Source organism: Catharus ustulatus, chromosome Z (genome assembly GCF_009819885.2).
Source record: "Catharus ustulatus isolate bCatUst1 chromosome Z, bCatUst1.pri.v2, whole genome shotgun sequence".
Taxonomy (NCBI): domain Eukaryota; kingdom Metazoa; phylum Chordata; class Aves; order Passeriformes; family Turdidae; genus Catharus; species Catharus ustulatus.
Genome location: NC_046262.2, coordinates 24,881,218 through 25,025,396, shown reverse-complemented (window position 1 = coordinate 25,025,396; position 144,179 = coordinate 24,881,218). Strand labels below are relative to the sequence as shown.

The 144,179-nt window shown below is 39.9% G+C and overlaps 3 protein-coding genes across 5 annotated transcripts; 1 reads left to right on the top strand and 2 right to left on the bottom strand.

Moving 5' to 3' along the window:
- Window positions 1-34,338: 34,338 nt before the first annotated feature.
- GCNT4 (glucosaminyl (N-acetyl) transferase 4) lies at window positions 34,339-52,291 on the bottom strand. 3 transcript variants are annotated; one of them, XM_033086404.1, is made up of 4 exons: window positions 52,206-52,291; window positions 48,536-48,680; window positions 38,736-38,798; window positions 34,339-37,300 (listed from the first exon to the last, which is right to left on the bottom strand). In XM_033086404.1, the coding sequence occupies exon 4, from the start codon at window positions 37,297-37,299 to the stop codon at window positions 35,932-35,934; it is 1,368 nt and encodes a 455-aa protein (XP_032942295.1). In that variant the 5' UTR covers window position 37,300; window positions 38,736-38,798; window positions 48,536-48,680; window positions 52,206-52,291; the 3' UTR covers window positions 34,339-35,931. The 3 variants fall into 3 exon arrangements, with proteins under 3 accessions (XP_032942295.1, XP_032942293.1, XP_032942294.1); XM_033086402.1 differs by having other exon boundaries at window positions 48,536-48,733; window positions 52,206-52,288; XM_033086403.1 differs by lacking the exon at window positions 52,206-52,291 and having other exon boundaries at window positions 48,536-49,890.
- A 2,148-nt stretch (window positions 52,292-54,439) lies between these two features.
- On the bottom strand, window positions 54,440-121,850 carry ANKRD31 (ankyrin repeat domain 31). Its single transcript, XM_033086207.1, has 24 exons — window positions 121,694-121,850; window positions 120,910-120,965; window positions 118,298-118,377; window positions 114,960-115,006; window positions 113,338-113,432; window positions 112,304-112,341; window positions 107,587-108,258; window positions 104,404-104,543; window positions 103,850-103,977; window positions 100,902-101,081; window positions 97,916-98,058; window positions 95,522-95,666; window positions 93,888-93,949; window positions 90,960-91,122; window positions 85,862-86,047; window positions 84,945-85,087; window positions 82,235-82,394; window positions 81,741-81,823; window positions 80,907-80,988; window positions 77,784-77,880; window positions 73,071-74,130; window positions 69,725-69,865; window positions 69,041-69,137; window positions 54,440-56,653 (listed from the first exon to the last, which is right to left on the bottom strand). The coding sequence occupies exons 1-24, from the start codon at window positions 121,807-121,809 to the stop codon at window positions 56,502-56,504; spliced, it is 4,266 nt and encodes a 1,421-aa protein (XP_032942098.1). The 5' UTR covers window positions 121,810-121,850; the 3' UTR covers window positions 54,440-56,501.
- A 2,673-nt stretch (window positions 121,851-124,523) lies between these two features.
- Window positions 124,524-143,929, top strand: HMGCR (3-hydroxy-3-methylglutaryl-CoA reductase). The gene is made up of 20 exons (XM_033085797.1): window positions 124,524-124,601; window positions 127,841-128,036; window positions 128,386-128,497; window positions 129,036-129,123; window positions 129,229-129,313; window positions 130,792-130,897; window positions 131,832-131,938; window positions 132,313-132,429; window positions 132,923-133,074; window positions 133,920-134,164; window positions 134,303-134,472; window positions 134,934-135,128; window positions 136,195-136,353; window positions 136,539-136,696; window positions 137,839-137,944; window positions 138,877-139,047; window positions 141,036-141,176; window positions 141,275-141,433; window positions 141,720-141,874; window positions 142,021-143,929. Exons 2-20 carry the CDS (start codon window positions 127,872-127,874, stop codon window positions 142,073-142,075), a joined length of 2,646 nt encoding a protein of 881 aa, XP_032941688.1. The 5' UTR covers window positions 124,524-124,601; window positions 127,841-127,871; the 3' UTR covers window positions 142,076-143,929.
- The last annotated feature ends 250 nt before the right edge of the window (window positions 143,930-144,179 follow it).

Genomic DNA, 144,179 nt, shown 5'->3' with positions numbered 1-144,179 from the left:
GGGATTTAATTGCTTCCCTCCTGTACCTGAAGGGGGCCTACAAGCAAGATGGAGCAGAACTTTTTACAAGAGCATGCAGTGACAGCATGGTGTGGTTTAACCCCAGGCAGCTGAAACCAGTGCTCTGTGCAAGGGAAAATGGCTTCAAACTGAAAAGAAGCAGGTTTAGATTAGATATTAGGAAAGAAATTCTTTAGTGTGAGGGTGATGACGCCCTGGCACAGGTTACCCATAGAAGCTGTGGATGGCCCAGTCTCTGGCAGTGTTCTAGCTGGATTCAGCTCTGAGCAACCAGCCAAGTGGAAGGTGTCCCCTTGCCCCATGGAAGAGGGGTTGGAATTAGATGAGCTTCAAGGTGTCTTCCAATCCAAACCATACTATGACTGTGATTTTCATGGCCATTTCCCTTGCTCCAGTCCCAGCAGCTTCCCAGTGATTTGTTATTTATAAATCTCCCACACCTGTGTGAGAGCTGCTGCTGCAAACTTGTCATTACATATAATACAAGGCTTATCTCAGTGAAATGTTTGATCTTGAAAATGAAACTTAGGTGCCACACCAACTGATCTTTGATGTTTTCACAGAGGCACAAAGTGACACCAAAAACAGGGACAGATATTTATCTAGAAGTACTGAAAGCGGGTAACGGTTGCTAGTTTGGAGATAGGTAGACTCTCTAACCAAATAAGAAGTATATGGCAAAATATTGCCAAAAAATTGCTTGGGTCAGTACTGTTTCTCTTTCAAAGAAATTGTACGGGAAAGAGCATCCATGCAACTTGCTTTCACTTCAATAAACATGCATAAGCATGAAGTAAAATAATCCCCCTACCCAGTATTTCCATCTCACAGAAGTGTGGACTTTTTGTATATAGTTTCTCCACGAAGAGACAATGTTCCTAAATTTCCTCTTGGAAACCTCAACATCATCCAGAAAATAGGCATAGGAAGATTTCCTAACTCTGAGGATATTAGGCAGCTCTAATTCACTATATTTGGAAGAGGCAATGGGAATTGAGATGTGAATACTGCGGCATGAACACCCACACAAGAACTTCTGTTGATCTACAAAATCTAACCCTACAGAGGCAGTCAGGAACTGGATACACCAAAACCATGGGAGGAAGATACAAGAAGGATGCATCTGAAGGAACTGAGGGGATTATATATGCACTGAGGTATTGGGTGGCAGAGAGCATGTATGTGGGAGGTGGAATGGAAGCAGTGGTGTGAAAACAAAACTGAGGACATTAGAAAACTCTGGCTATGCTCCTGCAGAACACAAGACCTCAGACTCTCCTGCAATGATGAACACGTTGGAACATTGGCAGCATTCTTCCTGTTTTTTCAAGATATTTGTGCTGAGAGGTTTTCCTCTTAAGACAAGCAAATTCCTGGAAGAGAGACTCTAGAGGAAACCTCTAATGCTTTAATAATTCTCCACATGTGAACACTACTGAATTTTCAACCACTCAGGATTAATTTACCTTCACTATGAGCATCATGATCTATAGTTATGATGCTCTAAGAAGTTCCTAGCAACCAGTCTCATATAATCAATGAAATATCATTCTTTTGTTATGGTACTGGCAATTTTATTCACATATGAGTCAACCATTAAGCCTTGCTCTTAAAAAATCAATGAAGAGAATGACCTTCACTGTGGTAGAAGACTCAATCCTAAATATAATGATTCTATAAGCAAAATTCATCCGAACTCAACTTTCTTACAAGTAAATTTGGGGTTTCCTATTTCATTTATCAACTATTTCTTTATAGTAAATATAGTATGAATGATACTAGAAAAATCTCAAAGTGTTAGAAAAACATTTAAATTTTTATGTAGAATATCTCAAAATATTTTAGTCTATAAAGAGACTGTAGAGCCCAGATATGCTTTCCTTCAGGCTTTGGTTTTCTTACACAGAAGAAAAATGACGGAAAATCTCTCCCATGAACATATGAGATACTTTCAGCCATATCACAATGGTTCATGCATTCCTTTTTCTGTGTTTTCCTCAGCATCTGCTGCCGAAATTCTATTTTAAATTTTCTGTCTTCTCATCTAAGAGCCATCTGAAAGCCATCAAAACTCTTAATAGAAAAGTTCTTTTAAAAAATTAATCTTTGTCTTCTACCTTCATGACAAAACTTATGTCAGGTGACTATACCAGAGAAACTTTTGTGCAGGACCCAAGAAAAAGGAGACTTAATTTATATTTTTAAAACTCTTATTCTAAACTTCAATCAAAAGCACAAAATTCAAAATTATTAAGTGGTCTCTTTTACTATACAAGACTCCACAAATTGCTAGAAACACAAAAATTTCTCACTAAATTATACCATATTTTTCAAAGCATTTCCCATCTCAGTTTGAAGCTCACAGATGGGCATAAAAAATTCCATGAGGAGAGAAAAGGATTACAGTAATTTCATGATTACAAGCCGCACCAATTATAAGCTGCACTTCAGGGGTGTCAGCAACGTTTTCGTTTTTCCTCCATAAATAAGCTGCACCGGATTGTAAGCCGCACTTTCGTTCGTAGCGAGGATCCGCCTGCAACTTTCACAAAGTTGCCAATTAGTAATAGAATCGCAGGATCATGGAGTTTACTGGCTCGGCCCCACTCGAGGTGGCCACCAGGGAGCGGCCCCAGCCCCGCTCGCCGCAGTCGCCAGGAAACAGGAGAGCAGCATGCCCAGCCACCACTGCCACCGCGCTTGCGGGGGGCGAGCAGTGCTGCAGCGTTGTCAGGGGCAAGCAGCGCTGCTGCGCTTGCAGTGTCTCACTTCTGGGTTTGGAAATTTCCTAAATTTGTTAATATATTAACCGCTCCGGAGTGTACGCCGCACTTCCGGGTTGGGAGCTAAATTTTAGTCAAAATGATGTGGCTTATAAGCGTGAAATTACTGTATATCAGGTTGTTCTAATGGCTAATTGTACTAACTTGTAAGCCATCAGTCCTCTGTCCTCTTTCCTCCCCTCCTTCCTAGAACTTCTTTGATGGTCACTTTCAGCCCCTTTTTTGAGTTGGCTCTTAAACATTTACCCTGCTCCAATTGTTAGACAAGTTTGATTATGCCGATCTCTTTTCTGTCTTATGACTTGCATTACAGGTCTTTATAGCATTTTTTTTATTAAACTACATATGAAACCTCTTTATAAAGAGAGTTCATTTCCCTAGAAAGCTGACATAGAATCTTTGAAGGCATGTGACTCATTTTCTGCCTCTCTGCAGTTTCAAAATTAATTTTTTAATGTACTCAAATTTTGAGTAATTGTTCAATAGAGGTCAGCCTGTCCCAGTGTCTAAATAATAGTTCTTGTGAGATAGTGAAAATTGTTCATTTCCAAGGACTGCAAAAGGAAGGCTTCTGTTAAACATTTTGCAATAATTGAGTATTATCTCTATTACAAATGGACTTAAGTTTTATTATTACTTACCTCTTTATGAAGCTTATTCAGTTAAATTGTGATTAAAAGGTCACTGCTATGACATCGGATGTAACCAGGCTCAGGAAGCACAGCTGTGCTGTCTGTGCTCAAGAACCACTTCTGCACATACTTTCAATGAAGAGAAATTGAATGAATGAAAATTATCTAAAAAACAAACAGAGGAGAAACATTCAGAAAATTGATGTAGCTTTTCCCTCTTAGTGGCACAGTTGCAGACCTTCTAATACAATTGCCAAGAAGCTAATTCCTTTTACCCTGACCATTTACAGCTTTCAGGATTGAATTTTAAAGCCAGATGAAAGATTTAGAGACAGAAGCCCTACTGACTTCCAGAAAACCTTATGTTCTGACCACAAATCCCCCAAATGCTTCTAATGTCTCCATGCATCCAGTTTTGATATGTCAGAAATAGTGGCCTCATGAATCAGAACATCAGCAAACGTCAGGTCAACAGCGAGTCCCCAGACATATTTAAGTATGTAGTGTATAGCTCCTGATAGCCAGATCCTTGTCTCAGACTCATTTTTGAAAGCTGACTACCAACCACTTCCTGACTACCAACCAATTCCTCCTATCTTATGGAATAATACTGAAATAGAGGATTCTCAAAGATATCTGTCCCCTAGGACATTCTGTCTGGCCATCACATCCAAGGATGTTTTTCCTAGAAGGGGATTGCCACCTTTTTCAGTGGAGGACATTGACCTGGTATATGAATGTATGAATGTATTGTGAGGGAAGAATACAAGGGTCCTCCTCCCTCTCGGGGAGATCACAGAAGAGTGTAAGATCAGAGAAGACTGTCAGAGCCAGCCACACATGAGCACATTAATAAGGCAGTTCACTCAGAAGAACTACACCTATCAGACATCCGCTGTGCCCATTCCAGTTCTAGACACTGCCTAACACTTGTCAAAGATGACCTGAAAGGAATAGAAGCACAGTAGTGTAAAAGTCAACAGGGCTTAATCTCATGCTGACATTTTGGTTTAATGCTAATAAAGCTCACAGAATAGATTATCAGCATCTTGGTACTCCTAATCTCACAATTTGCAAAGTGGGTAATGTGTTTATTTGAAAAATAAATATGTTAAGATGCTGACGTGCTGGCTTTTGCCTATGATGGGTCATACCATGATTTACAGAATGACAGCATGGTAGGGATTGGGAGGGGCCTTTTGAGGTCATCTTGCCCAGACCCTCTGCTCAAATAGGGCTACCTATAGCCAGAAGCTCAGGACAGCATTCAGATGGCTCTTCGGTATCTCCAGGAATGGAGATTCCACAAACTTTCTGGGCAGCCTCTAGCAGTGGTCAGTCACTTTCACAGCAAAAATGTTTTTCCTAACATCTAGAAGGAATAATGAATCCCATGTTCTAATTTTTAAATACTCCCTTGGTGAATCCATTCTGAGCACTCCTAACGATTTTCTTGTTCTTCATATGCTTGAAGATGGTTTCCAGGGCTTTCTGTTCTATTACTGTCCCAGGAATCGAGGGGAGATTAACTGATCTCTTTATATTTTAAATAGCTTTTATTTCTACTGATGTCATAGCACCTCAGTGACTTCAACAGGCTTTAGTTCAAATTATAAAGAAAATGAGAGTAAACCAGGAACCTTACCTTTTAGTGTTAGCCACCAAATACACCTCTTAACCTTAGTGATGATCCACACTGAACCAGTAGTTGCCCTCTGGATACAGGACAAGTAGAGCATTTGTTTGGACAGCTGAGTAGTAAAGCATCTTCCAGTATCATCTCTGAGGAAACCAGAAACAATTAGAATATGCTAAATAGTCTTATTACAAAAAGGTACAAGTTTCTCTTGCAACAAATAGCAAGCCTAGTACACTACAAAATTCAGAGGGATTTTCATAACTCTCTGGCTAGTATTAAACTGAGATGTTTCTCTCCAAGTACTAAATACTCTGTATCTGACTGGCTTCCTGTTTTCTGGGGGATTTTTTGTGAGATTGCATAAAATCTCTCACTTGCACTCCCTCCTCCATTTTCCTAGCCCTGCAGTGAACCGTCACTATCGTATTCTTTTCCAAGCCTCTTGGTATTCAGTCTCTTTTATTAAAATCTCATCTAAATTCATTATTTTTTAAATATGAAAGGGAAAAATTTACTCCCTTTTCATTGCTCTGATTTATTTCTTGACTGCACGCACCATTCCAAAACATAGTCCAATTGTAAAAGAGCAAGATGGAATTCAAGTTGCACATCACATCTACAATCCCTTCTGGGTTGTGTGACAGGGAAGAGATACTAAATAGAGAAATTAAATAGTTTCCACTGTTAATCTAGACAAAATTAAAAATTTAATATTGGAATTGAATATCTGATGTGGCATTTAATCAGTATACTAATGGAATCATGTTTCAAAATATGAAACAGAAAATAGAACATTTAGTATTTTCCACCTCAGAGTCTTTCTCTTAGGATCTGTATCAGTTTTTACTTAGGTGCTTATAATTCCCTTCATACACCTTAATCAACAGAACAGTTTTAATCTACAGGAAGGCTTGGCCACAGCCCAGATGAAGATGTGAAGCTGGGTCTCTTTTGGCATTTACAGCACCTGGCACAGGCCCCCAGTGGCTGAAAATTGGCTTGGGAGACACTGCAAAGCAAAACTGCTGCCAAGCCAGCAGCAGGTTGCTGCCTGGCATGAGCTGCTCTGTGCTGATTTAAATCCAAATCTCCTCAGAACAGCTGTGCTCTGTTGAGAAATCTTACTCCTGCTTGGGTGCTGCCAAGGACTCATTCTCATACACACATCCTGCTGCAAACCGCAGTTTAAATATCAGAAGACCTTGTACCACCTCGGAAGTGCTGGAAGCCCTGCAGCCCCCAGCCAGGAGTTGCCTTCTGTGTCCCTTTCCCTGGATGCTGCTGTGTCTCCTTCCTTATCTTGCATATCTCCACACTTTGGGAGCACCCTCTCATCTCATCAGGATCTGGAGGCTCCCCAGCCCTGGGGAGCAGCTGGGCAGAGCAGAAGGCTTGGGTGAACCTGTCACCTCCACGGGACAAGGTGCTGGAAGTAGAAACTCTCTCCTAAAGGTTTCAAGAGCTGCCTTCCATGTGCAGGTATTAGTTCACAAATCTGGAAACCTCACATCATTTCCATACCCACTCCTCTGTGTCCTTTAGGGCTTCATTGTGGTACAACTAACGGACATATTTGGGTTCCCCAAGCAAGCTGTGCTCCTCAAGGTACCAAATTCCCAGATTATTTTGTCATAATTTTGCTAATGGCAAAGGCTTGCAAAGCTGTCTCTGAAATACATTCCTGCACCCAGATGCCTTAATAATTTATAAAGTCAGCAAATCACAGTGTTGGCACAAAGATATTTTAATATTAAGCTGCTGTAAGTTTGGACCAGATACATTCTGCTGAGTCCAATGAAAGACAATTGCAATAACGTGACAAGACAGTTGAAATATTCAGTACATTTGGAAAGACAGTTGGAAACCCAAATATTTAAGAATTTATGCACTGCTTTTGCAGATGCTTAGGAAGGATTTAATAAGTCTGAACCCAAAACTAAGCTAATAATAAGGTCAAAACCAAATTATGTATTTAGAATACATAGCACAGCATTATGTAAGACAGCAAGCCCCTCAAGAGGACTATATGCATTTCCTTCACAACATGCTATATAATTGTAAAATAATTCCTCTAATCTACTTCTAGTCATGTCAGGCACAGGGCACTGGAGATAGAAATTAATGCGGGGAAAAAATATCGAACCGAATAAAACTAACATAATTTTGCCCTTATAGGAAAAATGGCAGTCTCAAGCAGTCAGCTCTGGGGTACAACACAGCAGGTTCCAATAGCACTGGCAAATGCCACATGTGTGCTTTGGGATGGAGGAGACCTGTGTGAGATAAGAGACATTGACCAGAAAGCACCACAACTATGTGTTTAGTCTGTAGGGGCATGTTGGGCTATCTGCAGCAGGAGTAGCTTTCAAGCATGTCAAGTTTTTCTTCATTTCAGAGGAACCCAAATATGTGAGCAAAGGAAACAGAGATTTTGTGAATAAGAAAAATGGCATTGCAGCAAATGGAAAAATAGTAGGTCCCAGACTGAAAGGATCATAGCTGGAGTTACAAAAATAAGGTCTGGTAATATGAAGCACAGCGCACTCGTACTGGTTTTGGCTGGAGTAGGGTTAATGTTTTTCACAGTAAAAGAATTTTGCTGGGGTTAAACCATGACAACACTGCAAGGTTAGAGTTTTCTTAAAACCTAACAGCCCTAGGGTAAAGCAATTACAGGTTCATAAGCACTATCTTTTTCTACTCTCATTTGCATTCCAAACCAAGCATTATGACATTTCCCATCCATGTTTCTAAGAGCAAAAGGCATTATATGTTTTGGACCACAAAGTTTTGTCCATATCTCCTGTTATGACTTGCACCATCCTTCTCCAGTTTCCTTTGCTGGCCATCTCCTATCATTAATACTGTCTTCCAAATACTGGTTTCACCTTTCTCTATACCCAATCCCTCCCAGAGGGCTATCCAGCAACTACTGTTTCACCAACAAAACTAAACGTTAAATTATCCAGCCAGCTAACTTTGACCTTCTAACTGTGAATTTGAGGTTCCACATTTGGAATTTGAAACCAAAAAATTTCCAGCCTGGAGCTGAGAAATGCCAGGTGAATGTCAGATGAATGGAAAAAAGTAGAAAGGTGTTTCATCTTGACTAGAGAGAATTTTCCAACCAACAGTGATGAGCTGCAGCACCTCATTACATATATGCCTTTCAAAGAGAAGCACAATTATGTTCTAATATTAAAATGACTTGTGCCTACAGACAGCAACTTAACAAAGTAGAAGTCTGCAATGGAGTTTAAAGCATGCTTTGGCAAAGTCCCAGTGGAGCATAAACACTCCTTGGAAAGGCAACATTGACAATATCCTATTGAAATCAGAGGATCATTTCTTCAATTCAGATGCAAGTCTTTACACACAAACAATAAAGGCCCATGGCTTTGAGCATCTGTCCTGTGCACTGCACCCTACAAGAAGCTTGGCCTTAGCCTATCGTTCTGCCTCAAGACCTGGCTTGCCTGCCATCACCACCCCCTTCCCAAGCTCCTGCAGCGATGAGCTGGGGGAAGAGTCTGTATCCACACTCGGAGGCAATTTCTCCACGGCTGCAGTTCTGTCTGTCTGCCCTTTACCAATGCAGGTACAGGTGTCTGGAGTGCCTTGCAAGCTGTGGTGCAGCCAATCGTGCAGTGCCAGCCCTGTGGTCCTGGCACCCACGGGTGCTGCCTGCAGGGAAGTAGGGCTGATGGAGCTGAAGCTGAGCACTCAGCTGCTCCTCTCTGCATTGGTGGGGCCGCCAAACCTCAGTCCTGTCATCAAGGAGCAAATATTTCAGAGGAAAATTTGATTTCATCAGTTTCACGCACATTTTAAAGCTGATTTTAACCACTTTTGTACTAGTGCTTACTTCTTGCCTTTGTTGTCTAGATCTTGTTTCCATCAAGCTCAGTGAAGGCCCCTTCAGTGAGCTCAACAGGTCTGCTTCACAACTCCCACAACCATCATCACATTTCTGATTGTAAAGTGCTGTATTCTGGCTTTGTGTTTGATCTTGTGTCTCTGTCTTGCCTGATCTCAGTAGCTATAGCACCCTGCTGTCTCACAGATAATGGCTCCCCTTTTTAGTGGAGGTGTCACAAAGTGACAGATGTCTGCCTTTTGAAGCTGATTATTTCCCAACTGCTGCACTTTACTGCAGGCAAAGAGTTAGTTAGAAAAGCAGATGAGGAGCTGTATTTTACGAGAAAAATTCTTTTTCATTTAACTTAGTCATAGTTGTAGTTAGACTAGATGCACACAGAGATCAATTAACATATATAAAATAACAGTAATTTAAGTTTAAGACCTGTTTCCCAGATCACTATCCAGAGAGAGGAGGAAAAAAGCAAGATTTACACAGATAGTCAGCACTGAGAAAACTCTGCACCGGTCTCCTGATGACACCAGAGAGAAAAAGAAAAGAACTGATGAAACACGGTTTTATCTTGTCCTGCTGTCTTTTTAGAAAAAGTGAACATCAACTAAGTGTGAATGTCTTCAAGTATTCCCCCCATTAGGAAAAAAACAGTGCTGGAAAAGCTTTCATCTTCCAAATGAGCTGCTTCTTTACAAACTACTTTGGCTTCCTGCCATATCCGGCTTGACTCCTGTTTTTTCTTTCAGCAGTAGTTAATGAGAATATTTGTCTGATCAGATTGTTAGAGTCAACGGAATACAACAGCAAGAGGCAAAAACTCCAAACAGGCTTGGTGTTGACTGCCCTGCTTGTCTGCCAAATACATCAGTCCAGGAGAGTCACCAGCTTTGTTCTTTCCTGCTGAGCTGCATGGGATTTATAGATTACAACAGGGTTAATGAGCTTTGTTTGTCAATGCCAAAGCACACCACATAAACCCCACACATTCATAAGGCAGCCTCTCCTCCAGGGCTGGGAAAGACCTGGGGGAGGAAGACCTGACCAACCAGTTTCTGAAGAGAAGAAACCTGATGAATGATGAAAATTCCTTTCTTGTAACTTTGCTGCCCTTAGGGATACACAGCTGGCTTTCTTCAGGAGGCAAAAACTGAGTGTGAAAATGGGTGGTGGTTTGATTCGGTATGGTTTTGTCTGTGTGCTGCAGAAATGTGAAGCTTGCCTCCCTAATCAAGTTACATGTTGTCTAATGTTTGCCCATAGACTCAGCAGTAAAGTAGGAAAACTGAAGAGCATTTTATGCTCTCCCCTGACATGTGGCCATATGATTGACCTAATGCCCAGGAAAAATCTGAGTTTCAGTTTTTCACATGGTGTGAAACCTTTTAGTGTGATCTAACATTGTGGCTCTTGTAGCCAGAGTCAAAGAATTTCAATGCCCTAATTATCCAAAAAACCTCAAAACCGACAAGAGCAATTTCTGCTCTGCACATGTTCCATCTACTTTCAGTTCCCACCTCTTCTGAACCACTTTGCCCACACCCTAGTTACATGTTACCATATCCTGCTCAGCAGTGAGCAGGAAATATTAAAAAACCAAAAAGCAATGAAGTATCACCATAACATACTTCTCACCAGAGGAGATGTTGCCCTCTTCATCACATACCTGTATATCTGGAGACTGAAGACCATCACATATCTATATATCTATACACCTATAGATATCTATCTATCTATCTATATCTCTCATATATACATATAACACTTATCACATATATAATATATATATATATTTATATATGTCATATAATGATATTGCTTCACTGGTATCAGTGAAGAAACTACTGAGAATTAGACCAAGACAAATATTTCTCTATCTTGAACTAACTACTGTAAAACAAGTAGAAAAGAAAGAGGAGGGTAAAGCATCAGAGGTGGAAAAAAATCTCCTGAGACTTAATGAGCATTAGGCTTGGACATAATCTGATGAAAAGGGACCACACATATTTGCAGATAACAAAGTAAGTTGTGGTGACACTAGTCCACAGTGTGCCACAAAGCATGCAATTCTCACCCAAGGGCAAGTAAATTAAGGTTACTGGCAAACGATTTGAACAGGAACCTAATTTGTATCTAGGACATTTCTGTCAATAAAAGCAAACAGCCCAAACTGCTGCCTCTTTCTCATTTCCTTTTCTTTTTGGTTGTTAGTGAGCATTGTCTGATCCACAGGCCAGTACAGAAGCTCCATCAAATACACTTTAATCTGGACACAAGAAACCAAATTTTTGTTGTATTCCAGGGAATGCTTTACTCTGTTTGACAGAAATAATGAAGTCATACCTTAAGTCCAGGTAAGTGGGAAAGCCATCTTCCTGAAATTAATGCCTATGTTCCCAAGAGAGAAGATACAGGGACAAATCTGCCTGCCTGAGACTAGCTGCCGAAATAGGATCCAGTAATCCCAAGTGTTTTGATTTGGCAAATTTGGCTGAGCCAAGTGCATTCCAATTTACTGGGTGGGTTGTATTTGTTGACAGTGGCAGAGCTCACCACCCTGTTTCACACTGCAGTGCAGTACAGGGTATCTCTGAAAAATTTGGAGACAAATAGAGCTCAGTTGTCCTGGATGCAGCACCTCTTCAGCTACAGACTTTGATTGAGCTTGCTGTCCTTGTGCCAGTGGGGTCGAATTGCAGAAGATAGGGGCGAGTGCTTTGGACACTCCAGCAAAACAAAATATTCATAATATTAGGCAGATTTAAGCCTTCTCTTTAACTAAATGGCCTAGGAACAGGTGATGGTATCTCCATCTCCTCTGACCAGCAGTTACATGGATAGAGAAAAAAGTCTTAAAATTACTCCATGTTGTGTCTGAGCACAAGAGATGTATTTCACTTTTTCTTCCCTTTCAGAGAACATAAATGTTCCCCATCCCACGCCAGGTGAACCAGTGCTGCAGGTTCAGCTGTGCATTTTTGCTACAGAGCTGCCTTGAGCTTTCTCTGGCGACATCAGAAACAAGGGCCAGGGGTAGATCAAGTTCATGTTGTTGAGAATCCTGGTAAGGAAGTAGTAAGAAGGGATTGTGGAGAGTTAGTGTTCATGTTCCTTTACCGTGTGAGAGATTTTGGGAAGAGATGTGTTGCCACTTGCATAGTGCAAGCTCTGCACAGCTCTTTTCTGGGCATAATTCCGCCTCCCTTCACCCAGCCCAGCTTCCCAGATATCTAGAGCAGACTAAAAGGAGGGCATGCCATTTTTCTGCCTGGATCCCTTTCATTCTCTGACATAGCTACAGCTTGCTGTGTTTTTTCCTAGGTCAGGTCTGGCAATGCAGGTGCTGCTATCCAATACCATGTTCCAGAGCTGCAGTGCTGCTTCACCTGACTGATTCTATCCTTGTTTATGCCACAAGCTGAAGTGTGGTAAATCTTGTCTCCTCTTTCTGTCTGATTTCTACCTCCTGTGTGCTTGCTACAAATCCATGATAGATATGAATCAAGGTGAGACTGGCTGGAGAGGTCAGCCAGCAAAGGGGCACATGCAGCTCACTTTAATGACCTCTCACTGAATAGTCATTGAATAAGGAAGATTTTGTTGTACTTGCTCTTTCACTAATTAATGTCAGTATGACAGCTTTCAGGAGAGGTCAGACAGCACCTCAGGGAGGGTGCTAAATGCAGAATTCATTTCAGCATGGAGGTTGCTGCAACTGCAGCCCTTAATAAAAAATTTGGTATATTCAAGTATTGCAAGTAATTAGTGTTTTCCCCATTGGGAATTGCCTGAGAACAAGATGAGAGTGAACTTTTTTCCTGTAAAGAGTCACAGTATAATTTAGAAGTCTATCATTCTGCACTCAGACAGATATGCAGGCTCTGGACGCTGAAAATTTATAAATCCTCATTTTTTACTTCCATGCTTTGTTCCAGTGCTTCTTGGGACTTGAAAATAGCTGGCATAAACTTTAATAGCAAAGACTGCTCCAAAATTAGGGCTCCAAAACCTTCATATTACTGATAATTCTATTCTGTAGAAAGACAAGGACGACTATGGAAAATTTTTTTCCATGCAGTATTCACCCATAGGTCTGTGAAACATTTGCCTGGAAAATCATTTATCCACTCTATTCACAGCAGATCAATTGCAACCTGTAGTTACATCTCCACAGGCAGAACTACTCACATTCATACCGAGGCTTAAGCTTCACGTTCTGTCAAATAGCCTGGGCTTTTAATAGGACATGATCTACAAATGCCTCAGTGATAATCTAATATATTGATTTCCCCTCCTACATTTTCTCATATGTAGTATCATTATGACCAGATAGTTCTTCTTGATTCTGCTTAGTTCCTGGTATTAATTCTTCCCTTAGGCACACACTCACAGATTCCTAACAACAAAGCTGTTCAAAGGACTGAAAAGGATGCTTTGTGATTTTTCACCTACTGTTACTCATAAAGAGATGTTGAATTTTCCAATGTATTTTGCAGGTATTTATGCATCAATGATCTTAAAATCTAATGGTCACATTTTGTGCTTCTCTGAACATTTTCAGAATAATTAACTCCTTTTGTCTGGGTTCTTACCTCCAGCACTATGAAACCAGCAGATCCAATAGTGTGGAAAAAAATTATTGTAGATTTTTGGCTGTAATTTACAATCTGAATCGCAACTTTCTCTTCAGCTAATTCACACATAAAGCTTGCTAGCATCTGCAAAACCCACAAGACTTTATATTAAGCTATCATTGCATGAGTGGCAGGAACAAACACTCTGTCAGGAAAGCACTTGCTAGGAATAGAGGATGTAGTCAGCAACAACAGCTTACAGATACCGTGCCAGGTAATGACAACCTTTTGAAGGTGGTGGGAGATTTACTTTTATCATCAGAAGAGAAGATCAGGACTTCATAAAAAAATATTTTATTTTCAAGACACAAGGAAGGAGGTCCTGTTATGTGGGACGCAGTGAAAGCTGCTGTGAAAAAAGAAGGGAAAGAAATAATTGAATATTCTGATACCCTAGAGCAGAGCAAAGCAAAACCAAACAGGAGCAAAGCGCTCTGGGTAAACATCATGCAGGACTAGCAAAAACATAAAGGAGCAGATCCCAAATGCTGATCTCCCAGCTGCCAGAAAACCTCCCCACATTTTATGCAGTCTATGTTACGTCCATGTGCTAGACCTGCATGGGGGTATTTTTGAACTCTGAAAGAATTGATGGAAAACAGCAAAAGTCCTGCACTCTCCCTGCTGGACCAGGCTGTGCTGGACCATAATAACCCAAAAGAACGTGCAACTGTATGCTCTGCTTAGTGACTGGGCCAAAAGCTGCTGAGGGTAATGTGACTAAATCAACAGTCCCCACTCCTCTTTCTAAAATATGCTTTCAAAAATTCCCAGGGAGAGGCATGGGAAGTGTGGAAGGGAGATCCCAAAAATTAAATCAAAGCAATGTCACAATAAAGCCAGTAGATGTAAGGAAAAAGTTGAAAACTTAATTCGTTCTTATCTGAGCAGAATACCATAAAATGCTCTAATAACCATGCCAATAGAATGGAAAGAAATTGAACAGAGGTTATTAATATGCATTTTGTACTCATGAAAGAACCTATCTAAGTACAGAGAGGAGCAGGAAAGTCCTTAAGCAAAGGTCGGAGAAAAAGACATGATCTGTATATGTTTTAATTTGGAGAGTTGCAACAACATGATTATCTGTGATTCAACGAAGCAAAGACAAAGTCTTTATTTCTGAATTTGTATCTTGCATCTCAATTTACTTCTCCATAAGTACACAGAGAAAAAAAAATTTAAAAAAAAAATATTTATGTACAAACACATGCTCGCACAGGAATGCTGTATTTTGTATTTGCTATTTGCTGCCTCTGGCACAGTGACTAAACAGAGACAGTCCCACTAAATTCTGCCTCCAGCGAGTGAATGGGTGCAAAAAGTCTTGCTTCAGAAAAATAAAAATTTGCTTTGAGCCTGGTGTTGGCTGGTGCAGAAACCCAAGTATCTCCTTACAGTAGCTGGCCCAGAGGAGCCTCTGCTGCCCTGCTCACCACACACTGGAGACAACTTGCCAAGTGACAGAGCCCGCCAAGCCACGGGAAGCAGCAGAACCTTCTGCCTGTGAAAGAGCTTGCTCACTAAGAGAGGCTTCCTTGTTTTCCCCTGAACTCTTAGAGCTGCCTTCCTAGTAGGCTTCCTCACAAAACTTTCTCAGTAGTACAGAAGCAATACTATTTTAAATTATCTCTATAAGGAAATAGGAGAGGCAGCTTGTCACAATTCCTGCAGCCTCCCTCCTATTCTCCACAAAGAGCTTATCAGATCTGCTCTTTCATTTAACACACACTGCAAAAAGCTACCTTTTTCAAACTTTGTTTTTTTCCTGGAGGATACTAATTCTCAAAATGCAAGGGAGTTTTCCATTTGGGAATTTCTTTGGAAACATGCCTTACTTTTATACTAATTATTCCTCCTCAGACTGCATCACAAAGTCCTGTCCCGGTCTCTCTCTTTAGATTTAAGCCTTTAAGCTTGCAACATTCTTGGGCTTTGTGCAGAGACTCATGCAGCTTTCCACTTCTCAGTATGCAGTCTATAACTCTGTCACTCACAGCTCAGGGGCAACCCCATCAACTTCACAGCCCAAAGGATGCAGTTGTCAGTTGTGCACCCTCCAAAAGTGTTTTTGCCTGCCACAACATTCTAAAGTCTCTGTGGTGCAGTGCACAGCACAGCTGAGAGGAGTGGGCACTCCTAGAAGCACAGGCTCAGGATCTTTGCTGATTTAACTGCTCAGGCTCTAAGTTTTTTATCACCTTCTCATGTACATAACACTTAAATGTCTGCAGTAAAATTAACACACCAAGGTCCAAATCAAAACCCTTTTATGGACACTTCTTTTTTTTTTTTTTTTTTTTTTTTACAGTTTTAAAAGCCACCCTTCACACTGTAAAACACAGTTCAACTGTGAGTTGCAAGCAAAGCCCACACTCATCTACCAGGACACACAACAGCCAAGCACAGGCAGCCACATCCTGCAATACTGCAGCTGCTCCTGCTGAGCTTCTGAGCACCTTCACCTACTTAGAGAATTGAGAGTGTGGTATTTAAAACTGTGAGAAATCAGCAACACAACGAAGAGTTGAACAACCTGAAGTCTCCTAGGAGTGTATGCAGAAGCAGCTCCATCACTCTGCAGGTTTGTGGTGCCTGAGCCACCTCCCACTGTCCTCAGAGGAGCAGCACCACACTGGCACTTGCTGCAGGACCCATTTTGAGAAGCAGACACACCCCTCCAGAGGACAGCAGCGTTACTGTCGACATCACCCTGCTGTGATTATCATCTCTAGAGCCAAGCTGGTCAGATGAAGGCATTTCAAAACAAATCAAAAAAGGGAAACATTTTGAGCACTGAGAAAGACACACTGAGTTCCTTTTTTCCTGGAGACAATCCCCTGGCCCAGACAATGGTACCTTTCTGTGAATATTAGGAAAAACTTGCCTAAAAGTTTGGACAGTGGAATGGTCTGCTGCTTGGTATACAGGATTTTTTCAGCTACCCATGAGAAAGATGGCTTTCTGCCAAACCCTCAAGGAGTTGTGTGTGGAAGTTCTGGTTTCACGATGTTCTCGGACACCTTGCAGAGACTGAGAGCCTTTCACCAGGGAACAATGAATTAGTGCCCACTAAAACATGATAAAACTTCTCTTCCACTTTCCAGAAGCAAGCACAATGGTTGTCAGTGCAAAGGAGGAAATCCTTACTAGCAAATCAGGTTTCTGGGTAGCGACAAATGTGACTAATTACTCAGGCTTACAAGGACAAAACCACAGGCTGCTGGGTACCAGTTCATTTTGAAGAATCTAAATTATCTCAACTGTATAGTGGAAAATTGAACTTCCTCAATTTCTACAGAGTCATCAATCATTCCCTGACAAGTTCCTCATATCCATGCAACCCAGACAATACCGCCCTTTCTTCAGCTTCATCCTACCTCTACCCATTTTTTGCCAATTTCCCTATTTTTTGCTACTTTTGATTGTCCTTCCAGCACAAGTCTTCTGTATTCTGAACTTCCATTCATTTTCTTGCAGATAGTGACTTGCTTGAATCTCACTTCTGTCTCCCAGCTACAAATTCTTCTTCATATTTCTCTGGTTATTAGTTAATCTCAGCCTTATTTCCCATCATTTGGATTGCTTTTAATCAGCTAGTGTTAGTGGGTTATGGTTAGCTTATCCAGGCAGCACTTACTTGGCCTTTTGTCTGTCACTAATCATCATACTTTCAGTTGATGGATCACACATCATGTGACTTACCATCACTACCAGACAATCACTGGAAACGGGACATCAGATTGCTTTTCAGAGCTATGTCTGTGAAAAACATGTAGTATCATTCCTCCTCGATTAGAGAATGGGTTTCTGTTTTGGGAAAGAGGAGGGGAATTGTTGCAAATGTACAGAATTAAATCCTCATGTCGTTTACCATAAATCCTCTTAGTGATTATAAATGTGTATGACTAGCTGACCCATTTTACAGCAACCTGTTCTAATTTTAATGTAATTTTTCATTATATTAATCATAATTCCTTGTTCATTTTTTTGAAGTCCTAATTACCAGGGCTTATATTACACAGAACAGGAAAATTTTCCTAGGTCACTAGTAATCTCTGCAAATAAGTGTCCTGAAAACACAATACAATATCTTAATAGCTTTTGCATAAAATAAATTGGTATTAAAACCTGGAGATTAATGTTCGTGCAATGGCTAGTGCAAATGGCATCACATCTTGCTCCCAGCTTGTCCTTGCCTACACAAAACATCTGCTATCACAATGATTTTTCCCAGTAATTAAAATGGACTGCACAAGCCTCTCCTGAACCATTGCACCCTTAAACCACATTTGATCTAAATTTGATCATTTATATGTATCAACTGATTACTATTTCATCCGAATTTGTCCTAGGAATAACCAAATAGCACAGTCATGCCTGGAACCTCTGTAGGTCACACCTCCTCCTGCAAGAAGATGCATCAAAGAAGATGCATCAAAGAAGATGCATCAAAGCTGTTCAGGTGAGAAAATCAAAGACATCAGCCCTTGTGCTCAATGAGGATCCCATTATTTTCTTGTGTGGGAGCACATGGTCAGCCCTAATGTAAGCACCAGAGAACAGAAAATTAAGAAAAGTTGAGATAAATGCTCTAACTGTAGCAGAAAATGAGTAAATTTCATATGAATTATATTCTTGCCCCGTGGCAATTTTTATGCCTTGCTTAGAGGACAGCACATTCTTCTTTTGGCTGAGGAAGTCTGCTGTGGGCTGAGTGGGTAACTCGGAGCTTCTGTACGAAGCAAAAGTGCAGATGCTCAAGTCCATGAAGGCAGAGGAAGGAAGAGACTTCCCACCTGGAGAGAGGAGAAGGAGACCTGCATGGCATTTGACTGAGCCCTCTGAAAGCCTGGGACAGCCAGAGCAAATCCACAGTGAGTCAGACCCACGGCAGTATGGCACAGGGCCTGGCACAATGATCTCTCCAAATCTGAGAAGTGTGGCCAAGCAGAGACACCCCTTTCCTCCGTCTGACGACACCCATTAAGTGTAGGTCTGAGTAGCTGGACGAGTAGAGGATTACATGATTACACATTGATACGCAAATATCTTATTGATATTTGTTCACATATTGATATTTATGCACACATTGATGCACAAATATCTCAGGTGAGCCATAAAATTTTTCTCAAGGCAGCCCTGATGACCAACCTGAGTCACATACAGCACAAGAAAGCCACAGCCCATATGGCAGAATGTTAATCTTATTTAAAAAAAAAACCAAAAAGAGAACTCAGTACAAAGCACCATGGTGACTGGCATGCACAACTTTGAATATACACAGACATGCCCCACATTGTGGGGAAGCTGTCCCAAGCTTTGCACTTCAAAATCACGTGGATTTTTTTTTTGCAAATCACATCTGCTGCTTGGAAGTGGTGCCTTGGGTGACCAGCATTGCTTTTCATCCCCTTGAAGCCCTGACACTCACAAAAGCAAAGGCAGCAATTTCGTTAAATGTGTTCCTGCGTTGCTTCCGTCATTGGCTGACTCACTGTTTTGAAGGTCACTGTTTTCAAGAGATGACTAGATGAGATTTATGTATCAAAGCTCCTTCCAGATGGTTCGTGAGGGCTCTCATGAACCATCAAAGAGTAAAATCATCCCTATGACACAGAGTGCATAAATGACCTTCCTTATTTGTCTTCTTTGAGATAAGGCCAAGCCTGAACCAATCTTTCAGTGACTCTTTCAGGTCATTATCATGTGCTTCAGGAAGGCACAGTAAGTACCTTTTCCTCAAATGGTTCAGTACAAAATGTGACACGTTGTTTTTCAGTGAGTTTTCCTTATAGCTTTTCCTATCAGGGCTGTCTAAGATGAAAAGTGAAGTGAAGCATTAGGCCTGGTAAGTCAGTACCCTGCTATGTAATGCATTTGTCCTACATAGATGGCAAACTAACTGAATTGGGTTTTTTGTCCCCCTTCCTGCAAACTCTACTCTTTGCAGCCTGTGGTTAGGCAAACTGCCTTGAATGCTCTGTGGCACAGCTAGCCCCTCATGTGAAATTCACAGGAGTATCATACACAAAACCCAGACCAGTGATTTTCAGGAATTAAAACTTTCTGGTATTTTTCACTTTTCCCTACTGTTTATAATTTTACCTATATTTGATGTAGTAATTTTTCCAAGATCTGTTTTCAACTCAGTTACGCTTCTCCCTGGCCCAGCAACCAGCATGTTGAACTTCATGGCTGTTTAAGGGCATATGTGGCACACCTGGCTTACAGGCAGAATGGTGACAGTCCGTTCTCATCACAGCACATGTCTGCAGGGGAGCTGAATGGACTGCTCAAACAATAACCATATCCTTTGGGACAAGAGGAGCAGTGGTGTTTTCTAGCCTTTAAAACCATGGATAACTTTAAGAAGGGCACATGAGGAAGGTAAAGGTAAGCTAATTTGGAGAGCTAATAAGAAAATTGCTGCTAGAAGACTACTTTGGCCATAACTTTGTTAGTTCTCCAAAGGTAGTCTCTAGGGTCTGCCTGGGCACTGCAGTTGCAGCAGGAGTTATTGCATTTGCTTCTTCTGCGCATTTCCTGATGGCCCTCATGTTCTCGAGTTCTGCTGACCCCAGACTCTGAAGCCTAAAATCATATTTATTTTAGACAATCTCAGCCTTATTGAAGTCTGGTGCTCAGCAGCTCTGTCCCCACAAGCAGCACAATAACTGCTCTGTGGGTTTCTAGGTGACTGCAGAACAATTACGTAAGCTAGAAAGGAAAGAAACACAAATTAAACAATTGACAGGTCAAATAAGGACATGAAGTCCCTAATCATCGTCTATGAGATCGCAGTGAAAACACACACGTGTACATCTATTTATACCCATCTATGTTAACTGGCAGAATATAACTGAGCAGAGACCTTTTTTCTTTAGTACTGTGGGAGGAAGCAAAAATGAAGCAAGAAATAAAAAAATCCTCAGAGTGACCTTCTGGGCTGATGTATGCTGCAAACATTCTCAAAGCTGATGGAGACAGCATGATTAATTTTCATAAATTATTGAACCAAACCCAACTTCCAACATCTAGAAATACGTATTACATTGGTAACTGTTGCATTATTCACCATACATGGTCCAATTGAAAATCTATTTGCTAAGTAGTGAGTCAAATGTTTACTCATGGCAGCAAGGCAACAAGGATGTGCACACCCCTCCACAGAGCCACAGGATTTTTGCAGAGGTTCACCTCCTAAGAGAGGTACCACATTTACTATTTACTGCTGGCTTGCTTTGCAATATTCATTTGCACTTTAAATGGTGACATCCCCATTCAGTATGTTTCCTAAACACTCCAGTTCTGTGAATGCTCTTTGTGGGGAGCCAAGCCAAACATTCTAGCTCCTGTTCATACTGCTTTCTTGCTTGTTTTAGGCCACACACATGAAAAACCTGAAAACTAGGTTTTCCTTCTCCCTGGTCAAATATACACCTTGGTAATTCATTTTTCTTGAGTTTACCTGGACAAATTGTATTCCAGACAGGCTGCAGAGCAGAATTTACTGAGCCACAAATGCAGAAAGAGGTACCATATAGTCAGGAGGGAAGGATGTGGAAAAGGGCCCTGCAGAAGTATAAACATATTGTGGCGAGGATTTTCAGAGTACATACATTCCATCAAGTTATTAATAGTTGGTCAAATTTTTCTTGATATTTGTTTGCATAACTTTCATTAACACTTCTGTTCTTCAACGAATTTTGCAGACAGATTCACTTCCAATGGCACAATACCTGTTACAATGTCACAGCACCTAGTGATGTTTTCACTGAGAAACAGGGAAGATGTTTCACACAGAAACCTGAGTTTTTCACATTCAAGGAACAATAAAGCCCAGGGTAAAATTTAAAATGTAACTTTTTTTCAAAAAGAAAGTCAAAATGGTTATAGAGGAAATAGTTTTGTGAAAAGTCCAGAATTCTGTAGAACAGCCATTTCAGCAGATATTTTCTGACAAGTTGGCTGGTAACCTGCTTGAAACCTCATTTAATTTAATATCAAGCTCAGAGTTTTGCTTCAAATCTAACTATAACTATCATCTAACTGAGGTTGTTTAAATGGCTTTGTCCTAGCAGAAGCCAAGCAAATTACCTTCTTCTACTTTTAAACGCTTTCTTTTCAGACATATTCTCCACCTGTGATGTCTTGACTCTTTTTCATGCTTTGCAGTCATATTTCGTTACTTGCAATATCAAAACTATGAAATTCAGGGACTGCCTGTATTTGTACCTTTGTACAGACATAGCAGGGGACAAAGACAAAGCAAATGCTACTCAAATAGTGGCTCACTTCAGCACCATAAACATAATATATAGACAGTAGCTCTATTTTGGCAATATTCAGGCCCTCAAAATTGGCTATTTCTTTACATATAGATCCAGAAAGAAGATCCCAGGCATGTGGTTAATATATTGCCACTGTCTTAAACTGGAGTTCATCTTAGATAATCTGCATTATTCAAAGCAGTAAAAGTAATAATGGAAAAATACTATCAATAGCTAAAACAACAAAATCTGTATTGGGGGGCAGGGAAAAGGAGCCTTCATACCATCTGCATCTTATACGACACGAGGAGAGTAAATATACTGTCTTTACACAGACACACCGTTCTGCCCTCTCCCCAGCTTTCATCTTTCCCTCACAGAATCCCTTGCAGCCCCCAGCCTCCTTGCCTGGCCTCACAGAGTTCCCTCCCAGCAGGGAAGGAGGGTTGCAGAGCTCTCTGTCCCCAGGCATGGCTCAGCTGTGCCTGTGGGATCATCCCTCCCTGCCTCCCTGCCTCCCCGCCTCCTGCCAGCCTCCTGCAGCAGCGAGTCCATCAGCTGTGCCACCAGCCCCAGGAGAAACGGATGTCTTCATAAAGAAGTCCTGCACTCAGAACAGTATCTACAAACAGAATCTATTTTTAACCAATTTGATTGTGAAATAAACATTCCATAAATGTAGGGTAATGCAGATTGCCCACGGGGAAAAGCCAGTTGATCAGGCCAGTGCAGCTGCAGGATCATTGTCCACTTTCAAACACTCCAATTGCCCTTACACATCAGCATCCATTTCAGAGTCAATAAATTTGAGATATTTTTCAACAGAAGTGTAAAACTGATTTGCTGTGGAATGTTACTGCAGTGGAAGCCATTTCTGACACTGGAAAATAAGTAAAAAACCAGGCTGAGTTGCTGCAGCCACAGCAGGGAAGGGATTAGTCCCTTGGAGCCTGCCCCTGAAACAACAGCCTGAATTACAGGCAGAAATTACATTTTACTTCTGTGGCTCATTTACACCGTTTCTCTTTCTTCCTAATATTTAGTTAAACTGTAATCTTTCTCTGAGGGGGCCCCCACAGAGTCTGGAAAATTGAAGTCTAAAACTCTGGTTTAGGAAATGGAAGAAAAATTTCTAGAACTGGAAAAATTGCTCGGTGACTCCTAAGGCTTCCTGAGAAGCCTTTGAGTAAGCCTCATTTATTTTTAAGGCAAGCTGGTGGCAGGAATGGGATCCCTGTGGAGGCAACAAACAGCCAAGAGCCAAGTCTGAAGTGGGTTTGTGCTGGGAGAGAAAATTATTACCTTACACCAAGGAGGAATCCAGGTGTGACTGTGCAGCAACAGTATCTCTACATTAACTTCACTCAGAGCTTTTCAGTAGCATATGACTTCAAAAACTTCAGCTTGGCTTTTAGACTGAGTTTGCATCACTAGCTGGTGACTTTCCCTTCTTAGCCTGTAGGCCAGCACTCTGAGTAGGTGTATTAGTACAGGAGGTTGTAGCATAAAATGTCACAAGCAGTGTTCTACTGCTGCAGGAGCAGCAATCAAATGTGCCAACTGCAGACTTTTGTCCTGTCATCAACCCAGGAACACCATTAGCTGTGACTGACAGCCCTTAAAGCTCCAGGGTCATGGTTATCAGTTGGATTACTGGATCTCGGGTCTTCTGACCTCTACATTGAAGTGTCTGTATTGGTCTAATATCTTTGATTAGGCTTATGACTTGCTACTGCTGTAGTTGCTTTCATATGTGCTGTACAGATGATCATTCTTTTCACTGTTTATTCTCTGTCCTAGCAAGATTAAACTACCTAAGTATAAACTACACTACCAAACAGGTGTAAATTGTCCAACTAGCATGGTTTCAGCTGATTGACCAAGAGTAGAAAAAACCAGAGCTAACCACTTTTAAGTGTAGGCAACCATCACTGACGCTAGTAAACACAAGGGCCCTTTATGTTCAAAACGCTTGATATGAGCACCCCCCACTCCCACCTGAGTTTAGCTATATTGTTTTTTTCTAAGCTGGTTCTGTGATTGTATCTGCAGCCTTGAGCAAATACAGCCTGTCTTTTGCATAGCACAGACCATGAAAAATCAGAGCAATTCCTATTTCAAGCCTTGCAATTACTGCTAAACTACTAATACCTTCACATGAATCAAACACACCTTGACAATTTATTCTAAAGGCAAATTCCTTTGCTGAAAAAAGAGTTATAATTTTAATTTTATTTTGAATATCTGGCACCACATTCCAACCACTAGACCTCCATTATTATTTCTGCCTGCTAGATCAGGCAATATGTAGTAGCTGATGTGTTCATTTTTTTCATTTATGGTCCAAGATCAAGTCGCTTGGGGTTTAAAAAGGCAGGTATTTCCATTTATCAGAAGCACAGACATAATTTCTTTTTGGCTGCTTTCTCTTCCCTCTGGGTGTTATTTTACTTTTATCTGGTCAAGTCACTCATCCATAACTCTGTTTCCATTAAACATTCAGCACATGGTTCATTCTCATCAGCAGGGTCAACTGCAGCACTGAACAATGGCCCAGTTGTGCCTTCCAGGACTTCTCAGCAAGGAGATGCTTATGGAATTGCTTTTTTATACACATTACACGAAAGGACAAATGGTTGATCACAATAGACTCAAAAGAAAACAGAAATAAAAGGATATTGCAGTAGCATTTACCCAGCAGCCAGAGGAAAGGGGAATTAATCCACTGTTGGAAAGGCTGCTGTTTGTTGTGAAGCAAAGTAACCAGGCATGGGAAGACTCAGTAGCTATGCAACTCACCCTGGTTTGGCACTCCACTCTTCAAACATACCCCCATCCCAGCCTTGGAGACAAGAGAAGCTCCTGGGTGCCCCACCCTTTGACTGACTATCTTGACACCACTGCAGGATGGCATCACCATTCAATTCTATGCAGAAACAGCCAAGTCCCAACTGAACGGTCTCAGCAGGTGCCTCTCACATCCCTGTGTGGACAAACATGGTCTTGTCACCAGTGTTGCCACCTAACCCAGTCTAGGACACTGAGTTCAGCTGACAGCACACAAAAGAGAATGCAGGACTTTTCCTCTTACAGCCCAGCAGTCACTGTGGTTTACTGGAGCACAAAGGTTCATCACACCTCTGCTGAAGGAGAAGGCACCAGCCACCAGGACAAGGGATATTCAGAGACATCTCTCTCAGACACTATGCAAAGTGCCACTTGTTTAACAGAAAACGTTTCAATTTAATTTTAAACTCTCTGTGAACAACACGCAAACTTCCTGCTACCATCAGCTAACCTTAAAAACCTGGAAGGTCTATGGAAAGGCAGCTGAAGATGTTGTAAAATTGTGTCACTCAGCTGGACCTGAATATCATGCAGAAATCTAGAGTTCAGCTGGTGAAAACTTTGGAAGAGATTTGAAAAATAAATCTGTCAAAAACTCCAAGCAAACATAAATAATAGAAATAGGAGGGCAGACAAAACTCCTTTGTTGAAGTGGTGGCCAAATATTCTTGGGTTAAGCAAATGAGTTCTTGCTGCAGGTTAAAATGGCTTCCAAAGTGCACTTATCAGTTTATCACAACCCAAACCTCAACTTCCTGTATCTGGTTATCGGAAGAGAACATATCTGCATGCTTGAGTGTTTTTGTTTATTGGGAGCCATGCAGCCCAGACCTTGTCTTCTCTCTTTCCCCAGGCTGCAACACTGGAGCTCATCTGCCACGTTTGTCCACTCCAATGACCTTGAAACATTGCTAGGCAGGATCACTGCCCAAAGGGTTATTTCTAGAACAGTAGGCCACCTCTTCTGCCCCCTTGCCTAGTGCCTGCAGGGAGCAGTGCCTCAGTGGGGGACAGCACAGGAAAACTGGGGATGGTGCCACAGTGACAGAAGCAACCCTGTGGTTTGCACATCTGTCCAATTAAAATGGAATCATATCACCTCACACAGACTGAAAAAAACCTTTCAGGTAAGTGCTCCAGGTAAAACTTTCTTTAATACTTACTCTTCTTGGTATTCTGCTTTATTAGATGACTCACATTTCTGAAACAGAATGTAAAACTATCCCCTCAATTACTGCAGAGAAGTAAAACGCTACAGCTACTCAATTTTAGGATGACTTAGTTTTTCATGTCTTCAGCTCTATAGTTTTATTACTGTACAACCTGATTTGGCTGCCTTGGTTTCAAATGAGGACAAGACATGCAGTAATTGAAGACATACTGTGTCTGCTCCAACGATCTATGTACAGAGATTTTAAATAAATCTTCATTTAAGAAAGCCATAGGAGAGAATGCCATTATTCTTCAGCCAATAAAAACAACACAGATAATACAATTAGCTGGCTGGTCTGGAAAATAATAATGCTGATGTGCTCTAATGAAATGAAACAGAGACAATGTTTGCTCTGCTAGCTGAGCAGCCTGATTCCTGCTCCAGCTTGGTTCATGGAGGCAGCTCCATCTTCAAGAGGCTGACTTCTCCAGTCACTTGCATGCCAAGTGACATATGCTTCTCTGATTCTAGTCTACACACAGAATTCTGGGATCTGAGACCTAGAAAAGAAATAAACCCTCAAAGCCTGCTCATGGTTTCACAGAGTACAACTTTGTTCTGCAAAGATAGATGAAGTTTTAGTAATTGTATGCATCCACATCTCAGTTGAGCAACGGCTTGGAAATAAGAGTGTATTTTTAAGAATATTTTTAGCAATGCGAAAGTCAGAGAAGTAATTTCACGATTATAAGCCGCGCTGAGTATAAGCCGCACCTCCGGGTGCCAGCAACTTTTCATTCTTTGTCCAAATATAAGCCGCACCTGATTATAAGCCGCACATTACAATACAGAGTGTGATAAAAGGTATCTGTTCTATCACCATCTGTTGAGGGTGGGAGCAGTGATCCTTATCTCAATGGCAGATATTCTGCTAATGGGCCATCCATTGAAACCAGGCGGGGCATTGTTCTTTATCTTTTCACAACCCATCCTTCCTCCAGAGAGTCATTTTCTGCTAATGGCCTTTGAGTCCCACTGTGTGACTGATAAAATTACTGCATCCCATTGGAAGTTGCTCCAGCTAGGGGGAAGAGCCCAACATTTCTTACCAAGATAAAAACAGAGGTTTTGGGACACTAAGGTAGCCTCTTTCTCCACTGGACTCCAGAGGAAAACCAGATTTCTCCACATCACCACTGGACCTTTAGAGGGAAACTGCACATTCTGCAGGAGCACTGCTCCAACTGAATCTCATCTGTCACTGCAAGGGGACTGCAACCACCATTTAATGGGACTGCTACCAACACCCTGCCTGATGGGGTGTCAGGTTGTACTCTGACTTTGTCAGGGTTTGGAGTTGGATTCTTTGTAGTACTGTATCTCTATTTTAATTTCCCTAGAAAAGAACTGTTATTCCTAATTCCCATATTTTTGCCTGAAAACTCCTTGATTTCAAAATTATAATAATTTGGAGGGAGAGGGTTTACATTCTGCATTTCAAAGAGAAGCTCCTGCCTTTCTCAGCAGACACCTGTCCTCAGCAACTTTTCATTCTTTGTCCATATATAAGCCTCACCTGATTATGAGCCGCACTTTGGGTTCGGACCAGAATTTTAGTCAAAATGGTGCGGCTTATAATTGTGAAATTACTGTAACTCCAACTTCTTACAATAACAGCTGTATATTATCCCTATTCAAGTCACAGCATCATTTATTTTTTTAATTACTTGAAATTACTTTTCCAAAGCAACTTGTTTTGTTTTTTACTCTTTTGGATGCATCTTCTTGACACAGCCTTATATATCATCTATGTCTATATCATCTACATCTATCTATATATCTACATCTACATCTGTGTATCTCCTATATCACACAGAATTCTACACAAGAGGAAGAAGTCAGGTTTGGCAAAGGAATAAAGGATATTTTTAATAATTTTCCCTTCAAATACAAGTGGAGTAAAATATAGTTAATCTCCCAGTAATTTGAGCACATAAAGGTACTAGTTCAGGCCCAGGATAGGTGAACATATGCATATTCCCACTAAAGTCTACCAAACAGAAATCCACCCATGGCACTCACTGATTTGCACTAAGAATCCTTAAAACTGCTTCAGGGATAGAAAAGAAGTTTTGGACTCCAAAGCAGCTTAGAGGAGTAAGCAATAAAATTTAATTGAGATGGGCGTCTTACAGCCACAAAGAAGCCAGGACTGCTGCATTAGAAGGTAAGAAACAACTGTGGGGGAAAAAAAAGCAAGCATAACATTGCTTGGGGCCTTCAATTCTGCCATATCAAACCCCTGTAGCAAGAGTACAGTAATTTCACGAATACAAGCCGCACCAATTTGACTAAGATTTTGCTCCTAAACTGGAAATGCGGCTAATAATCAGGAGCGGCTAATACAACCTCAGAAGTGCCTGCCAGAGTGCTGAGCTGAGCAGCTGCAAAGTCGGCATTTTGCGATTGTTACAAGTCGCTACTCTGTTGCACCGCGGGTGGAGCCTGGCTCCCTGCAGGCAGCACGGGGGGCGGGGAGAGAGGTGGGAGAGCTCTCTTTCCTCCTCTGCCACAGCCCAGGGGAGAGACGGGGGGGGCCCGGCGCTGCCATTGCCGCGGCCCGGGGAGGAGAGGGGGGACCCGGGCCGCCCCTACCGCGGCCCGGGGAGCGGTGGGGAAGCCCGCGCCGCCATTGCTGCGGCCCAGGGAGCGGGGGGGAAGCGCGTGCCGCCATTGCTGCGGCCCGGGGAGGGGGGGGAAGCGCGCGCCGCCATTGCTGCGGCTCGGGGAGCCGACAGGAGCCCCGCGCAAGCCATTGCTGTGGCCCGGGGAGCCGACGGGAGCCCCGCGCAGCCATTGCCGCGGCTCGGGGAGCCGATGGGGTGCTTTGTCCCCACCCGCCGCCGCCGCGGTAGGAGCGGGGAAACTCCGTCCCTGCCCGCCGCTGGCGCCACGGGCGCGGGAAAGCTCCGTCCCCGCCCGCCGCCGCTGCCGTAGGAGCAGGGGAAGCTCCGTCCCTGCCTGCCACCGCGGGGCAGCGCCGACCCGGGGTGACCGAGCCCAGTGGCAGCGGCGGCCGGCCCCGAGCGGCAGCACCGGGCTGCCGTCAGCAGCCCCTAGCGGGCCGAGCCTGCACAGCCTTAGCTCAGCCAGTAAACCCCGCCCTCCCGCGGTTCTAATTGCACGCGGGTCCTCGCTGCGAACGACAAAGCGGCTTATATTTGGGTGCGGCTTATCTATGGACAAAAACCGAAATGTTTGCCAACACTCAGAGATGCGGCTTATACTCAGTGCGGCTTGTATTCGTGAATTTACTGTACTTCTGTTTTCTACTATCTGAAAGGTCCTGCAATGGATCTACAGCTAATTATTCCATGCATCAGATAAAAATGCATACACCACCTATACTTTCATCCCACTTCCTATTGTCCCTAGCAATTTAGTGCTGAAATATTTGTGTATAGTTATTTCCAAGTGTGATTTCCAATTCCTATCACAATTATTAATAAATGGTGATTTTAACCTCTACAGTATAAGATGCAGCTATTACTATTTTTCAGCTGTTATTCCACAACAACATTAATAGCAAAACAGCTATAAATATAGTAGCATAACAGCTGGTATGGTGGCAATAATGCCACCTGCAGCATCTCTGTATCCTCTCTCATCTTCTCATTGCCCCAGGTCAAACTTAGACTTGCCATCTTTTCCATCTCAGAGCACAAATTCAGGCAGAAAAAAAGGGCTCAGCAATAAAAAAGCTGTTGTTGTTTAATTTAAATCACAATGAAGTCTCTAATTGTAGCCCAAGGAAAAGGCTTTTAAAGCCCACGTGTTAGAAGCAAATGCTTGAGATGCAAAGGGGAAGTTAGTAAATAGTTTTTCAAATTAGCTCATATTAAAAATTTGTTACTACATATAATGCAGAAAGCATCATTAAAAACCATTGATCTGCCATGAGCAAAAAAATCAGATGCTCCTTTTTCTGGCCTCTGATGCAATCATCACAGTCCCCTGAGTCTTTCTGTAACCCCCTAGTCAAAGTCTAGTAAAATTCTAAGCATCTCTTTTTTTTTTTTTACAAGTCAAGAAGCTGATAAAGGCTCCAGAAATTTCTTTGCTAAATTATCTTTGTTTTTAAAATGTACTAACTCAAGTCTCACTTACCTCTACCAGAGATTCAGCAGCTACTATGCTATATGTAAGCATTTCCACTTGAACAAATCTCTGCTCAAACATATAAATGGAGGCTCAGTAGCAATAAAACTTACTGTCCTTGACCCCTTTAAAAAAATACCATCTAACTTCTTCCCATCCATGTTGGGCTGACCCTGGCCCATGCCAGCAGCCCACCAAAGCCATTCTGTCACTCCCCTTCTCAGCTGGCCTGGGGAGAAAAAATATAATGAAAGGCTTCTGGGTTGAGATAAGGACAAGGAGAGATCACTCATCTATTAATTACTGTCATGGACAAAACAGACTCAATTTGGCGAAAATGAATTTCTTACCAATTGGGACTAGGAAAACGAAAAATTAAAAACAAATGTTTAAAAACACCACCTTCCCTCACGCCTCCCTTCTTGCTGGGCTCAACTTCATTCTGAATTTTCTCTACCTCCTCCCCTCCAGTTGCACAGGGCAGTGGGGAAGGGAGCTGCAGTCATTTCATCTCAGGTTGTCCCTGCTGCTCCTTCCCCCTCACAGGGAGGACTCTTTACACTCTTCCCTTACTCCAGCATGCAGTCTCTCCCACAGGAGGCACTCCTTCATGAACTTCTCCAGTGTGGCTCCTTCCCACCTGCTGCAGTTCTTTACAAACTGCTGCAGCGTGCCCACATTCCTCAGGTAGCAATCCCTCAGGCACAGCCTGGTCCAGTATGGGACACTCATGGGGTCACAAATCCTGCCAGGAAACATGCTCTAGTGTGAGCTCCCCTCTCCGAGGGGCCACAGGTCCTGCCAGGACCCTGCTCCAGGGTGGCTTCCCATGGGGTTGGAGCCACCTTTGGGCATCCACCTGCTCCAGCGTGGGCTCCTCAGCGGGTTGCAGGTGGAGCTCTGCTCCTCCGTGGAGCCTCCATGGGCTGCAGGGACCCAGCTGCTTTGCTGTGGTCTGCACCAGGAGCTGCAGGGAAATCCCAGCTCCAGTATGTGGAGCACCTCCTGCCCCTTCTTCTTAACTGGCCCAGTACCTACCAAATTGTCTCTCATAATCTCAATCCTCTCTTCTCTGGCTGTAGCTGCTCTTGCTCAGTATGGTTTATCCCCCTTATTACATCATCACTGTTGGGTTCAGCTTTATCCAGCAGCAAGACCATTTTGGAGCTGGCTGGCACAGGCTCTGTCAGACATGTTGAGAAGTTGCTAGCATCTTCTCACAGAATCCACCCCCACCCTCCTCCTGCTACAAAAAACTTGCCATAGACTTTCCTACTTGAGAAAATGCCTCCATACAAAGTTTTGTGGATTTTGCTTTCTCTGTTTTCTAAAACATGTTGGTATTATAAAGATGAGTACCCCTTAGCCATAGAAAATTAAACAATTTTGTAGCTCTGAAGAAACAGGACCAGGATAGAGTGTATAATTGTCAGCTTGAAACACTAAACAGCACTGGGGTACTTTCAGTACAGATTTAGTGCATCTCAGTAACAGATCACATTGTTCTGAAGTATCACTTCTATGAGTGGAAATTATCACCACCAAGGACAACCCAGGTTCCGTAAAAACATTGAGTTAAAACAGATACTATACCTGAAATAAAACTCAACTCAAGGTCACACTGTAAACATACATTAGTGTGCCACATATAGTCCACATTTGCTGCCCAACTACTGTTTTTTCCATGTTTATACATTCTGATTTTACTGCCACAGTAATGACATTGTAGTCACAGAAATACTCAACAGAGCAAGTCTGCTTTAATTACAATTACAGATTAGATGTCCAATTCCTAGTCTTTCCTTTCACATCCTTTTATTCCTATGACAACGAAAACACATAGTGAGGCATTTATGTTTGTATATATTATTCTCTGGATTACATGTCCTGTCTAATAAATTCATTAACAAGACAAATAGTACAAATGTTGGCTCTGCATGTCTTTCACTAAAGCTCGTTATTTCCTTTTCTTCCTTACTTAATTTGTCTGTGTTGGAATGCATTCAGCATTTTCACTGTATTCAGACACTAATAAAATGGTGGGCTGGACATGTACACCAGTGCTGACAGCAAGGAGCAGAACTATTGCCCTGCTTATGCATCTTTCCTGAATGGAAAAACTAGGTCAACTGATAGCCCAGATTCTACATGTGACCAGCACAGGGCAGGGCGGGTGGAGGAAGGCCAGCATAGGGCTTCCTCAGCAGAACAAACACAGAAGAAACCAATATGTGTAAATATATGTGTGCTTCAAAATTGTGAAATAACTTACAAGGAGAATCTCTCAGAAGTGAGGAAAAGAATGAAGAGTAAAAAGAAAATCTAAGGAAAACAGAACAAAACCAACAATCAAAGAAAACCACCAAAAAAAAAAAACCCTAACAAACTATCTGAGAGCAGGTTAGTGCCTGTATGTTAAGTTTCAGTTGAAATAAAACTTAATTGTTTTGCCATAAACTAGGTTCAGCCACATATCTTACAGAAAGTTTGTGTATCATGCCTTGGTCCAGCAATGGCACACCTACCTGTGTAAAGAGCAGTGATGATGATGATGTCACCCACCCCTTGTAGTCTAATCATTTAACTGTGATACAGGCATCATTATGCCAACACTAATGAATGCAAAGCCAAAAAACAGAGAGAAAACTATCCGAAAGTTAAGACACGTTTTGATTGTTCTTTTCTTTGGAAACAATGGGAAATATTCCTCCTTCCTTAGAGATCGTCAAGAGTCCCTGGAAAACCCAAGAAACCCAGCTCAAATTCAGTGTTCATTGTGTTGTGAGCAAGAGGCTAGAGAATCTTCCAGCCTCATCAATCCAATGACCAATTTTTGTGAACTGCCTTTCTACAACCTTGAATAGCCTTTAAAGCTACTTTCAGAACAGCAGAAATACCTAGAATTCATTAGAAAGTCAGCACTTCATAAAGCTGCAGCTCTGTCTGTACCCCTCCCACGTCCTCATCCAGCAAACACGAGGGTGATGGCTGATGCTGCCTCACACCGTGCCCCCTCGGAAGAACAAGGTGTCTTCTTTCAAACAAGTGGGATGGCAAGCACCATTCAACCCAATTCAATTAAAATAGCACTAAGTTGCATGTTGATTAAAATTAGATACTTCAATGAAGCTTAATGTGCTAGTGGATTATTTTTATAAACTTTATAAATTTATGGCAGATTAAACAAGTACAATTGAACCCAAATGGGTATATGTGTACATACATACATAAAGCCAGTTTAAATAAATACAAAAAATTTGAATATATCATTAAGCATCAATTTATATGGACAGAAGGCTGTAGTTTGGCCCTCTGGGATCCTAACATTCTCTTTTATTAACCTTTTTGCCACACAAGGACTCTATTTTATATGCAAGTACTGATGTTTGTAACTGTAAATACTATCAATTTTTAATTTTCTACAAAGTATTTATAGATTACATCAAGTCAGGACAGCCTTGGGCAGACATGGCATGTCACCAAAGTAAGCAACACAGACTTTAAAAATAATCCCCATTTATTTCAGAAACAGTACATTTAAGAAATACTTCACCTGTGCAGCCACAGACTCCAAAAATAGTTTTGTGGAAATCATCCACAAAATAAGTTAATTCTAAACAATTAGTATTGTGCAACCAAACCCACAACACCCACAGGTTTCAAAGTGCTTAACAAGACAGTAGAAGATTATGGTTCCCATTTTACAATGGGAACAGCTGAAACAGAAAACTCAGGTGGCTTGAGGTTTTACTGAAACTCAGTGTCACAAATGTGGAAAATGGTCTGAGAATCCTGACTCTCAAACCAGTCTTGAGCCACAGATGACTTCACTGTGACTAAATTTATAAACTTAAATTTACAGTAATTTCATGACTATAAGGTGCACCCTTTTGACTAAAATGTTGATGGAAACCTGGAAGTGCGCCTTATAATCCGGCGCACCTTATATATGGACAAAGTTCGGACATTTGCCAACCCGGAAGTGTGAGCCATGGCCACCCTGAGCCAACCCGGAAGCGCGAGCCGCAAGCTCCAGCTGTGCCGGGGCACAATCTGCACCTCACCAGCCACGCCAGCTGGCACTGGACAGGAGTGCTGGGTTCCACGCATGGGGAGGTCGCCTGGGACTGCATTTAAAGGCTACACCAATCTGTGAAAAATGTTTGTGTATTGAGCACCTACCAGTAAACCCCATGATCGCGTGATTCTGTTACTAATTGGTTACTTTGTTGCACGCGGATCCTCACTGGAAAAAAAAAACCTGCGCCTTATAGTCCGGTGCATCTTATATATGGACAAAGTTCGGAAATTAGCCGACACCCAGAAGTGCGCCTTATAATCCAGTGTGCCTTATAGTCATGAAATTACTGTATTTTAAATTTAGAAACAGAGACCAAAACACCACTTGGTTCTTTCAGCTCAAATAACAAGCAAAGATTTCTCATTGATATGAGATATAGTCATTACTGTAGCAATCTGTATATCAGTCAGACTGGATACAAATATACCAAAGTCACTTATGGGGAAAGAATCCCATCACACAAGACAGATGAAAAGAGATAGTGGCATGGAGAAAGCTAAACCCCAGGATCCACTGGAACCACCAAAACTGAACTTATGGCAGGGCAATGCTCCAGGGAAACCCCCAAAATGTCAAGCAGAATTTCTTAGTTTCAGGAGTTTCTGCAGAGACCCCTGCACTTGCAAACACTTCCCTCATGCTGGAGCGTGGGTAGCCCAGCTGCTGTGGCAGCCCAGTGGCTCCTGAGCCACTTCCCTACCAGGAGATTGGCATGGCCATGGCAAGCAGAGGCTGTTGGAGAACTCTTGTTATACAGCCAAACCATGGCCCGTTCAGGCACCTGTCAGCCTGGGATCATGCTAGTGCACAGCCACAGGACTTGCACAGAAAGATGCTTCATGCAGAGTCCTCATTTCTGCAGTATGGCTATTCTTATTATTACTGCTCAATTTTGTGTGTTCTGCACTTCAACTAAGTAATACATTGCTGAACAGCAAGTAGAAATAGCACTTGTTATCCACTGTGTGTAGACATACTGTCTCAAGAGTACTGGGATTTCACGGAAAGATATTCCTACAGGCACAGACAAGAAAGAAGATTGACCTCTTTTGGCATGGATACCTCCCCCAAGTGGCTGCAGAGACTGCCCTTAGGGCAGGATGTACTCTGCCTTTGGAGAACACACAGCTGTGTGCATTCAACAGTGCACAACTGCTTCAACTAACTTTCACTGTTTGTGAAACCAACAGTGTTGGCACAGTTCCTGATCACACGCTTCGCAGCAGGAAAAGCAACGCACAGGTTAGCAGGGAGAACAATGGTACACACAATGCAGTGTATGGGATCTTTCCCTTACATAATCCAGTCATATTCACATTGCAAAGATCTATGCAGCTCCCACATATGAGAAGTGGAACTTAGGTGAGGTCACACGGCTCATTTGGTGTCATGCTGATCTCTTGATTTTTTCTGTGAGATGGGCACTTGCAGTTTCCCTGAGGTAGCAGATACAGAGGCCTTCCCTTTATTCCTTTAAAAGCACAAGCAAAGGAAAAGAGAACAGGCAGACAGAACTGCTGGATCTTCTTATAAAAGATACAAATACACTTGAAGTAAAATACATTTCTGAAATACTCCACTGGACAGACATCATGAGAGCCTCCATAAGCAAACTTCACTATCTTCCAATCACCCTGAAGACAATTATAAGTTTATTGTGGCAAAACAGTTAATCAGAGAGAAGTGAACTTTCATAAATAAATAGCCAGGCACCTGGCTCTGCAGGTCCTGGACGTTATACAGAATGGACTTTTTTCTCACTGTCGTCCTGCAGTGGGTCAAGACAGCAGAACTGCAGGTGCTGAGCACACAACACTCACAGCAGAGAACACAGCACTGCTATGTCAAGGCATTCGTAGAACTTAAGTGCAGAAAATGTTCATCAGAGGACAAATATACCCACTCCTCCTGTTGCTCTGCCACCTTTTCTGCCAAGCATTTTACCAGGACAGGATCTACTTTGGAGTCAATCTTATTGGCGAACCAGTGTCCGTAATTCAGAAGCCATCTTAATTCCCCAGCCCCGTAGATGCAGACACTGCGCAGGTGGGTACCAGTGCATGGAGGGTACAAATAGTCTTCCAGATAATTCCATTTCACCAGACGAGTTTTGCTTTGTAAGTCTGTTACATCCTGGGATGACCTTGGAACTTCCCCAGGGACCCCAGGAACACGTACAAGAGTGGCCCAGAAATGTTCATCTGGAGAGTATGTGTCCCTTGACCATTCAAAAAAATCTTTTGCAAGTGAGCTTTCAAGGGTATATTGAATAAATTCTCGGCTTAAAACAAAATAGGCACTGCCTACAAATATCTCAATATCATGAGGTGGCGGATTCTTGGAAATGTTGGTTTTTACAGGCATCTGCATGTATTCATAAGGCACTTTCATAAGTTCATAGTGATAAGTAAATCGTTCTCTTTTGCTGCTGCTTGGCTTTGAAGTTTCCAGCATGTTTCCTCCACCAAGTTTCTTCAGTTCAGCAACCAACTGGAAATTTGATCTCAAAGGGAAATCTTGGCCACATAAATTGATAGCATACTTCCAAGGAACTGGAGACTCCATCAAATCAGACAAACAATTGAAATCTGCTTGCAGACGTGAAATATGTGCGTAGTCCACTGTCTCCAATTTTGATGCAATGAAAATATTTGGGAAACATTCAGCTAGATTGTTCAAAGCAGATTTGAAACTTTTGGCTGCTTTTTGGTCATAATGGATGCAGTAAATATTTTGATGACTGTACAATGAATGTATGAGCCTTTCTACCATTGCTGCATCTTTGTGAACAACCAAAGAATAGGCAATTGGAAAACTCTCCTCCTCTGGAGAAACACGTTTTAGCTGGTATTTCCTAAGTGAACGATACACGTGACAGTCACTTGTCATTGCTACAATATCTTCATCAGCTAAATCAACTATTTCTTTTCTTCTTATCTCTAAACTCTTGCCAATTTCACGAGGATCTTGTTCGTATATAGACGAACAATTAATTTCATACTGGAACTCATTTCTAGGGTATGAATATCTGTTTCTAACATAAGAAGAAGTGCTCAAGAAGTGCTCAACTAAGTAAATGCCTTTAGAGGGAAAAAAGTGTCTTTCGACATGGAGGAGCTTCAGCAGTGCAATCAGCCATCCCGTAATACAGAGAATCAAGATCTTCCTTTGTGAGGGACATTTGTAGGACCACTTGTGTCTCTTCATTCTGCAAGAAGAAAGAGACATGGTGTTATTTTAAATCAGAAAACATCAGAGACCATTCCAACCTCTAAGATGGATATGTGCACACCAGTCTGCCTATAGCATAAACATCGCCTCATTAGGAAGGGTGCTGGTAATCTCTAGTTTCTTCCTAATCGTAATTTTAAAATTTCATTTTACTGAATTAGTTAAATTAAGGCAATAAACCAGATGACTTCAAGTCAAATAAGAGTTTCAGAATAAGACTCCCACTGTTATTTTCCCAAACCTTTTTAAAATTTCTAATGAGTCACTGAAGTACAGCAACCCCAGGACTAGGAAAAGCATTAAAGTCATCCATGTGAGCAGGAAGGATTATTTATTTTCCTGAGTAACTTCAATGGGAGCAGCACAGCAATGTCTAGTAAGTCTGCAAAGAATGTGTTCCTAATGGTAGATATAACTATTGGTTTTTTTTTAAAAGCGTGAAACTGAAAGCTTTAGAATTCAAACACTGCGTTCTCATTCTCATTAACACTGGACCTGGCTCATAAAGATGTGCAGGGGGAAATTAATTCCTTCCTGTGCTGCGCCAACAGAATCTGATAAGCCCAAAGTCCTTTCCCTCTTCAGATTTCTTCTGGAAAATACTTCTAACTTGCCCTGAAGACAGAGGTGGATAAAGACATAGCACTTTCATCCACTGGGGTGAACATACAAGGAATGTACCCTTCTGAAGGCAGAAGGGGTGGTGGTAAGCAACAGTACATCCATCCTGCTCTCTGCCAAGTGACATAACCTTGGATGTGACCACAAAAACACACGCCCCTTCTTATACAGCATGTTATTTAATAACAGTCCTGTGTAACACATTAATAACTGAGGTATTACCACAATTAAAGCTAAATACAGAGATCCTCTTCCATATAGCTTGGCTTTACTGGCTGAGTGTAATCAGCGTTACTACTATCCCTGAATTAAAATTACACCAGAACCACCTGCAAGTGCAGTAGTAAACTTAGTTCTACTTAGCTTAAATGAAGATCTACTTTTTCTTTAAATTGAACAGCTCCTGGTACTTTCTTTTGAATAGAAACTGTTTCAGAGTGTTTCCAGAGCCAATAAAATAGGGGGGCCAGTAGATGTGGCTCAGATGCCTGCACATCTCACATACGCATGTAAAATCAAGTACTGAGATGTGCATTCAAATTTACTGCAAGACTAACTTGGGCATCTTTAGCATTCCCTTAAATGTCAAGTCTTGCAAGTTGTAGCTACATTTAAATTGCGGCTTGTCAAGGCAGAGCTTTATCATTTGTCTGTTCTCTCTTGACTTTGCCTTTTCCTGTGCCTCTTTGCCCTTAATATTTCTATTCTAGCGCAACAAGAAAGAAGGCAATGTTATCTTCTTGTTTCACCTGGGCATTGCCAGGTGCAGACCAGGGTAAGCAAGCACATACCTCTTTCGTAGAAACCAAAGCTGAGTTACTCTCTGCAGGTTTTAGAAACAGTTTCCAGGTATGCTAACAAAGAAAGAGAAAAAACAGATCTTATAGAATCATATGATAGTTTAAATTGGAAGGGACCTTCCAAACAGGAAACCTTCCACTAGGCCTCAAAAAATTTCAGGGATGGGGAATCCACAACTTCTCTGGACAACCTGTTGCAGTGCCTCATCACCCTCAAAATGAAGTGAGACATTCATAACCCTATGAAGCTAAAAATCCCACGTTCCCCCAATAGGAAGCAGGTGCTTTCCTTCATCTCCTCTTCAAATTAATCCCAGCCCAATGTCTAATCTGGGTTTCCCCTTTACCTACTTCCTTTATGCATCTGTGTTCCTGGAGAAAAATCACTTTTAAAAGCTGCTCCTAACCAAAGGCAGGTTTTCAGCCACGTGAAAAAAGCCCTGTAGAGGGGAAGACAGGTAACCTGCCCTGGTTTTTGATTTGGAGGGAAAAGACTTGTGTGGTGTGATCTTTCTTTGAAGCCTGCCCCATGCCTCTGCCCAGTGTCTCCCTGGCTACCAAGGACAACACCTACCAGCCCTGGCTGAACAGGAATTGCCTAAACCAGGGAGTGAATCTTCTCTTACCCTCTCCTGCAAAAAGACAAGTCTGGAGAAAGAAAAGGAGGGGAGAAAACCAACACATCCCAAACTTCTCCCAAACCTTTCTACCTGTGTCAGCTCTGGCCAGCTTCTGCCCAGTGCCAAACATTCTGTTGCTATGAAACCAAACAAAGCCATAGAATCTCACAATGTCCTGAGTTGGAGGGGGCCCACAGAATCATTGAACTACAACTCCTGGCCGGTACAGGATACCCCAAGAGTCACACCATGTGCCTGAGAGCATGGTCCACCTCAGAGTTCTGTACTCTGTCAGGCTGGTGCTGTGACCCTTCCCCGGGGGACTTCTTCCTGTGCCCAGCCACAGTCTGGGTGGAGACTCTTTTCCTTACACTTAACTTAAACTTCCCACACAACTGCAGATTGTTCCCTTGGGTCATGCCACTGTTCACCACAGAGAAGAAAGGAAGTTGTAAGTCACCATGAAGTCTCCCCTCAGCCTCCTCCAGGCTGAACAGACCAAGTGACTTCAGCCACTCCTCACACAACTTCCCCTCCAGATCTTCCACCATTCTCTTGGCCCTCCTTTGGACACTTTCCAACAGCTTTACATCTCTCTTACACTGTGGCACCCAGAACTGCCCCCAGCACTCACGGTGATGCTGTCCCAGTGCAGAGCAGAGCAGGACAATCCCCTCCCTTGCCTGGCTGGTGATGCTGTCCCTGATGTCCCCCAGGACACCGGGAGCCCTCCTGGCTGCCAGAGCACTGCTGACTCATGTTGAACTTGCCATCAACCAGGACCCACTGGTCTGCTTCCACAGGGCTGCTCTCCCAACCTTTTTCATCCCAGTCTGTCCATACATCCAGGCTTGCCCTGACCCAGGTACAGAATCCAGCACCTGTTTTTGTTAAACTTCATACGATTGGTGATTGTCCAGCCCACTAATTAGTTGAGATCGCTCTGCAGGGTCTCTGCTTTCAACAGGTCCTCCCAGTTTAGTGTCCCAGTTTACAGCTTTGAGTTTATCTTGAGTATCCAAGCGATTAGTGAATAGGTTGAAGAGGGCTGGCCCTAAGGTGGAGCCCTGTGGAACCCCACTGGTGACAGGGCACAGCCTGATGCCACCCCATTCACTGTAACCCTTCAAGTCTGACGCATCAGCCAGCTGATCACCTATTGCATGACATACCCAGAAGGATCCTGTGAGATACAGGATCAGAAGCTTTTCTGAAATCCAGAAAGATCACATCACACCTACAACAGGTGAGCTACTTTGTCTTTAGAAGGAATTAATTTGTCAAGTAGGACCCTTCCCTCGTGAAGCCATGCTGGCTATGAACAATGAATGCATTTTCTTTCAAAGGTTTTTCAATAACTCCCAGAGTAATCTTCTCCATAATTTAACCAGGCACTGGAGTGAAACTGGCAGTACTGTAGTTACCAGGGTCATCCCTCTTGCCATGAAGGAATTCTTCCTCATATCCAACCTGAACCTGCCACGGTGCAGCCTGAAGCCATTTCTTATGCTGTTGCAGGTTGCCTGGGAGAAGAGGTTGACCCCCACCTTGCTACAACCTTCTTTCAGGCAGTTGTAGAGAGCAGTAAGATCCCCCCTAAGTCTCCTCTTGTCCAGGCTAAAAAAACCCAGCTCCCTCAGTCACTTCTCATATGACCCTTCATCACCTTTGTTTCTCTTCTAAATCATTTATCAGTAAAAAATCTTTCAGCAACTGGGATTTCTTGATGAACAGTGTGAGACCGAAGAATTATATCTCTTGGAACAGAATGGCTATCACAAACCTCATCAGGCTTTGATTCAGCTACAAAACCTTATTTTTTACCACATGCGGACTCAAAGCCCAACTCAGACATAGAGGTGTGGTGTACATACTGTCCTCTTGAGGAGCACAGAATGCATGAACAAGGCAGATAAGAACAGCAACCTACTGCTGCCCAAAGCACCTATCTTGGGTAGCACTGCCCAGATGCTAACTCTGGTTATCCTGCTCACAAAAACTTTTTCCTCAGGTGATGCCATGCTGTACACAGGCAAGGTTCCATCTTCTGTATCAAGATTTTATATTGTGATTTTATATTATGAGCTTTGTTCTGTAAAATGTGTTACTTGTCTTTTCTACATGTGAGAAGATTCCTGAGGTACATTTGCTTGTACCAGGACCTCAGGAGGCCAGGAGCCCCAAGTCTTCACCCAGCATAACACTTCTATCCAGATCCTCCCCAGGCTATACAGCCCTTTAATGAACCTGGGGTCACAGGGAAATCCTCTTCTGCCTCTGCACTACCCTATTATTAAACCTTCCAGAGTTTGCCCTCTCCAGGTTGGCCAAAAACAAACACATGAGCTTTTATCAGATTAACATATCAATTTATTATGTCAAAAAATCTGCATTTCCCTTATCACTGGCACTGTAACGCAAAACACAAAAAAATAATTTCATTAAAGTCTGGGAATTATCTCTCCCTTTACAACTGCTGCTTGCTTACATTCAGTCAAAGAAGATGGATGAAGGTAAAGCATCCATCCCTCAAGACCAATTACAGTTCAGACTCACAAAGATAATGCACTCAACTGCAAGGACTGCTGTGTCAAATGTTTCTGAATTCATAAAGCCAGCATGCCAATTGCTCAGGATTCAATCTCAAAATGAACATAGGTGAAATTGTCAGGAAAGGGAGGAAATCCTCTTCCCAGGTCCTCAGGTTCATGTGGGATGACTCTGACTACAGGAGTGTGGTAGCTGGGAGGTGGCCCAGCTAAAAGCTTCCAGTCATGAACCTCAGGCATTAATTGCAGCTTTTCTGATTGACAGCAAGGCTCCAAGCATGTCTTCTGTGATACAGAAGTTTAAAAATGTTAGGCAAGGGTAAGGGGTGCTGCTAATATCAGATGCAATCTGGTTGGAAAACCCTGAACATGCTGTTCTCTGAACTACTGAATGATTTTGCATTTCACTAGCACCTCCAAAAAACATGTACATTGTCTCAGGTCAATATATGTCTTAGTACTTCCTGTTTCAGGAACTTCCTGTTTGAACTGAACTGAGTTATAAAAGAAATTCAGTTTTGAATGAGAACAAAGTATTCCAGAGTGCAACAATTCATCTCGTTTTATAGATTAGGGTACTTTCACCAAAATTGGGGTAGATTAGAAAAATGTTTGCTTCTTCATTTGTATCTTTTAATAACTAAAAAATCTTCTTTTTGGTAAAAATTTGTAAAAGCAGCAGTGGGACTGCTGGCCTCCAAGGCAGACCCAAAGAAGGGTCTACCTGAAAAACTAGTTTGCTGTTTCACCTGAGTGCTCTGTAATTTTTTCTGCATTTTGATTTTAAATGCTCTGAGGCCACTGTGCACTATCACATATAAGGTATCAAGGTTATTGCAAGATTGAAGTTTATGATTACTATATTATTTAATTTTTATTATTCATAATTCCATAACATTGAATATGTAAGATGCTGTGGAAACAATACCAACCAGTGTAAGCAAGGTTTTAACTAGTTTTGAGTATGCCCACCAGAATTTTCTCTGAATTTAGCAAATCAGTTAACTTTGCATCTTCTCGGTGCTGTGCAAAGAAATTTTTGTGGGTCAGCTGGGGAACTGCATATAGAGGTAGCATTGGATAACTCATACCAGTCCAGCATCTTTTCCCTGGAGGGAAGCAGACCATCACATAGAAAGGGGAGCAAAGTCTCACCCTGTAAACACACAGTCCTTGAGAGAAAAAATAGGAACTACTGTTGCTTTTAATTGGAGGAAAAACACAAAAGTCAGGTAAAACTCTACATTATGAGACGTGGTGGTTCAAATTGAAGAACCACCTGGGAGCACATACATTAGTTCATTGGGAATAACATTTTTTACAAAATATACCTCCACTCCTTCAGGGTAAAATCAAGTTTAAACTAACACTCCTACTGAGAAACTATATGTTATCATACATTGTTTCATAGAATTACAGAAACCTGGAAATACACGGCTTGGAAGGGAACCTTTACATGTCATCTAGTCCAACTCCTCCACCATAGGTAGGAACATTTCCATTAGACTGCTTGAGGTTATCACAACACCTAGTCATACTTAATGTTGGGAAGCACAACTTAATGTGGTGAAAATACCCCCACTACTTCTAGATTTGGCCTTGAACAAAACAGCAGAGAACCTGTTCTGCATCCTAGTTGCTCTGCTATGCATCTAGACACACACTTTGCCCAAACCAAGCATCTGAAGCACTCTGCAGCTGGTGGAAAGATACCAGGAACTGCAAAGGATCATCAACTCATCCGAAAGCATGAATGGTGAGACGGGCTGGGTGAAGCATCCATGGGAAAGTAATGGTCACAACAAATGAAAACCAGGAAAAAGCCCAGCTTTTGCACCACAACTGCCAGCTCTGCCAACTCTGCTTGCAATGGCACAGCCTTGTTGCACCTCTAATGTGAAGAATTCCAGGGTTAGCAGTATCGCACCCAGCCCTGATCCTCTGCCAGGAACACCCCAGCAGCTCCTCCATCCCAGAGTGGCACTCAGATACAACAGAAAAAGCCAGGAAGCTGCTCTGGCCAGCCCAAGTCTGAACCAGCTTAGAGAACCAAGATCCTGCTCTGGCTGACCTCCAATGGCTTATATACACCAATGCTGCAGCAGTTTCAGCCCTCTTTGAGGTCAACCCTCGGTAAACATTTAAGGAAGCATTTGAGAGCTCAGAGGAATGGACAGGTTCCCTTCATCGGCACAAAGAAACTGGAAAGCTTTGGGCTCACACTGTCTCTGAAGACAAGTTTCCACTTTAGTAAGACTCTAATAATATACATCTGTAGACCTGGTTCCTGTGAGAGACCAGGGCTTTGCTGCAGCTCCCCACACTATTATTTTTGCTTTTTCCACAAACCCAATGCACACAGACTCTCAGTCTGTGCAACTTTGTGATGCCAATGTCATTCTTGCACAGGAGGAGTACACAGCTCCCTTCACCCTGAGCAGCAACAAATTACCAACTCTCACATTCCTCTTGCTCAGCATGGCAAGTCTCCCCTCCCATCCACACAGTACAGAGGTGTTCCCAGTTTGTCCAGTTTGTATTCAGAGCATACTGAATTAGCAGCTTCTGAGCTACCTTGTTTGAGAAAATACAGAATTTTTCCGCTCCCCAGCACTCCATTCCCTTTCCTCACTGTCTTTTCTGATACAGCATCTGCTGCATTTAATTCAAGTGCTTCAGTCATTACAGGTAGAAGCTTCCAAGTGGATCTAGAATGCCCACAAGCTCCCTGGATGCTGCCTGCAAGTTGGATCCATTATGAATCATCCATCATCACTCCATCCTATGAGGTCCATCACAGGAAGCACAGAACCTGGTGGAGCTAAGATGTCAGATGTACCTCCAGGTAGAAGAATAAAACTCCTGCTTTGAAGGCTGGGTTTTTGCTCAGGAAAAAAAAAGAACAGCTCTCTGCTCAAAGAGAGCTGACATCACAGGGGAAGAAAGGCATGCCTTTGGTGTTGGAAGCAACTGGCTTAGCAGCAGGCATGCAGGCAGGACTACCTGAGGAAGTCTGTAACCCATCTGCGTGCAAGAACCAATGCATCACAACTTTCCTGAGGAACACAAGGTATGTATCAATGTCCACTGGTCCTCTGTCCTCTGCCAGTCCTTCCTGAATGACCTGCTCAGCTGGCAAGCAAAGTCCAATTTCAACCCCCAGCTACACTGAGGTACAGAAAACAAAAGCCAGGATCTCTCCTAATAGCATTATCAAATTTATAATACTTCTTTTCTACTTAAGCAATACCAATCAAAGAGGTCTGTGACTTTCTACAGATGCCACAAACTGTTTTTGGCGTCATGCAAGACAGCCAGCTGTTGTGAATCATATCTTGTTTCTTGTCACATGTGCTTGGGACTGACTTACCCAGAGCATAGACTGACAAGACATGTTGACTGTCAGTAGAATAGGGATTATTGGGAAGTTCAGGCTGTGAGCAGGCAGTGCTCTCTCCTCAGTGGATCTGAAATACACAGTGCTTGCTACAAAAACCATTGTGAGCTTGCTTGTGTGCTTGCCACAGAGCAAGAGTTAAGTGAAAAGGTCAAGTTTCAGTCCAAGTCTGTGGAAGGAGATAAAAGAGGGAGAGCAGATGTAGGGGAACAGGAGTGCTTTTACCCCAACAACTGATTCTTTCTTGCATGAAGAAAACACTTCTGCATATGTACAGCATGAATCAAGCTCCTTGCTGTCACTTAGATCAAAAAAATAAAATGGGAATGGGTGCTGAGAAGAGCAGGAGCAGCAGAACAGAGGTTGGGAAATTACAAAAGAGGAGAAGGGACAGAGGGAATTAATAAGGGTAAGTACTTTCATGTAGGTAGCATTAACAACAACAACAACAATCAGAGTAGCAGTAGTAGAAGTGTTTTCTCCAACCTGTTACACCCCCATCATTCAAAGGCGTCTGAGGTAAAAACAGTGTCTACACCTCTCCTTGGAAACCAGGTCACAGAGTATTTCAGCAGCCAACACCATTACTACATAAAGCAGCAACTATGGGAACAATTCCCTTTCCTCCAAGTAAAAACACTTCAGGAAAGTTGCCCCTGATAAAATATCTCTGTTTGTTTAAAACACACCTGCTTACACAGTAATGCAAATTTGGTGGTTTGCATGACCAACTCTGCAAAAATTTAGTTAGCTCCTCCTGGTTTTCCCTCTGGTCTGTACAAATCAAGTCTGGGTCTTGATAGGTCTATTGGTAAGGCAGAGGAAATCATGTTCCTGGGAAACTAGGGAAGAGGAAAAGTAATCATGTGCTTTCCTAAGCTATTTATTTAAATTTTTTGTAAACTATCTATCTGAATTAAACTTTTAACAGTACTTAACTATTCAGTGCTGCTCACTGGAAAAGTTAATTTATTAATGTGCTTTTTTTTACTGCTGCTAGCTGGTTGTTTCCATTACAAAATTATCTATTGATAGGGATCACGGGATTTCTGTTGGAGTATATTTTATTGTCATTAAATCTCAATCAGTTGGTTCTATAAAGTTTGCCTGGTTTTCTGCCCACTTGCCCAACAGGAGGCTCAGCCTAAGAGGCAGTCACACTTAGCACCAGTTTCATTCTGCACATCTCAGCCCCATGTTTTGGCTTGCCCACCTGATGAAAGATTACTTACTTTTCATTTACATTTTCCCTGAATGATGGACAACTAAAGAGCTAAGTAACTTTACCTACTTAAACACTTAATTGCAAGATGTGGAAAAATATGTCTTTACTTTTAGAGGTAATTAGATGATAAACCTGCAAATTTTAAGACCATGAAGACTTAAAACAACACAGTGTCCCAATGTAAAACAGTAAGAAACAACTACAGTTTATCACAGTGTGGTTTTTGCCTCTGGAAGCAGAAAGAAAGGTTCTTGCCACACATCAGGGAAACACAGGTTCAGCAGAGATCTGGCAGTTAGGATATTGTTATAAGTGCATGACATATTGTTGGCTTTTCGCAACTATGGGGATAAATGCTATATGTATAATGTTAAAATAGCTTTTCTGTATGAATGTAGGTTTTTTCTTTTCTTCTAACAGCAAAAGTTAGACATAAGCTTTTTAGCAATAGTATGCTTAAACTACCCGCCTAGTTGAGATAACAGCCTGTGAACATGTGACGGAAACCCTGCAGCTAACACAACAATTATCAACACTCACTGGCTGCAAACGGCCAGGACCACCACCCAAATTAAAAGATTATAAGAAAAAAAATAAAACCACAAGTCAAAAAACATGCATGCTCTAAAAAAGCAAACCCAAAAAGTAGCCATGCTAAATAGTTACCAGAAATTTTTACTATGCAAAAAAGACTAATAAATATGCAACAAGATAATGTATTGCAAAGTGTATTTAAAAGAGTGTTCCCAAAGCAACTGTGTGCTCTTAGCAGCTTGCCAAGCATCCGGCTGTTTTAACCCTTTACTTTATGTTTATCTCCTACTGTCTTTTTATTAAACCTTTTAAATTTTACCAGAACAGATATCACAGATATCATAGATATATTTCACAGATATCACACTTGACTTTGTCCCAGTCTTAATCATGAGAACTCTTTCTTGCACAGTATCTGTATTTCCTAGCAGAACTTCCTGCGCAGACAGTAAGTTGCTTTGCTTCTCTGTTTGCCACCCAGCTCCTGCTCTCTATGCTCTTTAGAAAAGCTGGATTCTCCTTTCCAGTTGTCTCCAGTGGTAATCCCCATAGTTTCAGGAAAATATCTTAGATCAATTTCAGCATATTCATGTCCCAGACATATGTCAAGGTATAGAAAGTCAATGTCTCAGCTCTTTGGCCAGGAAAAGAGGCAAGCAATTTCTGCAGGGTCATACAAGCAACACAAGAGAGAACATGGTTCCTCTGCAGCCTCAACTAATCTGAATTGCTCTACAGTAACTTTTCATGAAAGCCCTTTTGCCGGAGGCCTGAAAAATCTCTCAGCAAATCCCTTGGTACATCTCATACTACTGTGTGATGGTAGTCAGAGGATTTGCAGCTCTCTTAAAGCAAGAAAGTGCTACGAAGGCCCAGAGACAGTCAGTCATCGAAATTCCCAAGCCTGATGCTTATACATTGAGAATTTCAATTCTCTGACTTTGTGACATGGGGGTATTCATGCTTGCCAAGGATATAGTGTACTATAAAGGCAGGAGTCAAGAAAACAAGCAAACAAAATCCCACTAACAAATACATACTCCAACAAATAGAATTTGGTCCCTTCTAATTTGTGGCGGTCTACAGTTTAACAGTTTTTTTCCACCTCATATGAGAGTTTAAAGCAATAGTAGTACAGTGGAGAGAGGGTTAACCTTTAAACTACAGCATAATATAAAAAATTATACCCAAAGGGACAGAATTTGTATTCATTGGCAAGGAGAAGCACTGTAAAAGAAGGTGGAAATTTCCTGTTAGACAGGGAAGCCCGAGAAGCTGCACCACACCACAGAAAAGCTCCCATTAACAGCTCAAAATATTTCTCTATTTCCTTCACCCCACCACCAAGCTGCCTGCAGACTCTTGTCTGCAAACCCCCACTGTAAATCACACTTTAAGACATTTCTGCCCCCCACAAACACAGCTTGTCGCATCAGCAAGATCACATCAGAGAGCTGCAGACCTACCTCCTGTACTTTGCTGCGGTCTCTTCCCCTCTTTAGGATGCTCTGTCCCAGGACATCAATATGGGTACAGCCAGCTCGGTGGGCAAACAAAGTCCCAGTGTCTGCTCCATCCTGCCACTGCCAGCAGCCTCCATCAGTATCAGTGCTTCAAGTGCATATGAAGTTGGACATACAGAAGTAGTAGGGATGACATTATTTCTTGCACAAATTAAAAAAGAAGATTTTAAAATGTTAGCTGAAATACAGTGAACATGGAGGCTTGACATGGTAAGTCCCAGGGCTGGCTATGGCTGCAGTTCTGAACTAATAAGCCTCTGCTTTTTAGCAGTTTGGTTGGGAAAGTTTTATTGTTATTATTAAGCTGTGGAAGGCATTATCTGTATAAGAAGTATATATGTTTACTCATATAGCATTTCCAAGCACCAAGAAGGCAGAGAGAAAGGAACATCATAAAAAAGAACAGATCACATCAAAGCAATCTGATTTTCTTCTCTAGCAGAGTAAAGAGGACTTGGGGAGAAGCAGGAAAGCACTGGGACATAAGGAGTCTTGTCAAAAGCCTCACCAAGTTTAAGATGCACACAATACTTCAGGTACCAAGACTCCAGATCTCAGAGGCCTTGCTCCCTTCACGAAAAAAAAAAAATCTCTGGCACTAAGCCAAGGCCAGAAGTTTGGGCTACTATTATGAGACCCACAGTCCTCATGATACATCCCAATATTCTCTTTAGATATGATGACCCACATTGCAAATTCACCTATACATAAATACTTTATATGGTATACGAAGTCTCCACATCAAGAAATACATTTCTGGGCTATTATACCTAACTTTCCTGTGAGTGATGCTTACAAAGAAATTTGAGGAACTAAACACTGTACTACTTGCATATACCACAAACAACTACCATGGTATTTTCCCTCGAGGAAAGCTCTGCAGCAGTATTCCTAAGGCATATGTCGCATTCTCCAGCTCTCCATCCACATTTTGACCAAAATGCACATGCCAGCCTCCCTTTCATCACCGGTCTCCCAGCTGATACAGAATTATAAAGTGCACTTTTGTGACTGCAGTAGGCTGAGTGCCATAAGCCCCAAAGAGAGTCCTTGGTATCACAAATTCAAGGGATCTTACAATCCCGCCTTAGTTCATTGTCACCAGCATTACAAAACTATACAGAGATAACAGTATTCAGATTCCTTAATATGGAATATTAATATTTAATATTGGCACTCTGTTTTCATAAGATGCAATGTGGCAAGATAGTAGCTGGTCAACTGTACCTCTTTTCAGTATGATGGGAGGGTACAGTGGCCAATAATATCACATGTCATAAATTGATTAAAAAATTAAGAAAATGGGTCATTTTCTGTGAGACAAAAGCTCTCAACACATGCAAAACTGGAAAAGATCTGCAGACAGCTATCTTTTGAGTAAGATTTAGGATGCTGACTTGTCCCTGCCTGAAAATCAAGCATGCAGAAAGACCTCCCCCCGAAACAACAATGCACCACAAAACCACACACAGGCCAACTGCACTCCATAGTCAGGGAATCCTGAACAGGCCACAGGCTAGTTACTTGACCCAACAGACAAGCCATGCAGCAGTTATATAACACAGTAGAGCCTATTGCAGGAGGATGGGTGGGTCTCTGACAGGCTGGTATCTCCCCCTCACCTGCCTTTACCTGGCTGCGGTGCCAGCACAGCTGTCTCTCTTGTACTCTGCCTCGCACTTGGTTGCATCACATCACAAATCCTGGTGAAGCCTCCTTCATTTCTGAGTGTTTCAGGGATATGTCTGATGAGGCTTGACTTGTTGACAATTACACAAAATGTATTCCCTTGCTGGATTCAGCACCCTGCTGTTTATGTCATAAGAATGAGCTTTTTATGACTCATCTGGTACATTTCTTAGTTCCTTTATCAGTATTTCTTGGAAGACCTCAAAAGCTGGAGTCACCATATGACTCCTGATGACTCTTTCTGTAGCTGTAACTGCCACGTAAATGCTTTAAGCTTAATTCCTCTGAACTTACCTGGACTACGTATTTCAGATACAGTCTCTTGCCTCTCAGCAAGGTATTTATCAGATGGTCACAGCCAGCCTGTTGACTGACTAGAATGATTTGCACGTATTAGGCAATAAAATAGCATGCATAGTACAGGTTATGAACCATGAAACCTACAGAACCTGGTAATCAAGCAGTTTTCAGTGTCTGGACCTCTTTCTTGGGGGTCAGGATATCCAGTGTAATATCACACAGAGGTGATGCCAACCCAAGCCACTGAGACTTGAATGTATTCCTTATCACCATCACTGCTTTTCAGAAAGATATAATCCTAATGTATACTGTACATATGACAAAAAGTATTAGCCAGGTTTGTTGGTAATCTTTAAATGCTTTTACTGCTGGGCAGTATACACAAAAATGAGAACTGGGCCAAAACCCACACTATCAGATGTATAAAACCAGAAAACACAGTTGCACAAATGTAGTAGCATTTCACTTCCCCTTCTGTGACCATCTCAGAAAAGGTACATGCATGAAAGAACAATCACATCATATCTATGGAGCACATCCAGCCCAGGATGTTGTCTCATAGTAGTCAACAGCTGATGCTTGGAAACAGGAGAAAGAACAAGCACTCTTGAACACCTTCTCCACACATCCTTTCCAGTTCAAGTTCCTTACAGCTTAGAAGTTTTCAAAGATGGGCTACAAATGTCTGTTTCTTAAGAAATTTTGAGTTCTTTCATCCAGTCATTTTTGGACCTACATAAGCTTTCTGACACGCAGAGATGAGGGAGTGTGCGGGTGGGGGGCAACACTACAGCTCACTGGAGCAGAGTGTAAAAACCCACCTTCTTGTACTTGCTTTCAATCTTTTGCCTCTCAGTGTCACTTGACTGTTGTAATTCCCTGGCTGAAAGAAGCAACTAGCTCTTTCATGTTAATCACCCACACTTCAGTTGCAAGTTTATCTAGCATATCTACCCCTCAGCTGTTCCTCTTACAAGCAAACAAATGTAAAAGGACTAGTACTAAGGAAATTTATTTATGCAAAAAGGCTACTATTAAGGAAACATGCCTATCTCAAAATGAAACAAGTTTGTTTGTGGTTTAGATATTTGGAATGAGTTAGAGGATGTTCAGTGGAGCAGATCCTCATGTGGGACATGGCGGAGGTTCCCCATAAGGTCTTGTATTTCCAAGCCTTACTCTGGCATTAATAAATCTGTTCACCCAATAATCAGGGACAAGACACTACCATCTCTCTTCGAGGAAAAAGAAAAAGTTCTGACAGATTCTTGCTATTGTTACTTTTTATTTCCTCACAAGGAAAAAGAGCTTCTTTCTGTACTGAAGAAATGACTAAGAGCACTTGGCAAATTTGAACACAGTTACATGAAGGTTTTGAACAATTTACTAAGAAACGAAAAAATGCCAACATCACAGCAACCTCGATTCCTCTTACCAAACCTTACTTTAAGTTGGTGTAACTGTTGCTTCTGGAGAGAAGCTTATTAGACTACAACATCTGGGCGCACCGCCCACCAGCCGGGCTGTGGGCAAGTGTGTGCCCCGGCTCCGGACACGCGCACCCGGTTACCGAGACACAGAAATCCCCCGTAACTAACTTTCACGACAAACGGCACCTTCTTACCTGAGCTCTCCCGCAGCACCGACGCCGACTCTCCTCCTCCTCCTTCTGCTGCTCCAGCCGCCTCCAGCGCCGCGCCCGGCCCGGCCGCCTCTCCCCCGCGCAGCACCGCCCCGCTGCGCTCCCGCGGACTCAGTGCCGCCCTTTCCTCCTCCTCCTCCCAAACTCCGCCGCTACGGCTGAGCATACAAATTTGAGCCTAGGGCGAAGCCTCGGGGAGGAGGAAGCTGCTACTACCCCAGCGTTCCGCTCCGCCAAGTTAGAGCTCAGCTCCGCGGACCGGGACCCTTCGCTGCCGCTGTCCCGGGATGTGCCCGCCGGCCGCGCACTCACCGAGCGGATCGCGGCCGTCCCGGGCCGGCGCCCTGCTCGGGTCTAAGGGGCGCTCTTGTGTGCACGGGGCGTGTGATGCACAGCATTTTCTCCATGACGTGGAGGAAAAACGACGAGCCGCCGCCCGCCCCGAAACCTGGTGGGCAGGAGGAGGACGACGAGTGGGAAGTGACGGCGAGGTGCCCGCCAGCACCTGGGAGCAGGAGCAATCCGCCGCCTCCACACCGCTCCTCCGGCAAACGCGGCACCGACTTCCCCACGGCTGCCCCTCGGAGGCGGAGCGGCCGAGGAGCTTCCCGAACACTACGGCCGGCTCGACCGGACAGCACGGTGGGACTGGGACTGAGCCCCCGGGACAGGCTCCTTGTGCTCTGCTCGGCTACCCCGGGAGCGCACCGCCGTGAAGAGGGACGGGCTGCCGTGGTCCTGGGGCGGGTGGGCACGAGGCGCGACGATAGCTGCGGCTCTGAACTAATAAGCTGCAGCCCGGCGTCAAGCCTCTCCTTTTTAGCAGGTTGGCTGAGGATATTTTACTATTTTTATTTCGCAGTGAAATAACCTGCCGCTGCACCGGAATACTGCAGCTCCCCAACAGCTTCCAGGATAACGCTGGTGTTTTAAGGTCAGGCCGAGCGGCTGGCTCTGCTCGCAGAGAGCCTGGGGCCCTGGTGTACCGTCTCGGTGAGAAATGTGGAAGACGCCACCGCACCAAAGAGCATCTGTCTGCTGCTGTAGCGCTGACCCTGCAGCTGGGCACCGCTGTGACAGCTCGGCTTAAGGCTGGTAATTTCATAAGCCACTGTGACCAAGTTATACATAACTGAGTGTTTTGAGCTCTCACCACAGAAATGTGTAAGGGAAATCAAAAGGCCACAAATGCTGGAAAAGTCACCTTTGGGTTACTCTGCTACAGCAGTACTGGTGTAAGCGGTAAAACACAGACAAAGCCAAAGCCTTAGTAAAAACAAATAAATACCCCAACAAAAAAACCCACATCCATAACTCAGAAAAATGTACATACAAACATCACAACAAAGTTCTTTGATTCCTGTTCTGCAGTCCCATTCCTCAGAAATGTTTTACTCTCTGTGTCATGTTTTTCTTGATATGGCTAGTAAATTAGCAGTTCAAATTTGAGATCACCTACATAATTTTCTACCCAACTAGTTAAAATGACCACTGATAAGAACACAAACTGAACCCAAGTCTCATGTAGGTAGTTGTTTATTCTATTGATTTAAACAGAGCATTTTCCTCCAGTTTCATATTAAGGTTTGAAGACCAGAAAAAACATCTTTGTGTCATCATGACAAAACACTCACCAACTGCAACTGCTTCAAGAATTTATCCAAACTCCTATGGCAACATTATTCATCCTTCTCCCTCCTTTTTAGCTGCATTTCCAACATCAAAAGTCCAAGGAGTATTTTGCCTTAGAGTACTGCAAATACCCTTCCCAAGCTGGCTTTCATTCTCGTTATTCTCTTCCCTGACCTGTTCTGCTTTGCCTGGCAAGAAGGTACAACGCTTAGAAAGACTTTAGCCCTCTCTGCACCTGCCTTTACTTCTTTTTTCTTCTCTATGTGTTTCCCTTGCTTACAGAGCTTCATGACCTGTGTTAATCAGGAGGTCACAATGGCTCCTGCTGGCCTTAAAATCTATGGATCTTGTACTGTCTGCCTCCCAGCTGCTTATCTTCCTCCTCACTCATTCTTTTGAGTCTTGCATTCTTTCTTACTGGTATTAATCTCCCCACTGATTTTTTTTTATTCCATGTCAGCAATAAATAAATAAGTAAGTAAGTAAGTAAGTAAGTAAGTAAGTAAGTAAATAAATAAATAAATAAACGAACAAACAAATAAATAAATATTTCAGTGGAAATATTAATCTGAATTTGTGGCTTTTGTTCACTGCAATGCCTTACTATTTGCACTATATCCTTTTTTACTTTAGCATGCACCATATACAGTAAGCGCTAATTCACAGCCCAGGAATGGAGAAGAGGTCTACTAAATAAAAGAAACTGAATTGTGAAAGCAGCAGAAGGGGTTGCGAGGGTGAACTGCCACTTGTGAGCAGAAGCTTTGTTACTCTGCTGCAGTTAGCATCACTAACAACTGCCATCACTAACAATCTTTGACCAGTGACAACCACTTACACTTTTATGCAAAAGTGCACTTAAAAAGTATAAATTTAAAGTGACAAAACATGATGGTGTAAGTTTTTTCTATCTCTTAATGGATCTTTACATTAAGATCAAAGGATTCCAGCAGGGAGATTAGAGAATATTCACATTTTTAAGACTTGGAGAGCAGAATCCTACATTTGTTAGTCATATTAAGCCGTATGTTGTCAAGCTAATGCCTTTCTCAAGATGCTTATATACAATTTAAAAACTGAAAAAAACCTCACTGGTAGTTTACTTTTACATACAGCATCTGTAAGAGACAATGGTTTTCATGCAGCACTTTGCATTTTTACCTCTTTGCCCAGCTTGCTCATTCAGTTTTCTGTCACTGTATCTTAGGATTGCCTCAGGTCATGTAATCACATTAATATAATGAACCAAAACATCACTGTCAAATTCTTCCCAGTTTTGTACATTAATTTTATTAGACATCTTGCAACAAAGAAAAAATGTCAAACAAACATGTAATTTAGAGGTCATTTTAACAGTCAAATACCTTTTACTTTTCAGTGGAAGCGCAGTATTTGAATGAACACTTCCTCTGAAACAATACACCTTCAGGTTTGTTTTATTACAGCAGTTGTGAGAACACTCCATTTTCTTTCTTTGTGAAACTGGCTTTACAAAATACCTGTCACTCAGCAGCTTCTACCTTTTTTGACTTCCAGGCCACTGGCACTTCCCTGTTCTTACCAGCCCATCAGGCTATGATTGCTCATGCATCCTAGGGCATAGTACTAGCTCTCTGCACATCAGACCCCTCTTACTTCTCTAAACCAACTTCTGTTTAAGACACTAATCAGATCTTAGCAGAAGAGCTCTTCTCAGTCCAAATAGCTTGCTGACATTATGTATTAACAAGAGATACTTCCCATCCTATTCACTGGAGTTAGGAGTAGCAGGTACTATTATTCCACCTCTTCTTATAATCCAAAGCATGAAACAGCAAGAGTATCACTTGAATGCAGATAACTCTTTTAACAGTCAAATGTGTTACAAATATGCTGCTAAAGCAGATACAAACGTAAAATTAAAACAAATAGAAAATCCCCCAGAGATCAGGATGAATATCTAAGATGCTGTTACCTGGAAAAATTCATGTTCTGCAAACAGGCTAATTGCATTTCCTGTCATATGCCAGCACATGCCCATCAGAGAGATTTGTCTGGAACATGAATGGAATTTTCCTGAGCACTTCCAATAGCTAAGACTCTTCTCTGAGCACCTAGCACCTACCCCCTTCTCAAATATTTTTTAATATATATATATATATATATATATATACATATATATATACATGCCACACACAGCAAAGCTGATGATGATTTTCAAGGCTGCTCATCTTGATTTTTTGCCTTACCTAACAGTTTATGTTATTACACAAACACACACTGCCATTTCTGATAGCATATGCTCAGCCACAGCAGTTCTAGATTTAGGTGTAAGAAGTGACTGTGAGTGTTGATGTCAGTCTGTTTCTGTCCTGCTCCATCAAGCATGGGCAATTATTTTAATTTTCAATTAAAACTTATAAGTTCATACCAAGCAATCAACCTGTAATATAATTCACAACGAGCATCAGTGTGTAAGTCCTATCTACTTCCCCATCTTAATCTTGCAGCACAAAATTAAATATTGGCAGTCATTCTTGCCTGCTACTAAGTACGTCTCTGTTCCTCACTTACCCAAACAGTATTTCCATCATCCCTTCTTCTAAAATTTCAAATGTTTACTTTTAAGTGATGGCAAAGAAAAAAGTATTAGCATTCAAGAAGTCTTTAGAATCCAAAATCTTTGCATCCTTTGTAGAAATCCCAGTGCTCTTCCATTGCAGAGCATGGTAGAAACTCCTCTTTATGTGCCATTACTATCTCATGGAATTGAAGAAAATGTGTCAGACTTTCCAAGGAGCTGAACTGAACAGAAGACCCTGTTGAAAATGCAAATTATTACAGAGTGTAAATTAGATTAATGGAAAGCAATTACTGGCACAATTACCTAAAAAGGTGTTTGCAGTTTGTCACAACTTTGTAAGCCTTAGTGATCCCTAAGAATCTGTAATATGCCATAGGAATCTTGTGAGGTAAGAATTGCAACATCTTACCAGTACATCTCACTCAGACCCAGTCTTTAAAGGGACAAGGGCCACACTACACCTCCAGGTGCCCAGCCTAAGAAGACAGCCATCCCAAGGTCTCAAATTATATAACAGGAAAATATAGTTGTTCGTTGGTACTGTTTAAATTTCATGTATTATGTCTACAAAGAGGTATGTTCAATGTACTTTCCCAAAATAAGAAATCTCACCGAGAACTCCCATTCTGAAATAATTATATAAAAACGTGTACACCTGCACAGAAGAAACTGCAGGACTTAACCATAGGTATTTTCAATATTTGAGTATCTGCTGGACTGAATTAACTATTGCAATGCATAAATTTAAAGCACTTTCGTCAGTACAGGAGAAATCGAATTTTTCTCACTGTTATGAATCAGTAACAAAGTAATGTCGTAAAGATCCACCAGTAAGAACTATTAGAAGACATTGATCCATAACAGCACAGATTCCAAAAAGGCATTTGGAACTGCGGATTTCAGAGTTACTTGCCTTCATGTATCTTTCACTCCCACTTTCTCCCTTTGGTATCCTTTCACAAAGTAACAGAGCTGCTGAGCTGCCACAACCAGCCCAACACAGAAAACTGCCAATGAGGGCAGAACTGTCACACATAGCATATGGTGTCAAGAGAGAGAACTCTCATGAAAGTGGAGATGGTTTCTGTTTAAAAAACCAACAAAATCCAATAACAAAACCAAAACAAAAAATAACAACACAATACCGTGTCTAAACAACATTCAAGTGTCTCAAGAAGCCAACCAGGATACATATTTCAGGATTATTAGAACAGTCAAGATAAATCCTTGTCAAAATGCAGAGAAAAACATATTTGAAGTGACATCAGTTGACCATTTAGCTTGGACTTTTTACTGGACAATCATATGTCATTCCAAGAGTATTTCTTTGTTATCACCATTTTTCATTTGCCTCACCTACACAGACACTAAAAAGCAAAATATACTCACTAAATGGACAACATCATTGGTGCCAGTGCTAAAACTAACAGTGCTATTTGCAGGTGTTAGACCTTTTAATTCTGTGTCTTGGTGACGACTTCCCTGCCATTTCCTGAGCTCCAGGAGCACATCACTCAAAGCCAATGAAGCATCAAGTTGTTATCACAAGAGAGAGGTCGGGGTCCAGAGGTGCAAACAGTCTTGTGTGTGAGGATGTGTGTTGCTCCACACACATGACACCCTCAGCAAAACTGACTCCAGTGAGGACAGGATTGTATTTGGTATCTTACAAGCTCAGTGCATGTTCAGTACACATAACACAGTATATACTGAAACAAAATGTATGATCTGATGTCTGGAATATATTTAAGTATCACTGACTGCAACAAAGAGGGGGAGGCTGCACACAAGACCCATGCGAAAAGTTACATCACAGCACTCCTCACACTTATGAAGCAGCAGTCAGTCACACCAGAGAAGCCAACTTATACACTCATTTAGAAATGATGTTTTAAAGGGTACAAGGAACACTCATTTAGAAGTGATGTTTTAAAGGGTACAAAGAATGCTTGGATAAAAAAAAAAAATCACAAAATAGCTTTAAAGACAATTTCACGTAAAAACTATCTTAAAGTAGGCCTGGGATTTTTATTTTTTTAAATAAAATAAGCTAGCAGAAATTGAGATTGATTGTTTTCATTAATGCTGAGCATACAGTGGCAAGATAGGCATGACTTCAACCTGCTCTTGTTTGTTGATAAATGCTTTTTTGTTAATTTAACATCCTTTATTAACAGATAATAATTGGAGAAAAGATGCTATTTCTTACTTTGGAAATGCTCTTCTCTGTACTGCAATAATTTAACTTACTGACTAAAAATTCTCAACTCAAATGTGAAGTCTAAGAGAGATAAGAATAAGATCTATTGAAGTAACTTTTTTCAGCAGCAGCTAACAGCTTTCTTTGTTGATTCCTTTGTGTCAAATTTATGTTTTACCTATTGGACGAACATTTTGTTGATTAAACATCACTATTCCACCATAAATACTTTACCAGAATGAACAATTAACATATCTAATCTGTATATTCTCAACTTTTCAGTCAACATCTAACAAAGTCACAGTGATTTATACATCCAAAAAGCTACCTTCCTCAGTTCTGACACCGGTATTTGGTAACAAAGTTTCTATATCCACAGACAGTAATTTCTCCCCAGTAGGTATGAATCAGCATTTTGGTCCTTGTGTTTCTTTCTCTGACACCAAGGATTAACATCCTTTGCAATTTTCTTTCTCAAGTCCTTCTCTCCTTTCTCTCTCCCTTTGCTACTATATTTAATCTTCTGACACCCACTTTGATGTTTTCTTCCTGCACTTTGCTGACTGTTAACTCTAATCCTATTAAAGAAGACTGGCAATTTAGAGGCCATAAGCAGCCAATAAAGGTTCCTATACTGTTATCCAAAACTCAGTGCCTCAGGTACAGAAATGAACTTAGTAAATTTAGACACACAGGCAGGGTCTTCCTCTGCTTTTTCCACCCTTTTCTGTCAGCTTCTGTCCTATTCTGTCAGTTTTCTATCATCTTCATGAACTGTAAGATAAAGTATCAATATCAGAATGAGGGTTTTTTTTCCCATGAATATGGGGAATACCTGATGTCTCAACAGTTTTTCCATCCTGTTTATCCCTTCTGTCTTTGAAGACTTCTATTTTAGTCTTACAGTTTTGAAACTACTCTAAATGTTTTCAAATTGTGTTTCCATTTCGTTGCATCTCTACTACAGTCTGCTGTGGCTGCTTAGAATCTGAAAACTGTACTTAAGGAGAATTAATCGTTAATGGTGCAACTACATGAATTTCAGACCATAATCTCCAGTTGCATAAAGGTTAGTCAGTGAAGATAAAATTATTACTTCAGTGCAGAAGTAACAATTTCTGATAATTAAAATAGCTCCTGAAAGATCAGGTCTTAAAAATCTCACTAGTATCAACCTTATTTTTCCCAAACAAGAAAGTACAGGGATTATCCAAAAACATAATTATTTTATAAACTATCTTACTGGTGTAAATTACCTGTAAAAGAATTCAAATGCTCTTGTAGTTTAGGCAACATATTTTAGTAAATTTACAAGTATCAGTAAATCCAGTTTAAATGCTTCCATAAAACAGATAATGATTATTAGCAGATCTGAGGGAAAGATGAACTGATTGGCAGTATCTGGCAAAGTCACAGGAGATGTTATTCTTCTGACTCAAAAAGATCTGGTTCAGCACAGCTAGTCTAGACACAGGCTACAGATGCATAAGCAAACAGAAGAGAACAACACACTAAAAGGTGACAGCATTTGATCTAGAGTGCTACAGCGGAATATTAATAGAACAAAAATCTGTCTTAAGTGCTTTCAAGTTTCAGCCCTATCTGCACTCCCCTCAAGAACTGAGAGAAGATCAGTCACAATCCTGAGTTTCCAACAGGCCTTGTCTATTCAGACCAAGTAAAGCCTCAGAAATGACAGCCAGCACTTCACATAAATAACATTTTTGGGCCTTCTAAATCTTTAAAAAAAAGGCTGCTACTAGATTTAGGCACAATAATTCTGCCCATGCTGAATTATTTTGAAAATAACTTTAATAACAGTTATTTTGAAAATAACTTTACTTTCACTTTTCTTAAGTGTTCCTATTACCTACTACGCTGAACCTGGACACTAGAACCTGGATTAATACCTGAAATGTACTAAGCTGAAAAGTTTACCGGAGTAGTTCAACATGGTACTGGTTCATTACATTCGACAATTATTGAGGATGAAGAAGAAATCTCAGTTAGAGGAATATGAGCTTTTGGCCACTTTAGTCTGAAACTAAAGCTTACCTATGCCTTATTTACCTTTAACCCAGGTAAGTAGTGGCTTGGTACATATAGCTCTTTTTCTCTCCTAAGATTAGAACATATCAATGGTTCCCATAACAAACATATCAAGAACTTATTTTACTTAATATTTTCCTGAGGCTTGAGTGAAAGTATCTAACTACCTTTAGTATTCTTCAGGTTTTTTAAAATTTGTATTCATGATCTATCAAACAGAAAGAAAAGCTGGTCAAAACCTGGTATTTTGGAGTAAGAGATGTGTGTGGACAGATTGCCATTTTAAGACCAGAACTTTAACCGACAAAATGAAATGTTTTCCCAGTAATTTAAAATTCTTTCCCTCTAAAGGCATTCACTTTTCTTCCCACAGTTCTTGATTCACTTCACATGATATAGACATCAATTCTTTCTTTCTCTTGTAAATCCATAGCCTCTGTCCTTACAAACCAATCAGTAAGGAGACATCTTTTTCTAATGAACTGATCAATCACGTCAGTTAGACACCTAAAGTTAAGGTAGTGTCCACCCATTACAAGACACAGACCAGCAGAGATTTTGACTAATTGTGATCCTTTGTGTCCATCTCCATGACAATGTTGAAAGTACCTTTCCCTAAGAATTCCCAAAAATTCTCCAAGAATCTATCAAGCGGCCTAAATCATGCACATTGCATCATTTGCAATGGTAATTATGAATCTTTGAAAAAAAAAATCAGAGGTTATTTATAGAGCTGTAATAATAAGTACAAAATTTCAGTTCGGAAGCTTCTTAATGGACAATAATGACCAGATAATTCATAAAACAGCTATAACAGCTCCAGAAGGACATAGAGCACCTCCTGACAGTACCTTAGCCTATGGTTTTTTTCTTCACATATCAGGAATGATTCATCGCGGATGATCTATAGATTCTGCTCATCATCTACCCATCTACCTATAACTAAAATTTGTATAATAGTAATGTAGAATTTAATTCATATTTTCACAATTCATTATTTTACTTCATTCCTTCTAAACAAAATGGTATATTTGAGAAAGAAATATTTATCTCTCCACTCAATAAAAGACAGTATTCCTTGGAAGTTCATGTTCTCTTTATATCCTCCAGTGACATTGGCAAAAACAACATCACAACGCAGAAAAAAATATTAGGCATTTAGAATCATTCTTTCAAAGTACTGCACAACATTGGCCTTTCTTGTTGAACTGTGTCTGCATGGGAAAAGGACTTACACGTATGATTAGAGACCAAGTATTCATGCCTTTTATTCTAAAGCGTCAGTTTCAAGGTTCACGCTGAAATCTCAAATTGCTTTATGTTTCATATGGTAGAAAGCATTATTGCCACAAGTGAACCCAAAGATGATACGCTTTTTCAAGAGACACAGTTAATAGTTCATGTGTTTCTAAATGTCTGAAAAATGTACAATAGAAATATTGCTTTATAGCTTTCTTTAGAACATTACCCAGATAAGTGATATGAATATATCATTTCCATTAACCCGCCTACATCATGATCTTATACAGTAACTGTTTTTTGTCTTCTCCTATGTATTCTGGGGTATATGGCTGTTACACAGTAACAAATGCTTAGTATGTGATACATTCTGAATTACTGTTTCTCAGGGACCTCGATTGGTGCATCAAGATATTGTTACATTATTCACTTAACAATGTAGCAAAGTCAAGTCCACCTTTCGATAGACTCTCAGAGAAACAAAATGACAATTTAAATCTTAGTAGCTCTTTTTTCGCTATGGATGTAAAATGCTTTTTTCCCTAAAAGGTGAGAGAGGTATAATTGACATACATTTTAATACTAAGCGAGAATTGTGCACATCCTCCCATAGAAGAACCTATCTTCAAGAATGAATTTATAAAAAAATAAAATAAAATAAGTACTTCTAAAATAAAACAAAATAGTTAGTTTCATTTTTCTCACAAAAATTATATTTACACAGTTGTCCAGATGACCTTTCAGTTTCCCAATTAAGTGAATCCCTCTATTTAAATACCAATATTACATAATTTTTGCTCAACATTAACAAAGGCCAAAGATTGCTTAAAAAATAATTGTAGGAGACTGTTTCTTGGTATGACTGACTAGAAGGGTTCCCAGCATATGAAGCTTTCTTTTTAACCTATTATGATATTGTAGACTTGATTATATAATGATTCACTTCTATACTCACTTGAAAGGAAAATGGTTCACTAAAATTATTTCTAACAATTTTAGAACACCTGAAATTAATATGCCAAGATAGTGCAATAAAAATTCCAGCTCCAAACCTGGGTAATTAAAACTTTAAAATTCTTGCAGTTTATAGCAGACTGAAATGCAGGTTGGAAGTGCACAAAAGGTAAATTATAAATCAAGTTTCAGTTCAGGTCAGAATAGTCCTTTAAAAAACCAACATCTCCTTTTTTTCATGCACTGGAAAAATCTACAGTGGCTATGATTTGTTTGTTGAGTTTTACACACAACCTCAGAACAACTTCTAGAGCCTTCTCCTACACTATTATCACATGGTGATTGAAAGACCAATTTGGTTGTTTTGTTTTTTTAAAGCTTAGTTGTAACTTTGTTAAAAGTGATTCCTGGAAAAAAAAAAAAAGCCAAAAATGTGATAAAATGTGAACACTTCCCAAGTTAAAATCACCGGGTAATCTCCTAAATATTTTCACCTCATATTACCAATGTGATGTCAAAATAGTTTTGCCTATCTAAAACAAAGCAGCAGGTGAAGCCAGTGCCTTTTGAGGTTTGACGTGTATCACAGTGCCTTACATTTATTTCTTTCGTAAGTAAGACAAGAAAAGACGTGTTCCAGGAAGATAATCTATAACAGTTCTGTTTGTCTCAGTCTTTTCACAGTCTCCCTGGGACCACCAAAGCAGATGTTACAGTGCACCTGATGAATTAAAAAAGATGGGTCAGTTATCAAAGGATTTTTTTTACCACTTGTTTCGCCAAGTAGAAAGGCCTGAAAGCCAATGTTCAAAGCACTCGACTAGCAGTCAAATTTAAGTACCATCAGCTGGACTTCTCAGGTTTCTGTATCAAAAAAAAGGGGTAAAAGTTTTAACAAGAAGTTTCCAACTAGATAGATATTGGGGACAAATTCATCACGAGCACGGTTAAGTATAGGAATACCCATCCCTGGAAATATACAGAATTTCATTGGACAAGGCATCAAGAAATCTTATCTAATTTGGACACTGGTTCTACTTCGAACAGAAGGTTGAACTAAAGACCTCCAAAGATCCCACTGAACCTATGTTTGCCTATGATTCTGTGCAATCACATTATTATCTGGTTTCTTCTGCAGTAATTTTCCAAGATCAGAAAAATCTGGCTTACAGATAAGAAATATAGACATTAGATACTTAGAATAGGCTTCCATGGCATGCAGTCCCTGATAATTGTTTCTTCCCCTGCCTCCTCCACCTACCCATAATTTTTGGCCCTCTGAAAAGTGATTTTTGTTTGACTCTTGATGGTCACATAGCTCAAGTCTGAATCAATCATGTGACATTTTACCTCCTACATTTACCTCCTTCTGCTGATAGTCAAATAACAGCAGGTAGAGGATTTTGGAAAGTAAGATGAAGGAAGCGTATACCTAAGACACGGTATGCAGTTACTGGAAAATACAGCTTTGTAAATTCTGCAGACAGAACTGTACACTTTTTTGTGAGGTATGTAAGCACGTAAAGCAAATGCTGGAACTTTACAGCACTGGAAAGTACCTTCAAGTATTTTGTCTGTAAGCCAGAAAGAGGAGAGAACACTGTAATAGCTGCACCTTGAAATACCCCAGGGACTGAAAAATATTACAGACAGACATTTTTGGCTACAATCTCACTTTTCTTCCAAAGTACGAAGTGACAACGACCATACATGCTACAAGACCATTATTTTGGCAAGCAGAATATAAATAGTAGCCATATTTGAGAAAATTTCAATGTGGCTGTTAATTTGTTCAGCAGAGAAACATAACTCCTATAAACCATAATCTCTGTTACTTTTCAATTAATATTAAAGAGCAGTTCAATCTGGGATTTTTGACATAAATAAGTAGCAATCTATTTTTTGTAACTTTGAAGAGCACCTTCCTCCAAATACTCTGCCCTGGCATTTAAGACACTAAGACTGTTTGCTTTTGTTTTTTTTTTTAAAAAAAAAAAAAAAAAAAAAAAAAAAAAAAAAAGAGAGAGAGAGCTAACAAAGTATTTTCTGCAGAGGTTTCTCAGCTTAATTCTTTGCAAGGTAGCTGCAGGGCTTATGTACAAAAGATTAAGAACTGCTTTAAAACATGGATACACTTTTAGTTTGCAACGACCAACAAAGACCAGATTCACTTCTGTTTTCTGTCTTACTGCCTCCCACAGCAGACCTGACTCGGCAATATTACCCACACCAGTGTAGCGTTATCTGGCACTGGGGTTTGAACTGATCACTCTAACTTTGCACTGTGGTCAGTCAGGGTCATCTCCTTGTAGTGTAATCACAGGCAGTAAAGGCAAAATATCAGATCAAGTGCAATAGCCACTATTCAAGTCATACAAGTACTACAGATAGGGTTTAATGAGCAATCAATGTATAACTGCAATACTGAAAATCCAAAGTTACAAGCTCGGTCAAATACACAAAGGTCAGAGCATCTTCAGGAGCACTTCCACACTTCCACACCACCCCTTAAATTAGATTACACAAGATTATTTAGCCATGCTTATGTATCCTACTTCTCCATATAAATCCCAAAGATATTTCTCTACTATTTTTTGAGACATTTAATTGAGTACTAAAAATTATATGAAATTTTGTCAACTACACCAAAATAGCAAAAGGTTTCTTCTTTGGACACAGGAGAGTCAACCATATAGAGCTCTGAAAAGCATTGCTATTGGGTCATTTAGATCAACCCAAAACCTCAGCAGCATCATCATTTTTCCCCAGCTCTTCATCCCTCCCACACACAAATCAATTCCATGCCACCTCTTTTTTTTTTCCTATCATATCTCTTGCATAGCCCTTGCATCTACCATTAAGTTTTTCTGACTGCTATAAAAACACTTACTCATAAATTCCCTGGCAACAGCTGCTTCTCCTTCAGCACACAGCTCTCACAACTTGTGTTCGTCGCAAGGATGTGGTGTTTGGCTGCGTATTACTAAGGTCAAAGCTCCTAAGAGGCTGAGCAATGGAACCACTACCACCAGGACTCTGATAGTGCTGGTGTCCCTTCTGATAAAATTCTTTGCTGAGAGCATGAAAAGATACTTTTGTTTGAAGAACAAGAAGTATCACTTAACACTGATGGTTTAATGCACAGAGAAGTTATGCTTTTTATTTTTCTTTATTTGTCTCTCTGCATTTTCACTTAGCCTTATACCACCTAACACATGTAAAGGCAGACTTTCCTTTGCTCCTTTAACAGCACAACAGTTGCTGCTGTAAGATGACTGGGGCTTGTTTTTTGTTTGTTTTTTTAATCTATATCTTCCTTGGAAAAATTACAACAGGCATCACAAAACTCTAACTTGAAAACCAGAGTACTAAATGTATGTGTTTCATTGCTTGTCTCAAGGAAAACAGAAACATACCATATCACATACAATCATAGCACAACTTTCTTACTTGCTTTCAAGCATTCCTACTGCGTTCCATTGAAAAGTTAATATTCCATACCTGGAATAACACCAACATAAACCTTTCAAAACAGCTTATGGTTCAACCATTAAGAAATCATTTGGATTCCCTTGAAAAAGCTCTTCTTCCATAAAACTTTGGGACTTTTCATGAACTGGAGGTGAACAAGAGCTGTTTTAATCTTTGCAGGTGGCTAATGGTTACTAAAGGCAGTAAGGGATTGCCTAAGCACAAGAATTGGACTAGTCAAGCTGTTTTCCAAAGGCTGTCTTCCTGAAATAGCAATCTGCAAAATGAATGTGCATATCACACTTACTGTAACAAATGAATAAGCTTTTCTTTTATGCCACTTTGCTGGAATTTCAATGTGAAATATTTAACACCAACATTTGCACTGCAACTTACATCTGTTCTTCAGCTGACATCTGATTCTGAATCCTTGTTATTCTTGGTCATTTTTAACAAACATGGTGTCATTACAAGTATCATGAAACACAGAGAAATTCTAAGCCATATATTAACTGTTTCTTCTGTTTTCCTCTATACAGTCTAAAAGTACTGCTTATTTGCTTAATGTTTACTTTTCACTCAGGTTTGAATACAGTAATTCTTACTAAAGACTCAAAGAAGATACACACACTGAAATTCAGCTGGGATTTAGATGACCAATACCAAAATTGTAATCACTAATGCTTCTATTAAATTGGTCTGGGACTGCTTGACTTCTTGTGCTCTTCAAGTTTTTTGCACTAACGCCCCTAAGGTAGCTAGAAGTCTGATGCTATATAAACCTTGAAGCACCTTATTAATCTCAACCAAGCTGAAAAACTAGATTATTTCTTATGCTGGCCACCACAAAACAGCAAATCCTTCTCTTCTTGCCAAGGGGCCTTAATTAGGTAGAGGTTCCTAGGACATGTTTCCTAAACTTGGCTGTACAAAAAGTTCATTGGTAGCTGCTTCAATCTATTACAAGATGCCTAGATGCAGCCACTGCATGTATCATTTTCTCCCACTTCTCCATGCTCTTCATGGCTCAGTGAAACACTGGGCCAAGGAATGGGAAGCTACAAGGAAAGTGAAGAAGGGGTATTTAAAATAATAGTATTCTCCTCCAAAATCGCTCAAATTCCCAGGCCCCAGTTTTCTTTTTTAACATTGCTCTGGGATCCCCAGAAAAAAAAAATCATTAATACAGTAAGAAAAAAAGAAGTTTGGTTCACTCAAAAGCAGAAAAAACTTCTACTATATAATACACACAGGCCCTAAGTATATTAGAAAGATAAAAGAGTGCCTGGGAATGTCTCCAGGCAAGCGGTAGGGAATAGTTCACATCCACACCATTATATTTTCCTCTGCTTTTAAGCAGGCTGGCTGCAAGCAAAATGCCTGTTAGAAGCACTTGGAACAAGTTAACTCATGAACTGAGCTTGGAAACCATTTCAGGGTTGCCCAAAGACTAGAAGTGTACTCACAAAAAAACCAGTGCAGATTAATCTTCTTCTGCAACAATTTAAGACATTGTTTTATGTCCTACATATCTGGCCATGGAGTATCTGAAATGGAACTGAAACTGAGAACACTTTGACTTTCCCTCCCTCAACTTCTTGCCTAAGACTAATGGTTAGGCAGTGGTTACTGTCATCTTAAATCACATGTCACAAAAAACTTCCTTAAGTACTCTTTTCCAGATGACCCCGGACTACTTGGGAGAAACACTGATTTTCAGACTGATTTTTGCTTGTCAGGAGTAGTTTTAACAAATTGATTTCTCTGTTCTAGAACTTACAATGTTTATAATAACTTTTTCACAATACAAGTAATTCAGAAGAACTTGTGAAATTTTCAAAGGCCTATCAAAAAGTTTGGAAACTAAATCCAGTTCTAAGTCACACCTGGCAAGGCAAAATAAACTCATCATCTGGAAGCTCTCAGCCTGAAGTAAATACCAGTAGAACACAGTAGTTTGAATATCAAGTTATCAAGTTATCTTTTAACTTACTTTCAGTATGTTAAAAATTACCAACTCTGTTATCCCAGTTCACATCAAGTGCAGTGTCTTATCAAGTTAACAGAACCAATCCCAAAAGCCCAAAAATTTTATGGACTCCAAGTACAACTGGTTGTCAAAGGGACTTGTGTTTCTCTGAGACTACATTGCTTATCAAAACTAGACTGAAGTTCTAAAGTTTGCTAGGCAATTCTGAAAAAATTGTTCAGTGTCATTCTGTCATATCAATGCACCTTCTATCTTTTGACTATTTATTTTTAGAGAAGAAAATATCCTCCTAGTTATTAGTGTTGCCTAGGCATACTAGGATTTTCCATCACACATATAATTCAATATGATTTGAAGATGTGTATGAGATTAAAGTTTATGCTAATGTATCTGAGTTTGCAAAAGAGTAAAAAATTTTAAAATAGCTTACTCAGACCTTCACTTTATAGTAAATATTTTAATATAAAATGTTACATAATTTTTTTACATAGCAACCAAATCATACTCTCTTCACACAACAATTTATGGAAGAAGTGTACATTTTTTAGCCTTCATATACAAGTTCTGGCACTATTTACATTTCAAGATCTGTGATAACCATATAGCCCAGAAAAAAAATCTGAAGAAAGCAATAGAGGAATGTTGCACTTTAAGTACTTCAGAAATCACTTTCTGCTGCTTTCAGTTATGAAGAATATTAGATTTTAAGTGGTACATACCCAAAGAGTTTCCTTTCTGTGTTGGTAACTCCAGGTCACTGGAAACTGACACTTCACCAACACTAAATTTTGACAATTCTGTCCCAAGATATGTAACCTGTAAAAAGAAATCTAGATAGGTAACTGAGTGTTTTAATTAGTGTTTTTTGGGTTTTTTTTCTCATAAGCATAGGAACTTCATTTTTCTTTTAAGCCTAGTTTATACACTTGCAACCTAATCTGCATCTGTCAAGATCAAGGAGAAATTATGCTAATTTGAATTCTAATTGGAAAATAAAAAATCCCAAGCATCATACAGCCCATCTGTAATGCCCTTTAAACTCTCCCAGTGTTTTTGCAACAGTTGTACATGACACCCTGATATTTCAGTAAGTTTGCTCCTTTTTATTCCAACTACCTTACAGCTTTCTCTATCAGTCTTAATAATCTTTAAAGCTACTCTTCCAAACCCCTGCTAGCTTAAGTGTGAGGATTCCATATTCTTCCAACACTCATGACTAGTTCTTCATGGTACAGCTACAGCTACACAGCCCTTCCTTTGCTGCTCATTCATTAAAAGAAAGAAGACATTTAAAATTTAGGCTTGTACCCTCTTTTGCTTTACAAAGAGTAAGGATATCTAGATTAGTGAAATTTGTTATAGCCATACATTATTGCTAACTTCAGGAATCAAATCAGGTCTACCTTATTCCACACGTAATTCCGTGTCACGGAAATACCACGTCCTAGTAGATCTTTAACCCATTGAACTGGATTCTGTAGTATTTGTCCTTTACTGGTTCTGATCTTGCCATTCTTTAAGAGTGTAGCTTTATGACTAAATTCCTAAAAAAGAGTAAGAAATAATTTCACGAATTAACAAATATGCAATAAGATCTTTGAAACATGAAAAGTGCCAAGGAAAAATACAGCTGAAAAGTTGCAGATACTTCTGTTTTTCTCTGAGAAAAAGTTACATAATTTAATGCCATTATCAAAGACTGTATAAAATAAGACAATTTATTCCACCAGAATAATATGTTTTAGCCAATCAGAGGACAAATCTCCCTTATGTGTATTTGTCAGAACCGTATTTGAATCTTAGCTCCTCTTACACGTAACAAGGCCTTGAAAAAATTAATTTGCAATACTGAACTCAGGCACTTACACAAGGCAAATCTTTACAAGAAACTGCTACACGAGGTACACATATGTCAGAGAGAAGTTTCAGCAGCCATTCAAACATGAACCATATTTGCACAAATATTTCTTTTATATCAAGGGATATCACTTACATGCTTTAGGAGGACACCTAAAGCTTCCTGACAGTCTTAACTTATGCAAAATTAAGTATGAATGAACTTATTGTTAATGCCTCCTTCATAATGATAATACAGTCCAGTTCTGCAAACATTTATGCCTCTCCAGAAGCAAATTATAGTTGTTCACAGTTGAGTAAGTAATGGTTTTGTCATATTGGCCACAGTTGGACTAACACAGCTAAATAATGCAGCAATTAGCTCCTGACCAACTCTGTTAGAAATTGGTAAGGTCACTTGTCATTCATAAGGTTAAACAATCCAAGTAAGAGAATGATGCACCAGCAAATACTGAACCATCTCCTAACATACCCACTGGCTTGGGGTTGCTTTAAGAATTAAATTAAGGTAATTAACACAAATATTTCAATGAGCACTCAATTGAGTTCACAATTTCAAAATCTAGGTCTACAGCATTCAACAACTGCATTTTGCCCGCCCAAAGCTAACCTTAAGTAAGGGCTATGTACCAACTGTATGTTGTTATCAAGTACATCTCTAAAATTACAAAGGAGAGAAATTCACTGATCATCTCTTTGCAAAGCAACAGACAGTGGCTTCTGAATTTCAATTTCTACAGCACTGTCTTCCAAGACATAAGTATCATTTTCATCCTAGTAAAGATCACTGACTTCTCTATGTTAAACACTAGTACTTGCAGCATTGGGTTAGAATTCCTTAGGATCCACATGGATCAATTTATTACAGACAACTGTCTTGAAAAATTACAGTAGGCATAGTGAATTTTTTATCCTTCTTAGTTATTTTGCACAGCCTGGATTTTGGTAGTGGGGTGAGAGGTGCAGAGGTGGCTTTTGTAAGAAGCTGCTGGAAGCTTCCACCATGTCTGGCAGAGCCAATCCCTGATGGCTCTGAGGATGGACACGCTGCTGGCCAGAGCTGGGCCAATGAGAGATGATGGTAATGTTTCTGTGATAACATACTTAAAAAGAAAATCAAAACAAAGTAGGCACTGTTTATCCTAGCCAGAGAAGAGGAGGAGATGAGAACCTGTGAGGGAAACAACACAGAGACACCAAGGTCAGTGCAGAAGGAGGGCAGGAGGTGCTCCAGGAGCTGGAGCTGAGATTCCTCTGCAGGTCGTGGTGAGACCATGGTGAAGCAGCTGTGCCCTGCAGCCATGGGGATCCGTGGGGGATGCAGAGATCCACCCACAGCCCATGGGGATCCATGGGGGATGCACAGATCCACCCACAGCCCATGGGGATCCATGGGGGATGCAGAGATCTGCTCACAGCCCATGGGGATCCATAGGGGATGCAGAGATCCACCCACAGCCCACGGGGATCCATGGGGGATGCACAGATCCACCCACAGCCCATGGGGATCCATGGGGGATGCAGAGATCCGCTCACAGCCCATGGGGATCCATGGGGGATGCAGAGATCCACCCACAGCCCATGGGGATCCATGGGGAATGCACAGATCCACCGTCAACCTGTATGGGAGGTGCCCATGACAGAGCAAGTGGATGCCTGGAGGATGCTGTGATCCTGTGAGAGACCCAGGGGAGAAAGGGGGCCCCAGCTTCCAATGCTGGAGCAGCCTCTCCTTGGAGGACTGCACCCTGTGGAAGAGTGACCCATGGCACAGAGGTTTTGGGAGGAATGCTGCTCATGAGATTGGAACCATGTTGGGAAGTTTACAGAGAACCGTGTCCCGTGGGAGGGACTCCAGGGTCTTACAGGGGAGGACTCCTCTCCCTGAGCAGTGGAAGAAAACCTCGGGTGAAGAACTGACCAAAATCCCCATGCCCTGTCTCTCCGAGCCATCAGTGGGAAGGAAGGAGGGTACTGGAGGAAGAAAAGATATTTTACAGGCTCATTTTTATTTCTCATTATCTCCTCTATTTTGATAGTAATAAACTCATTTTGTATCTCTAAGTTGAGCCTTTTTTGCCCTTGGAGTGTTTTCTCCTGGTCTTTATCTCAACTCAGAAAGCCTTCATTAAATTTTTCTCTCACTTCTGCCCAGCTGTGGCAGGGGAGGGCAAGTGATAGACTTTAGAGGTTGCCTGGCATTTGGCCAGTGCCAAACTGTAACACTAGCTCACATCTGGGAGCTTAGTTAATGATTCCCTCATATGCTCAATACTAAGCTAGGCCCCTGGCAGCTGCTGTGCAAATCTGCTTCATATTTGGAGGGACAGGGAAATGCTTTTGTATTTTTAAAAAAAGAGGGTTTTCTTTTTTTTTAAATATGGTTCATACCATACTATATGCTTACAGAACCAGCAAGCATGTAAGCAAGTAATTTTGCATGTATTCGTGCCTATTACAGCACTGTGAAATCTTTGATGTCACATTTTTTTATTTGAGGGACTTGACAGTTGTTTCCAAGAATAACATTAAGTCATAACATTCCTGCTCCTTTCACTATGAAAATCAGGTATTAATTAATCAGGTATCAACGCAAATCAGCCAAAGATTCCACCGTGGTTCTAGCAATAAGAAATACTACCAAACTAGTAATGCAAAGTTAAACACAAATTTTACTTATGCAATATTCTGAGTCTTAAAATGATGGGCTAACAGAAGACCTCATTTTCCTTTTAAGCTCATGAACAGTTACCTATAACCAATTAATAAAAATATTCACTAGTAAGCACTGGAGATGCAGACTAAACCATGAGACCTCCTCTTTCCCCATTTTAGTGTGTGGAGTATTTTCATTATCTGCTAATATTGACATTATTCCTTCTCAACAATTACCTGCAGCTTGAATTCTAAAACATTTTCTCCGGGCTTTATCCTTCCCAATTCAAGCAGATCTATCAACTGATGCTGTTTCTTACTCTTCCATCTATATCGCACTTGTTTTTGCTCCCACTCCTGATTACCATTACTCTGTGAAGATTTCTCACTGGTATTTGCTGGAGAGTCTGTATTTGAGGTAAGATTAGTAAGCATCAGGTTGGCATTAAATGAATTCTCACTACTCTGAAAGACCATTTGCTGTGAAGTATTAGAGAAATTCTTTGTAGACACTAACAAAATTGCTTGCTGCGGCTGCCGCTGCTGCTGCTGCTGTAAAGCTTCTTTCTTATTCACATATCTGTGCCGATCCTCATTTGAAAGAAACCGCTTGCAGACACTGGCTGTCTGATAGACATTCCTACTGACAACAGTGCTTCGAGGTTCTACAATATTTAATGTGTTAGAAGTGGGATTTAAGGACTTGTTTCTTTGTCCTTCAATTGCTACACAATCAATGTCTTTTTGCTGTGAGCACTTTGTTTTAGCAGTGGAAATAGTAGTTTCTGAAGGCAATGTCATCACTTCTGCAGCATTTGTCAGCTTTGATATGTTGTCAAAGGGATATTCTCTTACCCTGTTTCCAGATGCCAAAGCATGATCAGAAGCCTCTTTGCTTGTAATTGCTTCTTTATTTGCTCCTGTCTCATCCAAGCAGATGTGTGGGTGCTGGATGCCTTCCTGAGCTGAAAATCTATTTTCTAAAGAGACATGTGTTTCTACTCTGTTTCCATTAGGTGTGCTGGCACCAAGCCCCATACTAAATGTTACTGCATTAGGACATATGATTTCATTAGCAGTTAAATTTTGTCTTGTATCAGTTCCATGAAAAATAACTAAGTTTGAGATTTGCTTCTCTGATGATGAATTGAATATTTGCTTTGTTTTTCTGTAATTTTGTATTTTCTGCACTAATTTTTCTTGGTTTTGGGAAATAGTCAACAGGCTCTTTTGCCTAGAGGCAAGGTAAACTAATTGTTTCCTTAGTGCACCTTTTTTAAATGATTCCACTGAAGCCCTATAGAAAATGAAAAATAACAACATTGGCGTTACTGTAAATACAGAATTAAAACAGTTTGATATACATAACCCACAAAGAATATGTTTCAAAGGACTCAGCCAACATTTAAAATTTGAACAGTATTTTTATCATGTATGAAGTTCAATGTTCAACTCTCAGGTTTATGGACAACAAAGTGCAGAATCCTACAGCAGGATTAAGATGGAAGTGGGAATCCCACAGAATTAAAATGTTGATCATAAAAACTTTAGAAATACTCTTGCCTTTACCACTGCTTAATTCACAGGATATATATCCTTACACCACCTTTAATTCAGAGGATCAAAACTGTATCACCAACTGCTCTTTTATCACCACAAATCATAGTAGCACACTGAATTCCCTGTCTCGAAGGTCTACATTGGAACCTTTTAAAATTACTCCAGGATAAGCTCTTGAAGCATGATACTATAAGGATTTTTTAATGGTGTACACAACAAAAGATTTTATAAAGCTACCATTGTAATAATGCCACATGACCTTAAAGTAAAGAAGACAGATCAGTTTAGGATGTTCCCAGACCGAGCCTCCTTCCTGTGAGACCTCTTCCATGGGAGACTTTACCTCCTTTCTGCTGGAAGGGAATTCTTTATTTAACCCACTTTCTTCGGTACAAGAGCCATCAATTCAGCATAACACTCTTTTCTCCTAATTTCCCTTCATGGGATAAGTGGTATCACTAACACTGTGGCATCATTTTGGGAAGATAAAGAAGTAACACAAGTTGTGGGGAAAGGAGTTGCAGTATGGTTTGCTTTTAAGGCCACCCACTGCAGAGGTGCCATGCAGGTAACACCATCCCAGCCTCAAAAGAGACTGTTGAGAGGGTCAGGACAAAACTACACTAAGACTAGACAGCTCAGAACAAGGACAGAAAAAACACGGTTTGACAGTATAGCTGTCCGTACTGTGATACTGCTTGGTACCTCATGTGCTTAGAATACATGTACTATCAGCATACAGTCTATCACTGAGTGATCCATGAGAGCTATAGACTTCTACACAGGTCAGAGGCTTCCACACCCTTTCCTAGCAGTTTTTGCTCTGGGAAGTGTTGTTGCTTTATTGCTACACAAGTACAGAAGAAGCTGCAACTGAAGAGGCAAAGACAGTGTCACTAAAATAACAAAGTAACTTACAGCCACTAACAAATAAAATACTTCTTTTGCTAATTTTTCTCAAATAGAAGATATATCTTATTACCTTAGCACAGAAGATGTTAATACCTACATCTTAGTACAGAAAAGGAACAATGTAAGTAGTATCTCCCTCTGAGACAACAACTGAACAACTGGAAGATGGAAAATGTGATGATGTCTCCTGATCTTCTATGGCTTGTGTGACAAAAGTTATAAGCCAATTAATTAAAAATAAGATGTTCACTATGCAAATAAAGTAAATATAATGTGACTTGCAATACAGCTCATTACTATTGATGGATAGCTGTTACACTAGCTGCAGGATATCTGCAACATCCAGAAATATTAATGATTTCACTCTGGAACACAATCTCACTCTCAATACTAGAAAAGCTATTAATTTTTTACTGCCCTTGTTTCTTAATTCAGTCACCATTTTGCCCAACTCTTAACTCCTTATAAAATCCTTTTTAAAATTATTGTTATCTGTTTAATCTTACATTTTATAATTGGCACAATGGCTTGTGACAGAAATATTTCAGTCTCTTTGTTTAACCAGCCTTTATATTTTGCCATGGGACTACCTGAAAGTTGAATAGGATGCTACATTGTTAGGTAAGCACTCCCCATACGACCAACCTCCTATTTCTCAGAAGGAAGCAAAAAGAGGCATTGTGAGAGCTAGCATCATGAAGCTGCTAATTCACACAGTCCATGCTCACACAAAGATGAATAACCCTAGCTCACATTTTAATTTTTCTCACAAAAAGAATGAACATCCGAAAGTATGCTTCAAGTCATTTCTCTAAATGGTTCTTGTTGGACATTGGTAGAACACTCTATTCTAGGCGTGGTAAAGAAACAAATCAGAGGCAGGGACACTCCAAGTAGTGTTTTGAGTTGCTACTACTTTCCTCCATGATACTGCAAATGAATGTAATTGTTCAATATCCCCATTTCCTAATTTCAGCTTAGGTATCATGGCTCCATGAGGGAAAAAGTCCTGCTTATCAAACCTGATTTCCTTTTACAACAAGGTAACCCACCTAGCTGATCAAGGGAAGGCAGGTGATGTGATCTTCTTGAATTGCAGTAAAGCTTTTGGTACTGTCTCTCACCGGATCCTAGGATCCTTCTGGACAAAATGCCAGCACACAGCTGGATAAACACATCACACGATGAGTGAGCAACTGCCTCACATTTTGGGCTCAGAGGCTTCTAGTGAATGGGGTGACATCAGACTGGTGACTTACCACAGGGTTCCACCTTGGCCTCTGTGCTCTTCAACATCTTCACTAATGACATGGATGCAAAACTGGAAGGGATACTAACCAAATTCACTAACAATACAAAAATGGAAGGAGCTGTTGATTCCCTCTCTGCAGGGAGGCCCTGCAGAGAGGCCCTGTTACACCTCAACACATCAGAGGATCGGGCAAACACCAACCATGTGATGTTCAATAAGGAAAAGTGATGGATTCTGCACCTGGGATGGGGCAACCCTGGATGTATGGACAGACTGGAGAATGCGAGGCTGAAGAGTGGCAACATGGAAAGAGACCTGGGGGTCCTGGTCTTTGGTAAGTTGAACACGAGTCAGCAGTGCCCTGGCAGCCAGGAGGGCCCCCTGTGGACATCAGGGACAGCATCACCAGCAGGGCAGGGGAGAGGATTGTCCTGCTCTGCTCTGCACTGGGACAGCCTCATCTTGAGCGCTGGCAGCAGCTCTGGGTGCCACAATAGCCTAATGTAAGGCTACAGAGGGTCAGAGGAGGGCCATGAGGATGGTGAAGGGCCTTGAGGGGAAGCTGTATGAGGAACAGATGAGGTCACTTGGTCTGTTCAGCCTGGAGGACACTGAGGGGAGACCTCACTGCAGTCTACATCCTCTCCTTGTGAGGGAAGGGGAGGGGCAGGCACTGATCTCTGTGGTGACCAGTGATGGGACCTGAGGGAATGAACTGAATTTGTGTCAGGGGAGCTTTAGGTTGGATATCAGGAAAAGATTCTTCACACAGAAGTAGTTGGGCACTGGAAGAGGCTCCCCAGGGAAGCGGTCACAGCACCAAGCTGACAGAGTTCAAGAAGTGTTTGGACATTGCTCTCAGGCACATGGTGGGATTCTTGTGGATAGCGCTGTGCAGAGTTAGGAGTTAGACTAGATGATCCTTGTGAGTCACTTCCAACTCAGACTATTCTGTTATTCTGTGTTTTTCCAAATATTTTGTATTGTTCACTACCTAATTTCAACGCTCTCTGTGAGCACAGCAACTGATTAGTATGCATTAAGTAATCCCAGAAGTTCTTCTTTCAGGTAACTGAAGTAACTGAAGCCAATATCAATCATGCTTCCAAAAATCTGAATGAAAACCACACAGATTTATGCTACTATATGCTGATCTCCTAAAAACTTCTATCACTACTACTGCAAAGAATAGCATTCTATGAATAGAACCCTTGTATTCTACTTACCTGTATTTTTTAGCAAGGGCATCCCTCTCTGTTTTCTGGTTTGCAAGTATTTCATTCAAATTATCTTGTATCTGAGACAGCCGTTGTATATACACATCTGTTCAATATTTTGAAGTAATCAAAATTATGATGGCAATAAGAAGCAGAAAATAATTACATTAATAGCAATTTCACTGTAGCAGATACACAGCCAAAATATGAAGAGACTGTTAAGTGCCTTATACTGTAATGCATGCATGCTCCTTACAACTGGAGTCTTTTAAATAAAATTCTTATAGAAATAATTCATTACAAGTTTAACATTAAAAAAAAAAAAGGTCAAGTACAGTAATTTCACGATTATAAGCCACACGCATTTTGACTAAAATTTTGGTCCAAACCCGAAATGCAGCTTATAATCAGGTGTGGCTTATATATGGACAAAGAATGAAAAGTTGCTGTTTTAGTTTGGAGGACAGGTGTCTGCTAAGAAAGGCAGGAGCTTCTCTTTGAAATGGAGAATGTAAACCCCCTCCCTCCAAATTACTATAATTTTGAATCAAGGGGCTCTCAGGCAAAGATATGGGAATTAGGAATAACAGTTCTTTTCTAGGGAAATTAAAATAGAAATACAGTACTACAAAGGAACAAACCCCAAGCCCTGACAAAGTCAGAGCACAACCTGACACCCCGTTAGGCAGGGTGTTGGTAGCAGTCTCATTCAATGGTGGCTGCATCCTCCTGCAGTGACAAATGTGATTCAGTTGAAGCAGTGTTCCTGTAGAAGGTGCAGTTTCCCTCCGGAGGTCCAGTGGTGATGTGGAGAAATCCGGTTTTCCTCTGGAGTCCAGTGGAGAAAGGGGCTCCCTTAGTGTCCCCAAACCTCTGTTTTTATCTTGGTAAGAAATGTTGGGTTCTTCCCCCTGGTTGGAGCAACCTCCAATGGGATGAAGTAATTTTATCAGTCACACAGTGGGACTAAATGGGCCATTAGCAGAAAATGACTCCCTGGAGGATGGATGGGTTGTGAAAAGATAAAGAACAATGCCCTGCCTGGTTTCAATGGATGGCCCATTAGCAGAATATCTGCCGTTGAGATAAGGATCACTGCCCCCACCTGGTCTCAACAGATGGTGATAGAATAGACACCTTTTATCACACTCTGTATTGTAATGTGCGGCTTATAATCAGGCGCGGCTTATGTATGGACAAAGAATGAAAAGTTGCTGACACCCAGAAGTGCGCCTTATACTCAGTGCGGCTTATAATAGTGAAACTACTGTACTTGAAAATTTTGAAGTGCAAGGACCTTGTTTAGGAAATTAATAAAAGAAAAAAGAATAAATTAAAGAACTGCCCTATAGATAATAAGCCCTGAAAATTTTTAAGCTTTTTGTTACAAGTAGCTACATAACATGACAGTTATACTGAGGCTACCTGCAGAAGTTACATAATCTTAAAAAGGTGCCTAAAACTTTTGTTTGAAGTATTATGAAATAGCTTAATCAATTTCTTAATGAAGAAATAGCTAGACTGTTTCAAGTTACATACAAAGGTAAAAGTATATTTATCCCAGTTTTACACAGTTTCTAACTCAAAATGTTAAATGATAAAAAAGAGCAATTATAAATTCTTCTTTATATACCCTACCTCTTAGACATATAACGTTAGAGGGTTAGAAGTCACAACCAGTGGACACCACTGGGATAATGTGCTAAAACTGTAACCTAATTCCTGAAATTCTAAAAGTCAATACAAGCTTTACGTAATCAGGAAAAATGATAAATTGAAATTTATAAAATGTTTTCCCAAACCTTTTTCATGGTACCTGCCAGTATTTGCCTACTTATTAATATGTAAGTATTGCTCTTATTAAGGCAGTTTAATAAAAAATCTCAATCTGTTATTTATAGTAGATTTCACTGCATGGAAATACCTTGAGATTTTACTTTACTTTTTAAGTTTTTCAGTGTACTTCTATATACTTGCTCAGTCTTTTGCCTCATCAATAGTAATGGCTACAACGTAGTTTAAGAGGTACTACACTACTAATGCTTTTGTCAGTAGTGGTAACAGATCCATGTTAATTTCTCTCACACCCCTGAACAAGAGAAGCCTGATTAGCCCTGAAAAGGAGAAATCTCATACTTCTTTTAGCTCATTCATGAAATTGCACTGATGTCCATGCACAGGCATCTGTCTATTGTATCATCTACCTACCTGTCAAACATTTTTCAAGAAGACACCTATTTCAACTAACAGTCCATACACTATAAATTTGAGTTATCAATCCACATAATTCCATATATCACATTTATTTTTAAAGGGATAAATTTACTTGTAAATACCATTTCAAAGCTCCAGTCTGTATTTAGGAATATAAATTTAAAAACAAACCCTTTCTTTCTGTCAGAAAGTAAAACTGTTTCATGAGTATGAGATGCTTCAATTGAACAGCCCTGCCTAGATGGGGAAGGGCAGTTGAGGAGAGAGACCTTGGTCAAAGGCATTCTGGCAGCAAGCTATGCCTCTTGGAGCACACAGCATGGACATAATAGACTCCAACAGCTACACAGAAGCAGCATCATGATCACCTAGGAAGTCACTGTCGCTTAGTAAATTTTTGAGATTAATCCGAACTGAGATTTGATAGCCTAAGACAAATGGGCTGAAACTGCCCATCATTCACGTTGTTTGCTGTAAAGAGTTCTCTTTTTTTCTCTCATAAATTGTTTGAGGGTCCTGGAAGTCCAGCCATAGAAGAATAAAAATGCTTCATCTGTTACTTTACATACAGACATAGCTGTTCTTGATCATGCAGGGGCTCACATGCTCATAACTGAATAATGCTACTAGCAGCATGCATTCTTAACTAATGATCCCTTTTTGTATGATTAGGCTGACTTGAGACACCTGCCTCCAAGTGGCATGTCCCCCTTTTTTGTCACAAAATTAATTCCTGTGCAACAGAATTCTGTCTCAGGAAGTGCCCACACCTGAGGAGTGTTATTAAAATCTTATTCTCTGAAGCTGCATTTTCCAGACAAGATATTCAAATACATTATCTGCAATGTTTTAAAAACAGTTATATTGCCAAAGATATCTACCCACTAAAAATAGGTGAAACACTTCAATTATGTCTACCTGCATCTTTAGAAGTCCTTAACTCAAATAGCAACAGTTCTTCCTGTTTCTTTTCTGTATCCTGTATAGCAGCAACAGACTCCTGTTAACAAACACAGAAATTACTGTAAGAAGTAGAGCCAAGTGCACCATACAAATCAGGACATGGTACATGGCCTGCAGTTTAGGCATTGGCAGACTTAATTCATTCCACGTTGGGAATTACTGTGTAAAGGTAATGGGGCACTGGTAGGATAGAGATACGTAGCGCCAAGAACTTTGCTCTGCAAGGAGCTGTCACAGCCTGGGTTTGCTGTGGCATTCAAACTAGTCCATGCTCAGAGTCCTCCAGAAACCTCTGAGTGCACAGCAAAGATTGGAAAGTGAGTTTCACCATGACAGCATCAACTAGACAATGTAGACAGACATCAGGAAGAGTTAATAACTTGTGCAAAAATCTTCCTTGTTGTTTTAAGATAAACAATATCTGGATACCTTCATCATTGTGATGACAACTCATTACTGTTTCAAAAAGAACCATTCTGGAAATGTGCTTAAAGCTTCAGAACTTATGACCTTTTCTCTATTTTTGTAAGCAATAAGAAATGTGTGTCAATAATGACTACTGTTTGCACAACAAATTTAAATGCACAGAAATCATGAACAGAGAAGTGATAGTAAACATACTCATACATGTAAACCACAACTTATCTACTGTAACTCTCTGCATGACGCTGTTTTTACAAACATTTTAATGGATTAATTATTTAAATTATATTTATATATTTTTCAGTCAGCAAATGTCACTATGCATACACCACAAAGCAGTTTATCTGCTCTGTTAACTATACTTACCACACTGTACTTCTCAGGCTGTGTCTCCAAAGCTGCATCATCATTTTTATAGCAGTCGTAACAATCACGTTTTGATTTCACCTCTCCACAATTAAGAAAAAGATAAATAAAATTTAAAATTAATTTGCAGGAGCATCATAAGCTGGATTAGCTGATACAGGTTACAAAGACGCAATGGTAGATCAACTAACGAAAAATATCTTATATATACAAAAGAGATCAAATTTAGATAGCATGAAGAAATAAAAGCTACCATTTTCAAAATCACTCATTTCCCTTCCTGTGAAGGAAAATATGGATAATAATAAAAATCTGAATATCATTCTCTCAGAAAAAAAACCCAAAACCATTCATGAATCTTATTTTTTGTAAATAAATAAACAGCATTCAATAGTTAAAAGAATTAAAAATATCAGTGTCATACCATTTGAATGTATGATTTTTCCTTAAGATTACAGGGTAATCCTATGATTTATATTACAAAACTAACATACCAGCAACTTCAACAGTTTGAACAGGAAGTAGAGAGTCCATAGCACCATACGACTTCAGCAGTTCTTTCATTTCTTCACTACAAGCTTGATTGAAAGCACTCTGTCCTGAACCATCCCTCTCATTGGGATTTGCTCCATGCTGCAGCAGAATCCTGGCTGCCTATTTTTGTTATTTGAACAGTGCTAATTCTTGCTGTGAACTTATACAACTGTATGTGTTATATCTAACATACATCACAAATAATACAGGTTCAAATAAGGTACTCTACAATCTTTATATCTGCAATCCGAACTAAACAAAACCAATAATTGGCTATTATCAACACAGATTTCTATCTTATATTTCTTCACTAAAGTATGCAAATAATTCACACATTTTCACAACATGTAATTTTTACAGTACTAATTTTTACGGTTTTATAGCTATACAGAACAATTACAAAACACCATGTATCTAAATTAAAAGGAATTGGCCAATTGCATTAAGACCAAAGTGCAGGACAGAATTGCATTTCTTTCTTTAATAATGGTTTTGGTTTCATGAACTGGTAATTCTTTTCCTAATTCCAAAAAACTTGCAAGTTTGCTTAACAGCAAAATGTGGAAATGAGATTAGTGGCATCAATGGAATTGTCTACCCCTAAATTCAGATCATATGAAAGTACTGATGAAGTCAGAGCCTAGATGACAGAAAAATTTTCATATGTGTGATTTCTCAGCTTTAGCATTTTTTCTTATTTCTTACACTCAGAGTGCAGTTAAGTAAGAAAACACATCAGATCAAGATTGCTGACTGAAAGTTCAGGATGCTCTTTGTTTGTTCTCCGCCAAAATACTGAAATAATATATTTTTGCAAGAGCTCTACTGATAGTCTGGCTTGAAGCTTGTGAAATCATCCCCTTTGTTTTACCCTTGCTCAAAGAAAAAGATAAATATGATAAAACATGAATTGTCCAGACAGAAATAGAAGCATGTTTGAGACAATACGGCATCACCTTCACACTTCAATTCCCCAAAACTCATTCTGTCAAAAGAATGTTTTATTTATTTCTGTGCAGTGCTGGGCACCACAAATTAAGAAGAATGTAAAGGTCCTTGACTGTATCCAGAGGAAGACAATAAAGCTGGTGAGTGCTGGGAGACGTGTCCTGTGAGGAGCCACTAAGGACTTTGGGCTAGTCTAGTTCGGACAAAGGGGTGACCTCACTGCTCTCTACAGCTTCCTGAGCAGGTAAAGTGGCAAGGGAGATACCCATCTTCTCTCCCTCGGATCCAGTGATAGATGAGTGGGAATGTGTCTGAGCTGTGCTAGAGGAGTTTCCTAGAGAGGTGGTCAATGTCTAAAGTCTGCCAATGTTTAAGAAACATCTGGACAATGTTAACATGATTTAACTTCTGGTTGGTCCCAAAGGGATCAGGCAGTTGGACAAGATGATCACTGTAGTTCCCTTCTAATTCAAATAGTCTGTTTTTTAGAACCACAGAATGGTTTGGATTGGAAGGGACCAGCTAATAAAAAATTGTTTATTTTTAAACAACAGGTCCAGGATTTTTTCTTTACAAAAAATATTTTTTTTTTACAGTGAAGGTAGTGAGACACTGAAACAGACTGGCCAAAGAATTTGTGGTTATCCCATTTCAATAAGTGTTTGAAGTTTGATAGGACAGGGCTTTGGGCAAGTTGACCTAGTGAAAAATGTTCCATCCATGACTGGGGGCTGTACGGCTACAAGCTACTCTCCTCTCCTGCTTAAGCCACAACCACCAGGGGCAGCAGTGATAGCTGCATCCAGCCTACTCCAGACTCTGAGGGGAACAAAGGGTATTGTCAACAGTGACCCAGGCATCTTATTGGTATGCAAACATGACCATAAATCAACAATCTTACTTCATAAATAGTGCAAAGCCCAGGGTCCCTTGAGCTCTCTCACACAGCAAAGGGCTGCATACCAGGACCTTCCCTTGAGTAGGGATACATCTCAGTGTTACTCTGCGAGGCAGAGAAATTCCTTGTCACAACAGATTCTCCATAATCACTGCTAAACTTTGAAATCTTAGCCAAGTGATAGAAAGGATTGATTGTGCACATATAGTGCTTTATGATTTTGCACATATAGCCCTTTACACATGAACAGCTGACTGAGTGGGCTGAAGTCTGGATCTAGCCATCTGAAAAGGAGTTTAGAAAGCAAGGGGGTTCTTTCTGAACATCATGACTTAACAGGAGGTCCCTCCTTACAGTCGGGACCCTATTCTCTATGCAGTAAACAATAGAATTGTGTTAAACAACTGTCACATTTATCAATTAATTTTGTTAACTCACTATTTTATATCACTAAAGTGTATTATTGCTTCTCTCTTAAGTGTGAAATGCACCATTCCCATCTGTAGCAGCACTGAACTATCAATAAATTGCGAATGTTGAACTTTAATACTGTTTTTAAGAAGCCGAAATCTGGCAAAGAACCACAAAGAGATTCTGAATTTTTATTATTTGTCTGTTGTATTAAAAAGTCAACTAACTTTCAACTAAATTTCAACTGTCACTACTGAAGAATATTTTTCTCTAATTTTGGATCACTTTAAAGAACACTGGTTTATTTCCTAAAATAAAATTTTGTTAGTTACTTTAATGAAATGGGGATTTTGCTTTGCTGACCCTCTGCTGGAAATTTGTGTTAGGAAATCTTATATAAAAGAAAAATATACCTCCAAATAATTGCCACAAACAGCATCGTGTATTGGTAAAACACCGCAGAGACTTCTGCTGTTAACATCAGCACCTGCTTTCAGTAATTCTAAGATCACATCAGTAAATCCTCCATTAGAGGCTTCATGAATTGCTGTCCAACCTAATAAAGGCAAGATAACACATATAGTATGCATCAGATTTGGAAAGATCCAAAGGTCACTAATTAGTAACTCTTCATTTTGGTGCATTTAAGGTAAATCTTACCTTACAACCTTACAATTTTACAAGCAATCACCTCAAAATGCCAAGGTAAACTATTTTGTGTGTAATTCAGTTTATTTCAAAGAAAAAAGCCCAGTCTTAAGCAAAAAAACCATTGCTTTCTTTTCTACTGCAGTACTAAAAATAATAGAAGAAACGAAACATTGGGGAAGAAAAACTTTAAAACTTAGGAGCACAATATTAATAATCTGATTCCTAATACAAGTAATATTTTATAGTAACAAGTCTGCGAGACATCTAGTATAGAATAGTATCCGTTCTGAGATGAAAACAGAAACATGTTATATATTCAGGTAGAAAAAAGGAAAACATGCATGTGTCATCTGTTTTTTGTTCTTATTTCCTAAGGAAGTAAGACCTGTCTGAATGTGCTTCACACACAGATGTTTTCTGCACATATCTCTGAAAACGGCTCTACAACAGAGTAACAAGACCCTGCTGAGAAACTATCTGCATTAACTCCATGCTGACACAAAAGCTTGTATTCATACAGTGTGGTTGCACTTGTTTAATGACTTCCTTTCCTCCTCAAAATTTTAAGCCAAGAATCCGTAATTTTACTAAAATGATAGAAATTATATAAACATGTCTGTATTACAGATAATGTAAAACTGTAGTATAAAACAAGTCCAAAACAGAGTAATTTTCAAACCTGCATAGTCCTGTTCATTGACACAAATTCCAGATGATATTAGAGTCTTCACCAAAGACACATTTCCTCTCCTAGCAGCAGTATGGAGCTGAGTTTCCCCTGCTGCATTTCTCCTAATTTTCTTCTTTTTCCCAGTTCTTGTCTTACAGGTACCATGTACAATTACAGTTTCTTCCCTGGTAGACTCTAAACAGATATTGTGTGTTCATTAGAAATTTTTTTCACAAAGAATCCTTAAGTATAAACAGAAAATTAAACTTCATAATTCATTTGAATTACTGTAAAGGTGTGTAACACTGACACTTCAAATATTCAATAACATAACTGTCTATAGCAAAAAGTTAAAAGGTACTAAAGGCAGAAAGTCCTGTGCAATAGGTCAGATAACAATCAGACTCTATACTTAAGAATTTCCAGTTATAACTCAGATGATTCAATAAAGGAACAACAAATCAGGAAGCCACAAGAAAGATGAAAAGGTTGAAATTTCATATTACATAGAGATAGGGAATATCTGGTTTGGTTTCTCCATGGACTGGTTTCAGGTCGTCAGGCTGCTAATTATATAAACTACACACATAAAGATATTTTAAAAACTATAAAAAAGTGGAGACTTGAGCACCACTCCTTATCAGTTCATAATTCTCTATCAGGAAAAATATAGGTGAGTGATTGACATACATAAATAGATAGAGCGATAAAGATTAAGGCAGATACAGATAGGAATATATGTGCAGCTTGATGAATATATATACATACATACACACTAGATTTTTTACAACTGTGATGTGAAAAACTACTGTAGACTGATTGTAAGTCTTTGAGTAATGTTCAGTGGCATTTCAATTTGTGCACAACCGGACTCATAACTGCAAACAAACTTGATTTAATCCTTATTGGTTCACAAAGCAAACAACATTCACTTTTAATGATATCATGTGGTCATCAGAGAGGTTCTAATTCTGAAGCTTCAGGTAGTAGATCTACTAAATTCTAAGAGATACAACAGAAAAAAGAGATTAACAAAGTATTTATTATATGTATAGAGTAAGCACTACTCCCTGCATCTCCCTCATCTCATCAAACAAGCTCTTTTCTCAAAAATCCTCAGTCAGCTTTATCCAGTAGTATCAAACATCTTCTGCACTTGACAGCTGCCTTTCCTCAGGCACCTCCTGCCTTCTGGAACAATGGCTTTTCCAATGTTTCCTTCAAAGTATACTACGGACCTTGTTGTACAAGACTATTTGGAAGAACATGAAAGACAAACTGCAGTGATAGCAGAGACAGACATACAGTGAGGATAATAAACCATACTGGTTTTAAATCAGCTTGCTCGCTGTAGGCTGTTCAAACCTGGGAGAAAGCATTCAGGCAACTCTCTTTGTACTGACGCTGCTTGGCCTACGCTATATTAACTACAAAAAACCCTCAAGAGTTCATTTTTTAAATGAAAACTTGAGATTCTAGAGCACACAAAGGTATCACATTATTAAAACAGTCCTCCAATCTGAGACCTACTTTATCATAAGATAAAGCATTGTCTTTTGTCTAAAAGCTTCGAGTCTGAACTCCCAAAGCAATCATCCACTTGCTGATTCTTCCTTTTCTTCCCTTTTGATTCATGGGAGAATGTCCAAGGGACTTTTTAGAGGCGTTGAAGAAAAAAAAAAAGGGTATACAACAGTCCATTAAGCTAATGAACCTTAGCAATATTGGTTGCAAGTGAACAGAAATAATTGCAAAGTTTTCCAGTTAAATTGTCATGCACAAAAGTTTGCTTCAAGACTGTTACGAAACATTTGCAAAAGCATGATGGGACATTGGCTTATGAATCACAAAATACTGGTTCTGTGTGGGATGCATTGCCAGGTGGGTCATGAGAAGAAAAGATCCAGGTCTCGGCAATTTCAAAGTCCAGTCATCACGGTAAAAAGACAAAATGAAGAGATTACTGTAACCAGCAATCAGGTTGGGTTAGGCTGACAGATCTCAGCAACTTCAAGGACATTGTCCTTCAATATCTCCACATAGATCTATAACCAATTATTTCCACAGGTTGAACTGTAAGAAAAGAAACAAGTTGTTTGTACCTGCCTTCTGTATATGCATAATGGAAATGTTAGAAGCCTAGTAAATGACTGACTGTAGATGAAAGTGACACTGTGTCACTTGTGAAAAAAAGATATTTATTCAATAATAGGATAATATAAGGAAGAACAGTGGAACATAGAAACAATCAGATGGGATAAAAAGGCCAGTTAATGACACAAAAGTGTAGGAGAGCAAAAAATCTGAAAACTCCACAAGTCAGAAAACACCATCCCATTTTCCAGCTTTATTTCTACAGCAATCTGAATGCCATTGTCCTGGACTCCAAATTTATTAAGGTCTTCAAGTGTATGAAGGGCTATACTTTCTTGCACCACCATTGATATGGCAACACTCTCTTGGTACAAAGAAAATAATCACAGTAATTTCCCGAGTATAAGGTGCACTGGAGTATAAGGCGTACTTCCGGGTGTTGGCAAATTTCCAAACTTTTGCTGATATATAAGGCGCACCAGACTATAAGGCACACTTTTTTTTGCAGCAAGGATCTGTGTGCAACAAAGTAACAAATTAGTAACAATCACACCAGTTGTGCTGTCTTGGGTTACAATACAGGATGTGATTAAAGTATTTATTCTATCACCATCTGTTGTGACCAGGTGGGGCAGTGATCCTTATCTCCGTGGGAGATACTCTGCTAACGGGCCATCCATTGAAACCAGGCAGGGCATTGTTCTTTATCTTCGCACCCCCCATCCTTCCTCCATGGATTTATCTTCTGTTAATGGCCCATTGAGTCCCACTGTGTGACTGATAAAATTATTTCATCCCATGGGGAGTGGCTCCAGCCAGGGGGGAGAGCCCAGCCTTTCCTACCTAGATAAAAACTGAAATTCTGGGATACCAAGTCGCCCTTTTTTCCCTGGACTCCAGAGGAAAACCGGACTTTTTTCCAAAAAATCGCTGGATCTTCGGCAAGAGGTTGCACCCTTCTACAAGACCACTGCTTCAACTGAACCACATCTGTCACTGCAGAAGGACTGTAGCCACCATTTAATGGGACTGCTACCAACACCCTGCCTGACGGGTGTCACCCTGATGGCGTGTCAGGTTGTGCTCTGACTTTGTGTCTCAGTTTGGAGGACAGGTGTCTGCTAAGAAAGGCAGGAGCCTCTCTTTAGAATGGAGAACGTAAACCCCCTCCCTCCAAATTATTATAATTTTGAAATCAAGGGGCTTTCAGGCAAATATATGGGAATTAGGAATAACAGTTCATTTCTCGGGAAATTAAAACAGAAATACAGTACTACAAAGAAACAAACTCAAAGTCAGAGTACAACCTGACACCCCGTCAGGCAGGGTGTTGGTAGCAGTTTGATTAAATAGTGGCTGCATCCTCCCACAGTGACAGATGTGGTTTAGTTGAAGCAGTGCTCCTGTAGAAGGTGCAGTTTCCTTCCAGAGGTCTAGTAGTGATGTGGAGAAATCTCATTTTTTTCTAGAGTCCAGTAGAGAAAAGGTGTCCTAGAAATTCAGTTTTTATCTAGGTAAGAAAGGCTGGGCTCTCCCCCCTGGCTGGAGCAACTCTTAGTGGGATGAAGTAATTTTATCAGTCACACAGTCGGACTCAATGGGCCATTAGCAGAAAATGACTCTCTGGAGGAAGGATGGGGGGTGCAAAGATAAAGAACAATGCCCTACTGGTTTCAATGGATGGTCCACTAGCAGAGTATCTCCCACAGAGATAAAGATCACTGCCCCACCCAGTCACAACAGATAGTGATAGAACAGATACTTTGATCACATCCTGTATTGTAACCCAAGACACTTTGTCAGTGTTTGGGGTTTGTTTCTTTGTAGTACTGTATTTCTATTTTAATTTCCCTAGTAAAGAACCGTTATTCCTAATTCCCATGTCTTTGCCTGAGAGCCCTTTGATTTCAAAATTATAATAATTTGGAGAGAGGGGGTTTACATTCTCCATTTTAAAAAGAGGCTCCTGCCTTTCTTAGCAGACACCTGTCCTCCAAATCAGGACATGTGCCGAGCCCTGTTGAGCCCCGTGCAAGCCATGCCCCCCCAACCCCACCCCGCCCCCCCAAGCCCCGCGGCCCTGTGCAGTTCAGCTCGCAGCTCGCACAGGCACTCCAGAGTATAAGGCGCACTTCTGAGTTCGCACCAAAATTTTAGTCAAAAGGGGGCACCTTATACATGTGAAATTACTGTAATTTTATCAAATAAAATATTACCTGAAGAATCTCTTATGTGGAAAAAAGTTGCCTGGGACATGTTACCTCAGAGGAGATCAAAATATAGGGCACAAGTTTGAAACAAAACTTTTTAAAATCATAATGGCACAAATGGGAGGTAAAAAAGATTTTAAGAGAGGAGGGATGCTATCAGAATTACAGGTTTTGGTTTTAGCAAGTCTGGAGTACCATGATTTAGTACATGGTTTTGGTTCCAGAAAGAACCAAAGTACACACGATGAGTGCCAGCTTTATGAAAAAATCAGTAAGTGAAAATATATAGAGATTAAGATGAGTTGGAGTAGGGCTCTATTGTGATGGTAAGACTACAAGATAAATGCAAATCTTAGACAAGGGATGAAAAGACTAAACAAAAAGCTGCATGTGCAGGCAGAAGAGAATACAACTACTGGAGGATGCTAGATTCTTATTCTGATGGAATTAGGTTTGTATCTATACTACAGCTAACCCAGAGGTACCAGTAAAATCGGAGTCCATGCTGATTTGTGCCTGATGAGGATATGTTATTTTAAACTGCTGTTTATGTAACATACTCAAGTAAGGCTAAACATGAAGCTCTCACTAACATAACGCTGAAACACTGATGAATATAACACAAACAAAACGTGCATTCTGTAAAATGGAGCACAATGTCTGAACTATTTAGGTATTTACTAGAGTATTTGCTCAATATGCTATGTATTTCTTGTCAAACTTTCCCTCACACATTTCAAAAAGCCTTCCTTATGTACATTTGGAAAAAACCTCCACTGGTTTACAAAGTATTAACTTTTCACCTGACTTCTTAGGTGTTTGCTGCTCTGATGCTCGACTCAATTGTGATTGATGAGATGAAAGCTTGTTGCTGCTGCTACTGAAAAACGAGCTTGCGTTTGCTTTTCGGCTTGTCTCCTGAGGATTTGCACATGCTGGTTCTGATTCCTCTGTCTGTAAGGAAATCTATCAAAACAAAAGCAAAGATAGTTTTAAACTTAGGGGTGATACATTAGTTTTACTTCCATTAACATCAGATTACACTTGATTTGTCAAGTTTTGCAAAAAATCATTCTGAAGGTATTCTCATATTCGTATTTAGTCTCTCGCTCAAACTACTACTGTAACTCTGCATGAGATTATGTTGATCCCTGTCACATCCTCTTATAACTTCAAAACAGATACACTGGGAGAGGAAGTCAGAGCAAATATTGACTGAGAATCAAGTGTTCTTAAGTAGGCAGTCTGAGAATGTTGTGCACACTTTTTCTCCAGAAACCACGGACATGCGACAACACAAACTGCTGATCTTCACTCCCTTACAAAGAAGTTGCTGAGCTTCCACCATCATTCTGCAAATGAATTTTCACTGTATCATTGCTGAATTACAGTAATTTCACAAGTATAAGGTACACTGGAGTATAAGGCGCAATTCCAGGTGTCGGCAAATTTTCGAGCTTTGTCCATATACAAGGCGCACTGGCGTATAAGGTGCACTTTTTTTTTGCAGTGAGGATCCGCGCGCAACAAAGCAACAAATTAGTAATGTAATTGCACAATCCCAGGTTTTACTGGCTCAGTTTGGGGCCGGGCGGGCTGGGCTCAGCGCTGCCCTGCATCCGGGACCGCAGCTCAGCTTGGTTTGGCTCGGCGTTGCCCTGCCGCCGCCGGGCTCGCCCTGGCCTGCCGCCTGCACTGCCGCCACTAGGCTCACTCGCTCTGGCCCACTGCCTGTCCCGCCGCCGCTGGGTTTGCCCCAGCCCACCACTGCCCTGCCGCCACCAGGGTCAGGCGGGCTCAGCTCAGGGCTGCTGCGGGCTTGCACTTCCGGGTTGGCAAATTTCCAAACTTTGTCCATACATAAGGCTCTTCGGGGTATAAGGAGCACTTCCAAGTTTGGACCAAAATTTTAGTCCAAAGGGTGCGCCTTATACTCATGAAATTACTGTACATTCCTGTTGCGATACCACCTGACAGCTCAGTTACCTACAGCGTTAAGTGTGACAAAACAACTAGGAACACATACAGTAATAATCTGGGCCATTTCATTAGGTCCATCATGAGGGCAATATGTTTTCTGTAAAGCTCCTTGGATTGTAAGTGGAACTAAACTTAAGGTCCATACAACATGAGATACTATTTCTGAATATTTTTATTCTTCATTGTAGCCTCTGCTGTAAGAATAGCCCTTTTTAGACTTGTTTTCTTTTTAATTTTTCTGCCTCCAGAGAAAGGTTCCGAAGAGCTTTATTACTATGGTTTGCACTAGGTTTGTTTTTCTGCTTTGTTTGTTTTTCTGCTTTGTTCATGTTCAGAAAAACTTCTTTTGATGCTCCAGTAATATCATGTTGAAGTACACTTGCATTTGATTCTATTTCCAAAAGAGGCCATATAATTAACTTCATTTTCTGATAAATTCCTTTATTACATACTAAAAGAAAACTGTGTTGCTATAAAATTAACTGACTTTTTTTGCAAGACCAGGAAAATAAGGAACTAAGAAATATGTGTATAATAATGTAAAAATTCAAGGGGAAAATCCAACAATAAATGTTACTGTAGTGCTTTAAACTTTATTTATTTTTGAAAACTGAACAAGTTTGAATTATTGATCTGCATTTTAAACTGCCTCACTTCTGTGGTCATAAAGCAGAGATCTAGTTTCACATTTCTGACAAGGCTGTCTGCAATTATTCCAGGAAATTACAAAGAAGGGTAAATAACACATCAAAAACACACAGAATTAACTCGTGGTAATCTCACAACACAGCTGGTCCAAAGGCCAGTGACTAACTAGCATTATCCTTCTGATTACTTTATATTTGGAGACAAAACCAGAACACACACTGCAACATCTGACACAACTACTGACATTATCAATTACAAATCTACAGTAATAGGTTTATATAATTACATGTCTACAGCACCACTTTAATAAATCATTTAGTGTTTTAAAGCATACTCTATACACCATGGATGCTGTTACACCATTACATTTGAAAGGACACATATACTGCACAACTCTGAGTAACAGGGACAGTAATCATCACCACATAAAACTTCAAAAGCTCCAAAAGATGTATCTATTCACACTACAGTCTACAACTCAGATATTATGTCATCATTGCTGAAAGAAAGGAAACAGAGGGAGAAAATGCAGCTCTTAATGTAAAAGCTGTTGCACTATATGCAAACACTGACCTAAGTGACTTATCATGGTGTCATCTTCACATGAGGCACCAGCTCCTTCATCCTGCTGAGATCTCACAGCATAATTGTGCACTGTGCAAGACAGTGTCTTTCCAGCCCTTTCCTCTCAAAACCCAACACAACTTAATGTACCCAGAGGCAGTACAAAATTATCCGACTGCTACAAGCCAGGTAAAAAAATGGCAGTTTCAGTAAGGTTTCTGCAAGTACAAACAGGCACTGATGTACCATGTTCTCTGTAATTAGCTCTGCAGCACTTGCAAAATCAGCAAAAACCACCATTCCTGAGACACCTGCCTCTGTCCTGCATACTCATGAGGTTGTACCTTATACCAAGTACTAGTAAGGATGAACTTAACACTATGACTCTAGTCCCTGCAGGATATATCTAGTACATTGTGTGCTGGAACTGAAACATACTTCAGAAATAGTCATCTGCATCATCTGCTTTAGTTTACTGAGGACTGTCAGCAAGCCCTTAAAAGTTTATGATCAAATCAGATTTCTTTATAAAAATATACCTGGTGCTCGTTTGTACCTTCTACACACTGAGTATCTAACATGTTCTTTGAATCACCTCCACCTGAAATGAAAAGGAAGTACAGAAAGAAACAAGAACTAAAAAGATTAATAACTTACTTAACATATATACCATCTTATGCCTATAATACTAACATATATACCATCTTATGCCTATAATACTTAATGTAACATTACTTACAATATTTAGCTTTCAAGAAAAATTATCGAGCCCATAAGGGTTTTATTGAAATCTAAAACGTATCAATATACAAAATGTTTACCAAATTTTGGAGTCTAATCTTTGATGCAAACCGACTCTTGTTCAAACCAGGTTTGATGAGATTAAAGAATGTCATCATACATTCAAATTTCCTTGACAATTAGTGACATGAGCAATTTTTTTTGAAACTCAGTGTAGCCCCCGGCTTCTCTCTGTAAGACTTCAAGAATGATTTCAGGATACGCGAAGAATCTCAGAGCAGCAGGCTGAGAGCCCTCACTAGCACCCCATCTATTTCATCTTCATGTCACCTCACAGCTTCTCATGGACAGTCCAATATTTTCTCAGTCTCCCTTCAAGTATGGTTTTCAGCTTTGTCAACGAGCCCTGCTAACTTATGAGCAAAGACTCTCTTCCTTCTCTGAGAAAGGTGAATTCCATCTGACACCAGAAGGCCTGAGGACATCCCAACAATCCCTTTACTGAAAAACACAGAACTGTGACAGCAACACTTGCTATGGAGTCATGCATTAATAGACTGATTTTGTCTGGTTCTTCTAATGTCCCTGCTCACAACAGGAAGAAGAGAGGAAAAAATTACCTGTCTACCAGATTCCCTTGCCAACTATCCTGAGGCCCTGAAGTCTCTTTTGATTATCCTTGGACTACATGTTACAGCTTTATCGGCACCCATGAGGAAAACTGGTAATGGGTAATAGTCTGAGGGATTGAGACTCTCTGACTTAAGCATACTACAGCTCACACTGGCCCATGGGTGCCAGTGGTCTTAATCCTACCTCTAATCAAGGCTTACTTTATACCTGCTTCTGATCGAACAGCCTCCTCCAAACTTTCTTCACAACTTAGTTCCCAAGACTATACAAGACACTATTCTCTCCTTAGCCAATTGCTAGCTCTAATCCAAGTTTCTCTTTACAAACTCACTAGCTGTTACCTACAGTAATATTTTCCAGTACGCAGCCCTAACAACAATTAAGCCTTGGCAACCCCTAAGATCCAGATCTAATCCTAGTTTCCCATTTTTTATCTTACGGATCCTTCAAAATTTAGACTTTATGCCAGTTTAAAACCAAACTTCATCTCTACCTCTAAGCTAAACCTCATCCATTAGCAGCAAGTCAAGCAATGCTGCATCTTCCATTTAGACAGACAATTGCTGTGTTTCACATCTTCATTTCAACTGAAAGGTAACTCCAGCCCAAAAAAAGCTGGACGTCATTATCTTTTGCACTTTGTCAATATACTGTGGAGGATAAGAAGTACTCACTGGCAATGCAAGGCATCAGACAGTGAAGGCCACAGAGGTATTAGCAGTAATTAAGGAAACATTCAACAAATGTGGTAAATTTCTCCACTTAGCAGTGATGCTATGCCAGAATAATTCTTTCCTACCTGCTACTGAGTATCTTCTAGATTTTGCTAGATAACATTTAAGAAGTTTCTTCATGGCTGGGTTAGAAGCTTCGTCTAATGCACACCTTCCCACGTCATTTTTTAATAAGGGATCAGCTCCATACCAAAGTAATAAGTTTGCCATCTAGAAAAATAAGTTTTTCAGATAATTTATTTTTCAGAATCCTCATACAGGCTTCTCTCGTGCTTGACAACATGAGTAACTAAAATCAAATCCCTCTTTATTCTAGCTCATACATACCAACTATTCCCCTAGATGCATCATTATCCTACAGTCTTACTATTTTTTAAACTGTTACAGTTATTAACCTGATGGCCATTAAAATAAGGTCTCTCAAAATACAAGGTAGATTCATCCTCCCATAGTTCTTAATTGGAAGAAAATAACAGGTGATTTTAAGGTTCAAATAAGCTTGTCCATCTAGGATATCTACTTTAGGAGAAAATAAATTGTGCTCTGGATGTGTCTGTTGTGACTCCTGTGACTGTAAGTGAAGCTTTTACAGCTATTTCTGAAGTACAACATGTATCAGCTCATACAAAACACATTCAGATGGTCTTGCTACCAACATTATGATTTTTGTACAACTATAAAGCCTGGATTCTGTGGTTACTCAAGAAATTGTCACTTTAACAAAATGTTCCATCAACCTTTGCAAAATACTTTTTTAAGACATGGGAAACTTATAGTCTGATTATTTCATTTCTGTGGGTATTCCAGCATTAGCACAATTTTACCTGTACCTCTGGATTTCTTTCCTGACCATCTGTTATCATTTCAGACTGAACTTTCCCCTGCATGTTCAAGTTTGTCATTACTTCTAACCAGATTGCTAATGAGAAAATTGTTAATGAAGTTTTTCATATTCATACATTCTCCTAACAACAGAGTAAAATAAAAAGGGTTCGGATGGCAGCAAAAACCCTTTTGGGTTTCACAAGCTGTCCCAAGCTTTAGGTTTTTTCAACCAATAACGTTGAGAACACTTCTTCCATAACAGGATCATTTTTTCTCAAATAAATTGACTTTGCATGTTGCAAGTACAGATAAAGTAGTCAAAAGTTGTGTTTCTAATCTACTTCACACAGAGAAGGTAGCATTGAAAAAGTTCCAAATAAGATGTTACTGAAAGTCATATTACTGAATCACTATCAGTATTTTGTTGCTAGTCAAAAAACAACAAAATTGAATCTGACAGCCCACTACAGTAAGACAATTTTACTGCTAATGAGTTAACAGAGCAACGAGTAAATACAGTATCACCATGTAGTACCATTCTCTCTAGATATACCAGCTTGAGTAACTTTAACTCAGCTGTGTGCTGAATGATCTTGGTGTGCCTCAAGTGACATAACTGAGATCAGTGCTCTTCCAATATCACTCAAGTTGCTGGCCCCTAAGTATTACTTGAAGAGATGCAGAGTCCTTCATTCACAACTGTCTTAGGTAAAGTCACAAAACTCAGAAATATTTCACAAACCTGCAATAGTCGTTATGTACAAGCTGCAATTTATTCTTGGGGCTTTCAAGTCTCATAAAAAACATAAAGTCCACCCTTCCTCTTTGTTCCAGAGAGACTTTTGCAGGAGAAACAAAGTCTCATCCCAGTTGTGAAAAAGACCAAATGTTTAGGAACAAAACTTATTAGCCATCCCAAAATAAAAAAAACCTTTAAAATCTTGTAACTCAGTAAGAATTAGGCAGCATATACACGGGTCTATAGAAAAAAACTGCCAGTAGATAAAAGGGACATGTAAAATTCCCACATAAATTTCGCCACCCTAGGAACCTCCACAGACAGGTGGAAGTGACCACTACAACACTTAGAGAAGATCTGCAACTAAACACTGGCTTATGAAACCACTGCATTTGGCAAGAAATTTTGCCATTAATTCAAACTGACTATTCAGCTGGAGTTCAGTTTAAAACCCTACACAATACAAGGCTATTTCTTCATTTCTTCATCCTCCATGTTCTATGTTAACACATGGGAGTGCATGACTGTGATGACATGCCACATACCCATGACTCCTAAATCATGACAAAAATCTCCTTAGTAGTCCAGAAGACTGCTCAAGTGAGAAGTTACTCTGCAGGGTGATTACAATATCAGTGAATGAAACAATATTAAATGGTAGCAATCAGTAGTACAGCCATTGTCCAAAACAGTTTAAAAAATTTTTCCTTTTGGACAAATCTTGTTAAGCATGGAGTGGTTTGAATAGAAATCAGGCAGAGAGGACTTGCAAGCTCTTGAATTCACCCATAATCTAAAAAGACCAGGCCCATACAAAAACATTATGTGACCCTCTGGACTCAACAATAATAATTTCTATTCCTAAATCATACTTTGTGTTGAATTAAGAATATACCTCATAGTGGCCTTCTTTAACTGCATCTTGCAAGGGTGTTATTTGTTCCTTTTGTGTAGCATTAACATCAGCTCCTGCTTTCAAAAGCAGATTTGCTATCCTATAAAAGCCTTCCACACTTGCTATATGTAGCGCAGTCAAGCCTACAACAAAGAAAAACATGTATTTCACATTTGGGTGAAAAAAATTCTAGAAATTTATGTCACTTTAGGTTGTTAGATTAAGACTTCACAGAGTATATTGAAATGGTAAAAACTGATGCATTCCAGTAAGATGTATGAGGTTGGGAGATCTTTAGATGCTTTAGACAAAATTTGCACCAACTGAAGGAGACGTTGCTGTAACATTAGTTTTAGATTTGATAGTTGTTATGAAAGGAGAGAATAACAATTATTCATCTCATATTTTAGTTATTTCTCCTGGAGTAAAACATATGCTATTTTAAGGACAAGGTAATTTTTCATTACATTCTTTTATTTACATGGCTATGCAGAAGAGGGTAAGTAAGAAAGAAGTGACAAAAATAAAGACATTAATTATTTACTACCAAACAAAAATGTTTGTAAGACTACCCAAATAAATGAGTGGTCAAATAAACGAAAAATCCCTAGTGAAATTCCACATTCACACCCAGGTATACGCAAAAAAAGCAAGATATCACAGGAATTCCACTCTGTGAAGGTGCTGTTCAGGAAAAATATGGAGTACAGGTCTTTGAACTGTGTTTAGCATAACCATGCATCATGTCCTCAAACACGCAGGGTGGGAGACATAAGGAAAAACACAGAGGATTTTCCACTTCCTAACTTCCAGCTCTGAAACTAACATGACCTCCAGAATGTTAGTTTTAAAAACCAACATCCTCCACTTTGATGGATCGTCCCACTCTTCAACAATTTTCCATTATTAGAAGGTTGTCAGGGCCTAAATAAGTGAATTAATAAGGCTTAGTAAGATTGTTTCAGTCCCATTAAGCAAAATTATCTTAATTTCACAACAGTGAGATTCTCTTGAGGCTCTTTCATACGCAATCCAACCCTGACTATTGTATATCCCTAGTAACAAAGTTTGTTATGAAATCTGTTAATGAGATAATAAATATTTGCATTTAGGGGAATGTACTAATTTCTCCCTCAGTAAAATGTATCCTCCACCTGATCTAATAATAAGACCTAGGAAAACTGTACCTGCAACACATTCAATTAATAATCACTAGAGATTAGCAACATGAGTCTGCAAGGACACTGTGCATGCTCCAAATCAAGGAGAAACACAAGTTTCAATGCAACTGTTCCTCAGATCCCTTGGGACACTGTGAGTCAAGATTCAAACTTAGGACATAAGATAGTATCTCTCATATGCTGGCCATATCTGACATGCTGATGTCCAGGCAACAAAAAAGAATAAAAAACACCCTAAACAAAACAAACAACAGAATTTCCCAAAAACTCAGTAAGGTACTGAAGCAGAATACCACAGCATAGGAATAAGGAAGAATGACTAGGCTAAGATATGGATAATCACTGTGGGGAAGCTTTAAAGGAGGAGAACAGACACAGAGGTAGAATATATTATTCAGAACAATGACTCAAAGAGACCCAGATGAAAGTGTGTGCCAAAATGACTCAAGTCTGTTCAAAGTCTACTTCTTTCGGATTACACCTACCTCATTGAAAATGAAAGAAGTAGGGACAGGTCAACCTCTCATCTCTTCAAGGAGTACAACTAAAAGATATTTTGTGCAGCTCTGCTCCTTTTGCACCAAAAAACCAGCAGTCAGAGTCTGGGGGATGAAAAAATGATGGCCTAGCAAAATATGCAAAGGCAGAAAAAGGAAGCAGCTGTGACCCCAAAATCTAGAACCACTGCACTTTAGTACACTTGCCTGCTGTGGCTGCAGTTGAACCCACACTACCAGCACTTCTCAGTTGTCAACACAGGGCTTTGAACCCCTCCAACAAAGTATCTTCTCATCTGCGTCCAGCACACATTAGTGCATTTTATAAGTGACTCTGTTAGCTCAAATGCCTGTGCTGTCAAAGCCTGAGATCTGCTGCTGACCCAATCTATCTCTCAGTACATTCCGTAAGACAGAGGATTTCAACCTAAATTCTGGTCCATTATATGCCTGCATTATGCAATAGCCTATAACTGCACAATATGTTTTTTTTCTTTCATACAGGACAGTTGTGAAATCCCAGCTGGATATGTAAAGACTGGAAGAATGAAGTTTTCTAGCAGAAGAGCCAGCTGCCTGAAACAATTTCCTTTTTTTGTTACGGAAATTTTTCAGAGATTAATGGATGAGACAGTAAAGTGCAGATAAGGAGCAGTCTTATATTTGAAATAACCAAGTAGCAATTACGGTGTAGTGAAATCTTTGACACAGAGTAACACCCACGAAACTGGATAAGGCAAATTGTTTGAATCAAAATATTAACAGATGGCTGCTCTTTGTCAAGACTTTTTTCCATGCCAAAGACAAAGAAAAAAATGGAAAATACCAAGTAATCACAACTTCAAAAATTAAAAACAGTGCTCAACTTCTCCCAAGACATAAAGAGTGAAATCAAAGTTCCTGAAAAATTTAGCCAAAATCTTGACATCTCAAGTTGGCCACTGAAATGGACAAAAAACACCTCCCAGCTTTAAGAACTATGAAGTTGATGATTTAATTAGGGACAGTTTTGTGATAAGCGTGCATGGAATCGTTGAACTAAGGCAAGTAAACCTAATTGCATCACTTTGTAACTTTCTCAAGTGCGTAACTTCTCCCTCAAATTTTTTTTTTCTTGTATACTTTTATAACTATATCTACATATTTTCCATGAACAAATACTAAGTTAAACCAATAAAAATTTAATAATCAATTGACCAGTCACAAACTTACAGTCTTGTCCACCACACAAACTCATAATACATGCTTTTATTAATTATAGGTAGGTACTTGTACTGAAAATAGTATTTTAGTACAATTGCAACTTACCAGCATAATCCTGAGCATTTACATTTGCCCCGGCTTTTATTATCCTACGTACAAGGTTTATGTCTTGGTGAGTAACAGCTCTATGCAGTAAGTTTTCACCATACACATTTCTCCTGTGGATTGTTGAAAGTGAAAGGGGGCGAGTTGGATTTACGGAATTTCTACCAAAGGCTTCTCGTCCTGAAAAATAATTTAAAAGATCTATTGCACAGAGAAGTATTTTTTTCTCTTATCTTGGCCTCACTTTATATCAAAGTTAGCAAACAAGCTTCCTGAAGAAAAAAACAAATGTTCATTCAATCTAGTAAAAATGAAAATCTCAAAAAATGCATCACATATTGAATAATAATGCCATTTAATAAAGGATATCATGGTGCATTTCATAACAGTCTTTTAACTTGAGACTTCTTTTCCAATGATATTTTTTCAATATGCATTGTTTCCCAATGGATAACAAAACCACTATTCTGCATTAAAATCATTATAAGGTGACCACTTCAATAACGAGTTATTAGATAATTTCTTTATCCATTCTTTTTTACTCATATATATTTTAAAAGCTCTGCTTTGTGGGTAAGTATTTACACTAGGATAGTGATTGAGATTATCTCCCTCAGGTTTATCTTGTCTCATTACTTCACAACCAGCTCCGTAATTTCTGCAATGAGTGAAAGGTGAACAAGAGTTTTAAATGCAAAAACAGTAAAATTTAAAACAGACTTTTTTTAATGTTGATTTTAGTATTTTACAAAACAAACGCTATCTCTCATTATGCAGTCATCATAGTTTTCAGCTTGGCTTAAATTATTTCCAGTAAAGATGAGCTGTTCAGTACTTCACCAGCACTGCTATTTCAACATCCCTTAAAACCGTGGGGAAGAGCATCCTGGCTACTGCCTCTGATTAAAAACAAGGATTAAATTCTTAAATTCTTGCCTCTGAGTAGATTTTTAGAATCTAATAGATAGACAGCTAAGCACACAGTCCCTCTCTGCAGTCCAGCCTTGTAAGACATCAATCATTTAAGACATGCAGTCACTAGTCAAAGCTGGTCTAAACCAGTCAAGCAGTTCAGGAGGGAGTAGACTGCACAGACATAAACAGAATCATGTGCAGTTTTATGTTACACTTTACCTCATTAAAATCTTCCTTGAAGGGATCTATTTCCCATTACTTCCACTTGCCTCCCCTAGAACTTTCCATGCATCTGACCTTGTGTAAAACAAGTGACACATGCAGACCCAAACCAAAACTTATCACAGGGTGGTTTTTAGAGTGAACTACCAAACTGAGATGACTCATGGGCCCTTGACATGAGTCTGATGTAAAAGGGAGGTAAGCTCACTAGATTGGTTTACCATGAAGCTACTTCTAAAGGCAGTGTAACTCTAAAGAATCAGTAACTTATTGAGTGGAAACTAGCAAGTCTATTTGAAACAGATGAGCAGTTAGTCATTCAACTTAACATCTCATCAAAACAGTTCTTCCACTGTGAATAACTAAAATCCAGCACAACAGAATTAAATCCTGTTAACTGGAGGTAGACTTCTCTATGTTTTTTGAGATTCTAAAACTTAGCTCTTGCAATTCAAATACTTAAAAACTTTGTAAGATGTTTAAAAGATTCTAAATGGAAAAACCCTGTCTGAGGGGACTTAAACAAAAAAAACCCCAACATATAAGGCCTAATCTTAAAAGTTCTGGAGTAGACACTTAAGTGAGGAAATTACAGTAATTTCATGACTATAAGGTGACCGGATTATAAGGTGCACTTCCGGGTGTCGGCAAATTTCCAAACTTTTGCTGATATATAAGGCGCACCAGACTACAAGGTGCACTTTTTTTTGCAGCGAGGATCCGCCGCCAGCTCCCCCCGCGCGGTTGCTGGCCAATGCCCCGCCTCCACCCGGCAGCTGCAGCACTGTGGGACCCCCTGCATCCGGCAAAAGCAGCGCCATGGACCCCCAGGTTCACCTGTAGCCAGCAGCTGCGGGCCCCTGGGCCCCCCTGCACCTGGCAGCCACGGGCCTCCAGGCCCCCCTGCACCCAGCAGCTGCGGCGCCGCGGGCCCACCTGTACCTGGCAGAAGCGGCACTGCGGGCCCCCAGACCCGCCTGCACCCAGCAGCTGCGGCCCTGCCTCCACCTGGCAGCCGTGGCCCTGCCGGCTCCCCGTGCGGCTCACACTTCCGAGCTGCCAAATTTCCGAACTTGGTTCATATATAAGGCACACCAGACTATAAGGTGCACTTCCGGGTTCAGGTCAGAATTTTAGTCAAAAAGGTGCGCCTTACAGTCGTGAACTTACTGTATTTATTCTCTCACAAAATTCCTCTCCAAGAATTTTGCAAGAATTTCAAGAATTTCTCTGCATGTACCCTCAAAGGATGAAAAACAGCAATCTTTTTCTCTAACAAAGCATATTGCAAATAAAAATACTTCAAAAGACTGCTCTGTGGTATTAAAGGCCCTAAAATCCTGTAGACAGGATAACAACAGCAGGCATTCAAAATAGAATAAACTGTTTTGCATAGGTTAATTCTTGATGATGGCAGTGGTCTGACAATGATTTTACACATAGAACACTAAATGGTAGAAGTATAAATAAATGTAGCTCAGGATCTAACTTTTCACTCTGCAAAAAACCAATTATTTTCAGAATACAACATATTTTTTTCATACAAAACACTGTAATAAAAATTGTATCTTAAAAACTTCTCATGATTCTTAAGGAGGAGTTTATGCAAACAAGTTAACTGTTAGGTTGCTAATACAAAGGTTTTCAGAAGAAGGGAAATTATCAGTAACTTTAATTATTACAATGAATGTTTATACCATATTTTTAAAAGAAAACCCTGCCACAATATACTGAAAAGATTACTAATTATATTTGATTCAGTATAGTTGTTAAAATAGTAATCTGTATGATAACAACACAGAATATATTACTCCGTTTGTTGTCAATTCTCTTGCTCCTTCTCCTCTGATTAGCTTCTGCATACTCGTTCAGAAGTATTTCTTGCCAAAGGATGGTTTCTAGATCCTGTTTGTCTTCAGAAGTAGATTTCTGAATTTTACTGGTAAAAAATTTGCTTAGAATCAACAAAAATATTCTCGATATATATCAATGTTTTCAGTAAAGGTATGAATATGAATACACTTGATTTCAAAAGGAACGCTATAATAGCAGGCTAACTTAGGCAGCACTAAATAAGGAGTAAATCAGGAGAGAAACTAACTCCCAGCTCTTTAAATAAAAGGTAAAATCTTTCTTTTTGATCATTTAAAGTCATTCACATGACAAATGAGTTCTCCACATGCATTGTATCTATTAGATTAATACATTTTAAAAAATGAAGAATTGTTATGCATTAATTTCTCATACTCAAAATACTTAGGTTTGTTTCTTGTTACACTGCCACTGCGAGCCATTCCCTGCTGTTACTTCTAGTATTTGGTAATGAGAGGAAACACTCTCAGTGCTTTCCTGAGTTCTTGCTTACCCTGATGTTGTTTGGGCTGTTTCTTCACACACTGCAGGCTCCACTGAATACGAATGTCCCTCCCCAGTTTGTTTTTCACTAAAGGTGGCATCCAAGTAATCTGAAATTACTTCTTTCTCTGTCTGCTGACCACCCACAGGCTGTGACAAAAAGAAGAAATACTAGAAGCAACTGGTAGGCACAAAATTCAAACAAAGGCTGTATATAAAAGAGCTCCAAGAACACTCTTTTAAACATTGTATCCCCACAGAGAATTGAAGGATTGCTTAAGAGAATAAATGAAATTCTACAGGTATGAAAGACAGAGGCTGCCACAGAGCAGGCAATCCTGAAGTAGTATGCCATGCAATGTGCTCCTGGCAGAATTAGCCAAGAGAATTAGGCTACTCAGAGTCACAACTTAAAACATAAATCTAACCTGGATGACAGTAAACAAAAGCTGTTCTACCTGAAAGTTATTTGACTGGACATTTGAAATGACAACAGATTCATTTCAGTTTCCTACGGACATGAACTCCTGTCCTAAAAAATAAGATGATGCTTGCAATGTCTTAAGATAGCCCATCCCATCTCACTGTCACAGAAGCCTAAAAATTTACACAAGGTGAGATTCATGTTTCACCCGAAGTCCAGTAACTCCCAATTGAGCAGTTATTTCCGAAGATTTCACTTACCTTCAACCTTCTGAAAGCCAGGCATGCAGATGACACTAGGCATCCTCATTACCCCACCACTTGTAAAGAGGAAGAGCTACTCTAAGATGACAGAGATTCATCTCATCCTAAGTTTGCAAAGGAGAACCTAAATGATTCACGTATACCAGAGACTCAACTCTAATCCCACCCTAAAGACAGATCACCTCATGGAAGTTAATTTGAGTTGCTTGACTTTATTCACTGTTCTAGCCATGTGACTGTGACATACTGCTATGCATCACTCAAGCTCCTCAAATCTGGGTACTCATTAGTTTATTATGTACTTGAGTAATGCTGAAAGCTTTTAGGACACACCCTCAGCACACATGCATGGAAATTCACAATGATGTGGGAGAACTGGTTTGTCCTTTCTTGAGATACAAACAGAAATGGAGAATGCACTGATCAATTTTTTGAATTGACATTTAGCAGAAAGATTACTGAAGAGGGAAATTGCCTTCTTAGAAGTGGTCCCTCTAGGTGGAGAGAAAATGCATATTAACATGGGATCTGAGGAAAAGGGGTCTCAGCAGTGCTCCTATTGCTCCCTATAACTATGTTAAAAGAGTTTGTATGACGTGGGGGCTGATCTCTTCTTCCAGTAGAAAGCAGTAAGTTAAAGGGAAGTGGTTTCTAGTTGTGACAGAGAAGGTTTAGATTGGGTATGAGGAAAACTTTTTTCACTGGAAGCATGGCCAGGCTAGGGAAGTGGTGGAATCACCATCACTGGAAATGTTCAAAGGACATGTGGATGTGGCACCCAGGGACATGGGTTGGTGGTAAACACAGTGGTTCATGGTTGGACAATTAGATTTGATGACCCCAAAGGTCTTTTCCAGCCTTAACGACTGTATAGCAGATGGGAAAATCAGATATATTAGCTTAGAAAACTATCATAGTAGGACTTTCCATCGATCCATATCTGTGATGGCAGCGGGGTTAGAGAAGGAGAAAACATTTCAAAGAAAAAAAAACCCACACTTGCTTTATAAGAGACCATACACTAAAACACTCTCCTCTTTTGGATACTTGTTTCACCACAAGAATACTCTGAAGAAAGAAGGGTGAGAAAATACTGAGGTGAACAATATACTTTTACAATTCAACAGTTACTAAGAAATTAACTGGGATTTTTTCTTAGTAATTTGCCTCCTTACCTTCTGCCTTTAAGAACACCAGATAAAGGCACAAAAAAGATAAAGTTGACTGCTGTTTACCAAGAGGTTAGAGACCTCCATTTGACAAGACTCTTCTTCTCAATTTTAACTGCAATTTTGAGTAAATCTATACATTAATCTTCACACAGCTGTGTTAAATTTCAGAATTAAATTTCACTGAAAGAGCTTTGTAAAGTGCTATGGCTCTGAGACAATCAGCCTACAGATCGTTCAGCACCTTGAAATTAGCCATTTCTATGGTACTTTCAATTACATACTGATATAGACAGTTAATACTCCTAGGAAAAGACAGAATTAACTAATAGTTTTTGGACGCTTTATGCCATTGTGGGTTGTAAAAACACCTTAAATAGCCAGCTTTACATGACTGATCATTGATTTGTAGCTCCAGATTATTCAAATACAATATACAGTAGAGAATAAAGTTGCAGGTTTACAAGAGATGCTTAATAGACTCTGTAGGATAAATCTACATCTCCTATCTGTCCTTCTCTTTCCCTCATTATAACCTAAACAGGAAGAAACTATGGCTTTCCTTTCATGCTCCTCTCCACACTTCTGAGTTGGTGTTACTGAATAGAAATGATGTTTTACAGAACACTTTCACAGCCCAAGAAGCAACAAAGACCACATGCTGTATCCATACATACTGGTTTCTTCAGGAGAGGACAGGAACAGAAATGCACGCCTCCGTTTTTTCAGTATGCCTTGCATAGGCAGAACTAAGCAAAATAAATACACTTCTAAATACATGTGTAAAAAATGCCCCCTGAATAATCTTCCTAGTCTACAAGAAAGACATATTTGTGATACTTGCAAAGCATTTGCATTTACAGAAGTGAGAACTATGACAAAAGAAAACAGCACACTATTGCCTGGATCCAAAACTGAACAGGATGCAGTAGGAACCTGGAGATGGAATTGGCTGGTATATGCTGATATGCTAAAATGAAGTAACAGAATACCGTTTTGGGGAGAATATGAGACATAGAAGATGTACAGGTGATCTACGAGTTTTTGAAAATCCCATACTGATTCTAGGTTTCCACATCAGTCAATAAATTAACTTTACTAAGATTTCCCATCCCAGCAAGCTTAGCTATTTTTGTAACATGGATACAATCCAAACAGGAAATACGGTACTGGACTTTTACAACAAAACCAACTGAAATTATTTAAACATGCAAATCACTGATGTTAGCTTATTCTTTACTAGATTGAAGATTGCCATCTTCAAGTGATTTGGCTACTTTATATAATATTTTATGATAAATAAAAAATTTCAAATATTAATTAAACTGTGGTTATACTTGCTCATTTGTTGCACTCTCCAAGTTAGATCCTGCGAAGGCATTTCTTTCTTCCACCTGAATGGAAGAGGCTTCATGCCAAGGAGGCTCCATCACGTTTGTTATTTGAGTACAGTCATCATCTAGCTGCAGAACACTGGTTTCTGAATTTAGCTGCTCTTCCTTGGCGTTAAGCTGTTGCTCATTTGGCACTGCAGGAGTGACAGTTTGTACCACTGATTCTGACAAGGCATTAAGAGGCACCACAAGCTCTACTGGCAGGGCATCACTGCTCTCAGTTGCTGATGGATCGATGGAACAGGCATGACTCTGACACTCCAACTTGTCAGGCAATGGGTTTTTAACTTTAAGACTCTCAGAATCACTAGGGTATCTCAACAAATCACTGGTGTCAACCACGCTAGTCTCTATATTCTGTTCAGTGAATACATCCATGAAAATCTTCCCTGAGGATGGCAGTGAAAGATCTGTATCATTATTAAGGGAATGCTCTTTTACTGCATTATCCGTGTCAACAATGGTCATGCAGGTTCTGTGGCAATCATCCAAAACATGTGGAAATGTATCTTCTGGTATCTGTTCCTTTTCAACTGTTATTATGTCTTCCACAGGATCATGTAGACAGAGGTTTTTTTCTGGAAAGCAATCTTTATTACTCAATCTTCGTGGTATCTAAAAATTAGATTAAGAGTTTACAAAAAAGAATGGAGCAACTCCTTCTAAAAAGCACTTAACTAAAATTCACTGTAGAAGTTCATCTTTCTATATACATTTTATTATCAATTTTTGCAAAATCTACAACACTCAAATCCTTCCTTCATACAATATATTAACAAGAGCTAGACTGAGCTCTCCGTTTCAAAAGAAGTTTCAACTTCAGCTGTTGACATCTACAGCAGTGAAAATCCAGGGAAAAGAGACTAAATCTGTTTTAGCCAAAGATAGTATGATACTGCCAATGGCAATGGCAAATAACCTGACGGTGTAATAAGGTTTTAAAAGAAAGTAACTTAAAATTTCTTTCACACAGAAATAATGAAAGTAAACATATTTACAATAATTGAAAATACATAGTTAGTAAAACACAATATAGGAGTTTTGATTATGTGTTTATGTGGATCCAATACAGGTATGGAGGATTTGCACCTCACAAACCTCAGTTTAAAACCTTAGGATTTTGAAAAGTTTGCATGGTGTGATTTCCACACTTAGTACAGAACACCAAATCATAATTGCTCTTGGAAAAGCAATACTGCTGTTTTTCTAATCACTTTGAGCTACATTCAACAGAAGCACCCATTCTTACATGAATAAATTGTTTTTCTGTTTTGTCCTCATCCTTGTTTTAAATGCTCTGCAGAAAACAAAAGATGCCTCTAGAAACCTAAACCATGGTTTTTTTCTATATAACATTTCTATATAATAGTGCTCCTACTTAGTAATACTGGATCTAAGAAATGCATTTTTGGAGTCTTGCTGCCAGCAAGTGGCAATATCAGGCAATGCAAGAAACCTTTAACCACTGGTGACACGATTTAGATAAAGCTCACACACAATAAAGCAGAAAGGGCAGACATCTGACAGCATACACTTAGGCAAGTATGAATCCATGATTCTTTCTTGAAAAATTATTCCCCCACTAGCTGTTCCCTATCTTTTACACGTGCATCAAACTGTTTCTAAGTACTGATTACTTCTTACTTTGCTTTATTGAATTACAGTAATTTCACGAATACAAGCCGCACCATTTTCACCAAAATCTTGATGGAAACCCGGAAGTGCGGCTAGTACTCCGGGGTCGGCTAATATATGAACAATATTCTAAAAGCTGCCAACACGGACGTGAGAGCCCACGGCAGCCCCAAGCCAAGCTGGAGCCCAGCCAGCCTCGGCAGAGGTGGGAAAGCCTGGCAGAGGCGGGGCCAGCGGTGCGGGGCTGGGGGGGGCGGCAGAGCCGGGGCCAGCAGCATGAGGAAGCCCGGCAGCGCAGGGAAGCCAAGCAGAATCGGGGCTAGCAGTGCAGGGGAGCCCAGCAGAACCGGGGCCAGCAGCGTGGGGGAGCCTGGCAGCGCAGGGGCCTGCAGTGCCGGCCAGGGTGAGCAAACGCGGCAGTGGCAGTGCAGGTGGTGGGGGGGCAAGCGAGCCTGGCGGCGGCAGCACCTCCCAGTTGGCCCCGAGCGCCCCGCCGAGCTGTAGCACCGAGCTGGACCACCCAGCCCCGTCAGCAGCCATGAGCAGGCCGAGCCTGCCTGGCCCTGCTCTGAGCCAGTAAACCCTGCTATGCCGCAAATCTGTTGCTAATTGGCAAATTTGTGAAAGTTGCACATGGATCCTCGCTACGAACAAAAGTGCAGCTAATAGTCCATTGTGGTTTATGTATGGAACAAAGACCTAAACATTGCCGACACCCTGGAAATGCGGCTTATAATCTGTGCGGCTTGTATTTGTGAAATTACTGTATGCTTCATTTTTACACCAATTCTCTAATTCATTCAGACATTAAACAACTGAGGAAAAAGAAAACTTCACTGGTGTAGCTTTCTCTACTTGAAGAACTATGGTATATACAGCATGCATATGTATTACAAATTTCCCAAGAAAAAGGCTCAGTGCATTTGTTGAAAAGTGGATGAAATTCTGCAAGATCCTAAAGACCCTAAAGTCATCTGAAATTTAACCCTTAAATGTGACATATTCACAAAACTCCAGACACAGTAGTCCAGATGGGGTCTCACAAGAGCAGAGCAGAGCGTTCACCAGGATTCCAAAGTCCTTCTCCGGCAGAGCTATTTTCCTGTCAGCTAGTCCCCATGTGTACGGGTGCCTGATGTTACTTCTCCCCAGATGCAGAACTTCACATTTCCCCTTGATGAATTTAATGAGATTCCTCTCCACCCAGTTCTCCCATCTGTTCAGGTCCCTACGAATGACAACACTACTATCTGGTCTATCAGTCATTCCTCGCAGTACCATCTCTGAACCTGCTGAGGCTGCAGTGTGTTCCATTTCCCAGGCCACAAATGAAGATTCTGAACAGTATTGGCCCCACTACTGACACACTAACCACAACAGAAATCAGTGCTGCTACATTATCAAAACCAAGAAAATTCAGCAAGAATAATTTTGAGGTGCCAGAATTCTATGCATAGATAATTTATAGATTTATTTTGTATTTTCAGGAATACATAAAACTAAGATATTCAGTGACTCACTGCTGGTTGTCAAAATGTCTGTCCTGACCTTGCTTCAAATCAGTACATGGAAGCCTGTGATGGCCATTGGTTCATCTCACTAAAGACTCTTCTGCAGGAATCAGGCCTTGCTAGTGCCAGTATCAGCCAATATCCAAAAATAAAATCCACTGTAGTGATTATTTCAAGCCTTCTTAGTCCAGGTTCTTAAAAATCTTCTCTGGAGATACTCTCAGTGAATTCAGTCTGCCTATACTCCAGAGGCTATTAATAATAAACAATTTCTGTTTCAAGACATTTAGTTTGTTCTATGGGACTAATCCTGTACAATGAGAATGCTTCATTTAATAAACTTAGAGTTTTATATAAATAGTTGCGTATTTTTCAGAAAAATAATATTCTAGGATATTTCATTTTTTCACTTTGTTCTGAGATGGAGTATTTGACCCTGTCATCACTTGTATTTGCAGGCAGACATGAACAGTAAGGACGGTAGTACAGAACAGCATTTTACTCTGATAAGGACAGTAGAACAGAACAGCACAGCCTTGGAAAAATAGATAAAGGACGAAACTTAGGCAAACAGAAGCCATGCAAAATGCAAGTAGGATGCCAGCTTGCCAGCTCTGCAAGCCTGACAAAGCAGAAGTTATGCAAAACAATGATACTGTGCTTACTCAAAAGCAGGGGTCAAGGACCCCTAAAAAGCACACGGGACATTGAAAACAGCCGAAGGAAACCCTAAAGAACCATATAGGAACTTCTAATAAGGAGTGCAATTCTGTAAAATAAAGTAATAAATATACATCAAGTACTGAGAGGATAGATAGCTAATGAATGAGTGATCGGTATATATGATAAACACTCTGTTCACTGGACTCTAGCGGCACTCAGTTGGATGAAGGATCCTCCAAGTGACCACTGCTGCAATAAATTCAGTGCTCTCAAATACTCAAAACTGTGTTAGAAAGCTCCTATCTGGCCAATTTCAGTATCAATACCAGTCTCAGATCTGCCTTTGGTGAATTCTACCAAGAACTGCTTTTCCCTGACACAAACCTCAATCAGGATCTGTGAAAAAAGCCAAGTAAAACTGACTTTTTATTTGTAGGTACAAATCAATAGGACTAGATAAAGACATGATATCTGCATTAAGCAAAGTCTTATTCTGCTACTACCTATTTCTGGCCACAAGTAAGAATCTCCCAAAAAAAAGGATAGTTACAGACAACCTCTTCCTCCTCAGAAACCTTCCAAATGCACTGCCTGTCTCATAGCTTTCATGGGTGGGAAAGATTTTAAGCTAGTAGGTGTCTTCATTACTTCAGTTTGAGTAACATCCCTTACAGATTCTGTCTCATGATGAAGTCTTCCCCACCTCACTTTCACTGCTATGCTTCTACTCTTGTGTACTGCAAACTTAGCAACTACAGTTCTTATCAAAAAAACCCCAGAAAATAAAGCTTAGTTTTAAAATTGTTTTCAGTGTGCTCAGTGTCAGTGTCAACATCTATGTACTTGCTTACCTCTTCTGAATCCTTCTGAAATCCATTCAATTTGGTATCTAAATTCAGGAGAATAGAAAAATATTTCAGATTTATTTTCAACTTCGAAAGTTCTTATTGTGTGTTAAAAAAAGTATAATTTCCTAATTAAGGTTTAAGTTTCAAAGCTTAAAAATTACTATAGTCTTGTTCTGTAAGTAGAACTGACAATGAAATTTCTGGTTAGGCTCTGTTACCCACCAAATAATATGCCAGAGCCATTTTGTCACATTTCTTCACTGTAGTTACAGTTCTGTGTTTCCAAACACTATCAGCAGATAGAATTGCCACCCATTTCACATGATGAGACCTAGCCTCTGCCCTCTCTAATTACAGTGCAGTTAGACAATACTGCTAAAACAATCCAATAACTTCCTGCCTCTGGACAGTGATGATCCCAAATCCCCTGATCTTATCACCCTGTTTCAACATTCGTGTGACTCCCTGGCAATTTCCTAATCAGAAATAAAGTTAATGTTTTTCTGCTGGATTACTAAAAATAAACTCAAATGGAAGACAGCAAAACAGGTAGGGCAGTCCTACACTTTTGGGAAACTGAGGAATGGAATTACAACTTAAGTACCAGCACATGCCATACAGACCTGGGGAACAGTAGCATTTTTGTTTCTCTTTTCTTACAGATGCCTCTAATTCTTGGATATGTTAGGTAGGAACCCTTCATGACCTCTTTACCTCATACATCTATAACGCATCTAAGCACCATGTGGCCTGTAACTTTTGTCAGAAAATTTCACAGCATTGAAGCAATTTTAAACTGGATATATACCACTGGCTTGAGAAAAAAGTTCCTTCTTCAAACAGTCCTAATAGAATACTTAACAAAACAGAACTTGCAGTCCATGACTCTAAAAACTGCACAACTGTTGTAAAAAAACATGTATAGTCAGACTCTATATAAACCTACATGGATACACATCTTCAGTTTATCAAATTATTTTCTCAAATGATTTTGCCACAGCTAGAGCAACTACTAGTTTTGCACAAATACAACATACCTACAGAATTATTTTGCTGTTCTTCTGCTGCACAATTTAATGAAAAACCAGGTTTAGAAATATTTCCAGTAGGTGATGAATGGTTTATCCAACCCCTAGAATTAAATGATACAGTAAAAAAATCATAAAGAATTGTATTCTATTCATCTTAGGAACATTTTTACAGTACAGTAATAGTACTATAAGGCACACCCTTTTGTCTAAAATTTTGGTCCGAACCCGGAAGTGTACCTTATAGTCTGATGCGCCTTATATATGGACAAAGTTCGGAAATTTGCCAACCCGGAAGTGCGAGCCTGCAACAGTCCCGAGCCGAGCAGAACCCACCCGGTGGCAGCATTGGGGCAGCACCGGCGCGAGGGGAAAGCTGGGTCGGGGGGGAAAGCCACTGGCATCGGGGCGGCACCGGTGCTCCAGGAGCCCACCGGCATTGGGGTAGTGCCAGTGCTCCAGGAGCTTGCTGGCATTGGGGCGGCGCCGGCGTGGGGGAAAACCCAGAGGGGCATGGGGAGGGAGGGAGCGGGCTGCCGCAGAAGCCATGAGCCACGGCCACCCCAAGCCAACCCAGAAGTGCGTGCCGCAGCTGCACCACAGCAGCCCTGAACCGCCGCGAGCTGCCGAACCGCCACGAGTCGCAGCAGCCCCGAGCCGCCCTGAACCGCGGCAGCCCCGACCTGCTCCGAACCGTGGCAGCCCCTAGCCACCCTGAACCACGGCAGCCCTGAGCCGCCCCGAGTTGTTGTAAGCTGCGGCCGCCCCAAGCCCCGCCTCGCCAGGCAGTGCTGGGGGCGGGCGGGAGTGCCGGGGCCTGCACATGGGGAGGGCGTTTGGGGCTGCGTTTAAAGGCAACACCAACCTGTGAAAAATGTTTGCAAATTGAGCACCTGCCAGTAAACCCTGCGATTGCGTGATTCTGTTACTAATTCATTACTTTGTTGCGTGCGGCACAGATCCTCGTTGCAAAAAAAAAGTGCACCTTATAGTCCGGTGCGCCTTATATAATGTACAGAGTTGTGAAATTTGCTGACTCCCGGAGGTGCGCCTTATAATCCGGTGCGCCTTATAGTTGTGAAATTACTGTACTTTAGTTGGCCACTATCTGTGGGAACAGCTGCAGTTATTTTAAAGATATACTTTTATTTACAAGGACTTGCAATAAATATGTCACCTGGATTTCCTACATGTAGCTAGCCATGTTCACATATTTGTTCTCTAAGTGAAAAAAAATGGCACTTTCTATTCTTTATTACTTCTTTCTACATTTCTGTTATAAATCTATCTTCTACTGAAATCTTTCCATAGTTTTCAGAAACAGAAAGCCTAATATTATTTATTACAAGTTTTTATTTGTCCAATGGTTTTCCCCAAATTCCATTATTCATGTTGGTGATGTTTTTAAACCACTTAAGGTAGTATCATGAACAAAAATAAATCCAAGTACAGCTTGATCCATATTGGACATTGAACTACTGCCAACATAAATACAGATCCTTCACTAAGCAAACAAGAAAACTGTTTCTCAATAGAACACTGGGAATAAAATAACATACAAATGGAATACAACATAATTATTTAATTACATTTTGCCTGACTGGAATTCATGTGCAATGTATTATACTCACTTCAGTAGGGACTGAGACTGGTCAGATGTGTATGCCTCTTGAAGTACCTGAAAGAATAAAAAACTCGAAAAGTTAGCGAACAAAGTACCAAATTGGGTATTTTCTCAGTTTTATTGCAGTCTTATTTTCTTGCTTCTGTAATTTAGTTGGGAAATGGAATTCTTAGATCTAATTATAACATACATTGCTACTAAGATACAAAGCATTCTGCTTACACCTTTTTTTACTTGTACTATTTGACAAAAATGTTGGAAAATAAATCAAGACTATAGGAGAAAACATTCACCCACAAGGAAAACAAGAAAGGTACAATTGCTTCAAACTTAAGATGTTTTATATATCAAAGGACCAAAACACAAGGTATTTTAATTTCAACTCACAGTTTTAATTTCTTTTTGATAACTTTTTTCCCTTAAATAAGACAGGGTGCTGTTCCAAAGACGGTGATGTTTAGTACACTGTTCTCAATATCCCTATAAGGAACTCCAAGACTTGTACATCAGGCAGTTCTGAGTGGCAGGGCTGCCACAAGCCAACATAGGAAAGAGCAGGTGGGTAAGGACAGCACTGATGTCATATCAGGAGCCAAATTCCAACTCCTTATTACAAAGTCCTTGGATCTGCTTTTCGTGTCTTTGACAATAATGCAGAGATCTCCCTCAGTATAGAAAAAGGAGCCTTTATACAAAGTATAAGGCAAACTAGGAATGATTAAGAACTCTCACCAATGACCGAAGACTGAGTATTACTAGTGGACTATCCACACACTGGCTGCAATTTTAAACAAATCACTGACTTACAGTGGATAACATTAACAGCACGAGTAAGAAAGAACACCTTGGTGTGGACACTAAGTGACAACTTCTCTGGCTTACACAAGGTACTAGCCACATAATAAGAATAAACATCTTAACAATGGCTTCAAGAGCAAGACCTAGAAATTTCCCAGTAGCAAGGACTGCTAAGAGGCTTCCTGGAACAGAACAGATTCTTTAGTTTGTGCAACAATAATTGACCGATGTAATTCCAAAACATGGCAATGAGATAGTTCACAGAAAGCTATTTATTTTGCTTAAATAGACCCTTCAGGCAAACCAGCCTGAATATTTACACAGAACATTATCCAGAGACCAAGCAGAGTCAAGAGAATAACAGAACAATTACTAAACCTCTCTAACTGGCTAACATTGCTCAGAGAGATGCTTTAAAATCTCAGCAAACTACTATTACAACTCAGAAGAAGATGCTGTTTTGTCTGCTAAAAAAATTTGGTGCTAAGTGAAATCATTATATTGATGACTGGTTGAGACATCTTCTCTAACCATATACATTACATAACTGGTATTTTTGGACACTGAAGTACTGGGAACAGCTTTTCATTCTGCCTTCATTTTTGGTGAAGAAATTCCTGCAAAATCTCAGTAATTTTTCTCACTTGAATACTTATTTATACAGACAACTATATGAGGGGACTCCAGGTGTTTTAAAAAAAAAAAAAAAAAAAAGCTTAAAAGCTGTTAGGTGTTACCTAACAACTTTTGGTGCACTTCACCAGACAGCGTAAGGAAAAAAAATTATAAAAAAGGGAAAAGCACAAATTTACAATCATTAAATCTGTCTGAACATGCTATAGAATACCATGTTCACAGATAATGAAAATGACTTGTTGCAAAGAACCTGGATTTTAAAATCTGTATATATGTCTACTGCATCTCTGGTAGATGAAAATTCTTAATTACAATTTTTTACATGATAGAAGAATCAAAAACAAGACTGCATGTCTTAAGTCTCCCACAACTCATTTGAACTACAAAGAAAGCTATGACTTTCTGGAACAACTGGAACAGATATTACTTTTCCTAGAAACATTCACATGCAGAGCCATCTACTCTGCATGAACCTCCTATCACGTCACATTTACATGCTGTATTCATCTATTATAATTTCTGAGGACAAACTAGAAGGAAAGTACATTATTAAAGTACATGTATTAAAGTACATTCCATGTTGACTCTTGAAGTGGTTGAAGAGCCACATCGGTGCAATGTACACATGCGGGTATCAAAGAAAACAGGTGAAGGCCAATCCGTACGGTCTTCAGTAAAAACTTAAAATTTTATACTATCCCTAAGCTGTGCATGACCAAGCAACCAGTGTTCTGCTATACAGGTCTGACCAAAACAAAAAATACTAAGAATTACCCAAACTATTTGGTGAAAAGTACTCCATTTCTTTGTTTTTCTGACTTTTTCTTTAGTGGACTGGGCAGTTGTCGTTAGACTTGGGATTGGCTAATCTGGTGAAAACCATAAAGTCAAAGGCTACAGTTAAGAAGCAGCTAGTCAGATCATCTCCAAGAGAGGAAAGGGAAAGAGCAAACGTGCACTTCTCTCACTCCCTCCATCCTTATTAAAACTTCAGTCAAGACAGCCCTCATGCAAGGACCAAAACTAAGTTATGGTGAAAAAATTCTGTAATAACAGCATTTTGGATTCTCTACGCTGCTTCCCACACTGCTAGTTGAGACAAATTTATTTGCAGTTCTAGAATGAGCTGTAAAACATTCCCTTTAGTAGAATGCATGTTTTTTGTTCTCAAGTTACTTTTCGTCATCTAGGAAGCAGTCTAGCTCTTTTTAGAAAACTCTCTTTTATTGGAATAAGGATACACAGACTGTGGGCTTTGGACCGGTGAATCATGGCTAAAGACAGCGTAACAAAAGTCACCATTAAAAGCAGAGAACCTGTTTGTCTCTAACTGTTTCATGAGCTGGCCATATGCAGGTGGAAAACTACTTGTTCAACTGAATAGAATTTTATGGACTAGTTACCAACCACAATAAATACATTAAAAGGTAGACTAATTAGCAGATTAAGGAATGAAGAATTATCCACAGAGTAAAATAAATACCCCACCATCATACAAGCAGACATTTTATTCTGGATTTTGGATTATTATCTCTTTCCTTTAGAAAGAAACAACTGATCAATCTTGGGATCACAGCTAATCTCATATTGAGTAACCCAGGGTGTATTCTTGCACAGTCAACCCAGATGATTACTCTTCAGATCCTGAAAGAAACATATTAAAAAGTATGCGTTCCACAACTTCTTCATCTTTGTCCTGAGTTTGTTCCTCAAATATGAAAGACATTAATCTCATGAAATATCAGAGAAGACACTTTGATACATTCTTGCAGGCTACGTGCTACTTAGGTGACAAGACTGAATTCAATTCAGCTGTAAGCCACCAGTCTCCTGCAGGGGGAGACCCAGTGGGTTTATTACTAAATAATCATTAGATATGCTTAGGAAAGACATTATCATTGCTGTACTTACTGGATTTATCAGTTCTGCCCTGCAATAATGTGTGTGGACATCAAATTTCTGTATAAAAGTGATTTCTGGAGAAAAGGCTTCTAAAAAGGAAAAAAAAAAAAATTGCAGTACAGTAATTTCACAATTATAAGACACACCTGATTATGAGCCACACGTTACAATACAGAGTGTAAGAAAAGGTATCTATTCTATCACCATCTGTGGAGGGTGGGGGCAGGTATCCTTATCTCAACGGCAGATATTCTGCTAATGGGCCATCCATTGAAACCAGGTGGGGTATTGTTCTTTATCTTTTCACAACCCATCCTTCCTTCAGGGAGGTATCTTCTGCTAATGGCCCATTGAGTCCCACTGTGTGACTGATAAAATTACTTCATCCCAGTGGAATTTGCTCCAGCCAGGGGGAAGAGCCCAACATTTCTCACCAAAAATAAAAACAGAGGTTTTGGGACACTAAGGCAGCCCTTTCTCCACTGGACTCCAGAGGAAAACCGGATTTCTCCACATCACCACTGGACCTTTAGAGGGAAACTGCACCTTCTGCAGGAGCACTGCTTCAACTGAATCACATCTGTCACTGCAGGAGGATGCAGCCACCATTTAATGGGACTGCTACCAACACCCTGCCTGACAGGGTGTCAGGTTGTACTCTGACTTTGTCAGGGCTTGGAATTTGTTTCTTTGTAGTACTGTATTTCTATTTTAATTTCCCTAGAAAAGAACTGTTATTCCTAATTCCCATATTTTTGCCTGAAAGCCTCTTGATTTCAAAATTATAATAATTTGGAGGGAGGGGGTTTACATTCTCCATTTCAAAGAGAAGCTCCTTCCTTTCTCAGCAGACACCTGCCCTACAAACAAAAACAGCAACTTTTTGTTCTTTGTCCATATATAAGCCGCAACAGATTATAAGCCGCACTTCGGGTTTGGACCAAAATTTTAGTCAAAATGGTGTGGCTTACAACCGTGAAATTACTGTAATTAAAATTTTTATTGTCTTAATTTCTATGTAATTTTCCATAATTCCAAACTTTTTACATAACTCAGTAACTGAGCTACATGCATCAAAACCTCTGATACGCAATGAATTGAACTGGCTATATAGCCTATTACACTAGATTTTGAAACTACATTAATGAAATAGAAATTAATAAAACCAGCCAGCAGTTGAAATTTATTTCAATTAGTGTTCCAGGACCATCCCTGATTTTACATTAGGTCCTTCCTCTTATTTTTTAAACCAATTACTGCAATTTTTGAGACCTGCCTGATCCATATGACTAAAACACTTGTACTCCTAGATGGCACTTCTTCAATGACCGTCCAAATGAAGACTTCCTCTCAAAAAAAATTAAAAAGAGAGAAACTCTTAAGGTTGGACTCTATGCTTGAAAACTGAGATGTTGTTACTGACACTAATAAAACACTAATCAAATTAATATTTACACTATGTATCACTATGTACTACACTATACCACCAAATTACTACAACACAAGTATGCACAAAACTGTGAATGAAATTCTAATTCCAACTTACTAAATATAATATGATGCACGCAGAATGCTAAAAATGTCACAGTCTTTTACAGTTGGAGAGACAAAAACTCTCCACTCAACTCTCAGACAAAAGCCCACTTCACAAAGTGAACATGCCTCAAATTACATATGTCAAACGTTGCAAGGATTTAACTCCAGTGGACAACAACAGAGAAGTTAAAAATGGGATGATGCTTCCCTCCTCACTTAAGACTATTAAGCAAATATAAAAAGTTCAGCATTAGAAAATCACAGCCATTGGAGTTTCGCAGACTTCAATGGCTGAAGATGACTTATATTAACTCAGAGCAGGTTGATAAAAAATTACAGTCTACTCAGATCCTCAAACTGGCAAAAAGAGAAACACAAACAAATCTGGAAGAACAGCATGTGCCATTTCAAGAGCCAGTCTGAAGCATCACTGAAATAAAATCTATAGGATGCAAGACAAATGGAACATATAAAAATGTCAAGGAAGTAATATGAAACTACTATGTAATTAAAACATGCTTGCTCATGCAGCCTGCTCTATGGGAGTTATAAGGGAATATTTTAAGACCTTAAATAAGTGTGCATTAATTTATGCTGTAAGTATTTAATGATACACTAAACAAAATGCACTGAAATATCCCCACTCAAACTTTTTATGTTGAAGAGAACAGATATGCTACCAATATTAAGGGGGTTTTGAAAATACCACAAGCAGCTAGAGTTACATACAGCAGTTATGTGTATAGAATCCATTTATTTCATCCTTCACAAACACGGACATAAAAATACATACATGTAAATAAAAAGGATATCCCTATATATAGCTCAAATACTTCCCAACCCAGGGATTCTCAGTCACAATGCACAGAAAGAACAGAAAATTCAGGAGCAAACCTAATCAGGTATTAAAAATGTGTTAAAGAATCTTTTAAAATCTGAGCTAAAATTAGGAACATAATCAAAGAGCACACAGTTCCTAACCATGAACTTCATGCAACACACAAGTCTAAACATGGACTGGGGCACAACCCAAAGCAATAGTTCAAGGAAAAAAACCAACAGATTGAAAAAAGAATCTGTCCTACCTTTACCAGTATTTATCTCAGTTGTTAAAGCAATGTCCTCGTCAACAAAAGCCAACCTTTGTCAAATAAATAAAACAAAAGGTCGTTAAGGACTTGTAAGCATTACAGTCCCATAAACTCAAAGGGCATCTGAAAGCACCAATCCCAACCTCTGCAGTGGGGACACATCTGGGCGAGCACTGACACAAACAGTAAAAAAACCCCAAACTCCAGGGATGTATGTGATTTTCTGCATAGAAAACCGTAACCAGCAGGCACCTCGCTGCTTTAAGTATTTCCAAGAACTACCGTACCCCAAAACCATCATACAGATCTATGTGTAGTTTCAAATCCTTGCTATATATTAAAAGGTACAAAAGATAATGTCATGGAAATGACATCAAGGCAAAGTTGCAAGGAAATAGAATTAGCATGAACTGGATTTAATAAGTGTTTATTTTCTCCGAGTTGCTTCCTGGGGCATTTCACTTCTGCTGACTAAAATGTTACCAAAATGGTGAGTCCGGAGGCAGAAGCTCCGAGGCACAACAAGGTGTGTGAAAATAAACTGAGCTATTTGCAGAGCTAAGAAATAGTGGGTCTAGCAGCATATAAAACGGCTCTGAACAGAGCGGACAAAACAAAAACAAAACCCAACAAAAACAAACCAACCAACCAACAAAAAAAAACCCAACCAAACAAAAAAAAACCTCTCAGCTCAGGTCGGGAGCGGCCCCCTCAGCCGCTGCCGCCCTCACTCAAGCAGGTGGGCCAGGTGCCGCTCGCAGCCACACCGCATCACCACCTCTTCCTACGGAACTCCTCTTCCTCCACATCACTCTCCTCCACCGAGCCTTCCACGACAGTCTCGTCGCTGTCCGTGTCGGAGTTGCTGTGGCCGCCGCTCTCCCGGGGCTGCATGACACGGCCGCTACGCTCCCCCGCCGCCTCCTCGGGCAGCCGCGCGCCCCCCTCAGCAGCGGCCGCCATCTTGTGGCCGGGCCTGGCTGCCCCTCGGGCGGCGCCGGGCCCGCAGCGCTCACCGGAGCCGCAGAGTGCCGGCGAGCACCGTGCTGTGTGTGGTCAGCTGGGGCTCACTTCTCCGACTTCTGTGCGCTTCTGACGCTGGCATCTCAAGAGTCACAAACGGTCATCTGCACAGAGAGTTACAGAGAGTGAGAAGGGGGTTGTGAAACAGTGTCTTACTTGTGAAAAAGGCCAGACAGCCTCAAAGGCTCCTGAATGAAGGATTACTTGGGCTTTGACTGCATAGTCTGGGGTCTTCGAATCATAGAATGTTAAGGGGTTGGAAGGGACCTTAAAACTCATCTAGGCCTAACCTGCTGTGTCATGGGCAAGGACACCTTCCACAAGACTCAACCTGGCTTTGAACACTGCCTCCCCGGGCAGCCTGTTAAAATGTCTCACCACCCTCACAGGAACTATTTCTTCCTAATACCTAACCTAAATTCCCCTTCCATCAATTTGTAGCGATTACTCGTTGTCCTATCAGTACAGGTCCTCTGACAAAAAGTTCCCGTTGAGTTGTTGGCTCCTGCTGTGCCTATTGTCACCTGAATAGAGCCACAGGTCCCCGTGCTGTTTGTATGCAATGGATCGGGGCCAATTCACTGGCTCTTAAGTCTCAAAGTGAGAGATTTCAACCCGTAACTCAGGGACCATCTCAAGAAATCCACCTACTTGAAAAGGGGCGAGCATGCAGACACATTAGCATGAGAAACAAGAGAATCATTCAACCAATAGAAGGTATACTACCAATTAATAAGACAACTAAGTAACTTGAAGTGGGATTCAATGAACTGGGATTTCTTTGTTTGCTAAAACATATATATATATCTATAGTGCAAAGTTTGAAGGATTGGTGTGCTTTATTTGGGGAAAACTCTGCCTTGCACCCTGCACAGAATAAATAATGTCTGCTTTCTAAACTGGTCTCTGTGTCTATGTTTAGAGAGTCCCTAAATTGGCAACACTCCTCTGCCATGGTTAAGTAGCTTATTTCATTGCTAAATAATCAAATTATTGACAGTATTTTCAGCATTTGCAGTAGCACTCTTCTGCGTTCATCTGTTAATTACAACAACGTTTTCCTCAGGCAGAGCCGTTCTGGCTTAGTTTTGCCTGCTGTCTCCCAGGCAGTGGGGCAGCACTGCTCCCAAGGCCATGGCCAGGCTGCAGGCAGGCCACTGCCAGAGCTGCAGATGTGAGAACTCAGGGTCAGCGCACCTGGTGTCATGTACATCTACAGACCCAAAATCACCATGACTCCTGCTCCCAAAGACCTTGACAGATTAGCATTTTAGCATTTGCCAAATCTTATCCATGGAAAAAGTGGAAAACAGAGCAGAGACACTAAAGGTTATTATCTTAAATGATATGTGAATTACATAATTGTTGAAACTGTATGAATTGCTGTTTTGCTTTGTCTTAGTCATACGCATACGCAGTTACAGCAGTTGCTGCACATATTAACAAAGGAGTCTGGAAATCTCACTGCTAATACTTTACACTTTTCAGCTAATGAAGGTGATATACCGAAAAATACACTATTGTTAAGAAACAAGCTATCAGGGGAGATGGATATGCAGCACTAAATTATGAAGATTTATATCTCATATCGAAGATGAGAATGAAAAGTGTATTTATATGTTAAAACACTGAGCTGGCACGATTTCATCACCCACAACAACTGCTTTGGGTGGAGTTCTTCGGAGACCATTTCATCAGCATTTCCTTTTTTGGGGATGACATTAATGCTTCACGGCATAGTGCCATGTGGAGCTACTAGAAATATTTCCAAGTGAGATGGCACAAGTAAGATGCAGTTTGGGCAAAGCCGGGTCACGGATCATCCACTGCAAAAACCGTTGCAGGTATTTGTGTTGCAGTTGAACACGCTCAGCCGCAGAGACACGGGGCCCTGCCCCCGCAGCGCTGTTTTGCAGCCGCGTTACTCGGTGTCCAAAAGATTACACAATCGCTAGGGATGGAAGAGACCTCTGGAGATCATCTAAAGATCACCTAGCATAGGTTACACAGGAACGCGTCCTGGTGGACCTCTCAGAGCTTCCTATGCTTTCTGAACTAAAAATCTTTCTGTCTGGCCAAAAGCCACAAATACATATATTGCTTTGCCTTCCCTCCCTCCCGCCCCCCGGGAGTCAGTGGCATTGCTGCTTGCCACAAGCAGGAGCTAGGAATTACCACGCTTTTACCGCTGTGCAAAGCGCGGTATCACTGGGCGGTATCGGAGGCGCGCAGAGCAGCCCGCCCCAGCCCAAGCGCGGGAGGCGGCGACAGCGCTCCATCAGCGCATGCAAAGGAGCGGCTGGCGCCGCCCAATCAGGGCGCGCGGGGCGGGGAGCGCGGCGCCCCATTGGCGGGCGGCCCATGGCGCGATGGCGTGTTCTCCGCTGCCGATGGCGCGGGGGCCGCGCGGCGCTCGCCGGGCCGTTGCCGCAGCGACTGGGCGGCTGACGCGCGCCGGCGGGGCGTGCCGCGCGCTCGCCATTGGCCGCTCGATCGGGCGATGGCGGCGCCGGCGTGTCCTTGCGCGGCGGGGCGGGGCGGGGCGGGGCGCGGCGCGGGGCGGGGCGGGGCGGGGCGGGGCGAGGCCGGCGGGACGGAGAGGGGCTGCCGGTGCGGTCCGCGGCGCGGCGGGACGGAGCGGGGAGTGCGGCTGGAGCGCGACGGTGAGCGGGGACCTGCGGGGCTGCGGGCGGCGGGACGTACGGCTGGCAGCGCGCGTCCGCCGTGCCCGGCGGGCGGGCTCCGGCGGCGGGCCCCGAGTGCCTGTTCGGAAAGGCGGCGTCGCTATCGCCGCGCGTAGGGAGTGGCGGCCTCCCCGGTTCGGGGGATCCCGTGGGGCTGTGCCATTACCTTGGCGAGGCTGCGGGGCTGAACTCCCTCGCCGCGGTTCCCGCAGTTCGCAGCACTGGGCCTGCGAGGGGCTGAGAGAGGGCCTCCCCCTCTGTGGGGAAATGCCACCCTGGCGCTGTGTGAGGGTCTCTGTGCTCTCGGGTGCCTTCCAGGTCAGCTCTGCACTGGGGTTCGCTCGGCTGTTATCGCCGCTTGATTCCCGTAGGTATTGCTGAGTCAGGTGGCAGGAGATGGGCAATTAGTGCTGATCTAATAGATAGTGTTGCAAAGGACTGAGGTTAGTGGGAACTGTGTAACAAACCTTAAGAATTTAAGAGGCGAGTCGTACTGTTACGTGGGTGGTAATTGCTCTAAGCGATTACGTACAACCGGTCTAGTTTGCTTTTTACGCTCTGGTTCATATTTGAGGGGGTCACATCTGGGATTTGTTCGTATTTTGTGTTCCGTTTTGCTTCCCAAAATGGATTGCTTTATTTTCTAATCTCGTCGATTAGAAAATTTTGGTTGAAAACAAAGGCAAGCAAGATTTATAAAGCATCTGTTTAGAACCACCATTTTGAAACTCTCAGAATTACATGAATGTTAAATTTTGGCTTTATGTTTAATGTTATGTCTTGCATTAGCTACATGTAGTATGAGCTACAAGTCAGCGTGTGTATATAAATATTTTAAACAGAAATATCAGCTGATGTTATGCACTGAAATTTTTTTACAGCACTCTAATGCAGAATCAGTGTGTGAAATCATCAATATTTTCTAGAATAATCAGCTTTGTAGCAAAAAACATCCTGTGCTTTGGGCAGTTAAGTAAACACAAAAGCTTTAAAGAATCCTTTGAAGTTAGGACTTGGTATCATTCAGTTAAGCCCAAGATGTGTGATGAGGCATGCTGTATTTCAGGATAGCAGCGGTTAATAATACAAGTAAGAGCCTAGGGATCATTATTTTAATCAAGGAATGAATGCGTTTTCCCCCCAATTGATTACATGAAGCCATTTTACTTTCACCATTTTTGCTTAGAAATGGGAAAAAACAATTTATCAACAAGAGATTTTGAAATCTTTCTTGCCCTCCTAATTGTTTTTTTGATTGTCAAATAGTTATTCAACTTGCTGAAGCAGTTGTATTAGCAGTATTACTAGGTTCAGGACTGGTAAAACTCTATAAAGTCATGTAGTAACTGCTAGTTATTATTTTCCTGAAATAGAGTGGTATTCAGAATTATTTGTATTTTCAGAGGATGTTGCAATAACTTTTCTATTTTTTGCATTGTTTCAAAATCTCCAGTACAGGTATTCTTCTGTCTGGGTTTTATTTTAGTTTTCCTAATTAAAAGATACCTTCCATTGTGCTGAGGACAAGTGATAATACCACTGTGGAACAGCTTTGCAAGAACAAAAATTTACAGAACAGAATGATGATTATATGTCAGAGGGGAAAAGAAGGGATAATATCAGCTTTAAAAGGAGGGCGTTTGTTTTTAATTTTATTTTTAAAAAACATTCAGTCAGAAAATGAAATAATTTGTTCACAAGGAAGGCAATCTTCTCAATTATTTTCCCAGTTTGACTCCATGAACCACAAATACCCTGCTACGCCTTCACTGTGGAAGGATAAAGAAAAATAAATAATCGCTGTTGGTGCTAATGTGATTCAGATTAGTATTGGTAGGAAACCAAGATAATTCTGGTATCTTCAGGAACACTTAGGCAAACAAATTTCCCTGTCTCTTATTTTCTCCATTGATTGTCAGCTTCGGTTTTGATGTCCAAGCAGAAGAAGTAATACCAGAAGCCCTCTGGATGGATTGATGCGTTTAGGACAGTACAAAGGGATTTTTTAAATCCACTTTGAAATGGTGGTATGTAGAGCCCTTAGGCCTTCCATGGAAATCTTGCAGTGCTAGGTTGGTGCATGTAAATTACAGATTGTCCCTGTTAGCCAGGCTATTAAGTGTTTTTTTAACTTCGCAGTACAATTTTGTAAGCTCTTGTTTTTATGTAGTGAGGAAAGTCCAGTTACTAACGTACATGAGAGAATGTTGTGGCATTTTGTTTCCATGCCATAAAACACAAGTATAGATCTTTGATAAACTTGCATGAACATACAACAAAGAGCAGATAGACCAGGATGTGGTCTGAAGGATATGTTGAACATTAACGTTGTTAGTTACATGAAAGACAGCTGTGAAAATTTCTGGTAAATGTTTGTTACCTGTTGGAAGCAAAGGGATGATGAAATGCACCAGTAACCAGGGAATAGTAAAGGGTAGAAAAGAGCTGCCACAATATTGTTATGTGAGGACTTGCATGCTTTAGATGAAGAAGGAATAATTTTGAATGTAACTAATTTGAATCACAGAATATTATTGAACAGAAAGTAGAGAAGACACAGTCAGAAATATAACATTACAATTCCTGCTGTTGAGCATTACCAATAATGGTTAATTGATAATTTTTATAGTTCATCAGTATTTTTGGCAGGAAGAATGAGTACAGAGACATAACAGAATTTGGTTAGTGCTTACATAGATGGTAAAAACAGGAATTTTGAGTCAAAGCAGTATCAAAATTGTATGATAGGAGGGTATTGAAACATCTTGTGAGAGTGTGGATGTAACCTTACAGATGGAAACACAGAATCTTCTGGTTTGAAGGGACCCACAAAAGTACATAATTGAGTTGAGCTGTTGAGTCAATGGCATGTGTTGGGGTTGAGCCCTTATCCTTGGGTCATTATCTGTGCCATACTCTAACGGATTACCTAATCCCAGTGGCAAAGACTGTGAAGAAACCAGGATGATGTGTATTACAAAAAAAAATAAAAAGGTTGAGAAGACAGGAGCAGGTCATATAATATTTTAGAATACTAGAAATTGATGTATTTTGCGTGGAAGATTGAAGGAAAGGTAAAGGTAAGTTTCCTTGCTCATCTTTGACTTAAGTGGTTTTGCTTTTATTTCTTGAAGGATGTCTTCATCCTCCAGGGAAGTGTAAAACTCTGTCTTTTTTCAGGGAATTTTGTACTTAAAGAAAATATTCCTTTGTTGCAGGTTTGCTAAGTATAGAAAAACAACCTTGAAAATGCTGTCCAGACTGTTCCGAATGCATGGCCTTTTTGTAGCCTCTCATCCATGGGAAGTCATTGTGGGAACAGTGACTCTCACTATCTGCATGATGTCTATGAAGATGTTCACTGGGAATGATAAGATCTGTGGCTGGAATTATGAGTGCCCCAAACTTGAAGAAGTAAGGATTTATATTAATTTTATAGTACTTGGTGTTAATCAGTAGATACAGGATTCTCTATAGTATGTGATCAATCTGTGATGTATTTATTAGGAGTGAAGTAGCCATGCAGAAGCTTCTTCATGGCCTTCTTTTCTCATTTTGGATATTAAAACTGTATGTAAACAGTGGTGCACTAATGACCAAGCATTTTAGTATTTTAGTTTTTAAGGCAAGACTAGGAGTGATATTTATTATATTCTGGAACTTCACTTTTAATGCAGCCTCGCAGTGGATTTTTTTAGTACTGAAAATTAACGAGTTCTTCCTCAGTGTAAAAGCTAACTAAATTGTTTTGTATTTCATACAGGACGTTCTGAGCAGTGACATCATCATCCTGACAATCACACGCTGCATAGCAATTCTTTATATATATTTCCAGTTTCAGAACCTAAGGCAGCTTGGATCAAAATACATTTTAGGTATTGTATCTGATTTTTGTATTTGATGTATGTGTTTTAATTGTTGGGGTGGGTGGTTTACCTAAATTGGTAACAAATACTGACCTTTTAGTCTTTGTTCACAACAGCATTATTTTAATTATTTTCTAGATAGCAGAAAAAAAATTTAGCATGTATCAAAGTGCCTTTTTACTTAGTGAAAGGCTGTGTAGGATTATACAAACACTGAAAATGTCATTCTTGAAATAACTGTTTATTGTGTGAAATATTTAAAATTATAGAGCTGTTTAAGCCAGTTTTAATTTTCCTTAAAATAAATTGAATTTTATGGGTTTCCTTTTTGAATCTTACTTTACATTACAAATTTCAGATTTTAGTATCTACAAAAATAACATCTACTTCAGTTCATATCTCAACTGCTGTTAATACACCAAGAGAAATTCTCATCTGTTTGTCATGATTGTTCTAAAAATGGGACCATTTTGGGTTTTTTTTCTTTTTCTTTTCCTCTTCCAGTATATATAAACAAAAAATATCCTCCTCTTTTTTTATTTTTAAGGTATTGCTGGCCTCTTCACAATCTTCTCAAGTTTTGTTTTTAGTACAGTAGTAATTCACTTCTTGGATAAAGAACTTACAGGCTTGAAGTAAGTAATTAATTGTTATTCTGAATTTCACGCTTACATTTTTTTTCCTGTACCGTAAGCCTTGAATTTTAACATATGCCTTTTTTTTTTTTTTTTTTTTTTCAGTGAAGCTTTACCGTTCTTCCTGCTTCTGATTGATTTGTCAAGAGCAAGTGCATTAGCTAAATTTGCGCTCAGTTCCAACTCACAGGTCAGGGGACTTATTTTTGAGGATTTTTTGTTGGTTGGTGTTTTACTTTGGGATTTTGTCTTGCAATGCAGATTTTTAATTTCGTGTTCAGAATTGGACGTACGGCAGGGGATTAGAGCCTAGGTGAGCTTTAAGGCCACTTTCAAGACAAGCATTTTATAATTGAATAAGTAATCAAAGTGAAGACACATACAGGCAAATACTGTCTTGGGGATACACAAATAACAAAAGAATTAGATTCTATACAGGTTCTGTTCTCTTGTCTTCAAGCCAGATCAGTGTTCAAGTGAAGAGTAATATGATTAAACTAGTGTGCACAGCCATGTGCACTGTTAATTGTATGTATGAGATTACTTCATTAAATTGGAACTTTAAACCAGGAATGCTTATGGCTCTTCCAAGGAGGCTAGAGCTCCTAGACAAAATCTTCCTTAAAATAGCTATTCACAGAAAAAAGTTAATTCCTAGGACTCGGGCACAGTATATACATATCAAATGTTAGTGTTACTGCTGAAAAAAGCATATTTCTAGGCCAAATGTTAGCAGAATGAATGTAGCGTGTATGCAGACAGGAACATCCATGCTCTAATATATTTAACAGAACACAATTGGAGAGTTTGACAGGACATCTTGCTTGTTGTGCCTGGTAATATTTGTTTCCTAGTAGTCTAAATTCTGAAATAAAAGTATATTAAGCGGGATTAATTTGTACTTACGAAACACTTCACATGGCATTTGTGCATACTAATTGGGACAAAATATTACCTATTATATTTTAATTTGGTGTATATTACACTGTACAGTTTCAATATATGCAATATAATGTGTTCTATATTATTTTATGATAACTGCAAGTAGAATTTTTTACTAATTTTCAAGGAAATACTTTATAAATAAGTTTCCTCTATTTTTTTTTTTCCCTATGCTGCCCTAAAAATACCATCATCCGGAAAACAGTAGCAAACTCTGGGGTTTATCGTGCTGCTCTCTGGAGGAAATCCATTTTTCTCCAGCAGAAATTTTAGTGCCTTTTGTGACCTCTTTTCTGTCAGCTGAGTCTACAGACTTACATATAAAACATTAAAGTAAAAGATAACTATATGTGATTGTAAGAAATTTTGAAATGCCGTGCTACAAGTGCCTTCTATTTCATGTCTTCAAATTTAGAAGTGTTGTTCTTTTGAATTTACTGTATTTAGTGTCTCTGCCCGTCAGTGTTGTTGAAGCTTAGAATACTGATGAGGCAAAGGTAGGAAAATTAATCGAAATGAAATGATTCTGTGTCAATAGACTGTGAAAGAATAATAACTTAGAGGAAATTGGATACATTCTCTGTATACTTTCTTATAATAGTTAATTTTCAATAAATATTTTATAAGGCTTTACCACCATAATACTACTCAGTTTACTAGTCATGTTACCTCTAACTTAAATTGATTTTTGTCTTTGTGGTAATGGACAGAAGTTTTTCTTTTTAGGATGAAGTGAGAGAAAATATTTCACGTGGGATGGCAATATTAGGCCCGACGTTTACCCTGGATGCACTTGTGGAATGTCTTGTAATTGGTGTTGGTACCATGTCAGGTGAGCCATACAGTCGAAGGGTGTAAATATTTCCAGTTAAAAAAGGCTTTTTGAGAGACATTAGGATCTCAAAAGAGAAAGAGTTTCAAATAATACCTGTTACCCATGAGAGTGGAGTGACTTAATCTATTTATTAAGCTGTCTCTGATTAGCTTTTTTTACTGGTTTCTTGCAAGTATGAATAATACATGTTGAACCAAAATTTGAAATGCAAATAATGGCTTTCCTTGAGCACTGTGTAGTAGGAATGAACTTCTGTGCAGCTTTCATAATGTTTGGTTTGCTTTTTTTTTCCAACTATATTGTGTACCTTAATATCACCTTCCAGAACACTTGCTCTTCAAATAATTTTGGTTCTTTCAGAGTATTGTGTCTTAATAAGCTGTTTTCATCTTTATATCTTGGGGACAAAAGCTCATTTTTGTGTTGCATGTAGGTTTTTTTAAAAACAATTTATACTGTATAGAGCTTTCATCCTTACTAAGGCAGTTGTGTAATGCATGTGCAGAATGGCTAAGATGGCTTTTTCTGGATACTTGTGAAGGAGTAGGTGGGATGTATACTGTTAGTTCTTCCCTGAATATCCCATCTTTGAAAAGTGAGTTCAGTGCATAATGTTGGCTAATTTTTTTCCCCTCAAATAAATAAGGAGTTTCAAGCTTTCATTGTGAAGTTTTAAGATCTTGGTGAACTTTGTTTATATTCGCTTAGAATTGCACCTCAGAATACTTTTCTGTCAATACATAAAAGTGTACTGTGCTTAGAATAACACAGTGCACAATGAGTAGGGTTTAAGATGCTTGTTTTTAATTAACCTCAATAGTTCCTTCTGTAATGTGTAATGTCAGTTTAATGATTTCTTTCTTAGTTCTGCAGTACTTCTTCAACCATAGCTAATTGCATATTCAAATGTAAAAACTGTTTTTTTATTTAGGTGTGCGACAGCTTGAAATTATGTGCTGCTTTGGTTGTATGTCTGTTCTTGCCAACTACTTTGTCTTCATGACCTTCTTTCCAGCTTGTGTGTCCTTGGTATTAGAGGTAAGACCAACTTCAAGCCAACCTTAAGTTTCATATTCAGCCCTATCCTTCTGTAGGCTATACTTTTTATCATGGAATTACATGCCAACTCATTCATTTTCCTTTCAAAGTAAACTAGTGACAATAACTTGTAAATATCACTGGAAATGAGTCACACTCAGTAGTAGTTCTGATCTAAGAGTAAACAGATGATACTGTAACTTACTGACTGTTCAGGGTTTTTCACAATTGAGAATCTAACTATAGACTCTTGGTAATTTCTCAGTGATTAAATGAAAACTCTATGTGGGATCTTATTTGTAGGTTCTTCTAATAGATACTATATATAGGTACTATATATGACCCATTTTTAAGTTTTGTTCTTTTTTTTGCAGCTTTCAAGAGAGAGTCGTGAAGGGCGCCCTATATGGCAGCTTAGTCATTTTGCTCGTGTTCTGGAAGAAGAAGAGAATAAACCAAATCCTGTAACACAGAGGGTCAAAATGATTATGGTTCGTGGCTCTTTTTTACCTGTGGTTATGCAATCAGTGAGGTGTCCTGGTGCAAAAGTCAGGCATTTGCTTCCTATAGACTTGTATTCTGCAGCCCGTTAGTTGGACTTAACGGTGGTAGATTTTAACTTCCCCTCTATCTACACCTGTTGTTTACTGCCTATGCCATTTCTGTGTCAAGCACTCAGGGCTCTTTCATGTGTACTAATCCCCTCCCTCCTACCCCTGCAGTACCCTCAGCTTCCTTTGCTTATTTCTTGATCGAAACTAAAAATGTGGGTGGGACACATCCAAAGCTACTTACTATACAACAGTGTCGCAGGAGCAAAAAAGGGGATAAATTAGAGATGTGGAAAATCAGTTTTTAGACTTTAGAAGCATGGGGAAAAAACAGCAAAAAACCCCAAACAAAAAAGGATAATACTTACTCTTAGTAGGTTAGATACCAAGTTACATTTAAAACATTAATACTTGTTTTGTCTTTTTGATACAGTCACTGGGTTTGGTCCTTGTTCACGCCCACAGTCGTTGGATAGCAGAACCAGCTGCTCAAAACAGTACTGTTGAAAATTCGGTGGGATTGGATGAGAATGCACCAAAGAGAATTGAACCTAATGTTTCACTGTGGCAGTTCTACCTTTCTCGGTGGGTGACTTCACAGAAGTGTGATCCTGCTGTATTTCTACTGCTGCCAAGCTAGAAACTTCTTGTCCTAGATCACTGTACTTGTAGACTTGTAGGTCTGACCACTGCAGGACTTCCTGGAAGCAGAGGTGGCATTTCAGAAGAAATGTCAGTATTACCCCATTTGTCCAAGCACTTGAAGTAGTCAAGAACATGACCAAGAGCTGCCTGTCCTGTATACATCAAAACATTGTCTTCTCCCACTAGCATCTTTTACACCATACTGGGAACATAATTTTAAGACTGTACTAGAGTAATTACTTACAGAGAGGTTCTGACCGTTCACACCGTGGTGCAAAACCCGTTTTCTGCTATGGCTTTTCCTTCAGATCAATTCAAGATAGTGTTACTTGTCTTTTCGTGATATTTTTGAGAAGTCCGAACTTACTGGATTAGGCAGGGGGTTTTGTCCCTTCTTAGTAGTTCATCTTGCGTCATAGTAGTCGTAGTCAGTAGAGGATGATAAATGAGACTTTCTGTCTTGTCATTGGGGGACAGGTGTCAAATCAATTTGATGTATCTATCAGTGAATATTTTATAGTAATTTTTCCTACTGGTGCTGGTTTTTAGCCAGATTTAGGTAACTCTTTAATGACATCTGAAGATTTTTGTGTTAATAATGTGAGGAATATTTCCACCCTAGCCTAGCATACTAGCATGTCCTGGTACAAAATACCTTTTCACTGTAATTTCTGTAATGATAAGTGATGAAGGAATTATTACCCTTTCTGAAGCAAAAAATGTCAGAATGCTACTCTAAGCAATGAATTATATATATTGTATATTTACTTTTTGATCTTTTTTAGAATGGCCAGTATGGATATTGAGCAAGTAATTACGCTTGGATTAGCCCTTCTCCTTGCTGTCAAATATATTTTCTTTGAGCAAGCAGAGACCGAATCTACCCTCTCACTGAAGAATCCTATAACATCTCCTGTGATGGTACAGAAAAAGGTCCCTGAAAATTGTTGCAGGAAGCAGACTGGACTTCTGAAAAACAATCAGAAATCTAACACAGCAGAAGAAGCTTTAATTCCCAAAGACGAAAGTGGTAGGTCATCTTTATAGTTCTTTAGTCTGATTCCATTAATGAGTGTTTGGAACAAATTGAGCAGTCTTTGGTAACATTATATTTGGTATCAGAACTTCAGAACTTAAACTAGAGTTAATTTTTATTATCTTTGTGCAGCTGAAGTCATAAAACCTGTATTAGCAGAGTTGTCAAACAAGGCTACATTTGTGGTTGGCAATTCCAGCCCTGTGGAAACTTCAAATCTCAGTGGAAAGGAGGAAGAGACTGAGTTACCTAAAGAACCACGTTCCATTGAGGAATGTGTTCGTATACTTGGAAATGCACAGGTATGGAAAAACAATTTTTTAATTTAACCTCTACTGCAATATCTGATTCAAGAATTTTAAGAGTTCTTTTCCCAGCTTTTGGATAATTCCATTGAAACTACATGGCTTTAATAACATGGGGGAGTGTGGGGGTCACGACTAAAGCAAACCCTTTAATGAGTTACTTCTAAAGTCAGTCAAGAAGAATGTGAGGAGGGATCAGCTTCATCATTCATAGCATACCAAATCTTTGAAGTTTCCTCATGTATGTGTACAAGTGGGTGTCTGATCATGAAACTTTTTGATCATATGTTGGCCTGCTGTAAAACCTGATGTTGGAGTTGACTCCTTTAGCAAAGTATAGTTGTTACTTTTTTCTTTTTTCTTTTTTCTTTTTTTTTTTTTTTTTTTTTTTTTTTACATCTAAAAGGATTTTCACCAGGAGAGTCTGTATTTTCTCTCTCCACCCTTTATGTTTCCAGGAAGGAGCAAAATTTCTTACTGATGCTGAGGTTATCAGTTTAGTTAATGCTAAGCATATTCCTGCATACAAACTGGAAACCCTGATGGAAACCCAGGAGCGAGGTGTATCCATCCGCAGACAGATGTTATCTAAGAAACTTCCTGAACCTTCATCTTTGCAGTATCTTCCTTACAGGAATTACAATTATTCTTTGGTAAGTACGAAACAGACAAGCAGAACTCACTGTTTTCCAGACACATGAAGAAGGAAAATATGGACTTGTTGGAATGAGTCCAAAGGAGGCACTGAGTTGATCAGGGGCTTGGAATACCTTACCTGTGAGGACAGGCTAATAGATTTGGGGTTTTTCATCCTGAAAGAGGAAGCTTTGAGAAGACCTTACAGCACTTTCCAGTACCTAAATGGGGCTTACAAGAGAACAGGGGAGGGACTTTGCACAAGGACATGTGGGGAACATTTGGGAAACATCTTTTGAAAGGTCAAGAGCTTAAGCTGAGGAAGGGCAGATTTAGATGTTAGCAAGGAATTCTTCACTGTGAGTCTTGTGAGACACTGGAACAGATTGCCCAGAGAAGCTGTGGATGCCCCATCCCTGAAAATGTTCAAGGCCAGGCTAATTTGGGCTCTGAGTAACCTGGTCTAGTGAAAGGTGTCCCTGTTTCTGTCAGGGGCATTGGAACCAGATGGTCTTTATGGTCCCTTCCAACCCAAAAAAGTCTGTGGTCTTGTGAAATAAATCCATAGTCATGTGTGCGAGTTAACAATGAGCTTGGTCAAAACTGATGTAGAAGGAAAAAAATAAAAGGCAAACATAAAGCACCACCTTTAATTGCTCTTGATGTTTTTAAACTTAGGGTGGTGCGTGAGTTTTTTAAACTATCAAAAAAATACTTCCTATCAAAGCATGCAGCTGACTTATCTAAGAAATACAGAGCTCTACTAATACTGAGCCACAGTTCAACTGAATGATAATAATATCTTGAGCTCAAGTTAAAATTGAAAATTATTTTAAATTAATTTTAAAATTTTAGGGTTATTTAAGTAACATTTAGTTACTGTACAGGATTCAATGTATCTGCCTAGTGTTGAATAGTGTTAGCTGGTGATAACTGTAGTTGTTAACTTTTTGAGGTGGAAGTGAGTTGCTTTATGGGTAGGTTTGTGGGTGTTTTACTAAGATGCCTAGGTGTAGTATGTAGCATGCTGTACTATACCACTGGGGAATAACCTTAATGATTGTTTTTTATTATTTCTGTAAGGTGATGGGAGCTTGCTGTGAAAATGTCATTGGATATATGCCTATTCCTGTAGGCGTAGCAGGACCACTGTTTCTGGATAACAAAGAGTTTCAGGTGCCAATGGCAACAACAGAAGGATGTCTTGTAGCCAGCACAAACAGAGGATGTAGAGCAATATGTGTAAGTATTGTGTGACTTGAAAAGCTTAAAAAACTTCCTGTTTTATAAACATATAAATATAATGCATAAAAATAAGCATTATATAAACCTACACGTATTCAGTTTTATATAATACTTATTTTTGACTTCTTGAAAACTAAAATGTCAGTATTCTTACATTGTCCCCCATCTGCTTTGATTTTTAGCTTGGTGGAGGAGCAAGTAGCCGCATTCTGGCAGATGGGATGACTCGAGGACCTGTTGTAAGGTTGCCCACTGCTTGCCAGGCTGCAGAGGTGAAAGTCTGGCTTGAAAGCCCTGAAGGTTTTAAAATAATGAAGGAAGCTTTTGACAGCACAAGTAGGTTAGTACAATGGTTGTTCCAGCTTCATTTCCAGATATAAAACTTCTGTGCACGGTAGAAAGATCTCAGTTGTATTTCGGAGTACTGCAATAGAAGAAATTACATCTTTGTTTTGACTGTCCTATATTTTGAGTATCTAAGAGGACAGAAGTCACTCTGGCTGAGTACCAAGGCCAGCAATAAACTTTTTTCACTGATAATGGTAAAGTAGTGTGCATTGCTAACAAATAGATATATCTTGTATAATAATTAATGGAATATTGATTTGTCTAAGCATTTTTTTAAAATCTTACAAGCTTATTTTGATTTTTACTAGGCAAAGTAACTGTAACTATAGTTACGATGCAGAAAAAATCCTCAAGGTTTGGTCGTTAGCCTTTGAGATGATATTATTAATATTGATAATTAGTCTATGAGGTCTCCGAATACAAGATAAACTAATGCTAGAACTGAAATTTTTAAAAAATGTAAAACCTGCAGAATAAGTCTATTGCAATCTCTAGAGTTTTCTCTAGTGCTTATGATTACCTTCTAGCTTTAGGAAGATTGAGAGATAGACTTCCTTACTTGTTGTGTTTAACTAGTGTCAGCCTGAAGTACATCGGTATTTTGGCCAGAATCAGCTCATCCTGCTCTTTAAAAGGCAGTTTGTTCTGCGTTTTGAGTGACTCGTGCAGATTGCACTGTTGAAGATAGCATGCTTTTTGCCTTGCTGTAAAACTTACATCAGAATTTCCAAAGGCCTCGTTATTACTTTGTATCTGGTAGTGAGATGTTTTAAGGAATACAAATGAATAAAATTTATGTCTGCAGTTCAGGATATTTTATTTCTTGAAGTTCAGAGATAGAAAACGTAAAAAGGCAGTGAACACTTCTACAGTGAATATTTTTAAAGTACTTACTCAAGAAAACACCATTCCTGGAAATGACTGGACGTAGCACTTGGTGCTGTGGTCCTGTTGAAAAGATGATTGTCTGTTAAAGACTGGACTCATTAATTTTACAGGTCTTTTCCAAAGGATTCACAAAGGAATCTGTGATTCTGTGTTTAGCAGCATAATTTGCAAAGATTTACTGTCATTTTCCCACTTGAAGCTAATTTTCCCGTAAGGATTGTATGTCATAGTTACATTTTCTTGCAGGTTTGCCCGCCTACAAAAACTTCTCATCAGTTTGGCTGGTCGTAACCTTTATATCCGTTTTCAGTCTGGAACAGGGGATGCAATGGGAATGAATATGATTTCAAAAGTAAGGACCAGATCCCTTAAGTATTTTTTAAAAATGGATATTGCTTTTTAAATATAAAGATGGCCTAATAACCTGTGACTACCTGGCATTTGAATGACAGAAAGATAAGACACAGTGCTCCTTGCACAAAATAATAAAAATGTTTGATTTTGTAAAGTGTAGATAATAATAGAAGTAGAAAGATGAAAGAAAAAGGTATTTATTTATTTATTTTATTTATTTTATATTTTTAATAATTATTTAAAGCAAGTATTTTTGATAATAGGAGAAGCTAAACTGATGGCACTGTTGCTTTGAGCCAAAGATTTTATTCAGCAATAATTACTGTATTTATCATTTTCTAGTAAATAAAAGAAGAAGTAGTAGCAGCAGAGAGACGTTCTCTAGTTTTGTTTGTTTGTTATTATGCAAACATGTGGAAGAACTTGAGATGTGATTGTTAGATTGCTGGGAATGCCTTATGCTGTAGGAAATGAATAGTCTCAGACTTAAACTTCATGTAGAATAAGCAGTCAGAACCATTATAAAAGTGGATCTGATCACAGACAAGTCCAAATATAGATTTTCTAGTGTGATTTCCTGGTGAAGAGAAGCTCTTTCCACTACATCCAAAATTAATTTATTTCATGCTTGTAATGTTTCACTCAGTTCCTGTTGTATCTTCAGTATGCTAACCATATGTCCATGCACCTAGAATGGATCCAGGGAGTCTCTGTGTACTAGGAAGAATCGCTTATTCCCAGTATAATTCCCAAAGTGGTCAGAAAAAACATAGTCATGATTGCTTGGGGTTTTCCCTCCTGATTCTTGTTTCTTCATGATGTTGTGTTGTTTTCTTCCACTGTAACTGATTAACTGATTAGAATACAGTTCCACTGTCCTTGAATAGCTTGTTTTACACCCATAATGATAAATCTGCTTCTCTCTCACAGGGTACTGAAAAAGCACTGGTGAGACTGAATGAAGAGTTTCCTGATCTTCAAGTTATAGCTATCAGTGGTAATTACTGTACAGACAAAAAGCCTGCTGCTATAAACTGGATAGAAGGAAGAGGAAAGTCTGTTGTTTGTGAAGCAGTCATTCCAGCTAAGGTTGTTAGAGAAGTAAGTGTCTGCTCTCTTGTTCATGAAAATACATACATTTTGTAAAATGGATGCTTACTTTACATTGCAAGTATGAACTGAAAGTTGTTTTCCAGGTAAGGATAGTACTTCTGTAGGATAAGCCATTTCTCTGAGTCAGTAGATGCTTTGTTTTACATTGTGTCTAGTGTGAAACAATGTGTATGTGTTTAATGATGCATATCTAGTTAAAGGCATTAGGATTTTCATGGTTAACCTTTGAAAAATTATGCGACATTTTGACAGACATACATGTGGTGTTTTGTCTGTCATTAAACCCAGTCCTTTAACCCTTTAACTAATTTTTTCACTTACATCCACCTGGCTTCCTCTTCTGTGTTTATATGCTTCTTACTACAATGGAAACAGACAATCAGGTGGTTTACTTACTGCAAAGCTATCTCAGCATCTTGCAGTAACCTTTGTAAGCAATTCCAGTTGTATTCTCTGGCCAGCTTGTTCTCCGTTATAACAGTATTGTAGATTCTCTCCCACCTGCATTTAGAAGATGGCTTCTGTGTGTCAGGTAAAATCCGTTGCCTGTTACCTGGTTTTCAGCACTGCCCATGGGAGATAATATCCAGGGAAGAATTCACTATTTTGTAACTCTTGTTTAAGATCAAGTAAGTGGGTGTTTGCATATTGTTAGAGGATTTTTTTTGTTTGTTTATTTTCCCTAGGGATTTGTCCAGTCCCTTCAGGGAAACTAAGTAAACTTCTGAAACTAGTATTCTTGGGCAGTATTCCACAGTCCAGCTTCACCTTTGTGTGAACTACCTTCTTGATTCCATTTGATGATGCCCCAGATTTTTAGTGGGGTAGATCCTTAAGACTTCTATATTTGCTCTACTGCTCAAGTTTTTACCACTGACACAGTCCTTCCATGCTCCCAGCTAGTCTCATTTTCAGACTGAAAAATACTATTTTTTCTATCAACAGTGAGTAAACAGACTTCTAGTATGTCTTTGAGCATTATTATCTCTGCATCTTTTACAGTTCTAACGTTTCTAAAATTCTGGGTACAGAGTTTCACACAGGATTCTTAACAGTGTGTGCAGAATGGATTTGTACATTGACATGGTTCATGTCTTCTGGGGTAGTTTACTGTTTTTCATATCGTTGGTATTTGGTTGCTGAGTTACTGGCAATATCTATTGTAACCTCAGGATTTCATTCCAGGGTAGTAGTGTGGAGGTAGTCCTTTCATAATGGGCACTGATAATTTTTAGGTAAATTTGGGAAAGTTTTCCTCAAACCCCAGACCTGTGTGTCACTACATTTTCTTATATTGAACTGTTAATACATAACTGTTACATTTTTTGTCAGTGTGGCAGACTTGGTGCAGATGTCTATAAACACCCACTATTCCTGCTGTGCCATAATATCTTAAATTTTGCTCAACAACATCTCTTTTTACCATCTTTGATTGTTTTTATATTATATTTAGTATAAATCTCTTACTTGAAAGTTTCAAAATACAGTCAATGTAGTATAAATGTACCACTTAATTTTATATTACTGTGCATAGTGTTTGCCTATGTAGCATAGTAGGTTTGTGTTGGAACTCTTCAGTTTGGCTCCATATTCATATGCAAAACTAATTTGGGAAGAGTTTAGTGTCTGGAACAGCTTGACAGGAATGTTACAATCATGTCAAGGTAAATTTACTGGGATATTTCTGCCGAGATGTTCCATTCTGAATACAAGGGAGACTTTGAAATGGAGTACCCAGCTGTGAGCTTTCCTCAAAGACCTGTGCAAGTCCAAACACTTTGTACTGACTTCCATTATTCTTGGACATCCCATATTTGAAAGTTTCCTTTGAAACAAAAATAAAAGGTATCTAGGACAATGATGGAGTCAAATTGCATATATAAGCAAACAAGAGGGCTATGAATAACCACAAATAGAGTATTCCTACTCCTGCCTGACAAAAGGAGTAGTAAAAGTGTATCTATCACCATGTCCAGGTATTGAAAACAACTACGGAAGATCTAGTTGAAGTCAATATAAACAAAAATTTGGTGGGTTCTGCCATGGCTGGTAGCATCGGTGGCTACAATGCACATGCAGCAAACATTGTGACAGCGATCTACATTGCCTGTGGTCAGGTAGGTTTGTTTTTCACCAGTTCACATTTTCTTCAGTAATTCTTAATCAAACACTGATTTAAGCGTCTGGATTGTTGTTTCTCCTCCTCAATCTGAAGGATGCTGCGCAGAATGTGGGCAGCTCCAACTGCATCACTTTGATGGAGAGAACTGGTTCCACCAACGAAGACCTGTACATCAGCTGCACGATGCCTTCTATAGAAATAGGGACTGTTGGCGGAGGCACCAACTTACTCCCACAGCAGGCCTGTTTGCAGGTATAGTGCTGAAAGCAACTTCTCCTTTTAAATCAAATGTTGCTTTCATGTTGTGTACGAGCAATATTGTGGGAACGACTCAGCTTGAAATGTAGTGTATTTTACATGAAAAAGTTCAAAATGTCTAATGAATTGCTTTTGTATGTCCAGTTTCTAAAGCCTAAGACATTTACAATATTAGAGACTGATTGATTTGATATAATTTGGAAATACTTACGTTAATTCTAAATATATAATAAATTGACTTAGATTTTATGGCATAATACTACCTTGTATTTTTCTCCAGATGTTAGGGGTTCAAGGTGCAAGCCAAGATAACCCTGGTGAAAATGCCCGTCAGCTTGCTAAAATAGTTTGTGCTACGGTGATGGCAGGGGAATTATCACTAATGGCTGCTCTTGCAGCAGGACACCTAGTCAAAAGCCACATGATCCACAACAGGTAAAAAATGGAAGACTTTGTATATTTCTCTGCTGTTTTGATCCTCTTACAAGTACAGGAGAGTCAATAATGATTATGTGACTAATTGCAACACGTAAGAGCAGTGTAACATTTTAAGTAATGTACTTATCTTGCTGTTTTATTAGGTCAAAGATAAATCTACAGGATCTTCAAGGAACCTGCACTAAAAAGGCAGCTTGAATACTAAAATGGCTTTGAAATGAAGAATTGTTCTAGTAACTGACCAGGTGCACAAGAAAAAAAACAAACCAAAATCTATGAAGTTTAAAATAAAGATCGCCTTCAACTCAATAATGTCTGTGTAAGAGAAACTAAGATCAAGACTTGAGACTAGTTAGGCTTGACCATCTTCAGTGGCTAGAGACTGTGAAAGAAGTCCTGTCAGATGTCTTGAACATGGCTTTCAAGTTCTTACTCTTACACATAATTTTCTAAAGAGTCAGTCTTACATTTTTACAGGTTGAGGTTATTTCACCTAACAAGGTCCTGGTAACTACTAAACTGAAAAGTAATATAATGGACTTTGTACGTTTAAAGTAACAAAACAAAAAAGTTGGTGTAGACATGGATTGAATGCACTGGTCCTTGCCATATTTATTTTCTGGTTAGACAAGGATGTTTTTTAAAGTGATTGCAAGCCTAATCACTTTCTATGAACTCCCAGTTTTAATTTGTTCACATGTGAAACAGGTCTTGGGCTATCAGACAGTTTAATTGAAGGAAATTAGTTTAATAGAAGTCTGTCTATATATAGTACTTAATTTGCTGCTGCTTCAGCTAAGCAGTGTTCAGTGTTTAACTCCATAATTTAGGTTATTCCTTTATGTAAAACTTGTGATCTGTAAAGTTCTGCAATGTTAAATATAACCTGTACTGAAGTAGGGAAGAAAGTATTTTCAACTATTTTGTTACTTTGTAGAAAAAATGAAGTGGTAACTTCAAAAGTTTTGTGTCAGACATTTATTTAAGTACATGTAGTTTCTCAGACGTTATTTGATAAGAGTGCATTCAAACAAACAAGAGTCAAGAACAGATGTTTACACTTACCTAACAAGAAGTCTCTTTAGGAATATACATACACATTGTGTACCTTACATTGGGGATTTTTTATAAGGTGTTTGACACTTACTCTCCAAGAATAGGTGTTTATTCACTCTTTAAGCTGAGATAAAGCAAAGCCAGAAAACCACACTGTTCTTAAAAAAGAAAGGAGGGGATTTTTTTCTTTTCATTTCCTTTTGAACTTTCTTTTTCAGTTGGGGCGTATTTATTTTAAGAAGAAATCTTACACTTTTTGTTAATGAAAAGTACTAATTAAGGGGATTCAATGAAATGACATGTTAATGTAAGAAGCAGTTTTTGTAATAAAATACTGTACTTGGACCAGTGAAGCAGTCTCAGGTGTTCTTACTGTAATAAAGAAAATCCAGGTTTATTCTGGTTTGATTCACCTTTGGGAATACTGCTAAATTCATAGCCCTGCCTAGTTAATTGCAGGAGGAAAATTATTAATATGCTTGATTTGTTTGGTTGGTGTGGGCTTTTCTTGCTTGACTTTTTGTGGGGGGATTGGGCTGGGTTTCCTGCAGCATCATTCCTAAAGGGGTGACTAGTAGAGGTGCTCTTCTAATGTGCAGACTTGATATACATCATGGTGGGTGCTTTGTGGTACATTTACACATTAATATCCATTGTAATGAGCTCATAAATGTAATGTGCAAGCATGAAGACATACTACGTGCTAGACATGTTATGATGGCATGTAAATAGCAAATACCATGAATGTTTATCTTCCTGCAGTATTGTTGCTAATTGCTACTATTTTTATTTAAGGAAACTTGGAATTACTTTGTTTCTATGTTCATTCAATGATTTTATTTAACACTGGTCTGGCAATAAATGGTGGTTCAGTGTTCATTTTGGTGGATTTAACTGACATTCTGTCTGGCAGAATTAACTTTTTGTATTATTACTGAACTGTGTACATTTTGGTACAGAACTACTTTTTCAGTTTCAGTAAAACCATGGAAAACACATTGGCTTAATTGTGGTATTTCAAGCATACTTTATGACTTAGTGACTTATATTTGCACACAGTCTAAATTAAGAAAGTTAATGAAGAGACACTTGCAAGCAGTGCTAAACACAGCCAGGGCTGTGACACCAGAACTTTACTTTTTACTTGCAGAAGCCTGTTGCCACTCATTTATTCTCAAAGCTTAATTAGGCAGTTTGCCCAAGGGGGTGAACTCACTGCAGTGTTAGAGATGCCTTCTGCTGCGGT

Coding starts and splice junctions, on each gene's coding strand:
- GCNT4 (XM_033086404.1), bottom strand. CDS start 37,299: ATGAAGAGACACAAGTGGTCCTACAAATGTCCCTCACAAAGGAAGATC.
- ANKRD31 (XM_033086207.1), bottom strand. CDS start 121,809: ATGCAGCCCCGGGAGAGCGGCGGCCACAGCAACTCCGACACGGACAGC. Junction 82,395..84,944: donor TTTGTGGCAATTATTTGGAG/GTATATTTTTCT, acceptor TAACAAAAATAG/GCAGCCAGGATTCTGCTGCA. Junction 80,989..81,740: donor AGCCTGAGAAGTACAGTGTG/GTAAGTATAGTT, acceptor GTTTGTTAACAG/GAGTCTGTTGCTGCTATACA.
- HMGCR (XM_033085797.1), top strand. CDS start 127,872: ATGCTGTCCAGACTGTTCCGAATGCATGGCCTTTTTGTAGCCTCTCAT. Junction 136,354..136,538: donor GAGGATGTAGAGCAATATGT/GTAAGTATTGTG, acceptor TTTGATTTTTAG/CTTGGTGGAGGAGCAAGTAG. Junction 141,177..141,274: donor TCTACATTGCCTGTGGTCAG/GTAGGTTTGTTT, acceptor CTCAATCTGAAG/GATGCTGCGCAGAATGTGGG.